At 39.9% G+C, this 144,179-nt stretch overlaps 4 protein-coding genes across 8 annotated transcripts; 3 read left to right on the plus strand and 1 right to left on the minus strand.

The window, feature by feature from the left end:
• Window positions 1-9,040: 9,040 nt before the first annotated feature.
• On the plus strand, window positions 9,041-63,713 carry LOC134359873 (cip1-interacting zinc finger protein-like). Of its 3 annotated transcripts, XM_063073652.1 has the most exons (15): window positions 9,041-9,275; window positions 16,500-16,678; window positions 19,242-19,405; window positions 21,313-21,439; window positions 23,260-23,365; window positions 28,018-28,106; window positions 29,700-29,764; window positions 35,572-35,751; window positions 37,651-37,775; window positions 37,989-38,076; window positions 46,990-47,103; window positions 49,541-49,705; window positions 51,275-51,326; window positions 54,200-54,321; window positions 57,344-63,713. In XM_063073652.1, the coding sequence occupies exons 1-15, from the start codon at window positions 9,145-9,147 to the stop codon at window positions 58,043-58,045; spliced, it is 2,409 nt and encodes an 802-aa protein (XP_062929722.1). In that variant the 5' UTR covers window positions 9,041-9,144; the 3' UTR covers window positions 58,046-63,713. The 3 variants fall into 3 exon arrangements, with proteins under 3 accessions (XP_062929722.1, XP_062929723.1, XP_062929724.1); XM_063073653.1 differs by lacking the exon at window positions 46,990-47,103; XM_063073654.1 differs by lacking the exon at window positions 54,200-54,321 and having other exon boundaries at window positions 57,344-57,568.
• A 222-nt stretch (window positions 63,714-63,935) lies between these two features.
• On the minus strand, window positions 63,936-68,759 carry bbln (bublin coiled coil protein). The gene is made up of 3 exons (XM_063073657.1): window positions 68,612-68,759; window positions 65,614-65,809; window positions 63,936-65,324 (listed from the first exon to the last, which is right to left on the minus strand). Exons 2-3 carry the CDS (start codon window positions 65,678-65,680, stop codon window positions 65,161-65,163), a joined length of 231 nt encoding a protein of 76 aa, XP_062929727.1. The 5' UTR covers window positions 65,681-65,809; window positions 68,612-68,759; the 3' UTR covers window positions 63,936-65,160.
• Window positions 68,760-68,993: 234 nt separating this feature from the next.
• ptgesl (prostaglandin E synthase 2-like) lies at window positions 68,994-81,384 on the plus strand. Of its 2 annotated transcripts, none has more exons than XM_063073655.1 (7): window positions 68,994-69,282; window positions 72,704-72,898; window positions 74,249-74,304; window positions 76,386-76,538; window positions 77,798-77,998; window positions 78,163-78,280; window positions 79,023-81,381. In XM_063073655.1, the coding sequence occupies exons 1-7, from the start codon at window positions 69,019-69,021 to the stop codon at window positions 79,161-79,163; spliced, it is 1,128 nt and encodes a 375-aa protein (XP_062929725.1). In that variant the 5' UTR covers window positions 68,994-69,018; the 3' UTR covers window positions 79,164-81,381. The 2 variants fall into 2 exon arrangements, with proteins under 2 accessions (XP_062929725.1, XP_062929726.1); XM_063073656.1 differs by having other exon boundaries at window positions 69,004-69,078; window positions 79,023-81,384.
• A 2,747-nt stretch (window positions 81,385-84,131) lies between these two features.
• On the plus strand, window positions 84,132-139,343 carry odf2a (outer dense fiber of sperm tails 2a). Of its 2 annotated transcripts, none has more exons than XM_063073658.1 (20): window positions 84,132-84,213; window positions 89,245-89,358; window positions 91,343-91,462; window positions 99,291-99,461; window positions 100,423-100,610; window positions 101,210-101,336; window positions 103,460-103,591; window positions 106,418-106,492; window positions 111,116-111,187; window positions 114,791-114,907; window positions 116,818-117,003; window positions 117,449-117,558; window positions 118,360-118,495; window positions 124,010-124,120; window positions 124,528-124,632; window positions 126,461-126,619; window positions 128,621-128,712; window positions 130,648-130,810; window positions 133,666-133,791; window positions 136,279-139,343. In XM_063073658.1, the coding sequence occupies exons 1-20, from the start codon at window positions 84,211-84,213 to the stop codon at window positions 136,432-136,434; spliced, it is 2,463 nt and encodes an 820-aa protein (XP_062929728.1). In that variant the 5' UTR covers window positions 84,132-84,210; the 3' UTR covers window positions 136,435-139,343. The 2 variants fall into 2 exon arrangements, with proteins under 2 accessions (XP_062929728.1, XP_062929729.1); XM_063073659.1 differs by having other exon boundaries at window positions 91,346-91,462.
• Window positions 139,344-144,179: the final 4,836 nt, after the last annotated feature.

Raw genomic sequence — 144,179 nt, forward strand, 5'->3', positions numbered from 1 at the left:
TGCAGTAGCCCCCCCATACCAGACAATGACACAACCTGTTAGAATGCTCTCCACGGTACATCTATAGAAGTTTTTGAGTGTTTTTGTTGACATACCAAATCTCTTCAAACTCCTAATGAAGTATAGTCACTGTCTTGCCTTCTTTATAGCTGCATCGATATGTTGGGACCAGGCGAGATCCTCAGAGATCTTGATACCCAGGAACTTGAAGCGGCTCACTCTCTCCACTTCTGATCCCTCTACGAGGATTGGTATATATTCCTTCTTTTTACCCTTCCTGAGGTCCACAATCAGCTCTTTCGTCTTAGTGATGTTGAATGCCAGGTTGTTACTGCAACACCACTCCACTAGTTGGTACATCTCAGTCCTGTACACCTTCTCATCTCCATCTGAGAATCTACCAACAAAGGTTGTGTCATCAGCAAATTTATAGATGGCACTTGCTAGTCTAGTCTAGTCCGAGGAAATAGCTTTACCAGGACTAGATATTGAGATATCTTCCTGGCCAGCTTCTGACTCTCTAATTTGCTTTAACAAAGTTATATGTATATGGGATCTTTCAGAAAGTCCCAAAGACTTTGCAGTTAACAAAAAGGGAAGTATAGTCACAACCGTAGGAAATCTGACTGCCAATTTTGTCACACCAACTCTCACAATTAGCAATGTGATGGTAACCAGTTAATATATTTCAAATAAGTCTTGTTGTGATGAATACACCTAGATTTAACTCCCTAGCTCCTGAAAGTGGTGCAATAGGATCACTTACATTTACGGAGCCATAAGTACAGGACAGTGTTTCTTTATTTTTTTATTTATTTTACTTAGAGGTACAGTGCAGAATAGGCCCTTTCAGGCTACCATGTTGCACAGACCAGCAACCTACCTTTTTAACTCTAGCCTAATGGCAGGATGATTCACAACAACCAATTAACCTACTAACTGGTACAGCTCTGGACCATGCGAGGAAACTGTAACAGCTAGAGGAAACCCACAGGGAAAATGGATAAACTTCTTACAGATGATGCTGGAATTGAACCCCAAACTCTGGAACACCCCGAGCTGTGAATAGCAGCAAGTTGACTACTACATTTGAATGTCACTCTAGGTACTTGCACTAATCACCGAGGTAGGATTTGAACCTGAAATTTCACAACTCAGTGGTAAAGTGACAAGTTATTCAAAGGTCTGCTGCTTGCTTTCTAACCTAACCTCTACATATCCAGTGATCCTTGGTGACTCCATGTTAAGCAAAACCTCAATGTTAAAATTCTTAAAGCAACTTAAGCAAAAAAAAACTGCAGATGCTAGAAGGGTGAAACAAATGCAGAGAATGCTGGGAGCACTCAGTATGTTTGTAATGTTCTGCTATGTTAATGTTAGGGTTGTTATGGTACTGAAGGCATCCTCTCTACATCTGGCAAATATGTATGAGTCCTGTCTTGATTCCATTAATATCCCTGTCACCTAACTCATGCTCAGGACTTTTTGCAACCTTAACTCAATTCTCATGTTACAACATGGAACTCATTTTTAAAAATATTTGATTATCAACTTGTAACTCAAGTTGGAAAGTATTAAGGTTGTGAAAAAAACAACAAAAATGCAAATCTTTCTTGGGCTGGAGGGAGCTTGTGCTTCATTTTCCCATCGATCTCCAAGAATCCTAACAACCACTGATCACTCTGACCTGAACCAGTTATTATACTTCATCATCCTTACATGATACCTCACCTGCTAAGTATTTCCATCCATGGTATTTTTAACAAAACTGTGTGGCAGCCATTACCCGCCTGCCTCACCTTCTCTCTGCATGGTCAGGACTGAATCATCTAATGTGGAGGCACTTCAACACTGGACTCCTTGTATGTGAACGTCAGAGATGTGTGCAGTTCCACAGGTCTCCCCCTGCTTGGAAGATCAGATCACAGCCTGGTTCACCTCATGCCCTTGTATAAGCCCAAAGTACAGCAACAGCTAGTTACCACCAACACAGTAAAGAAATGGTCTCCAGAGGCCATTGAGACCTTGAGGGCTGCTTTGAAGTTACTGACTGGAGTATACTCTGTGAACCATACGGGGAGGACATTAACAAACTTACAGATTGCATCGCTGGCTACATCAACATTTGTGTGGGCTCTGTAATACCATCAAGGAATGTTCACTACTTCCCTAGCAACAAACCATGGGTCACCGGTGGTCTGAAGGCTCTTCTCAACCACAAAAAGAGAGCCTTCAGATCAGGAGACAGGGAGGAATTGAAACGTGTGCAGAGGGAGCTAAAGGTGAAGATCAAGGTGGCTAAAGAGGGATACGGGAGAGGGCTGGAGAAGCAGCTTGGGCAGGGTAGCTCATGGGAGGTGTGGAGAGGCATGACTAACATCACTGGCTCCAATCTGCGTAGCTGTAGAGTGTCAGAATGCGGCCGTGAATGGGCTAATGAGTTAAACCAATTCCTCAATAGGTTTGACAATTGCCCTCCTGTTCACTCACCCTCTGCACACTGGTCCAAGTGCCAAGGCACCCAATGCTCCCTCAGCACCAATGCCACCCATCCTCCCTCCTCCCCCCTCCAGTTCAACATGTGGATGAACGTCACAGGTTACCACTGTCTACATTCTCTCCATCTCCTGCACCTACCATTCACACCTCCATGTACCAACTACTATCATCCCAATCTTCACTTCTCTCCAGCCCCCACCTTCCACCAATTCCCCAGTCATCGTGGACTCATCTTCGCTACTGAGCAGGTGAGAAGGGCCCCACAGGGTACTGTATTGGCTCCCTTCCAGTTTACCCTGTGTACCCTGGACTTCAGTTGCAACACTTGGTCACTGAGTCATGTCATCTGCAGAGATTCTCCGTTGACTCAGCGATAGTTAGGTGTATAAAGGGAGGACGGGAGGATGAATACAGGGCCCTCGTGGAGAACTTTGTTGAATGGTGCCAGCTGAATCATCTGCAGCTCAACATCAGTAGGACAAAAGAGATGGTGATGGACTTTAGGAATACCAAGCCTGCATTGTTACCTGTTACTATTGATGGTGTGGATGTGGTGAGGACCTACATGTACCTGGGGGTGCACCTGGATGACAGACTCAAGTGGAGCACCAACACAGAGGCTGTGTACAAGAAGGGCAGAGTCGCCTCTACTTGCTGAGGAGACTGAGTCCTTTGAAGTATGCAGGCCTCTCCTTCACATATTCTGCCAGTCTGTTGCCGCCAGTACAATCTTCTATACAGCGGTGTGCTGGGACAATGGCATTAACATGGGTGAATCAGGCTCAGTAAACTGATTAGAAAGGCTGACTCTGTTATTGGAGTCAAACTGGATGCACTGGAGGCTGTGGTAGAATAAAGGACCCTCCGGCAAATCCTGGCAATTCTGGACAATGATTCTCACCCTCTGCATGCCACCTCGGCTGAACACTTTTAGTGATAGACTAAGACAACTGCGCTACTCCAAAGAGCGGTATATGAGGTCATTCTTATCCTCGGCTATTAGGCTCTGTAATGAGTCAAACTTTAGCCGGGGAAGTGATGACCCCCTCCTGTTAGACTATTATTAACCACTGTTTACCAGAACTCTGTTTACCACACCCTGTATTGCAGACACTCTGTGCAATACTACCATCACTTCTTATCCTGGTAGTGTGAATGTGCACGCATTACTGTATAATATCACAGTAATTCTTGCACTACCATCTTATCCATGTGAACTTGTAAATTTTGTACATCTTATACATCTTATTTTCTTTTATTCTTTCTTACTTTTCTTCTAATATTTGTATATCTGTGTACTTGCAATGCTACAGAGACACTGTAATTTCCTCTGGGATCTATTGATCTATCTACCTAATATGCAGATGTTTATTTTATTTATTTATCCAGATGCAGTGCAGAATAGACCTTTCTGGCCCCTTGAGCCATGCTGCCCAGCATCCCCCGGCTTAATCCTAGCCTAATCACAGGTCAATTTACAATGACGAATTAACCTATGAACAGTAAGTTTTAGAGCTACGGGAGGAAACTGGAGCACCCAGAGGGAACCTACACAGTCACGGGGAGAAGATACAAACTCCTTACAAGCAGTGTCGGGAATTGAACCGGAGTTGCCTGTACTGTAAAGCGTTGTGCTAACCACTATACCACCTGTTCATGTGTTAAATGAATGCCCGAGGATGTGGCATTTGGAATATAGTGTGAAAATATTTAATGATAGAGAAAATAGAAAGACAAACTATTTTACTGTAATATTCCACCTGAAGGTGGAATCTCATGTGGATAGGGTGGTGAAGAAAGCTTTTGGTATGCTGGCCTTTACAAATCAGAGCATTGAGTATAGGAGTTGGGATGTAATGTTGAAATTGTACAAGGCATTGGTGAGGCCAAATTTGGAGTATTGTGTACAGTTTTGGTCACCGAATTATAGGAAAGATGTCAACAAAATAGAGAGAGTACAGAGAAGATTTACTAGAATGTTACCTGGATTTCATCACCTAAGTTACAGAGAAAGGTTGAACAAGTGGGTCTTTATTCTTTGGAGCATAGAAGGTTGAGAGGGGACTTGATAGAGGCATTTAAAATTATGAGGGGGATTGATAGAGTTGACGTGGATAGGCTTTTTCCATTGAGAGTGGAGGAAATTCAAATGAGGACATGAGTTGAGAGTTAAAGGGCAAAGGTATGGGGGTAACATGAGGGGGAACTTCTTTACTCAGAGAGTGGTAGCTGTGTGGAACGAGCTTCCAGCAGAAGTGGTTGAGGCAGGTTCGATGTTGTCGTTTAAAGTTAAATTGGATAGATATATGGACAGGAAAGGAATGGAGAGTTATGGGCTGAGTGCAGGTCGGTGGGACTAGGTGAGAGTAAGAGTTCGGCACGGACTAGAAAGGCCGAGATGGCCTGTTTCCGTGCTGTAATTGTTATATGGTTATGTGGTTATATGGTTATATAAATGGTGAGAAACTGAAAGAAATCAATGTTCTGAGGGATCTAGGTGCCTTTATAAACAATCACTGAAATTTAATATGTAAGAACAGCAAGTAATTCAAAGTGCAAAAGATATGTAGGTTTTGTTGCAAGAGGAATTGAATAGAAGAGTAGAGGTATCCTGCACCAAATATTGTACAGAACCCTGGTGTGATGGCACCTAGAACATTGTGCACAGGTCAAACTTCTCATCTGAAATAGAAAGATATTTCTGTGATAGACGGAGCCCAGCAAAGATTGACCAAATTGATTCCTTGGATGGTAGGTTTGTGGTATGGGGAGAATCAAGAAGTCAGGGCCATACCTCTCCAGTTAGAAGATCTAGAGTTGTTCTGATTTAAATCATACAAGATTCTTTGACCTTAAGAAGAGATGCAATGAATTGAATTGAATTTATTTAAATCTTACATCCGTCCTACAATGTGAGGGAGTAAAAATCTTTGCGTTATGACTGTGTTGTTGAAATATTCTCTGGCAATGGTGTCTGGAACCAGAGGTTCACTGTCTCAAAATAAAGTGTTGGCCTTTCATGACAGAGATGGAAAGAAATTTCTTTTCCAAGAAGGTGGTGAATCCTTGGATTGAGGTACCCAAGTTGACTGTGAAGGGTCAGTTGCTGAGAATATATAGCACTGATATCCACTTAGACCTAGGGGTACGTCCGGAGTTCCCTGAAAATAGCAACACACGTCAACAGGATAGTCACAGAGAAGCACAGCACACAAACAGGCCCCTCTGCCCATCCAGTCTATTCCAAACCATTACTCTGCCTAGGCCCACTGACCTGCACGCAATACCCAACCTATCCATGCACTTATCCACATCTCTATTAAATACTGACATCAAATCCGGATCCATCACTTCTTCTGGCATCTCATGTTCCCCTTAAACATTTCACCTTTTACCCTTAATCTGTGACATCTGGTTCTAGTCTCACCCAGCCTCAGCGGAGAAAGCCTGCTCATGCTGATCTTATCTGTACCCTTCATAAATCTGTCTACCTCTATCAAATCTCCCCTCATTCTCCTACACTCCAGGGAATAAAGTCCCAATCTTTTCAATCTCTCTTTGTAACTCGGGTTCTCCAGTCCCGGTAGCATCCTTGTAAATTTTCTCTGTACTCTTTCAATCTTATTTACATCTTTCCCAAAATGCACGTAATACTCCAAATTAGGCCTCACTGACATCTTATACAACTTCACATAACATCCCAACTCCCGTACTCAGTACTTTGGTTTATGAAGGCCAATGTGCCAATAGCTCACTTTATGACCCTATCTACATGTGACACCACTTTCAGGGAATTATGGATCTGTATTCCCAGATCCCACTCCTCAATGCCCTACCATTTATTGTATAAGCCCTACTCTGGTTTGTCCTCCCAAAGTGCAACACAGACATCCCACCTCTCCTGGAAGTTCCGGGAGTCTCCGGCATATTAATAGTGGCTCCCTGATGCCCGCAAATTATATACAATATCATGGAAATCAATTTTTTTGAGAGCGAGCGAGCGACCACGAGAGAGAGAGAGAGAGAGAGCGCGCCATGGCAGAGTGTTCCAAAAAAAAAATAAAACGAAGAGGGGTAGTGTAGTAAAACATAAAATCGTAAGGGGTATAGATAAAGTGAATGGTAAATCCTTTTCCCAGTGTAGGGGAGTCTAATATTAGAGGGCATAGATTTAAGGTGACAAGAGAAAGATTTTTAAAGGGACCTGAAGGACGAGAGGAGAAGTCGGGTCCCTGGCAGAGGATATTCGATTTCAATACCTGTACAACTGGCCCGGGTGTGAGGTGGGATTGCTCTGGGTGCTGAGCTGGTTTGAAGAACTTGAGAGCAGCTTTGGGATGGGCGGCGTGGTCCTGGACTGGAGCTCCCAGTGCGAAGCACGATCTGCCTTTTCAGTAATTTTAAGGCCAGCCCAGATCAGAGGCGAGGGCTGATTTCACTCCCTCTCTGATGTTTACTCCTCTCCCCAGGGCACTGGAGCCCTTCACTCTTCGATTGTTTGGTCAAGTTAGAGGAGGAGAAGATGGCGGCACAACGCAGCGCGCAGCAGCCTCTCCGGTGAATGATATCTGTTATCTGTCAAGTAGGGTGTCGTGCACAATCCTGATTTGATGGAGACAGATGTGAGAGCATGGAGGAACATCTGGAGAAACTTTTGAAATGCCTTCTTTGCTGCCGCTGCTACTGTGTGATCCAGAGTCTTCAGAGGAGAAGGCCCTGAGTCCTCGGCTTTGCTTGTTGCTCGGCGGCCGAGGCGGGGTCAGAGCGCTTGGCAAAGGATGGTGCTTGGAGAGGCTGTATTGGAGGGGCTGGTCAGAGGCTTGAAGTTTTCGGACGGACTCAGAGTCGGCTGTGGTTGGATGCTTCCAAAACATCGGCAGTTGTCAGTGCCTGGAGGTTTATGGCAGGGAGAGTTTCTCCCTTTTGCCGCCCACTATCAGGACTATCAGGAGTCGATCGGAAATTTGAGACTTTTTTTTACCGTGCCTATGGTCTGCTCTTTATCAAATTATGGTATTGCTTTGCACTGCTGTAACTATATGTTATAATTCTGTGGTCTTGTCAGTGTTAGTCTTTGGTTTGTCCTTTTTTTTTGTGATATCACTCGGGAGGAACATTGTATCATTTCTTAATGCATGCATTTCTAAATGACAATAAACGAGGACTGAGTGTCCTCATAATCTAATCTAATCTAAATACTGGCCCAGATAGACTTAAAAGACAGGGTGTTGGGATCAGGGGTGAGAGCTGATTTCGCTTGCTTTCCACAATGGTAACTCCTCTCTCCAATGCACTGAGGCAATGAAGACTACCCTGGCTGCTGTGCTCCGTGGCCACTTATATGATAAACTGATAAGCGAGGCTTTGGGCCTACTCCAGGATCTGGATCTGAGGACTCAATGTTGTTGCTTGCTTCAATTGTTTGCATGATTTGTGTTTTTTTCTCTTTCTCTTGCATTGGGTGTTGGTCTTTTATTTTCTAATTTTTTCTATGATTGGGTTCTTTCGGGTTTCGTATTTTTGTGGGCAAACAAATCTCAAGGTCGTATAGCTTATACATTCTTTGATAACAAAATGTACTTTGAATCTTTGAGTATATGAAATGAATTGCCTGAGGTAGTGGTAGAAGCAGGTACGATTGCAACATGTAAAAAGCATTTGGGTAGATATATGGATTGTAAAGTGTTGGGGGGTAGGGCTCAAACACAGCCCAATGGGATGAGCTCAGGCAGGAAATTTTGATTGCTGTGGGTAAGTTGGACTGAAGGGCTTGTTTCCATGCTCTGTAACATCGTGACTCTATGTAGTTTTAAACAGTAATAGAATCAAGTGATATGGGGTTCGTGACACTGAGGTGCAAGATCAGTCATGATCTTACTGACTGGCGGAGCAAGCATGAAGGCAAAAATGGCTTATCCTTGATTGCTTCTGTTTCTCGTGTAATACACTCCATGAAAGATTCCAGTGAGTTTACTATCAACTGTACAACTTGTCACTGTACAGTACAGGCCTTTGGCCACTGTAATGCCAATCTAAACTTCTACCATCTGTCTGCTTATGGGGGGGGGGGGAATCCTGTCTTGCAAATCTCCTGTAAACTCTACCCCTCTCACAAACCTATGCCCTCTGGTATTTGACATTTCACTTTGCACAAAAAAAGTAGGCTATATTTACCCTATCTAAGCTTCTAGTAATTTTATATCCTTCTATTAGGCTCCCATCCCTTCCAAAACTCCAAATAAAACAATTTAAGTTTGTTCAACTTCTCCTGAGAGCAAATTTATGTTCTTCTGTAATCTTCCTCGTGATCTACAAACTCTCCCAATTTCTGTGTCATCTGCAAACATTCTAATGAGGCGCATTGCATTTTTTTATATGACAGTAAATCTTAGAAGTGGCCAGACTTCAATGAAAGCGCTACTTTTCTGGCCGACACCAGTCCCAAGTGGAGCATGTTAGTGGCGGCCCGGGCAGACAGGTGGCGTTGCAGCCTCCGGGCCGCTAGGGGCGCTGTGGCCGAAGTTTTGGTCGCGAGGGTCTTTCTTCTGACGCAAACCAAACGTTTGTAGGTAGCGAGGGTCGACTTTCTCCGCACAACTAAAAATAAAATAATTGTTATTAATACTAAAGGAACTGGTTTACATTATGTTCCCTCAGCAACAGCAGCATTTCCAGCAGCAGTTGCTTCAGCTCCAGCAGCTTATTCATCAGCAGCGGCAGCAGCACCATCGCCATCACCATCCACACCCACCGCCACCACAGCCAGGCCCTAACCGGTAAGTCTTTTCAATCAAGACAGGTCGGGGAGCTGAACGCGATTCCCATTTGGAGTGGAATTGCTAAAAGTTTACAAAAATAAAAGTGTGGGCTAACGCAAGATCTGACAGTCTAACTTAAGTCTTTGATACAGTAGTTGCATTTGTCTTTTTGCAACTGAAACACTAGTTCTAAAATAAGTAGCCGTTAGTCCGGTTCGATTTAGAATTCCATTTTTGAACACAAACGCGTCTGGAATTGTGACTGGAAGGGGAATCTGCACCCAACCCCATTCAGAGAAGTAAACAAGACTGTTCTCTATCGAGTGCAGACAAGTGAGGTCGAGATTGCAGACCAGGTGAATTCACCAGTCTTTGGCGCTTATATTTATCTCCAAATTAGTGTCGCTAAACAAAGTATTTAGTTATTGGCCCTTACTGTTTTAAGGGACAATTCCTGTGTGCAGTTTATCAAGGAAACGTGACAGATAATGTCAGAGCCTACGCTTCAAGAGTGATACGTTTCTTGTAAAATGCTTTGTGATGTCTTGAGGTCGTGAACGCTGCTCTGGAAGTACACAAAACGCTGGAGGAACTCAGCAGATCAGGCAGCATCTACGGAAAAGAGTAAACAATCGATGTTTCGGGCTGCCGGGACTTCAAGTCCTGAACTGTTGATACACTAAATGTGTTTGCTGCAAAAAAAAAGACTATAAGTTTGACTACTATGGATTTACACCAGCATTATGAATGTCAAAATAAATATTTCAAACAAGATCTGAATGAAACAGATGGGAAACGTGAGATACGTACTCTAATATTGCCACATAAACTAGCTACTGTTCCTTTGCAGAGGAGTAATTTGTAGAAAGAAAAGGTGTGTAGCTTTTTCCGTGTCGCCTGAACACTGACTAGGCTTGTGAAAAGAGGCGAGTGATGCCCTTGCCACTGACGACATTTGCCCTGTGAATAACTACTTACACTAGATCCAGGAGCAGACTCTACAAAATGTGCCACAGCTTGGTCATAATCTCATCACCATAGAATCATAAGAGTACTGCAGCCCAGAAACAGGCCCAGCGGCCCACCTAGCTATGCGGACCTAACCTCTGTGCTTTGCGAATATCTTCAGTCTCTTTTTAGATGAAATTACACATCCTTCACCATACAAAACAGTTTACAATTGTATGCCTTCATTCATTGAGACTTAAAATTGCAACTTTTTAACTTGGTCAGAATATACTAGCAACATGCCCAAACTGAATCTAAATTGCACTTGTGTTTGAAACAGTTTAAAAACTCAATGTAAAGAGTAATTAAAATGATGTACTCCATCAAATCCATTCCTGTGAAAGATTACAGAATTAATATGTGGTGCCTTGAGTATGACCATTCTAAAGCAGAACATAAGGTGATCAGATAAAACTTAACACTGTGTTGAATGAAAACTAAAATTAGATTAGTACTAAAAGATACTAAGTTAAAGACAGTCTCAAAGGAGGTGTGTGGCATGGAGAGTTTGAACGAAGGCAAAAGATGTAGTAGATGAGTAAAAGGTTACTGTTTAAAGAAATAATGAATGATTAGCACATTTATAAATAGAGTTTATTAAGGGCTTGGAATGATTTGCATATGAGGACGAGAGTGGCAAAATCATATATGCTGTTCAGGGCCCAGAATTCAGTGCAAGGTAGTAGGAATGGGTGATGCATGAACAGAAGTATTTGCTGCAGAATTGGCTCTGTAAAAGTTGGTGAAATCTGGGGAAAATGCATTTCAGTGAATGTGTTAACAGTTCCTCTGATTATGCATGTAGACTTTGTAGAGCCTGCGTTTCTGTTGCACACGTGCAACACAGGATAGTGAGGGAAGCAATAAAGATGCTGTACTGAGTACTTTTAATTGATGTCTAATACTGCTGCAGTTTCTGGGAGCAGCTGGTACATCAGACCTTGCTGTAAATAAGGTGCATGCATTCCAGACACAACAGTCTGTTGGGGTTAGTGGTTTCCTCTCATATGGTACATAGAAAGAAATTAAGCAGCATGTCACTGTTGGAGTCATAAGATGAATTTGCTGTCAGTTTTGCCCCGCGGTATTTAGCCTGAGAATGCTGGCATTGGTTCAGTTAGCCTGCCAGTGGACTTGGAGGATTTTGCAGAGGCAGCATTTGTGATAGCTCTGTAGTGCTCTGAGGTGTTTGCTTTAGGTAGTCCACATCTCGGAAGAACTTAGCATGGCGGGGATCACTTGCCTGGTAGTCCATTAGTTTCGTTCTTGTCCTAAGATTTTTGATCTTTAAACATCCTCTTCAGTTGACCAAAGTCTGTGCTGGCACATTAAAAGCAGTGGAGAATTTCATCATTAATGTCTGCTTTCACTGAGGAGTGGTCCATTTTTCCAGTGTCTTGCTTTGAACTTTTAATACCTGAGAATGAAATTTGACAGTAAGGTATTTTTAAAAGATTAGTTTTTTTTCATGTGTACATCGAAACATACAGTGAAATGCATCGTGTACATCAACTCAAATCAACAAAGATTGTGCTTGGCAACTTACAAGTTTTTTCTAGTGTCAACATAGCCTGCCCATAACTCACTAACCCTAACCCTAACCCTAAACTTTAGAATACGGGATGAAATCAGAACATCTTGATGAAGCCCTTGTGGTCGCAAGGAAAACACATAAACTCCTTACATGGGGGAGAATGTGTAAACTCCTTGCAGACAGCAGCAGAAATTGAACTACGATTGGTGATCGCGGGCGCTGTAATAGCATTATGCTAAATGCTATGCCAATGTACCGCCCAAATTAGAAGAGGACGTTGTCCAGAGGATGTTAAGCACAAGACACGTCTTTTGTATATGAAAGTTCAACCTGCGTGCATGAGCAAACACAAGCATTGTTTGCATACTGTAACACAGACGACACCTTTCAGCTCGAAACGTCGACTGTTTACTCTTTTCCTTATATGCTGCCTAGTCTGGGTGTTCCTTGGTTCTAGAATATGGTTGCCATTAGTTGAATAGCTTTCTTTGAATTAGTTCTGCAGATTAGTTCCTCTCTTTTTTTTTGGAGGTGTTTTGCAGCACTGCAGTAACAAAGATTGAAAGGGGTTCTGGGGCAACGATGCAGCCTTATTTGACCCTGGTCTTTCCTGAGATTGACACTGTAGGATTATGGCTTACATTCAGTTCTGAAGCAGACATATAACGAAAGTGCAGAATTGCTGGAGAGTACAACACAGACCCAGTTGATGAAGTCAAAGGCAATAATGAGATCCAAAAAGGACATTCAGAGTGGTTAATGCTGCTGTTTGCATTTCTCTTGGAATTGTTGTCCACTGAGCCTTCAGAAAGGGGTGCAGCACTTCACCTACTAGGAGGAGACAGTTGAGGAGGACCACAATAATTTTCTTTTTAACAGACAATAAGGCAACACTCAAGTAGTTAACATAGTTGTATGGTTTTGAACATGTGACATGATATATGACAGCATTTCTTGGGGACCTATATCTTACTTATTGTATATCCTATTATCTTCAAAGTAGACAGACAAGATTATGAATTTATGATCAAAATTCTTAATGGCCTACTTTTAGATCTTTTGTACCAATACCATCTGCAGCTGAGTTGTTTTTAATTTTGGATATGATTTTTTAACTTCCTGTTGGTCAGTAGGGGCAAGCTTGGATCAAAAAGAGCTGTTGTGGAGTAGTGTCAAGGATATTTGCATCAAGGACTGAGTCATGGTTGTGGAGGTTGAGTGAGTGTCCTCGATGAGTTTTACTCCATTCTTGGCTGTCAGTGAGTGGAGCCTTGTTTGGACTATAGACCTTTGAAGTTCTTATTACCTTCAGTCCACTCCATTGGGCCAAATTCCCAAAATAGACACTTGTCTCAGGAAGAGAATGCCAGGTGGAAAGAGGGAAAAATTCAATTATGTTCTTGGAGGCTATGTAGACAAAATGCAGCATTCTGCTGATGCATGGTAATTTCTCGTCCATAATAGCTGGAAGGAGAATTTGAGATATGGTTGAGAATCTTGTGTATTTGCTTTTCAATGTCCATGTATCTGCAATGCACGGAAGCTTCATATAAAAAAAACTAGGAGCACCTGTACTGCCAGGACAGGTTATAATTTGGCAAGCTTTGTTGAGCCAAGTGGCCTGTTCTTGTCAAAAACTTATTAATGTTCTAAAACACACCATATCACAGACTACCTGCAGATTGTTGGCATCCTGAGCTCTCACTGTCGAAGAGGGTGTGGTTCCCACTTCGGTCTTTTCAAGCACCTAAGACACTCATAGATCATAGTTGGTGCATCCAGAGAGTGGTGGATAGTAGAATGTTCTGCCCCAGGAGGCAGTGGGGACCAAGTCTCTGGATGCTTTCAAGAAAGAGACGGATAGAGCTCTTAAAGATAGCAGAATCAAGGGTTATGTGGATAAGGCAGGAACTGGATACTGATTGTGGATGATCAGCCATGATCACAGTGAATGGCAGTGCTGGCTCGAAGGGCCGAATGGCCTACTCCTGCATCTGTTGTCTCATGTCTATTGCAAGTCATTAATTCAGAGAATCTGCTTGAGATGTAGAAAGACTATGTTTTGGAGATTTTATCTTTTAATTTGTGTCAAACCTTATATTCTTTTGCCTACTTAAAGAAGGTTGAGACTGTTTATATATTTAAAAAAAACAATCAGGGTGGCTACTTTTTCCCCCCAGTGTATTAATGAGCAACAATTCCTTGATGGGGAAATTATGGATTCTCAATACCTCCTCAAATTTTACTTCGAATAGTCATGGGCAAGGAGTTACTATGCATGCAAGTGAGATTCTTGTCTGACATAGTTGGTTTACTCTTTGTTTATAAATTAATTTGCCACAAAGCTAGGACTTTTTCTTGTACTACCAATACATGATTTCTGTTATAAGTGATTACAGTTCTATCCATGTGAGTTTTTGGACTCAATTTTCTTTTTAAAAATAAGGGAAAGTTTGAATTGCTTAAGATTCTCCCAGTGGATCAGCAATTTTTGTGGTTTAAAAAAAACATGCAGCCCCTAAGTGACATTTCCTTCAGTATTCATTATGGTTCTGTAATTGTGCCAAGCTGGTTCTTTTAGATCACACAAAAAATCCACAAGTTCCTATAAGTCTGTGAGATGTAGGAAAGTAAGTTCTACTGTCACAACTTGACTTTTCCAAAGTACTGTTTGTGTTTTTTTTTAAGAAAACTGAAAATAAGAACATTCAGCCTTCAGGCAATGGAGTGTCTTTGGAGTATAGCAATAATAAGCAAAGGTGGAATTTAGTTTTTGTACTGAAAAGCATCAGTAATATCACTGATTTGGCAACCTCTTTCACTGGTTGAGCCATTAATGTTCCCCAATATTCTTGGAACACTTCACTTTCCTTAGAAATATTGACATAGGATCTTTTAGCTCTTAATTTATTGTTTCATCCAAAGATGCAAAGTCATCTAAATTATAGTTCCAAGTACCTCCCACTGAGCCACAGCTGATTTTTATAACACAATTCTGCTGTCAAAATGATAGACAAGTGCTGCAGTTGGAGTCGTGGTGCACTCCCAAGATTCTGTAGCCCACCAAATCCATGACACCCATCTTATACCCATCCAAACTAATCCCTTGTAGTATTCTGAATGTAGCATTTCTTATGAATAAAAACAATTCAGATTGTGGCTTCATTAAGTCTGTTAGGGAATGAAATGGCACACCTCCATCCCATGGAATATAATGTTACCTATTGTAAATTAAAACCAAGTCCAAGGAGATGATTAACTTCATGAGGAGGAAAATGGAGTTCCATGAGCCAGTCCTCATTGCGGGATCACAGGTGGAGAGGGTCAGCAACTTTAAATTTCTCTGCGTTATCATTTCAGAAGATTTGTCCTGGGTCCAGCAAACAAGTGCCACTACAAAGAAAGCATGACGTGCCTCTATGTTTTTAGAAGTTTATGAAGATTTGGCAAGTCATCTAAAACTTTGACGAACTTCTGTAGTTGTGTGATGAAGAGTATATTGACTGGTTGTATCACGGCCTAGTATGGAAACACCAATGCTCTTGTACGGAAAAGTCTACAAAAAATAGTGGATATGGCCTAGCCCAATCCGTCCCAGCATTTCCCACCATTGAGCACATTTATGCAGAGTGCTGTCGCAGGAAAGCAGCATCCACCATCAAGGAACCCCATCATCCAGGCCATGTTCTTTCTGTTGCCATCAGAAAGAAGGTATAAGAGCCTCAGGACTCGTGCCACCGGGTTCAAGAACAGTTACTACCCCTCAACCATCAGGCTCGTAGACAAGAGGTGATCACTTGCCCCATCACTGATGTGGACACATTTTCAAGGACTCTTCATTTCATGTTCTCGATATTTATTGCTTATTTATTCATGCTTGTATGTATTTACTTTTCTCTTTTTGTATTTGCACAGTTTGTTGTTTTTTTTTGTACATTGATTGTTGTCTGTCCTGTTGGGTGCAGCCTTTCATTGACTCTTGTGTTTCTTGTATCTACTGTGATTGCCCGCAAGAAAATGAATCTTCGGATTGTATATGGTGACATGTATGTACTTAGATAAATTTACTTTGAACTTTGGATAATCTCACCAGGGTATATTTCAGAGGTTTTATGTATCTGTTTTGGGAAGCAGTATTTTAAAGCTTTCATAATGGCATACACTAAGGCTTGGCCTATTTCTGCTATTGTTGAAAGAATGCATTTGGGAAATTAATAGTGTGTCTTACTGCAGTATTTTGGATACTCAGATGTGGTAATAGTTCCATTTTAATCTCAGGAAGTGCAGCTGTGTGACGAAAATGTTGTCCTTTGCATACAGTGAACCAAAGAAATGATTTTGACAACTTCACGTGCATGAGGTACATCAGAACATGCTGTCAGACTAAACTAGAAACCTCAAGGATGATGCCTGTTGGTGCCGATATTAGAACAAGGAAAATCCACATTTTAAAAAAAAAGTGGAAAATTCCCATTGGAGAACTGAAGTTCCAGATCAGGTATTAATTAGTATGTAGACAGATGGTTGTGTAATACAACCCTTCAGTGATTTGCCACTGAACTCATTAAAAATTAAAATTGCTGGTGTCACTTATTGTGTATCAGGAAATTATAATCTGTTAGAGTTTTATTTTAATCCATGAATGATTGTGCCTGTTGGGAAAATGTTTGTTTTTAAAATATAGATAATTTTCTTTGTAGGGCTATGCAGCCACAGCCACAAAAGTATCATCACCACCATCTTCACCAACACCAGCAGCATCGTCAGCAGCAGCAGCAGGAGCAACTGCCTCAGATAAACCTACATCCACCCAGTCAAGCTTCACTCCTTAATCCCAATCCTATGCTACAACGAGCCCTGATAATGCAGCAGATGCAAGGTAGGGTCATACTTTGAAAGTTAAATTGCTATTTTTATACTGCAGCAATTTATGAAATGTTCATCTCTTAGTAATACTTTGAACTTATTTTTTGGGACTTTACTGTTAGTGACCTTTTCATTATGAAAATAAAATAAATTTTAAAAAATTGAAAAATGGGTGCAGATGTGTTTTAGTGAGTTTTTACATCTTATCAAAGTTTATTTTGAGTCTACAGTACAATTTCTTTTGGTTCAGTTAAATACATTTTAAAAATACATTCTGCTGCAATAAAATGGGCACAGATAAGAGTTCAACAACTTTTCCTGCACAGTTGTTAAACAAAGGGTGTGTTTTTGGTAGCAATTAGAATCAGATATTATTTGCCAAGTACACTAAAGGTTAATTCTTAGCTGTTATAGTTTTTTTAAATTATATTTTTGTGGTTCACCTACTATTAGCTTTTGTATGCAACATTACAAGTGTAGGGCTTGTGGTTGGTCATTTAATATTCTGTAACAAATTTTGTTTTTACCTCAAGTACCTTGACATTTATTTAAAAGTATAACTTTTATTAGATTAGTGTTTTAAAGTCTATGACTGAATTGCACCATATTGCACCAGTTTACGATATAAACAATGAAATTGGTGCTTGATCAAAGCAGAACAGGAGAAAATGGATCTCCCTCAATTTTTCACACTTTTTTTTGGGGTCCCATGAGGATCAGTACTGAGTTCTCTGTATATAAAATCAACATTTAATTACCTGGATATCTATCTATATACTACTAAAACTCTCATGCTCTGTCTGTTTGTGACCTCCAATTAGTGCAAACGGTGCATTACAGCGGCACTATTTTTGCTAAATCGACTTAAAATGCGCTAACTTACAGAATGCAGGCAAAGTTCAGGGTTATATATTCGTATAAAATTGCTCACTCGCCAAAATCAACAGCCCCGCTTTTACCTGAGAGCCGATGTCAGCCATGATGGAAACCACGACGCGACACCACAATGCATGCGCATGGCCAGCCTCAACAGTGACTCTCAGTGCTCACAGCAGAGACACCAACCGGAGCAAAAGGGCAGGGCAGCTCTATTTCGAGTGGTCACTTTCTGTTAATCACCATCAGCATGTGCAGGATTGGGACAGATCAAACTGAGACCCGTCAATAAGAGATAATTAAATCTTATTGTAATGACGTACACCGAGACACCTATCAAACTCTTTGCTGCAGTCAAAGGACAGCGGTGACTATATCACGTCCATTTAGGAGAACGCCAACCACATCGTCAAGAATAATCAGCATCCTGGAGGCTTTGGTGTTACTGCTTCGTATCTTCTATCCAGCATTAGGGTAAAAAAATATGGTCAACCTAATTATGCTGCGTGGAAAGAGAAGGGGGACATTATGGTCAAGAGATGACGCCAAATGTTGTCGGGAAGCGGCAAGGAGAGGGAGAGAACAAGAATCGGATGAGGCCAGGGCTACACGACTCCAGGATCAAAGAGTCAGGGCAAAAAAGATGAGAGAAGAAGAGACAGAGGAGGAGAGGCATGCATGTCTCCAAAATGATAACAAATGGCATAGAAGGAGGAGAGACGAAGAGACAAAGGAGTTGAGAAATGCACCTGTCCAGGATAAGAGACAAACAACAGAAGAGATGAAGAGACGGGGGATGAAAGGGCTGCATGTCTCCAGAATAACAAAAACAGGCACAGGATGAAGAGAGAGGAAGAGACAAAGGAGCAGAGAAATGCACGTCTCCAAGATCAGAGACAATGAATAAACAGCAGAAGAGATGAAGAGACAGCAGATGAAAGGACTGCACATCTCCAGAATGACAACGAGAGGCACAAGGGTTGCAGATCAACCAGAAATGATGCCATCAAAAGTGTCCTTTGTTAAATGAGGAGGAGCTATATTTGCCTATATTTGTCATTCCTCTTTAATAAACTGAGGTTTTCTTCTTCAATTTCCAAAGCAAAGCAATACCAATAGCATTCAGGAAAATTTAATGTTCATTCTGGTCACATCAGACTGCACTACCCTTCTCTTAAAGGGTGCCCCAACGAGTCACCCAGTTGTCTGGTATACTTTGAATCTGTCTTCTCAGCATTTTTTAAAACTTATATCATTTGTGTCTTTTGAGATGACTGTTATTGCCTGCTTATCTGTTACATATTCTAACCACATTTTCATTCTTTAACTTGGAAATAACTGACAGTGACTCAAGTCCAATTTAAATGTTATGGTATTTTCTGTAGGATTATATTATTATTTTAGCCTACTATTTCTGAACGAGCCTTTTAACCGCATGATTATGTTCTGTGGGTCAAGTGATCTAATTAGATCCTGGGGAAAAAATAGTTATTTTTGGATTGTTCTGAATTTGCAGCTGTTAATTCACATTAATTTAACATGCTGTCCAGATTATCAAGGTCAGAGAAAATATACTTTATTTAGTTGTGACATTTTGGTATCATATTTAAAGTATGATGATTTACATGGTTTGGAAATTTTTGTATGTTGCTAACATATCATCTTTCCTAAATCTGATTCTCACAAGTTCAATTTTCTAGGTGGTCTTCCTGGATACAACATGTCTACACCAGGTCTACAGCCTTTCTTTCCACCAGGATCGCGAGCATCAATTCTTGGCACCCCTCCCCTTGGCATTCAGCTGCCAGCACCTCGCATCAGATTTGGGAACCAACTCTTCCAACAGCATAATCGTGGATTCAAAGTAAGAAGAAAGCATTACTGTGACGTGAATTGTTTTATATAGGGAAAATTAACGTGGGTGAATGTGTTTAAATATTGTACAAATCTTTATAGTAGATGGAGGAGTCTCAGATTTTCTGGTTTTTGATGACAGAGGTGAAATTTCCAACCAAGTGGCCAAAAGAACTTATTTGGACAGTGTTTAAATGGAAAAATTGTCTTCCAAAGTTAGGTTAATGCAGGCCACCAGAATTAATTTAGTTGAAAGTAATGAAAATTATTCATCTCAATAAACAGTGTGAGGTAAATTCGAATAAAAACAATGTAAGTTGTTGCTCCACTCCAATGACTTGACTGTTTTTCCTTAACAAGAATTGTAATGGATTTTTTGTAAGTTAAATGCTTGGATGAAAGACCCATTTGGGTCTTTTGGTTCTGTGAAGTACAATGCAGGATATTTTTGAGAATGATTTTTGATCTAGCCTCATTTACCAGCTGACAGGGCAAAGACAATTTATTCAAAGGAATGTCCTTACCACTAATGCCTAGCAAATACTTTATTGCGCCTATGATTTTGCTGCATTGACATCCTGTGCATCTTGTGACTTTGAGGGTAGGTTCACATAAGCCACCGTGATTACAAGAGATTAACCATTTTCTTCTAGAGGGCATGTAACTTTACATTGAAGCCTTGTGGTACAGTTTTTAATGAACCAACAATTAAAAATACCCTAAAATAAAAAAAAGTGCAAAAACAAAAGAAGTTGGTAGGTCAGACGACATCTATGGAAAGAGATGCAAGTTAGCCTTTCAGATCAAAGACCCTTCATCAGGACTGAGAGAAGAGAGAAAACAAATTAGTCAAAATAGTACAGAAGGTTGGGGAAGGATAACGGATGGTCAAAGGGCATGTCTGTAATAGGGTGAAATGAAGATGGTTTATTATAATTTTTTTTCAAATTGCACAGTGATCTGTGATCAAAAAATAATCAAAATAACCAATTATAATTAAAGTAAAGGTTAGTCCACTTGGAGTTTTTGCTGCTCATGAAACCTTCATTTTGCATTCCCGTAGAACATATTGTGACTTCCTCCTCCATTTTAGGATTTTTTTTTTGAAGATGATCTTCCAGTAGAACATTGATGCTGTCAGTACTGAACTACCTGGTTGATACAGAGTAGAAGGTGGGAAGGCTGGGGTTGGCTCAGCTCAGAGAAAATGAATCAAGACTATACTTAACAGTTGTTTATACACAATATAGTGCAGGGCATTATGCAAATTTCAGAAATGAAAATGTTCATCATGGGGAAGTGAAAAGCAAAAAAACTGCAAATGCTGAAATATGGAATAAAATCTGAAATATTAACTTTCTCCACAGATGCTCTCATCTGAAAATTTCTTATGTTCTGCATTTTTATTGCTATCACTTAGAAATGACTGTTAAATGTAATATGCCAGGATTAATTGGCCACTATATTTTACCGTAGTATGTAAATGAGTGATAATTTTTGATATTGTTGGGAATATGGACAAAATAAAATAGGATTAGGGTAAATGGGTGTTTAATGTTCAATGCAGACTCAGTAGGTCATAGGACCTGTTCATGTGCTGTGATTTTATAACTATGACTGATAAGCTAGCAGACATTGAAAGTACTGGATTAAAGGCAGTGGAGTGTTTAATGGATTTACACCATTTTAACAGTTGTAGTGTGAATTCACTTCTTGTAATGTGACTTTTAAAAGAAACTGGTTACCACTCTAAAAGTGTAATACTTTGGTCTGATTATCCAGGTATGTATCATGGATAAGTGCAGCTAATGATGAATACCTGTGTGCACCTTTGTTATATCTTCCAGTTTGATACCTAAACCCATACTTAACATCTTGTGCAGTTTCCCGCTGAATGCAAAATTTTCTGAATTCCAGGATATGAAGAGAATGCATGATATGAGAAGAGATCGTTATTCTCCACGGGAGCCATTCCGGCCAAAAGTGGATTTGAAATGGGCTGCAAATAAAGTTAACATGGAGCCTGGATCAAAACAGTCAACAGGTCTTGATTGTGCCAAAAAAAATTGTGTTGATACAAGGCTTAAAATCAATTGCAAAATAGGGGGGGGGGGGGAGGAATCTTTAATTGTTGGCTTCCTAAAATTTCTCTCTTTTGCTATCAAACCACTTGAGCTCTATCTACCATGCTTACTATAATTTTCAGATGTAGAATGAAATGGGTCAGAATTTTTACTATAGATAAGTACAGTATTATAAACTTGACTAAGACAATGTAAGGCACATACGGTGGATTCTGGTTAATTAGGACACATCGAGACCAGTACATTTTGGCCCAATTAGCCGAAGTTTCATGGAAATAGTTAAAAAGGTATTAAAAAGAACTGAGTAACAAATTATGTATTTGAATGAAATACGGAAATTAGAATGCTGTCAATAATACTGCAGTACTATAAAACTATTAGTTCCTAATAGCAATCGATGGAAGAATCCATCCATTGTATGCTGCCATAATCTCTTGATTGACTGTAAATGAACAAAATCAACATAGGCACCTAGTGCAGATAATGAACTGCCTTCATACAGTGCTTTTGACTGTTACATCCTCCAAATCTTCATTTTCATTGTAACATTCAAGATGATTGTCAATAACTTTAAATTCTTCGTAGTTTCTAACTTGTCACTCCTGACCATTTCTGGCATCTCCAAGCCTGTATGCTTGAAACTACACTGAGCAAAACAGTTCCAAATTGTCTTGCTGCTTATTTCCCACCAAATATCAGTGATGAAAATCACTGCTTTTCGAATACAAGCGCTTGCAATTGGCACTATTTAAAAATGTTCACGCCAAGCATCGTATAGCGTCTAACAGCCGCACAAGTGTACACAACTGATGCTAGTTAGAAACTGTTTGGCAACAGTCTCCTGTCGCAATTAAGTGGCATAGTATGCCAAATCAATGAAGTGAATCCCAGTTGTTTTCTCAATTAGATTTTGTTCTTTAAGAATTGTCCCAAATAAGCTGCTGACCCCAATTAACCAATGACCCAATTAATCAAAATCCACTGTATTGTCATGTAGGATATTGCTTGGGTGGTGAATAGAGCAGAAATTGCAGCATTGTGGAATAGAATAGATTAGATGGACCAGCCAGTCGTCATCTATCCTTTGTGTCATATAATGCAAATAGATGTTCGCATCTCAAATTTTGAGAGATGCAACTGATGTGAAAGAAAAGCTATCTTTATAGCTGTCTATTAAAACAAATCTTTTGAAACTTGACTTCTTCCCTTCAATGTTTCCCACTCTGTTCCATTGCAATATAAATCGATCTTGGAATGTTATTTAAAAGAACCTGCAGTGCAAATTGTCAGTTTTCTGCCACTTGCTCTTTGGGGTCTTTGCACTATTTTGACTTCTTAGTTAATGCTATTGGCAGTGGCTGGGGTAGTATGAATGGAAGCAATCCATCATTTCCTTCCGTTAATTTTTCTTAATTCCATTCAAGCAGTTCACCCACATCTTTGCACTTATTACTAAGGAAATAATTTAGTAACAGGCTGAAACTAAAGGAAAGTGAAGTGTCAAATGCCAGATATTATTTTGTTATACTAATCTATTTCACCCTTGTGCGTAGTTCTAATCATATTTGTAATGAAATTGTAATGTTGTTTTCTGAAGCTGAAATCATTCATCTAAAGTTACAAGAAATTGATTTGGTAATTTCAATTTTGCATCCTCACCACCAGTGACAAAAGTATTTGAGCTCAGTAGATTGGTCAAGTAACTAAATTAAGTAAATAAAGATAAGCATTTTTCAATTGCCATTTCTTAAATAAAAACAATTGTTTTATTTTGCCTCAGGTAATAAACATGTTGATGCAAGGAAGGCAGCTGATTTTATATCTCTGGAAACCGAGGACTCCATTAAAGCTGATGAACCAGAAGTAAAAAGGAGAAGGCTTGAAAGGTACTTGGGATTTCAATTAAATTTCAATTATTGCACCTCCCCCTGAGACAGTAAGTACTGTTACGTACCCCGTAACTGGGTTGCCAAACCAGCAGAAATGGAGTCTGGATTACTAGAACTAAGAAAGTTTTATTAAAAAAACAAGCAACACAGTACTCTAATCAAAAGGATAATGAATGCAACAGTTCAGCAATGATAAACATACATGTACACAGAATTAAGATAACAGGATCAATCAAGCTCTATCGTTGTCTTGGGGTAAATGACCAGTTTCAAAGTAACGCAAAGTTCAGTTCAGTTCGCAGTAATCGCTGCCGTGGCGATGGACAGTGGGGCGGGGGGGAGGAGAGAGAGAGCAAAAACGAATGAATATTCAGGGCTTCCAGACACAGACCTTCGCAGTCAGCTTTCGAACGAGTCCTTTGTGATGTCATCTGAGGTCACCGACCGTGACCCCTCCATTTCCAGACACGATCGTTTCCCTGCGCTGAACCTGACACACACCAGGTTCCCGCCGATCGTACCTTTCCACCCTGTGCGTTTTATGACCCGGTACTTTCCACCGACTTGTGAGAGACGCACCGCTTCCAGGGTCTCGTTACCTCGAGTGTCGTGTGTGTCCTGCCTTAGCGAACCTGTCCCTTTTTATCCCCCTGCTGGGGTATCGCCTGTCCATCACTTCAAACAGTTCAGGGTTCAAAGGGGGAGCCGCTCTAGACAGCTCTCTCTCCCGTCCCTTCATTACACATCTCCAAATGCTGCTTCATTGTTTTCCTTATCTCTCTCTCTCCTGAAGACAGGTGGCAGACCAACTGCTGATTCCACAGGACAGCTAACATCTTAATCTATGTGTATTCCTGTCACACTACTGGTAGCCTTTGTTTGATCAGGACTAAGCATGTGACAATAGACTCATGGTATTACTAACAAAACTTTTCAGCCTCCATAACAACTCCCTGCTTTGCCTTGATTCATTTCATCACCTGCTGACACCATTATATAACCTTACTGTTGCTGTAACTGAACCTGAAAATTACGAATCCATTTCCTTGTTCCGAGGCAAAGTGTGATACAAAAAGAATTCTGATATAGGTATATTTTTTTAATTGCACGATGGGAAATTGTGTTAAAAATTGAAATAAAATAATATGATCTCTAAGCTCTTGAGGTATTTAGCTCTTTTAAGGAAGGAAATGAGAGGGAAAAGAGAAGAAACATAATTTTGCGATGTAATTCAAAAATGAGCACAAAATGTTCCATATGAATTCACAGCAAGATGGCATTTCAGTTGACAATGTGTCAAAAATTCATTTAAACAAGGACTGGGCTCCAGCTCTTGAGAGCAGATGTAGGGCAAAGGTAAATTTATTAAACTTTATCCTGGAAAGAGTTTGTCTTGCTTTGAAACTGCTTTGTTTTCTAAATTGTTTATCTCAACATCCAAGGCTCAATTTCTCATGAATGCCTTTGTTTCAGTGTTTTGTCCAACAAAGTGATGAGAGTCAGTTGCACGCTCTTTATATGTTGCACCCAGAGACTTGTAATTGGCCTTCTTTGGGGAGCTGGAGTAATTTGCTTGTTTCAATCCTGTTCCCTCCAGCTGCTGATCTTGAGCATTAGCATTTTAGAATTAGAACCAGTCTGGATGATACTCCCTGGGAAGCAAATCTCAAATCTTCTGATAATTGTTTATTTCCTGATAGGATGCTATTAATTGACTTAAAAGTTGTAAGACTTAAAAATAGCAACATTGAGTTTTTGACAAATTAAGCTTTATTACAATGACGTTTTCTTATTATTTATAATTCATAATGCATGTCTTGAAGAAAATAATGTTGACATCAAACTGCTTTGGTATCTTATAATTCAGTTCAAGCAGAACATTTGATGGTTTCCTATCACCTCTTACATTTTGATAAAATCTACCATATATTGTCGAATTAAGCCAAGCTGCATTAGTCTGTTACCTCCACTCATCCTCAAAAATTAAAACCAACTACATTAGGGCAAGTGAGCAAAAGCTTAGTCAAATTGAAGGTTTTAAATATTGCCTAAAAGGATGAGGGCTGGCGAATATTGCTGAGTATTGGACTTGGGCAGCTGAAAGCAACTTCACTTTGGTGGGGAGAAGGGAGTGGAAAACAATTTTGTTGCTAGCTGTTTTGGCACTGAGTTTTCGTTAGACATCACTGTGGATCATCCTGGATCTGGCAAAGGTGCACACTACCACTAATTCTTTCCAATTGTGGAAGACCAGTTGACCTGACCCTCTGTATCAAAGAATGGTCCTCCATTCTGGAGTGGGTGATGTGAGACAACTGAGCCTCTATCATGGAGTCTGAAGCCTAGGCCGCAGAAGGTCCCAGCGGCCCTTTGACAGCTTTCTGCTATTGGAGGAAAAAATAAATATACCTTTTATCTAATATTGAATAAAATAATGAAGTAAAATAAATTACTTATTGACCTTTTTTGCAGGCTAGGCTTCTTCTGACCCCTTGTTACCTAGGGTAAATAATCTCATTTGGATTAATGGAGCTAGGCTTTTTATCTCAGCCATTCCTGCTATAAAACTGAAGAGCTGGACATAGAGAACATCTAGCTCCTTTCTTTAGTATGTTTGTATTCCAGTGTATTTATGATTTTCATGGTTCGACAGTGGGCGATTGATAGCGACTGGCTGTTCACTTCAGAACATCTGGGATAATGTACAATCTGACCTAAGCTAGTTATCTCTGACTTCAAAACAGTCAAGCTGCACTTGAAGATATTTGTTCATTAATTATTGCAGTACAGAAGTAATGAAAGCCTTGCCGCTGACGTGCTTATGAGTATAGTTGGATCTGTTATCGATACTAAGATAGAAATCTTACAAGACCTATTTGTACTTTTTTTTCTTTTCCTTTCACATATTTTCTCAAATGGGCTGTATATTTCAAGGTTTATTAATCACATTATTCTATTTGAATTTTTAAAAACAATTTCGTATTGTACATTTAAAAAGAAATATACCTCAATTCTTCTTTTCCATATAATTTTATGGCCTATCTAGTTGCCTTCATCATTAGGAGGATGGCATTCAAGATAATGTTGAGCACATAGTATAAATCCACAGGTAAACAGTGTTAGAATAAACCACTAGTGAGAAGTTTACCAGGAAATCATCCTGTTACCTTGTTTTCAATCAATAATACAGACAACATTTTCTCCTTGTTGACAATCAACACAGGTGCATTTCAAGGATGCATACTTAGCCACCTGCTCTGCTCTACTCTTTCTACACAAAATGGTGTGGCTGAGCACAGCTCAAACACCATCTATAAATTCACTGATGACACCTCTGCTGTTGGTGGAATCTGAGATGGCTTACAGGTAGATAGATAGGCTGATTGGATGATGTTGCAAGAACCACCTCACACTCAATGTTAGTAACACCAGCAAACTGGTATACTGAGGAAGGGGAAGTTGAGAGAACACACACCCAATCCTCACAGCCTGATATGCATGCGGCAATGTGCAGGATCGCAAGAGGCTGTTAACTGAGCCAGCTCCATCAGAGGAACCACCCTCCCCACCATGGAGGAAGACATCTTCAAGAGGCATCGCCTCAAAGGTTATATCTGTCACTTAAAAACCCTCACCATCCAAGGTTTGCCCTCTTGTTCCTACTATCGAGGCGAAGGTACAAGATTTAGGAACAGCTTCTATCCCTCTGCAGTCAGATTTCTAAACAGTCCACAAACAGAGCCTTGTTAGTCCCATTTTTGCACTATTTCTATAGGTTTGTAATATAGATTTTTATGTCTTTGCACTGTACTGATGCTGCAAAATAGCAAACTTCATGTACTGTGTGGTGAAAATCTGATTCTGATAGAGGTTTCAGACTCAGATTTATTTATCACGTGCACATTGAAGCATACAGTGAAATGCCTCTTTTGCATTAACAACCAGCATACTCAAGGATGTGCTGGGGACAGCCTGCAAGTGTTGCCACACATTCTGGTGTCAATATAGTACGCACACAATGTTCCACAGAACAGCACAAACAGCAACAAGAAAACAACTACTGCAAAATAAGCCCTTTTTCCATTCCTCCCACCCACCCTCTTGCACACACAGCCAGGCTTCTAACAGATAGGCTGCCTTCAGTTCTAGCCTCCAGATCCTCAGACTCACTGATATCGGGCCTCCAACTTGTGACTTCGTCCCAGGATGCCGATCATGTGTTTGGCCTTCGGGTCTTGATTTCTGGACTCACATAGACCTCTGATCTTGGTGACCTGGGTCCTTGTGACTCCTTCAGGCTTTTACCTTTGGCTTTGCCCTCCGAATTTCACTGTTTTGACCTTTTGGACTTCTACTTCTGGGCTTGCACAAACCTTGACTTCCAAACCTGGTGACTTGTTGGTAGGGGTTACCAACCCTTGTGACTCTTTTTAGCTTTTTATCTTTTACCTTTAAGGTGTCTGCCTATTACAGCTAAGACTTAGCAGTTGAAAATCTACTGAATGGCATAATTCAAATAATGTACGTCGTTTAAATAGCTTTTCAATAGTTTCATATTTTTTCCCCATGAAATCATGTGCGATTTATGTCTTGTTACTTCCTTTAACTTACTATGAAAATTAACCAAAGCCACTTTCTTCTGTCTACAGCAAGAATACTGATGATGTAATTGAACAGTCTAATTCTGAGGAGCCAAACACGTCAAAGAGTACAGTGAAGGAAGATGATTTTTCAAAAGGTACTTCAGAAAACTCTAGTAAAAGTGTAGAAGTTGCTTTGCTTTAATTAATCCCTAGGTTTAACTCCCAAGTGCTAACATATATCACTATAAAAGTGTGGAAGACTACTTACCACCATCCTATATTATATTACACATACCCCACTGCCTCCCAAACGTCACTTACCTTCAACCCTAAGAGCAGCATAGTTGGATATGTTAATGTCTCCGAGAACAGAACAACCAGAAAATGATGCAACTCATTAAGGCCAACAAAGCAACTCAAGAAGTTGTAAATCTGCAATATTTAATTGATTGAGTAAATACTTATTAAACTTTTGGACTCGTGATAATAGTTGAGGAAGAAGTTTTGAACAAGTCACTGAATAGCATTCAAAGTGTACATCAAGTGAGCCAGGAGTAAAAGTTTGGGATTAGCAAGTGGAATAAGATCAAGTTGTTGAAATTAGCCCTGAAAACAATGTAATTACTATGTTATTTTTTGATATATATTTTTACAGTTCTCTTATCTGGATGAAATACTGCTGTTCTGTGCTTTTATTTTGTGTATTTAGTGATACAGTACTGAGTAGGCCCTTCTGGTTCTTCAAACCAAGCTGCCCCAGCAATCCCTCAACCCTGTTTAAGCCTAACATAATCACTGGACAATTTACAATGACCAGTTAACCTGCCCGGCACGCCTTTGGACTGTGGGAGGAAACTGGTGCACCCAGGGGGAAACTCACACATTCTGCGGGGAGGACATACAGAGACTCTATAGAATGACACCAGAATTAACGCCAAACTCCAGAATCTGAGCTGTAATAGTGTGACACTAACCACTAAGCTACAGTGGCACCCAACTTGTCTAATTCAAGTAAGAGAACATGACAACTTAGAATCTTCCCATCAGCTTCACATTTTTTAAAATTAGAAACTTTTTATGTAAAGCTATGAAGCTATGCCATTTTATATCCTATGGTCTCTTCTAGATCTATCCTAGTATCAAAGTTCAAGTAAATTTATTATCAAAGTACATGTATGTCACCATATACAACCCTGAGATTCATGTTCTTGTAGGCATTCACAGTAAATACAAGAAATACAGTAGAATCGATGAAAGACTGCCCCAACAGGACAGACAAGCAATTAGTGTGCAAAAGACAACAAACTATGCAAATACAAAAAGGAAAAAAAAAAGCAATAACTATCGAGAACATGAAATGAAGAGTCCTTGAAAATGAGTCCCTAAGTTGTGGAAACAGTTCAGTGATGGGGTGAATGTAGTTTTTCCCTCTGGTTCAGGAGCCTGATGGTTGAGGGGTAATAACTGTTACTGAACATGGTGGTATGAGTCCTTAGGCTCCCGTAGCTCCTTTTTGATGGCAGCAGCGAGAAGAGGGCATGGTCTGGATGTTGGGGGTCCTTGATGGATGCTGCTTTCCTGCACCTGCGCTCTGTGTATAGATGTGCTCAATGGGATGGCTTTACTCATGAGGGACTAGTCCGTATCCACTACTTTTTGTAGGCTTTTCCGTTCAAGGGCTTTGATGTTTCCATACTATTGTTACTTAGAAAAGTAGTTGCTTCTTAAAACAATAACTTAATTTGCAGAAACTGATGAATGTGAAGAGAGTAGAACTGAAAAGATTTTGGAGCACAATACACCAAATACAGAGGTAAGAATAACATTTTTACTGCATCCCTTACATTAGCCTTTAGTCAAGTGGATGGAGCCATAATGGTTTAATGTAAGCAGATATTCCCTATTAAAAGTGGGTATCTTTTGATGGTTCTCTGTGTCATAAAGGTGCCAAAAGTAACCCTGACTAGTCTTGCGCTATACCAAAGGGCTCAGTGAGTGTGGATTAACAAAAACCTAGTATAAATAATTCTTTATTTATGAAAGAACCTGGCTAACATGCAAAGATCACTCATGAATGGTTCCTGATTTATTTATTTATTTTTTTGCTTTGCAGACTGAAATAAAATACAGGCTCTTCTATTGAGAAGCCAAATTGAATAACTAATGTCATAGGCTATGCAGCAGGAAATAGCTAATCTTGATGCATGCCAACCACTGATCCTCCCTACTAGTCCCAGATGACCGTGTTCAACCCTTCCCCTCTATGTATCTGTCCAAATGACTCTTAAATGTTGCAGTTGATCTTGTCTCAAACATTTCCTCTGGCAGCTCATTCCCTCAGTGGAAAGAAGTTACATCTCAGGTCTCTTTGAAATCCCTCCCCTCTCTATCTGTGCCTTTTAGTTTTGGACTCCCCGACACTGGTAACCATCCAGTCTATCCATAGCTGTCATTCTCCTATGCTCCAAGGAATGAGGGTCCAGCGTGGTCAACCTCTCCCTATAACTCGGGCTCTCTAGTCCAAGCAACATATTCATAAATCTCTGCTACACACTCTCCAGATTGACAATCTCTTTTCTATAACAGGATGGCCAAAACTACTTGGTGCAGTCCAATCTCATGAACAACCTTTACCACAGCAACATAATGTCCCTGCTCCTAAACCCGATGCCCTAACTGATAAAGGCCAGCATGCTAAATGCCACCTTCGTCACCGTGTCTACTTCTGTGGCCACTTTCAGTCAACTCTGCACTGGTCCCTGTATCCCACAGCACTTGTCTGTCTCCTGCCACTCACTATATAGGTCCTACCTTGGTCTGAGTGTCACACTTATTTAAGTTGAAAACCTATTTGCCAGTCCTTAGCCGATTTCACACACTGGTCAAGATTTTTTGTAATTCATTGCGACCTACTTCACTATCAACAAGACCCCCTAATTTAGTATCATCAGCAAATTTGTTAATTATGCCCTGTACAATCACATTCAAATCATTTTCATGATTAACAGAGGTCCCAACACTGACCCTCATTCACAGGCCTCCAGTCAGATAATCGACCTTTAGCCATCAGCCTCTGCTTCCTACCTTTGAGCCAATTTTGAATCTATCTCACCAGCTCTCCCTGAAATCCATGCAGCCTTATCTTCCAGATCAGCCTGCATGTGGGTCCTTGTCGCAGTGCACTACTTTCATCTATTCCCTTAGTTACCCCGTCAAAAAACTCCTAAAGCTATGTCAGACATGACCTCCCACACAGAAAACCATGCTGACTATTCCTGATTAGATCTTGATGATCCAAGTGATGGTAGATCCTGTCCTTCAGAATTCCCTCCAGTAACTTCCTTACAACTGAACTCTGGTTTACTGACCTATGGTTCCCTGGCCTATCCTTTAGCCACCCTCCAGGCTTCTACAGCTTCACCAGTGGCTACTGACAAATGCAAATATTTCAATAGGGGCCTCTGCAATTTCTTTCTTGGTCACCCATAAGGACTGGGGGGTGCATTTGGTTAGGCCCTGGGGATTTGCCCATCTTATTGAGCTTCAAAGCTGCAAATACCACCTCCCTCTTAATATGCATATGAAAACCTCACTGTTACCTTCACTTCTTGACATCCATGGTATTCTCCTCAGTAAACACGGGAGACGTTAATAATCTTGGCCATATTTTCAGATCCATGTGTGGATTGTCCTGATAGTCTTCAATCAGGATCTGAATCAGATTTAATATCACCAGCATATGTTGTGAAATTTGTCGTTATGTGACAGCAGTACAATGCAATTCATAACAATAGAGGGAGAAAAGGGTAGTGTTCATGAGTTCAGTGTCCATTTAGAAGTCAGATGGCAGAAGGGAAGGAATTATTCCTGAATCGTTGAGTGTGTTCCTTCATGTTCCTGTACCACCTTCCTGATGCTAGCAGTGAAAACGGGGCATATCCTGGGTGATGGGGGTCCTTAATGATAGCTGGCTTAATAATGAGGCATTCTTTCTTGAAGATGTGCAAGTTTCTCCCCAATCATCCTTTACTGTTAATATAACCAAACAACTTTTTAGGATTATTTTTGATCTTGTCTGGCATATCCACCTGATGCCTTGGTTACCCTAATAAGCCTGCTGCAACTTTTTTTTATATATTAATGGAGAGGCTCTTTTGTACCCAGCTGCCTAAAAGTGATGTATGTTCCTTTCTTTTCCTAACCGGAGTTTTGATATTTCTTGTCAGTGAGGATTCACTGAACTTAGTATTTCTGCCCTTCACCCTAACTGAAACTTGTGTCCCAGACTCTTGAAACGACTGTTTTAAAAGCCTCCTAATTTCCAACTGTTCCTTTTAACTTTGCCTTTAAATAGAATTGCCCAGTTGATCCATTAAAATTGCCCCCTTTTCCAGTTCAGGACTTTAACCTGTGAGCCTGTTCTAGCCTTTACCATGGTTGTTTTAAATGTAATGGATTTGTGGTCACTGGACCCAAAGTGCTCCCTACTTGTCACTTCAGTTATTTGGCCTGCCTTGTTCGCCAAGAGGAGGTCCATTCTTTCTCCTTCTTGAGTTGGTTCCTCTGTTTATTCCATGAGGAAACTTGAATGTACCAACCAAACTGTGCCGATCCAGACCTTTTGGCCTCTGAGTTGCCCAGTCAATATTGGGGAAAATTGAAATCTCCCCTACTATTACCTTGCTATTCTTACAACTGTGTATAATTTCTTGATGCATCTGTTTCTCAAGTTCCCAATGACTACTGGGGGGTGGGGTGAAGCTCCATAATATGTACTTATGTAATGTTCGTCCATCGTCGATGTTGATGAGGACCTCGACACCATTGTGATGGTGTTGAGACTAGCGCGTGGTTTGGATTTAAGTGAGGGAGAGTTGCGCAGTGTCAGCCTCACTCTCTCTTCCCAATTCACATCTGGATCCAGTGGCAAGACAGAGTCGAGACAGCTGGAGATGGGACTAGGCGCAGTGGATGACCAGGACGTCTTCTGTGTCTTGTCCTTCTCTACACGTTCCACGACGCTTGCAGAGACCGCCTTCTTGACCGTTGGACCTTCCATTGGTCTCGTCCGCTCAATCCGCCGAAGTCTGTCTTCACATTCTGGGATAGACAACTCCCTACCTCACCGAGGGTTTGAGACCCGTCGACTACTCTCACCTGGTTTAGCCGGCTTGTCGAAGCCATTGCCCAGGGTGTGGCTGCTGTCACATGCAAACAGCTACGAGGGGCCACAGGTGAGAGCTGAGTGCCAGGTGGGGACCAAAGGTGGACAAAGGACGTGACATGTTCCCCCACCAGAGGTGCTACCCTCCCTGACACCTCATACACCCCAATATGTACTTACCAAGGTGACCATACCCCTCTTATTTCTAATTTTTAAACAAGTGTCATAATTAAATGATTTGTCAAGAATATCCTCTCTAAGCTCTGCTCTTATGTTCTCCCTATTAAAAAGGAGGTCCCTGTTGCAATCCGGAGTTGCCAGTCGTGCCTTTCTCTCAGCCATGTTTCTGTTATTCATGTCCCTCAAAGCATTCCACGTTCCCATTTTATCCACCTTACTTGTTAAGCTACTGTTTATGTTAATTATGTAGGATATCAGAAGTTTTAAAAAATGGATAGCAGAGGAGACTTAATGATTTAGTTACTTGTGATGATAAGTTTGGATTGCAGAAGCCTGTAGATTTGCACGAAGATACTGAAGATAAGGAATTCTAGTTTTGAGGTCATAGGATTGTACTCGTACAGGCGCTTGGGTCCATTAAGTTCATGCTGACCTAACTAAGGTCCTTAGAACAAAGTTAGAGTGGGGGAAAATCAAAGTTTAAAAAATCAGAAATCTCTCTAAGTAGTTGTGGTGGGAGGTCTTTATTTCAAGCAAGTTCCATTTACTGTATTTAGAGTAACAACACAACGTTCCACAAGGAAAAAGTTAAAGCAAATTTACCTAATAAGGTTAGTTACTTATGAATCTCTTGTTAGTCATGATGCCAGAGATGTCAAGTGTCATTGGTCCAACTTAAGGCTAAAAAATGGGTGAAATTTCAGAGCATTTTTCTGAATTGTTTTAGTATTTCGACACTTTGCATATTTAGACTGAGGAAGCTGAAGTAAACAAAATGGGACTGGTTTGGTTTTGTGGAACATCACGATGCATGAGTGTATCTTTGGATATGAGGAACTGCTGCTTGGTTTACTGTTTTACATTTTATACTTTGGATTTAATCACCCTTAACCAGTTCAGGAGCAATATGTAAGTGGGTATTGAACTTATTCTTCTTTTTCTGTGCTTTTGTGATGATTTAGAGGTGTGATGCTGTTAACATCGCACCTTCAAGGTTTAAAGGCACTAATATGAAAATAATTTACTTTGTGCTCTGATTGTTTGACCCATGCAACACAGACAATGCTGGAGGAGCTCAGCAGGCAGGCAGCATCTATGGAAAGACTACAGGTGACATTTCGGGCCAAGACCCTTCAGTAGGCCTGGAGGAAAAAAAAAGATGAGTGGATTTAAAAGCTAGGGGAGGGGAGTTAAAAACACAAGGTGATAGGTGAAACCAGGAGGGGGAAGGATGAAGTAAAGAGCTGGGAAGTTGGTGAAAGAGATACAAGACTGGAGAAGGGGGAATCTAATTGGAGAGGGCAGAAGGCCATGAGGGAAAAGGGGTTGGGGAATGGTGAAGTGAGGGTGGGGGGGCATTAGCAGAAGTTTGTGAAATCTATGTCATTGCCATCAGGCTGAAGATTGCCCAGACAGAATATACAAGGTGTTGTTCCTCCAGCCTGAGTGTGGCCTCATTGTGACAGTAGAGGAGGCCGTGGATTGACATATGGGAATGGGAAGTGGGATTAAAATGGGTGGCCACTGGGAGATCCTGCTTTTTCTGGCAGCTGGAGTATAGGTGCTCGGTGAAGTGGTCTCCCAATTTACGTCGGGCCTCACTGATATACAGGAGGCCGTACTGGGAGCACCGGACACAATATATGACCCCAACAGACTCACAGGTGAAGTGTTGCCTCACCTGGATGGGCTGTTTGGAACCCTGAATGGTAGTGAAGGAGGAGTTGTAGAGGCAGGTGTAGCACTTATTCCGCTTGCAAAAGTAATTGCCAGGAGGGAGATCAGTGGGGAGGAACAAATGGACAAGAGAGTCGCGTAGGGAGTGATCCCTGTGGAAACAGAAATTTTTGGGGGGAGGGGAAGATGTCCTTGGTGTTGGGATCCCATTGGAGATGGTGTAAGTTACGGAGAATTATGTGCCAGATGCGGTGGGGTGATAGGTGAGGATAAAAAGAACCTTACCCCTGGTGGGGTGGCAGAAAGATGGGGTGAGAGCAGACATGCATGAAATGTAAGAGCTGCAGTTGAGGGCATTGTTGATGGTTGATGCCTGGCCTGCTGAGATCCTCCAGCATTTTGTGTGTGTTGCTTGGATTTCCAGCATTTGCAGATTTTCTCTTGTTTGTGATTGTTTGACTCATGTTTATCACTTCATGACGTCAGTTAATAAAGCAAGTATTCTGCTCTTGCTGACTCTCCTCCTTCCTGTTTCCCTCCCTCTTGATTCCTACTGAATGAAAAGTTATACAGAGGAAAAATAAATGTGTCTCTTCCAGATGCTGAGTACGATGAGTACATTGAAAGTAACAATTCAGCAGAGCAGTGAGAGTAGGGCAATCAGTACATCTGCACCTGATTCAGGATCCAAGAGCAATGAGGATTCGATTGAGGAGCTGGATTCCATGCCTTCCAAGTTCATCTGTTACATCTGTAATGTCAACTGCTATAATCAAAAGGTAAGGCAAGTAGCATTGGCTTGAAGATTGATAGGGAGGATTTTTATATAATCCCCTTAAGGCAGCTATTCACCTAGAAAAGCTAACAGATGATGTCACCACATACAAACCTGAGATTCTTTTTCTGCAGGCATACTTAATAAATCTATAGAGCAGTAATCTTAAACATCAGCAACTGTAAACAAAATGCAAATGTAGATATAAATACATTTGTAAATAGCAGTAAATATTGAGCATGAAATATAATAGAGTCCTTAAATGATTCCTTACAGGAGTGCAGCTATCCCCTTTTGTTCAAAGGCCTAATGGTTGAGGGGTATTAACCGTTCTTGGTCCTGGTGGTGTGACTTCTGAGGCACCTATACCTTCTACCTGATGGCAGCAGTGAGGAAAGAGCATAGCTTTCTTTCCATTTTTAAGAAGCTAAAATTCAAGTTCTATTTCTTTTGGTCAATTCAATATCTACATTTTCAAAATAAAACCTAATTTTCTCCCTTTATTCCTGTAATCTTATGCCTTGTTACCATTTCTACCATTTCAAGATCTTTCGGTATCTTATCAGATGTGATCTTAATTCCATTAAGATCTCATTGCAACCTACCGAGAATTGAAAGGCCTAGTTAGAGGAGATATGGAGAGAATGTTTCAAATAATGGGAGAATTTAGGATCAGAGGGCATAGCCTCAGAATAGATAGACTTCTCTTTAGAACAAAGATGAGGAGGAACTACCTTAGCCAGAATGTAGGGAATCTGTTGAATTCATTGCCACAGATGGCAGTGGAGACAAAGTCATTGGGTATATTTAAAGCGTAGGTTTTTGATTAATAAGGGCATCAAAGGTTACGGAGAGAAGGTAGGAAAATGGGGTTAAGAAAAGAAATAAATCAGCCATGATCAAATAATGGAGCAGACTTGCTGGGCTGAATGGCCTAATTCTGTGTCCAGTGAAAAGTGGTCCAGTACTTTTGCTCCAACAACTGAAACTTTGCATTCCTGATCCTAATAAATCTCTGTTGTATTTTATGACAAATTTTTGCATTGTCCTGTTGAAATATAGTGCGCAGCTAGAACTGATTTTAGTGACAAGGAATCTATAGTGGAAGCCAGATTTATGCATGTGAAGTAGCTGTTTTTGGTGCATTTGGCTGTACTGGCAGGGCTGTTGCACAGACCCAGCTGCAAGGGCCATCTGCTTATAATTATGCAGAAGGATAAAGCCATTCATAGAAATTCACTCTGAATTTGTGTATTGGATGGGTGTGTGGTGTGGGTCATGCACTTTTACGTTCCCAAGGAGAATTAATGACTAAGTCATATCCCTTTGCTTACAGTTGTATCAGTGATTAGCAGGATATAAACAAAGGGGTATGGCTCAGACACATATTTTTGATGAAGTAGCCTGCTGCCCTTTGCCTCTGTTGAGTGTGTGTATTGTAGAACTGTTATACTTCCACCAGCTAAGAGCAGAATTGCTTTGCTGGGAAAAGGACAAAGGGGAAGAGGGCAAATTTTCTGATCTTACATAGAGGTTTAAAAGTGAGAGCTAAATTATTAAGTACTTTATCCATTGTCATCTGGCTCAAGTTTTTGCAGCAGTTCATACTCAAGTGCATGTAGCTCATAATTTGCAGCTCTTACTGTGATTTAGAATATAATGAAAAACGGAGAAATCAATCATTCAGCAGCGATTCCATTGTAGCATGCTGTGGCTGCATAGACTTTTGTCAACTTTCTACTTACCAGTTTGAGAAAGAATGGCTGATGAAAACAGAAATATATTATAAAATGTACATCTTTGAAGAAAAGCTGATTATTTTGTTCAATGTATTCAATGCTTCAATTTTACATATTTGGATAAAATATTGTTAAATATCTCAATTTACATTTTCATTTCAAAGAACTTTCAGAAACACATGACAGGGACACGCCATCATCAGCGACTCTTAGAGATTCAGCAGATGAGTAATGCTTGTCTGGCCACAATAATTCCACAGCAAGATTCAATGGGAAAAGGCAGAGAGAGGTAGGTGCATTTACCAGAGATTGAAAATTTGGAATGTTGTGAAATGAATGGAATTAAAACCTCTGGAGTATAAGGTCTCTGTCCTTGAAAATTATATTGCATATAAATCTTAGCACAGATCACTCTTGCCTAATTATTCAATGCTGATTTTATGCTCCAATCTGAAGACAGATTATCTCTGGCAGTTGGAAGTAACTATTTCTTGCTTTACAGTGACAAAAAAAGACCTCGATGGTGCAGCACCTGTCAGGCCCACTTCAGAGGGAATGTCATTGAACATCGGAGGACGCAGAGACACAAGGTAGACAATCTTTCCACTTGTGTTGTGCTGCTATTTGATAAATGTCACAAAGAAAGAAAAGTTTTCCTTTTGAAGAGTGTTTACCTTCTGTAAAACTTCAAACTAACTTTCAGAAATTAAGTAACCATATACATTTATAGCATGTTCTGCCTTTTTGTTTAAGCCATTGTTTTGCTTTGTGCAACTATTTGTCTCTATCCAAAGTTAACCAAATGTTTTCAGCTTTTTAAACCAAGAACATTTTTGATGCAAAATCTATGAAATTTTGTAGAGTCAAAATATTGTTTTGGGCTTACAATAAAAATATGGCAATGGACAGATTTCTTGTACACGTTTAGGACGCATTGGCATTCTTTCTAGTGGTAAGCACATTAGACCCCACATGCAAAACGTGCCAGTTGAAAAAAGTTCAGGTATGATTTGCCTCTCTACCTGCACATATTAGTAATGCATATGGTAGAGCTACTGCCTTGATGCTCCTAATGATCCACGTTTAGTCCTGACCTCCAGTGTTGTCTGTGTGAAGTTTGCAAGTTCTTGCTTAGCTAATGTTAACTATTTCCTATGTTTTGTGAAGTTTCTTATAATGTAATTTCAACAGTGGAAATATCAGCCTACTAGCTGGGTAAGAATATTGTATGAACGTAAAGATCTTTGCCCAGAGATGCCAAGCAAATGAGACATGTCATTGTCAGAAAAACATTTTATAAAGCAGATAAATTGTATACAACCATGCAGTTGCTTCCATTTAAGCATTAAAGCTAACCTAACCTGCAACAGGTAGAACCTTTAGTAGCTTACAACAATTTCAATTTTAATACAATATATGTAGTAAAACATCCTATTGTCCCACATTTCTATAAATTAATTCAAAGGTGAAGATTTACAAGGCATTCTAACAGAAGTAAGAAATGGTAAGGTTTAGAAAGAGAATTTCGAGATTTGGAGTTAAGTCAGCTAAAATCACAGGCATCAGTTGTGAACTGTTAATATTTTCACACTAATTTATATATTTTTTTAACTGTAATTCAGAGCTTTTATTATGTATTGCATTGTACTGCTGCTACATAACAACAAATTTCACAACATATGCCGATGATTCTGACTCTTGATTTCTAATTAACATTATTGAATTGTTATACAATATCTTAAAAACTTGATTTATATTGGGCAGAAGTAGTTGTATTGACGATGGTGCAAGAGCAAAGGTGGTAATGTTTTTGATTATTTAGTTTTTTTTGTATGAAGTTCCACAATTAAGTTGTGTGGGGTGACATGTTGGTTTTAAATCAGGTACTGATTGTAGTTTAACTAAGGTCAGTTACATTGCTTTCGGCTTCAGTTTACTCAGGATCATTTGCAGTATTCCAATCACTTTAGACTGTGTAATGTGGAAAATTGGGATTTCTGTATTGTAATGGGATAGGGATTTTTGTATTGTGGAATAACTTATTTTTTAAATGTACATTATTCTAGAGTAGTGGTCACCAACCTTTTTAAGCCCAAGATTCCCTACCTCGGCCTTAGTGAAAGGCAATATCGAACTACTAAATCGTTTAGTCACACGCATGCGCACCGGGAAGAAAAGACTGGAAGTAAAACCCCGCAACCCAGAAACAACCTCTCTTTACAAACAGCTCTCCATAGCTGGAGTATTGCTATATATTACCATTATCTTAATTAGTATTACTTATTTTTATAATGCTCACATTACAACACCTTTAATTCTATGTTTCATTATTTAATTTTATTTCAACACGAAAAATAAATGAATAAAAATTGACTGTTGCACTCAGTGTGATGACTGGGGCTGAATACTTTCTGCTAGTTCCCTGAAATTTGACTCATAACTACAGATAGCCAGTCTGAGACAGTCTGTGAGGTGTCTGTCAGTAAGATAGCTCCTGTACTTAGATTTCATAATTTTCATCTGTTGCAGCACAGCACCCTTGCCAACCTTCTGACAGACTGAATATTTGAACAGACAGTTTCCTTTGTTAGACTGAATGTTGAACCTGCCACGTTTTTCAGGTGTTTTGTATTGGTAAACTGCTACTGAGACACTAGTATAAGTTTCAGAGGTATGCAAGATAATGACACCACTGTTTTTTTGTTTCCCAGTTATTTACATTTGGGGAATGTTGGAATTTAAAGGGGGAGATGTATTGCAATGTCAGCATTATAAAGATAAGTTAATACAAATTAGGATAATGGTAATATAGCAATACTCCCGCTACGAAAAGCTGTTTGTAAAGAGAAGTTGCTTCCGGGTTGTGGGGTTTTACTTCTGGTCTTTTCTACCACGGTGTGTGGTGGGGGAGCTATACACACATGCACACTGGGCAGAAAGAATGGAACTAAACCCCGCAACCTGAAACAATCTCTCTTTACAAACAGCTTTAAGTAGCTGGAGTATTGCTATATTACAATTATCCTAAGTAGTATTACTTATTTTTATAATGCTCACATTACAACAGTATTTGTGTATTTTTTTTCATTTTTTTCGGGATCTACTGGGAAAGTCTCAAATATCGACCGGTTGGCGACCACTATTCTAGAGTCATCCTACATTTGGTACAATAATATATTGCTTGTGTTACTGACTTAATTAACATCTAGAGGCTTGGATGAGTGATCCTAAAATGGCAGCTGGGGAATTTAAACCAAAATAATGAAGTGAACCTGGCATAAAAACAGCACAGGTGTCCCCTGCTTTATGAACGTTCACTTTACGCCACTTCGCTTTTACGAAAGGCCTACATTAGTACTGTTTTCGCGAACTGAAAGAGGATTTTCGCTTTTACGAAAAAAGACGCTTGCTTTAAAGCTATCTGGACTATTCCTCTTCTCACCCTGTCTCTTGCAAAAACGCCATCCCCTTCTCGCAATTCCTCCGTCTCCGCCGCATCTGCTCTCAGGATGAGGCTTTTCATTCTAGGACGAGGGAGATGTCTTCATTTTTTAAAGAAAGGGGCTTCCCTTCCTCCACTATCAACTCTGCTCTTAAACGCATCTCCCCCATTTCACGTACATCTGCTCTCACTCCATCCTCCCACCACCCCACTAGGAATAGGGTTCCCCTGGTCCTCACCTACCACCCCACCAGCCTCCGGGTCCAACATATTATTCTCCGTAACTTCCGCCACCTCCAACGGGATCCCACCACTAAGCATATCTTTCCCTCCCCCCCCTCTCTGCATTCCGCAGGGATCGCTCCCTACACAACTCCCTTGTCCATTCGTCCCCCCCATCCCTCCCCACTGATCTCCCTCCTGGCACTTATCCGTGTAAGCGGAACAAGTGTTACACATGCCCTTACACTTCCTCCCTTACCACCATTCAGGGCCCCAAACAGTCCTTCCAGGTGAGGCATCACTTCACCTGTGAGTCGACTGGGGTGATATACTGCGTCCGGTGCTCCCGATGTGGCCTTTTATATATTGGTGAGACCCGACGCAGACTGGGAGACCGCTTTGCTGAACATCTACGCTCTGTCCGCCAGAGAAAGCAGGATCTCCCAGTGGCCACACATTTTAATTCCACATCCCATTCCCATTCTGACATGTCTATCCACGGCCTCCTCTACTGTAAAGATGAAGCCACACTCAGGTTGGAGGAACAACACCTTATATTCCGTATGGGTAGCCTCCAACCTGATGGCATGAACATTGACTTCTCTAACTTCCGCTAGGCCCCACCTCCCCCTCGTACCCCATCTGTTACTCTTTTTTATGCACACATTCTTTCTCTCACTCTCCTTTTTCTCCCTCTGTCCCTCTGAATATACCTCTTGCCCATCCTCTGGGTCACCCCCCCCCCCGTCTTTCTTCCCGGACCTCCTGTCCCATGATCCTCTCGTATCCCCTTCTGCCTATCACCTGTCCAGCTCTCGGCTCCATCCCTCCCCCTCCTGTCTTCTTCTATCATTTTGCATCTCCCCCTCCCCCTCCAGCTTTCAAATCCCTTACTCACTCTTCCTTCAGTTAGTCCTGACGAAGGGTCTCGGCCTGAAACGTCGACTGCGCCTCTTCCTATAGATGCTGCCTGGCCTGCTGCGTTCACCAGCAACTTTGATGTGTGTTGCTTGCTTTAAACTTGTGTTTACCCTGAGAAATACTACCATGACTGTGAAGCCTTGTGCGGGCAGGTGTGTGCGCATGCGTGTACGTGAAAATTTTTTTCTACAAATTGGTTTTGGCTAAATCTTCCCGATTCTGTTAAGTGAAACTACACTGTACATATTTTTTCTAACTTTATATAGGCTGTGTATTTATCGTATCATGCCTGCTTTTACTATATGGTAGCGTTATTTTAGGTTTTATGTGCTATTTGGTATGATTTGGTAGGTTAATTTTTGGGACTGGGAATGCTCAAAAATTTTTCCCATATAAGTGGTAATTGCTTTTTCGCTTTACACCATTTCGGCTTACAAACGGTTTCATAGGAACGGTCTACCTTCGGATAGCGGGGGAAACCTGTACTGTGAAACTTCAGAATAATTGTAAAATTTGAATTGATACATGAATAGCTTTCAGGAAAAGAAATATGCCATGTTTACCTGGCCTACTTGTGTCTCCAGATCCCAGGCAACATTGCTTACTTGGAATTGCCCTCTAAAATGGCTTAGCAAGTCAATCTGTTCAAAGCACAGTTTGGACGGCCAATCAGTATTGGTCTTTACAGCAGTGTCTTTATCAGAATAAACAAATTTAAGTCTATTTGGACAGGAATATAATTTACAATTTATTCAAGTGATCATGGAGTACACTTCTGGATTTGTTTGTTGCTTGAGCATCCCATTCATTTCAGAGAAAATGTCTTCCTGCTGTACCATAAAATATTTAATGCTTTTAAAAAGATTAATTTCCTAGAGTTAGTCCTATTCATTAAACTATGTAAGATTGTTTGATCGTAAAATGTTTATATATAATTAACAGGTATAATGCATAATGCATAATACAGTTGAATTTTAAGTAAAAATGGACTTTATTAGGTACACTGATTAGGTGGGACCGAGTGAGAGAATTTAAACATTTATTATTAAACATATAGGAGTGGAAAGGTTTCAGGCTTCATAATAACTACAATGAAAGCAGAAAATGCTCGAAATATTTGGGATAGGCATCAACTGTTTAGTGAGACTAATAATGTTAATTGCAATGGAATGTATCTCTGAGAGAATTCTAAAGACTTTTAATTCTTTGTATAAAGAAGTTACAGGTTTCCCCTGCTATCTGAAGGTAGAGCGTTCCCATGAAACCGTTGGTAAGCCGAAATGGCGTAAAGCGAAGAAGCAATTACCATAAATTTATATGGGAAAATTTTTTGAGTGTTCCCAGACCCAAAAAATAACCTACCAAATCATACCAAATAGCACATAAAACCTAAAATAACACTAACATACAGTAAAAGCAGGAATGATATGATAAATACACAGCCTATATAAAATAGAAATAAAGTATGTACAGTGTAGTTTCACTTAACAGAATCAGGAAGTTTGAGCCAAAATTGATTTGTCAAAAAAAAAGGCACGTTCACGCATGCACACGTACTCCCATTCACACATCACGCATGCGCACACACCTGCCCGGGCAAGGCTTCATGGTCATGGTAGTCTTTCTTGGGGTAAACACAAGTTTAAAGTGAGCATCTTTTTTCGTAAAAGTGGAAATCCTCTTTCGGTTAACGAAAACAGGTACTAATGTAGCTCTTTCGTAAAAGCAAAATGTCGTAAAGAGATCATTCAGAAAGCAGGGGGCACCTGTACTCCAGCTCCTTATCCTGATATATTGCTCCTAATTTCTGAACAAGTAAGAGAAAACATTTTTCGGCAGGGACCCTGTCAATTCCTTTGAGAATGTTGTTGTACTAAATGAGGTCCCTTCTTACTGTTTGGCTGTTTCAGATCCTTTGTCTTCCTCGTATCTTGTTGTTTCATCAGCAAATTTGGTCCTTCATCTAAGGTATTAAAATGCATTTTACATAATTGAACCCTAGCACTAGTTCAACTGAAAATGCCCCAGTTTTCCTCTGTTGTGCTAAACTTACATTTATATTAGAGATGCCCTGATTACAAGGAACCCTGACCCTGCATTATGAGGGTTCTGTTTCTAGGAAATGGTCTGTATTGCAGTTTTCCATAAGACAAAACACTATTTCCCATTGAATCCCATATTATGGATAGAGACAAGTTGCTATGGGATGTTTTTCTCTCAACAATAATAATAGTAATGAATGCTGCTGGCTCATGGCAGGTAGGTCACTTAAGAGATTGCCTTGTCAGTATTTAAAGCAAATTCCTTAAGTGACCATCTGTTGCCATTGGAAACAAAAGTGACTTAAGATGCTGTAACCTGGACCTAAAAACTACTTGAAGCCTGGAAAGTGACAGGTAGAGGTTAATGATAAGGAGAGGGGGGAAAGAAGGCAGGTCGTTCGGTTCAGTGGGGGGGAAGGATAAGGTGGAGCCAGGTTGCATCCTCTTCAGTCTCCACTTATTACTGCCAAGACTTCAGTTTTAGTGGAGGTATACACTTTATTTGGGTATCGAAGTTGGCGGTGAAAACATCAATAATTTCAGATATGCAGATGACACTGTGTTAATTGCAAGTACGGAGGAAGAACTACAAAACTTAATTGATATAATTGTTGAAGAAAGTGCAAAAATGGGTCTATCTATCAATTGCAAAAAGACAATGTATGATGATATCCAAAAAGAGGGAGAATCCTATCTGCAGGCTGAGAATAAATGGGGAAGACGTAAAACAAGTACAGCACTTTTGCTACTTAGGAAGCTGGGTGACATCAGATGGCAGATGCGACATGGACATCAAAAGAAGAATAGGGATGGCAAAAGACTCCTTTACGAGAATGAGGAGTATACTGACCAATACTAAACTAGGCATGACAACCTGTCTCAGAGTACTGAAACGTTACATTTATCCAGTTATATGGCTCAGAATGTTGGACAATATCTAGCTAGTAACATGAAGAAACGAATTGTAGCAGCAGAGATGTGGTGTTTGAAGACGATGCAAAGAATATCATGGACAAAACGAATATCTAACGAGGATGTCATGAACAGAGCAAACACAGAAAGAGAAATAATGTATGAGATCATGAAAAGGCAAGGTAACTTCATTGGACATGTGATTAGGAAAGAGGAGTTAGAATGCATGGTAATTATGGGAAAGATTGAAGGGAAGAAAGCAAGAGGAAGGCAAAGACAAATGATATGGAGACAGTAGCCAGAGAACTGGAAATGAATACCAGTGAATTGATCCACTTGACCCGAAACAGGAGTGTGTGGGCCGTGGCAGTCAAAGCTCAAACTGGGCATGGCATCTGATGATGATGATACACTTTATAATACATATCAAATACAGATTAGATAGCTTAATGATTTAACTCACAACAAATAATTGATGATCCAATTTTACAGCTTGCACTTGTTGGCCTTAGTTTAAGACATCTATGAGGTAAATAATATGAGAAAGCGTTTGAGAGGTGAAGGGGAATGATTCTGTGAAAAAATACTGCCATATTATATGTGTGTGCATTAAGAAATGAGAGGTAAAATATTAAAATAGATAAAATTTTGGTGTTTCTTTTTTCCTTGGCCGAATACTGAATGCAAGCGCAGGGAGGTTGTGCTCCAACTTTTTTAAAAAAAAACATTGGTCAGACTTCAGCGTAAGTACTGCATGCGGTTCTGGTCACAATGCTATATGAAAGACATCACAACAGGAGAGGGTGCAGAGGAAATTTATCAGGATGTTGCCTGGCATGTAGCAATTCAGTTATGAAGTGACACTAAACAGTCTTGCTCAGTTTTCCCTAAAGCAAAGGAGGTTTGAGGAATATAAAATCAAAGGGTGTAGATAGCCTGCAGGAAACCTTTCCCCTTACCAGAGGCAACTAAAACTAGAAAATGTAGACACAGGTTAAAGTGTAAGGGATTTAGAGTGAATATGAAGGGGAACCTTTCTCACCCAGAGTGTGTAGAATACATGGAATATGCTGCTGGAGAGAGTGGTGAAATCAGAGTTGCTTCACCATTTAAAAATTATCTAGTCATTTGAATTATCCAGTCATTTGAATTATGCTGCTTGTGCATGGGAGAGGGGAGCTTGGGGGCACTTTGGGGTTGTAACGTTTAATTTCGGGACACTCCTCTGTCTTCGTGGATGTTTGCAAAAAAAGAAAGTATTTCAGGATGTATATTGTAAAATTGCCTGACATTAAATGTACTGATTGAACCTATTGAAGTGCTGCAAAATAGAATTAATAGTTGAGATAGAAGGTAGTAGCCAGGTGGGACAGTATTCTAGCTTCCTGTTTCTGGGTGACTTCAGAAAGATCAATTGGGGAAAGGAAGTTACAGCTCAAGGGGTGTTTTTATTCTCTTCATTTCATAATACCAACTGGTTCAAAACAGTTTGACACCTTTTGAGTTTTTGGTAATGGTCAATTACCAAAATTGAGAAATTGAAATTTGCTGTGAAAGAATTTGTGCTTATTCTTTCGGGGTTTTTGGACTAATCATGTAGTCCATTAGGGTGAAGACACAAGACTGCAAGTACTTGAATCTGGAGCAAAAAAATTATCTTCCAGAGTTGCTCAGTGAGTCAGTCAGCATCTGTAGAGGGTAAACGATAGTCAATGTTTTAGGTCAAGACCCTACATTTCTCCACAGATGGAAGACACTTGCTTAGTTCTTCCAGCAGCTGGGTTTTTCCATTATATTATACACTTTCATTCAGAGATGAGTGCAGCTTCAGCTAGAACTAGAATGGTATAACACTTAAAAAAACAGGAATCATTTCAAAGACTTCCCCTTTTTTAAATGAAACCACTAGCCAAATCCTCTCCCATGTGGCAGCTGTATCATTTATGTTCTCTGTTTCTCACTAGCTTGCTAAGTACTCTCTGCGACCTTTCTGCACTGTTTGCAGCCGACATTTCAAAACCCCCCGCAAGTTTGTGGAGCACATGAAGTCGCCAGAGCACAAGCAGAAAGTGGAAGAGGTACACTAAGCTTTTTCTAGGTTTTTCACTTGTTTCCTTAGTGGAATACAGGGGAAAAAATTAGTTTGTTTGAATTTTACTTTGGAATGGGTATACTTGTGACCTGGAACAGTGAAAGTAAATTGCAGAACTCAGTGGCAGTTTGCACTTGTATAGAACCCTTAATGTAATGAAACACAGAGCTTCACAGTATTTTTATCAAACAAAATTTAACAATGCGATACATAAGATGTTAGGACAACTAAATAAACAGTTGTATAAGAGGAGAGTTTTATGAATCACCTAAAAATTGAGAGAATAGGTAAAAGTTTATTATGCAGGTTTCAGAGCTTGGATAACTCAGTAATTAGTTACCAGAGATGGGGTGAAAAATCTGGAATGTGCAGGAAGCCAACAACGGGAGAATGGACAGTTCTTAGATAGAGGCAGTGATGAATGAGGTTGTAGTTAATATGTCAAAAACATGAATTGACTTGAATACACTAATGAGAATTTCATTTGATTTGCCGGACTAGGAACGAGTGTAGAGGTCATAACCAGTCTGTGTTTTATGATGATTTGTGTAAATCTGTGATTTATGTAAATAGAAGAGAGTTGGGCAGGCAGTTTATTTTTGCAAATGTTGAGATATACTCACACCAAAGTAGTTTGAAATATTTTAAATGCAAAAGAAACCATTATCTGAATATTTACTTCGATAGGACATGTTCTTTAGGATCCCACTTTGACACCCTGGTCTTGGTTTTGTTAGTTTTGAATAAATTGTGTGTTCAACTCCACAACAAAACTTGGCTAATATAAGCTATGTGCAGTGCATCCTTTGAGTATATTTGAATTCCAATTTACTAATTGTTTGAATGCTGAAGCTGAAACATTTTGGACTCTGGGGAGATGCGGGTGCTAGGAATTTGCTGTCTCAGAGCCCAGAAACCAGAGTTCAAACATGATCTTATGTGCTCTCTATGTGGAGTTCGTGCATTTTCACTGTGACGTTCATCCCAAAGACATTCAAATTGGCAGCTTATATGGCCACTGTAGATTGCCTGTAGTGTGGAGGTGGGTAGTAAAAAGGAGATGAGGGTAGGGATGGAAAGAGTCAAAAGAGGAATGTGGGGAAAATAAGTTGGATTAACTTAATATGAGCTTTCTAACCAACTCTGTTTTTCTGCAAAGATAGGGGTTATGCACACTTACATTTGACCTTGTGGTCAATGATGTGACCAGATTGAGCAGATTTAGATACCCAGACTGCACATCCACAAAGCAAAGCTGAAGTCCAGATTATTGACTGAAGTTAAAGAAACCAAGGAAACACTGTTTGGCTCGTTATTTTTAATGGCTCCAAACAAGATTGAAAATGACTCTTCCAAATAGCTTTCTGTGCCACTCGGCAAAGTCATGTGTGATCTTTTGCCTCTGCTCCAGTTTGCTGCATTTAACCCATTTCTCTTGATCAATCTCTCCTTTCAACATGCTCAGTGACCAGGTCTCCACAGACCTCTTGTGTAGAGAATTTCATGGATTCATTACTCTATGGATGAAAAAAATGTCTCGTCTCAATCTTGATTACCCCACTCTTTATACTGAGCCTGTAACTCAAGTTCTGTACACTCCCAGCATGAGAACCATTGTCCTTTCGTCACCCCTTTTAAGCCTGTAAAGAAAAAGATTGTCTGTCTCAACAAGCTTGCCAATTTCTTATGTGAGATCACATTCAGAATTATTTTAGATTGCTGAAGGTAATCCCATGTGTACAGCAGTTTGACACAATTGAGTGTTATGTTAGACCAGTTCATAAGGTGGTTAAAGGAGCATTGCAGTGTGTCAGGAGTCACCTATTTATTAATATTCTCTAAGAAAACAGATTTTTTTTCTTAGTATGAATAAATCATTTTTTTCCACTGATAGTTTCATGGTCACCATGACTGGTGTAACAAGATTTTAATTAACTGAACTTAAAATGCTTTGCAACACTTGGATTTATACTTGTATTTGTGTCATTAATGCATTTTCTATATGAAAAATAACCAAATAGGTAGAGGTATTAGAAAAGCATTTCCAGTGGTGACTCCTCTTCCTAATCTGATATCTCTAGATGCATCCAAGGATCTGTCCTTTTCGCCCTTCTCTTCATCATCCTGTCCCACGACAGCAGAATCAAAAATTTATTTGCCTTAAAAGACATTTCAAAACAGCGTGTTATTGAGCTCCTTCTCTTCACCTCCCTACTACGTTAATATTGTTGATTGCTAATTAAAAATCCAGATATGATCAATTCTTTGACATACTGGAAAAACTGAAAGCCACATAAGAGAGTGAGAAAATGTCATTAGAAGATCTACACATGGGACATTTGAGAAATAGCAAATGATAAAAAATAAATCAATGTACTAGTTGTGTAAAAGTATGGTACATTGTTGAATTGTATGTTTCTCAGGTTAAGCTGCAGCGTAGTTCCCTGGATAAAGATCAAACTGGACAAGATGATCCAGAGGATATGATCACTGTTGATGCAGTTGGTTGCTTTGACGAAGACGATGAAGAAGGAATGACTGAAGATGACAGTGGCTCTGAATGTTTAAGTGATGGGGATTCTCATCAGGTTTGTCAATATGATCTCAGAGTGCTTTGTATTTCCTAGTGATTCAATAATTGCTCATTTACGGTATGGGTGAGTTAAAGCTTTATTTTTAGCTATTCTATTACCAATATTATTTTTTGATATGTTAATATTCTTAAACCCAAAGATATCATTTTCGATTGTGAAAATGTAGAATCTTTTTGTTTTAATGTTTTACTGCAAGAAGTCTCTTGTATAGTACTGTTAATGTAGTAAAGGCTTTTTGCCACATTATCAAACAAAATTTGACACTGAGCTATACAAGATCATGATAAGACAGGCAAATCTTCCTGTTAAGAAGATGATTTTAAGGAATATTCTTAAATAAGATCAAAATAAAGGTTTAGAGAAAGATTTTTGTAACTTGGGGGTTTGGAGAATGGAAAAGTGTAGCAATCATTGGTAGTGTAGGGCAGGGGTCCCCAACCTTTTTTGCATCGCGGACCGGTTTAATATTGACAATATTTTTGAGGACCAGGTGGGCGGGGGGGGGGGGGTTGTTCAAGTTTAACAGTGCATGACAGGGAATGAGGAAAGGTGCAGCTGACTTGTATTGTTTCATATTGCCAAATCATATTGTTTCCTCGTGGCCCTGTAGCGCATCTTTGCGGCCCGCTGGTTGGGGACCACTAGTGTAGGGGGCAAAAAGGCAAGTATGTACAGGAGTATAAAGATCTCAGAGTTACAGAGCTGTAGTATATTGCAGAGACAGGAAAAATGAATGACATGCAGGAATATTAAAATTAAGATGTTGCTTGACTAGCAGCTGTTGTGTATTAGCACATTCCATTATGGAAATTAAGTTCTTAATTTCTTTTCCCAGGGAACAAAGGAATTGCAATTAAATTGCAGTCTTTTAAAATAATGAGGTTATCAGGCCAAAATTGGTAAATATTTAGTTTGATACTGGTCATGGTGTTAGAGGTCATAGAAGCAAAACTCTGAACTAAGTTTAAAGTAGCAGAAGAAAAAATGTAAAAGGATGGCAGTTGTGTAACGTGGGTGCTGCTGAAAGAGTGGTTTATTAGGCGAATAATGACCACTTGTTGGGCCACGTGCCAGTTGTTGGGCACGTGGCCAAGTGGTTAAGGCATTCGTCTAGTTACCTCAAGGTCGCTAGTTCGAGCCTCAGCTGTGGCAGCGTGTTTGTGCCCTTGAGCAAGGCACTTAATCACACATTGCTCTAGTCTGTGCGAGGAGTGGTGCCCCACACAGACTTCCAATCTGTGCCTTGTAAGGCATGAAAATGCCCGACACAGGCCTCTCATAGTCTGAGTCGACGTTCCCTCCCCTGATGACCACTGAAGAAGAGAACTAAAATTTTAGAATAAACACTATTTTCCCTTGTAAAAGGGAGAAGGAACTCAAAGGCCTTTTAATTAGGGGATCAGCAGTGAGCATGGTAGAGGTGATCAGAAAGAAACCCGACATGGATAGCTTTTTTTTTTGTCTGAATTGCTTGACTTCTTTGAAATAAAATTGAAATTACAATCTCTTAAATGTTAACTTTAGAATGGAGAGAAAAAAATAAACATGTGTTTTGTACATTAGGCTTTCATGTCAGAATTTCAGACGGAGCCATATGATGCAGAGACTGTATATGGTGAGTCAAAAAAAAGTAATGTTGATAATTGCTTTCATCATTAATACCTTATAGATTAACCCAAATAAGACCAATTTAGATGTTTTTACAAGCATTCTAAATTAAGTGTTAATCTTTGATTTAATGAGGTTTTCCAAATATTATAAATTGGATTTTTCTAATGCCTCCAGATAATGAAAGTATCAAGACACTTTACATAAGCCTGATCAGATTAATACCAAGCAAAAGGAAATTTAGGAGTAGGACTAAAAAGTTTAGTTAGGATTATAGGTTTTGAAGAGAATCTTTTTAAAAAAAAAAGAAAAAGTTGATTGAGATTGCAGAACTGAAAACTTGGATGTTTGAGGCTACAGCTTCTAATAGTGGATTAAAAGCATAGAGGTTTGGGAAGTGATCAGCTCTTAGGATTATTGGGTTAGTAGAAGTTGCAGAGGTATGAAGGGAAAACAGCATGGAAAGATTTGAATATTAAGATAAGAAATTTGTATTTGAGGTGTTGCAGGATTGGGGAAACACTGGGGTTATGTCATTTAGGATATAGGCAATTATAATGGAGAAAGGAAGGTGGAAGGCTGTTTCAGCAACACATGTTTGATGCAGAGGCAGAGAATTGGAATATTTTAGCATTGAAAATGGATGGTCTTTGTGATAGAGAGGAAAGGCATTTGAGGTTTAGCTCTAGGAGTAAAAAGGAAATGCCATGTGACAAATAATTTGGTTCAGTCTAGGATATTGTCCTGGAGGAGTGTTTAAACAGTAGAGATGATAACATTGAGGTTTATAGTGCCAGGTTTAAAAGGAATGTCAGATTACATTGTCAACTACTATGAATACCAAGAAGGGAAATTGGTTTGTCAACAGTTTATTGCAAAGGGAGTGGACAGACGGCTGAATTTAGTGGAGATTATGCTTCCATAAAGGATATGGAGGACAGGAGCTGGCAAGATAGAGCAAAATATGGTTTTAAGGTCAAGGCAGGAAGCAGCCAAGGGGGATGTTTGATTGACAAGAATGATGCTGAAAAATAATAGCTTCACTCTTGGTTTAAAGAAAGTTCATGAACTCTGCTAGACATCAGATATGGATCTAAGGAGGTTGGTTGGGATTTCCAAGTGAGTTATACTGTGTATGTGCCCTGTGCTTGTTTTCCGAAGGCTGTTTTGCATTATGGTTTTACATGATCATTATTATTTTAATTTACCAATGCTGTGTTTTAACCAGATATTTATCTGTTAAATAACCTAGTAATTATGCTGCCATCAGTTATGATAGCTCAAACTTTCTACGTTAAAGGAGTTTGCTCTGATCTCTCAGCTGTACCAATTACATAGAACACACAACTGTTCAGAGACTTGTTCATTGCAGTTAACAGTTCATTAAACAACAGTGGAGTAATAGATTGCAAAGGACTGGTGATGTACTGAGCAATATTGTTGGGAGGAAGAGAGCGAATAAGTATATTGTTAGATTATAAAGTGGAAATGCAAATTCTGTACCGAGTTTGATAGTTGGTTTACGATTATCATAATGTCAGTGTGCAAAGTAGGAAAACTCTCATTAAAGAAAAGTGCAGAAATGTAAAACCCTAAGTAACATTTCTACATATTAAAACAAATCTTAAAGAATCATCCTTTCCCCAACTATTTTTCTGATCTGCCTTGATTAGACTGACTGGGTCGTGATGTCTGCCTTCTCCAATGGCTGTAGGTTCAATACTTTAGACCTATCTGCAACAGAACAGAGCTATCCAGTCCTAACTGCCTTTCTGAAATCCTGTTTGACTGCTTCCTGCTGTTCTTTTGCCAGTTTTCACACTTCCCTGTTCTGTACAGAAACAACAGGATGAGTTCTTCCTTGCCACAAAGGAATGATCAGTCTTTTGATTCCTTGGGGCTGTTCCCTGCCATTCATCTGGATAACTTGACTCCGTTTCTCATCTTTGATTTTTTCCCTTGATGCCTAATAAAATTTAGCCAACTTAAAGAAAATTATAATTCAACTCCACTATCCATGGCCACCCTGCAGGAACAAATTCCAGATTTAAAAGAAGTGCTACTGAACTGGCCTTTCCTGAAAGCATTAATAAGATCCTTTAAATATGAAATTTCCACCAGAAGAAATAGTCACTCTACAATTACTATCACATCTTTTTAATCATTTTAATCACATTACACTGCAGCTTTCTAAACTCAGAAAAAAATAGATTTACATTGTTCAATTTAGCTTCATAATTTAACTATTTCAGACATAATTTAAAATTTCATATTTGCATATTTATTCTTATCTCAAATTTATCCAATTAGCTTGGAAAGCTGCTAAGAGAGTTATCACTTTTGCTTTGATGATCATTTTTGATCCCTCAGTCATTGAGTTCATACACTGAAGAGTAGAACCTCTAAAACAAATTTAAATAGTGCTCACCTTTCAAAGTTCAACCTTTTCAATCATGTTATTTGCCTACTAAGTTATTTAGAGCCAATTTATTCACGAAGTGGGATTCCATTTTTAAAATTATTGGCTTGTTGCTTAGCCTACCGTAAGTGCAGAGTTACCTGATCAATACAGATAAACAAATTAGCTCTTGTACCAAAACAGTATGTATCCATTATGTATTGTGACTTTCCATTATAATACCATGAAAACCTTTCACAAATGCACCTCCATACAATCTTTGAATCTGCAAGTTGATTTCTTTTTACATGTAGTCATAATTTTTAATGCTGATTGTGCCAATTTTCTGTTAACTCTTATACAGCTGATTCTTGTTTTTAAAAATCTTCTTGTATGCATTTCCATTTTGATTTGTGTGCTTTTATGATTAGGGCACATTCAATGTAACATAGTGATCGTCTTGGTTCCCCTCCCCTCCACAGGCCAGGAATTTGTGGTCCCTGTGACCGGTTTCCTCTGCAAGCTGTGTCACAAATTCTACCATTCTGAGTCCACTGCCAGATTTACCCACTGCAAGTCACTGATGCATTTTCAGAACCTTCAGGTTAGATGGTTGTTCCATAATGTGGCCTGTGTTTTATTTCCTTTCTCTCTTTGTTACCTTTATCTTTCTTGCTCTCTTTCAACCCACCTGATTTGTGTATCTGTTGTTTAATATCCTCTCTTCCTACTACTTTTCTTCTTACTACCCCATCCACCCTCCTTCCTGGGCCCTCTCCCCTCCGCAGGATCACTCTGTTTTTCTGTACTTTTTTCCCCTCTTAATTCTGGTGTTTGGTGTAGTCTCAGACTTGCTTTAAAGTCCCTTCATCTCTGTTTTGTGAAAGCAACTAGAACCTTTCCAATTTTAAAAAAAATCCTAATCATTTGATGTTTCTGAAGTGCTGAGCTAACATTAATTCCCAATGTAATGCTGATGAAAATGTGCCATATTTCTTGAAGTTTTGTTCTATTCAGTGTACCTCTCATTAACTGGTTAAAATGAAAATGAAATGGTTTATATTTGATCCATACATTTTTGCCCACATATTTCTTGACTGGTTGGGGGCGGGGGAATGAACAATTTGGATACCAAACAGACTAAAAGGGAATACCAATTTTGTGAATTTAAAGATTGTTGGGACTGAAAAATTATAATTGAAGTACCATTGCCCAAAGAGGCTGTGTAATCAAATTGGGAAAGGAGACTTGGGCTCTGAGGTACATTGTTTAGGCAAACCAGGTTAGCTTTGCTTTGCATCTATCCTTGTGCTAGATCTGGATGTGTTCAATTCTGTTACTGATCCTGAGGATTTCCCCCTCAGCACAAAATGCTAACAAGGAAATACTGATAACACTATCCTTGAAGGAAACTGGAGCAAGTCTGTGACCTATTTAGCATTTATGAACTGCATTGATGTTGGTTTAAATCATGGTTACTGTGCTGTTTGTTTTGCATTTGAAGTAACTATTGTATTATTGCAGTCCAGTTGTTGACACCTTATATTGTTTCTCATTTCATTTCAATGCTCTGAGCTGTTCTGCAGTATATAATCTCAGTTTCTGTCTGCCACACTAGAAACTGCCTGCTTTATCTAATTCATGTAGTCTCACATTTCTTTTTTAACATCTTGGTGTTGTTCCATATCTTTCTTGTAGAGTTAACTTTTTAAAAAAGTAATTGAGCAAAAGGTTATGTCAATTTTGGATTTCAATTCCGAGCTGAATTCCTGCTTTCATGCCATCCAATTCTGAGCACAAAATGAGTGAAATACTCCTAATTGTTGTTGCGTAGACTTGAGCTTTGAATACAACCAATAATTTCCCTGTTGTATAAGCTATGATGCATGAGTGAGTTTAAAAGCAGCAGCAAAAGATGTCTGCTTACATTTGATCATCTCCAGTTTTTCAAACACATGATTTTCTCAGAATTTTTCAAATAACTTTGTTATCTCAAGGGTTGATGTGCAGCTTTAGAGTTTCATATTTTTATTATTTCTATTCTGTTCCAAGCAAAAAGAAATGCCAGTATAATTAGTTTTAGGTGCAATTCCATGCTATGCAACCTGTTTTTCATTTACATGATGCCTGGTATTTTTAAAATAATGCTTTAAATTTGCTATTGGTTTGCTTTCAGATTGAAAAAAATTCTATAAAACCTGACCACTTTTCTGATCTCCAGTTTCATCACTTGGACCTCAGTTTATTGGTACACCTTGCCATAAGCCTTTGGTGTTGGCGTTACTGTCTGTATTCCCATGCCATGTCTACTGTTCACCCATTGCTTTAATATCTGGCTCTTTCCTGAGTGTATATTAGGATTTATGGATGGCTGAAAGAAGTACTCTGTAGACTTTGTTATTAAACAACATAACAAACAGGAAGGTGCATTGGTGCATGTCTTAAGTAACTTCATCATGGATTGTTTCCTATCCAAATAATATTTGGTGTTTCAGGACAAATATCCTAATAAATTCAAAATGCACTTTGAGAGTTTTACTGCTTGCAAATATATCTTGAAGGTTAGCATTGGTAAAATGGAAAACCTCAATTGTTCCCATTTATTGGGTGAATCTGTTTACCGGTAGGTGAACTATGATTTCAATTACTTCACATGATCACTCTGGTGTTTTGATGCCATTTTTTTCCAGTAGAATTCATCTAGTATCAAGGAGATGCATGTAAAAGAAAATCCATATTTCTGTCACAATTTTATAGCCATCTTTAATCATGTTATAAATGATTGAATTGTTAACCATTTCATAGATGTAGATGTAAATTGCAATGCATAGACACAATAATGTAGTCATAGGGAAGAAATGAGAAGCAAGTGCATGGTTTTCATAACTGGTAGTGATATTAAGATGGAGTCCGTCAGCGATGAGTATAAAAGATTGGCTATCATATTGGTGGTATAGTAACAAAAGAAATGTGATGGAACAAAGGTTAACGTAGCTGACAAAGGGTTGAACAGAGAAGTGAAGGAGGTTTTTGAAAAAGAACTAGAGCTTCAGATTTGGGTAGTTAAAAGAACATTCTTCACTGATGTGAGGATTAAAGCTGCAAGACGCTAGAATGAGAGGAGTACAGAAATCTTACACAATTTAGGAAGAGAGGGAGTAGCAAGTTATTTGAGGATATGCAATATTAATACTTAAGTGAACCGAGTGAATGAATGGGGGTTATTTTTGAGTTGTGTAGAGGATAGTGTTAAGGTTCATCATATAACAAATTATGTTATAACCTAATAGGTGTTGGGCTCTTAACCACATTATAAATTCTGGTGGCTGAGTGAGTTAAGTATCAAAATAATTCCCAGAAAAATGGAAGGGAAAATTAGATGAAGAGAACATTTCTTAATTTTTGTAACATCAGTTACAAGACAAACATCTAGGGGTTGGTCACCTCACCACATTCTTAACCAGGAAAGAGCAGAGGTGTGAAGCTGAAAGAAGGCGGCGATGATTTTTATAAATTCAATGATTGTTGCTCTGTGCAACAGTAGTTTTGTTTCATGAGCAGTAACGCTTTTTGTAATTTGAGGTTTGATCCTTACCAACTTCTTGTCATTTATTTTGTTGAAACAGAGTTACAAAGTACAAAGAGCCCAAGATTATTTGTCAGTATCATATCAAGAACCAGCAGCCTCTGTGGTGAACAACCTTCATTCAACAGATGATCAAAAACCAGCAAGTGAGAAACAACCAGAGAATGACTTAAAACCTGCCAGCGTCACCGACAATCACCCTGAAATGGAGGAAGCAAGTTGTGAAGCTGAAACTCCTGCGCCTTTAGGTGATGGCATTGTTACCCATGTAGATGAAGGTAACAAAGACAGTGTTCCCCCTTTGCAGAACCTCCAGCAGGAGAGCCTAGATGACATTGATCAAGGTGGTTCAATCATTGATGAATTACCTGTTTCAAAGCTTGATTGTGAATTAACTGTCAGCCCATGTACAAAGAACGAGGTGTCAAGCGACAGAATGGAGGGGGAGCAAGGAATTAGTTCTGACGTGTGTGAGTCGGGTTCCATTGTGGGAAGTGAGGTGCTGGATGAAGAGCAGGATGGGAGTGAGGAGTGTGACCTGAGCTTGTCCAAAGCTGAGGAGCCCAGTGAGACTGAGGGTGAGGAAGAGCACCTGACGGAGAAGGAGTGTGAAGGGACAAGTGTCAAAAGTGAAGAGAATGAGCTGAGTGAGGAGGGTGGGCATCTGGAAGGCAATGTCTCCAAAACAAGATCTGGGAGAGTAGTGCGTGGCCGTCGTTTCTCTTCAAGACGGAAGAAGTAAATTTATGATGCATTTTTTTGTTTTTAAGGGTTAATTATACCACATTGAGCTAAATTTAAAGGCCTGCAGTTGATATGATACCTCTGGCACCATATTAGATATATGACATGGTCATCCATCATTGGTTATATATTTTCTTTTCTCAGTGAGGGAAGACTCGTATAGTGCTGATTGAATCTGTAACATCTCAATACAGTACCCATTCAGAAGTATTTTTCCATCCTCTTATGGAAAACAAAATGGGGATAACCGCAGTACTCTGAAGATCTTATTGTATCTTAAAAAATTGTCTTCAGTTATTTTTTATATCCAAGATATTGCTACATATGTTATATACTGTGGCTGAATTATACCATCTGATTTAATACTCCCCTTCACAGCTGATGACTCAAATTTGTGTAAACAGAATGATCAGTTGCTTGAGGCCCAAGCTTCCTTTCATATTGGCAAGCCAATGTGGGTGGAATTAAATATTGGGTCGACTGGAATTACTTCAAATAGGATCCCTTTGCTTTGTGATCACTTTATGCAACTCTATCGCTAAATGCAAAGTCAAGCGTCAACCAATTTCTCAGTACCTTGATAACCCTGTGTTTAAACTGCAAGTGCAAAGTAGACAGCATTGACCTTTCTGAGCCATGTAAGTTAATTCCTCATTGTGTGAGTTGCTTACTTGTATTCACTGGTCATGAAAGTGAAATGCAGCACACACAGACTTGCCTACCCAAGGCAGTTACGCAATTTCTAACAATCTGCCCTCTTTGAAGCATTAATGGAATTGGGATTCTTGATCATTGTCCCTGAAAAGGCTCATTCATAAAGTTCACTTTGCTTGTATATGGAACTGGATTAAAGTTAGGCTTTCTGACAGGGAAAATAAATCTGTTTCCAAAGTATCCTTTCTTGAACAGTGACATTAAATCACATTTAGTTCTTAGCATGCTATACACTGTTCTTGATATTGACACTAGCATTCAATTTTTCAGTAACATAAAGGAGGTTATTTAGCCTATCATGCTAATCAGTGAGATTGTGGGTTTCTGTAAACTGACATCAAATATATTCCTATGCCCCATATCAATTAGCTCCTTCAGTGAACAAAGAAAGGTCTTGTATTTTTGCTATCAAAATTAGCAATTGATTCCATTGTAGAGAACTTCAAATCTCTATCCCTCTTGAGTGTGGAAGTTTTTCCATCATCATTTGCTTTTCATTTTAAAATTGCCCCTTTCTCTTCACTCTCTCACTCAATAAATATCTTTGATCTTCTGTAAGACATTAATCAAGTCCCCTACTTTGTTTTTCCTGAAAATTCATTCTTATTTTGTAAAACCAAAAGCTAGCTTTCCATTAACTATTATTGGTAATTTTCCATGCCTGTCCATAACATTTTAATGATTTACATCATAGAACCTTGAGGCAGTTTCTGGTTTTTCACTGTCTTTGTGATATTTCTGTTATTTGGAACATGTTGCTTACCAGAGTTTGAACTGCAAAGAGTCGCGATGGATATATTCCCACAGTAAGGTAATATGATGAAATTCTGTGATACTGACAGATAAGTTTGATATATTACTGCATTTTTTTTCTCTTATATATGTGGAGATTGGCATCTCCACTTGGAATGATCTCCAGCTTCATAACCACAAACAATCCAGCAATTCCTCCAACACTAACCACCTCTAATCTACTTCATCCTACTTTACAGTGCTTTGAGACAACTGGGAGGTAGTTAAATTGCCTCCCACTTGGCTGTCCAGTATATAGATTGCACATTTCCAGTACCATTGGGGGGGGGGGGAGGAAGGGTGGATAAAAGTGAATCTGTTCTGAAAGATTCATATCCTTCCCAACTCTAATAATATTATAACTAATAGGCAGTTGCAGTCAGAAAGATTTGTTTTTAAATATAGTTTATTCAATATCCCTACCTTTTTTCTTCAGTTTTGTTTACAGCGGTGTCCTGAAAGTTGATCTGATTTGCAGATGCTCCTTGCCTATCCGTAAAAGTTAATACCCTGTATAGACAGTCCATAGACAACCAGATGGAGGGCTGAATATTGTAGTGGCTGGAATGTGGATGGGGAGACCTGCATGCATATAGGTTAACTTTGTTTTTTATGGTTTTCTACACATTTCTAGTATTCCAGTTCAAAATGCAAATAACTACTCTTGGAAATAAGTTCCAGGTGTTAACTTTCTTTGCCTTTTTGTTTTGATTGTAACTTTGTGCTACTTTAAAGGGTAATGGTAACGTTTCAACAGGCCAAAAAAAATAGAAAGCAGGTCTGTCAGTTGTTGAGAGAAAATATTAAGGTTTCAGGCATTGGCCCTTCAACTGCAAATGATTTATTTGAAATATCAGCCTTTTATTCTGAATACAAATACCGTACATTTGCAGGAAAGTCATCCTTGTAATTTAGATTGCCCTTAAAATGAATTGCTTTCACATCAGGTTCATCCCTAGATACATGGGTTAAGCACTTGAAGGAATTAGGAGCTTGCAGCTTCCTCTATAACCATCAACAATTGTGCAACTCTGTTTTCCATATTCTGCTGACAATGGACATTTTCTAATTTAAAGCTGTTTTGGACATTTCTATTAAGTCTTTGCCAGCTTTATTGAGGTAATGGGTAAGATCATTTCCTGAATTAAAGGATGGCTTACAGCCTTTCAGATAGTGCAACTGAAGGGTGCTTTTGTTGCCCTTTTGATTTAGTTCAGTTCACCTCACTGTCACACCCAGAGATCATGTTGCATCAGTCATTGGAATATGAGTCTTGTGATAGTTTTCCCTTGTTTTTTCCCTTCTTATGTTGCCTCCTGCCAAGAACAGCGTGGCTGACTGACATCAGCTCTCATTTAGATGATGCTATGTTGCAAACCACTGGAATTACTTAATTTCTTTCAAGTGATGACAGATTTATTTGTGGAGAATTGTTCATGCTTATGCTGATGATGGGTGCTGCTAACAATCTAGTGTAGTGGTTAGCATGGTGCTACTACGGCTTGGGGCATTGGAGTTTGGAATTTAATCCCGGCGCCCTCTGTCCCATCCCTGTGCACTGCATGGGTTTTCTCTAGTGCTCCACTTTCTTCCCACAGTCCAAAGATGTACTAGTCATTGTAAATCAGCAGTTGCTGGACGGTGCAGCCTGAAGAGCCGAGAAGGCCTATTCCGCGCTGTATCTTTAAATAAAAATAAATAAAACTTGCAGCGGGAAATTTGAATTTAGTCTTTGGGTCATTTAACAGAAAAGAAAATGGGTTTTGATTTATATTTAGTACCACCTGGTGAGACGAGATGCTTGTAAGTGCAGCTTCATTTGTTGTCATTTACACTCCCAACGACAAAAAATGGCAAGTTGAAAATTAGACAGCAAACCATTGGTGGTTTTTTTTTAAAAATCCAATCCATTAAACTTGCCTAACTATTCAAAAATCATCCCTCCCCCCCCCCCACCTCCAGCCCCATCAGACAAACATTATATGTTCGTTCTTCTTGTGGTTAAGCTGTCTTTGGTCTGGAGAAAGGTGGATGATCCTCACTTTCCTGACAATTCAATGTTAAATATTGGAAAACTAAGCTAGTAGCAGTTAAGTCAAATGAGGAAGGATCATGAAATTGATTTTATAAATGAGTAAATATGTTGAGTAATTTGACATCCTGAGAATAAGGAGGTATTATCTGCCATTTATATATGTTTACTCACTTGCTCCTTGATGTTCTGTATTGCCCAGGTTTGAGATTAGAAACTTGGGATGAATACCCTAAATTGTTCTTTGACAGATTGATGTTCATTTAATTCATAAGTAATCTTTTCCTTCAACAGCATTGTCCATGCATCTTTCCCCATTTCTCAATTTTAATGGCCAAAAATTTGCTGAACACCTTATTTTCCAATGTCAGATCTGGTACAGCAGTGGAAACGATATGAGTCATCTGCACCTTTCCTCATTCCCTGTCATGCACTGTTGAACTTGAACACCCCCTGGTCAGCCAGTCCGCAAGAATATTGTCAATATTAAACCGGTCTGCGGTGCAAAAAAGCTTGGGGACCCCTGTGTACAGAATATCAGAATTAGAATCTGCATTTTACACTGAAGTCAGAATTTGTCTTTGGGTCTCCTTAGTACAGTTTTCCACATCATTCAGATAGCACTCCATATTGGGTCATAATCAGTCTTGCGATATCTTTGATGTTAGTTCTCAAGTTGTGCAAAATAAAGGTTATTTTGAATGGGTCCAATCCAGGTTCACATTTTCCTGAACACTGATCTCTACAGTAAAAAAAAGACTTGCCAATCCCATTGTTCTGGACCCTCCTAGACAGACACCTTGAATTGGTCAAAGGGAAAGTGTTTTTGATTGTTACTGCTTTTAACCCATATCCTACAATCTAAATATTAGCTACTGCTTATCCAACTACAATTTAAGGTTGCAGAGCCAAATAATGAATGTATTTTAACATCATTGCTTTGTATTTGTTTATTTCATAGTTTATGATCAAATTTGAGCAGGTGCATTATCTTGCACTGCCCTCACTCCAGCATTGAGGTGCCCCACTTAGAAAGGAAAAATCAAACTTTATTCTCTGAAGTGAAAATCTAGTGAATAAATGTATTTAATAATTTGTGGGTTTATTTTATATTCCTTCCATTTTTCATGGACCAAATGATTTAAGCCCACCTATTGATGGAGTGAATATTTTCAGATGAGCCATGAAGTTTTCTGTTTGATCTTTATTCTAATTCTTGGGTGACAGATTTAAACAATAAGGATAAGATCTTTGGCTCGTGAACATCTACTTGTGTAACAGTATAACTGAAGAATGGCAAATATAAAAAAAAGTGAAAAGTGATCTTTTTGCCCACAACTGGGACTTGTTTCCCAGTCACATAGTACATCTCAAAATGAAATTCTGTGAACTGCTTTTCCCATTTACTATCATTTTCTCTGGGTGAAAGAAACACTGCAGACTAGCAGATGAATATCCCTTGTCATGTGTGCACCCTTGAATGAGATGATCTGTAAAATACCAAATTGATAGTTATTTTTTAATGTTTAAATCCTCTAGAAATGTGATATTTGATATGTAGCAAATAAAATTTGGATGGCCATTATTTAGAATAATGGCACATTAAAAGTAATTTTATGAGGTAGTATTCCCTTTAATGTTGAATTTCTTCTATTAATAATATTGCTGTTTGTGAGTACTGTCATTTTTGTTAGTGAAAATGCTGTTTTGAGTGTAGTTTGAAAACCATGTTTATGTTGGTGGTTAAATAGCCTGCACTTGGGTTTCAGGAATAAAGTTTCAGGAAAAAAATCATCAGGCATATCTGTTTCAGATGGTATTTTAAATACGTGGCACTTTTGGTTTACTCTCTTAAACCCCTTGACTTCAGTTTAGATTTTGTGCGTGACTGCACCAAAACACAATAGTTACAGCCAGATTTCACATACCTGTGGGTGGGATTTCTTTATTAATCTCTTCTGATTAGTAATCTGCAGTCCTCACTGACAGGAAGCAGGAAGCCCAGGAGCTGCTAATCATCCTGAAGAGGATGCTAGAGAAACACTGAACTAACACCCAGAATATAAGTACATGTTATATATGGTGTCATTAGCTCATTAGTTCCTCTCTAGGGAAGGAAGTTAATTTTTTTTCTTTAAGGTATGAAGAAACGAATGAGCAGTAGTGGTACAAAATCAAGTAACTATATATGAAAATAAAAGCTCTAGGAGTAAATGAAAATGTGATTTCATGTATAGAAAAATACATAACATCTACTTATCTCGGTTGATGTTGACTGAATGCCCTGGTGGATGAGTTTGATTTTCTTTAAATCATACTTTATTCTGGAATGGTATATTAATTTTAAATACAAAGAGATGCACAGTGCCATTTTTCAATAGACTTCAACCCATTCCCTTTCAATTTGAACTATAGCCAAGGTTTCTTTAATAATCCCCTGATTAGTAATCTACAGTGCTCACACTGATGGGGAGTTAACCTTTCTGAACAACATGCCAAGAAAACACTTGAAATAACAACCAATGATACACATGCAAGTTAGATAGAATCTCATTAGCTTAATTTATAGAAGTAACCATTCATCTGCTCTGTAGATATACAATGCCTGGTCTCCTATGTTACTGTGTAAATTTGTTTCCAAATTTTGCTCAAATTTTTTCCCATTATTCCAGCACAGATTAAAGCATTTTATAGATTTGTTTTCTGTCCTTTGAAAACTTGCACTTAATTTACTTCAATGAAATAGAGGTAACACTGAATACTTTATCAACTACAATGGTACTGGTAGCAGTACATTACCCAACTTCCAAAGCATATAAAATTTTGTTTCCCTTCCATTAATTCCACAACCGGGATAAAAGCTTCGAGCTTTCAAGACAGTAGTTTATCCCGTTTAAAAACAGGTTTCATTATCCATCCCCACACCCCAACAGAATAGCATAGTTTTAACAAAATGAAGCACCAAACTCTAAACTAGCTGCACTTGTGGTAACAGATGCATTGAGAAAGGACATTAAAGTATATTTGCAAACATCCACGTGTAAGCTGGGAATGTTTAAGTAGTACATCCTCCAACGATCTTTTGGACATAATCAAGACGTTAAAAGGGGTGCTTAATATAAGCAGGGTAGAAACCCTAATTTGTAAACAAGAAGATGAAAGGATTTTCAGATTGAAGTAATTTCCATTGAATCTGTATAAAAGTTAGCAGAAAATTTAAGGGAAATTGGATTTTCTGAAGAACAATATTAAAAGTGTGTAGTATTACTTACTTCGAACATAAATAGAGCAGTTCTCCTTGAGCCCTGTACACATTCGTACATAAAACCAAATATTAATGGCTTCCATCAATAAGCGTTGCTTTCAAAATGAAAACGTGCAGAATAGTAGTATCGGTTCTTTAAATAAACGAGGAGGGCAAAGCAATTACACAAAGCCACAAACAATGCTACATACAGACAAAAGATGTTACAGGGCGCTGATTAACAGGGGTCAAAGAAAAATTACGCAATAACAACAATCAAAAGCACGATTAGAATTTGAGAGGTCGGTGTCAATCCTGCCGCTTTTGCATCCTATTGATTCGTAGCATTGATTTGTTGCTGCCTAAATTCCATCCTTGCCTGACGATTCGATTCCAACAGTTCTTGAAATTTAGCATTTAGGACATCGTTTTTCTCTTCAAGGTTATCTAAACAAGAGTTGATCTGATCGAGCATCAAGTTGAGTGCATCGTACTCTGCCAAATAGAAACAAAGGCGAGGAAAGTAATTTTTATACCTATTACAAGCAGGATGAGCTACAACAAAGAATAAACGTTTACACAGTGACATTTTTGAAGTGTGGTCAGTTACAAGAATCGTAGCCGTCAACTTACGCACAGCCCCGTTAGCTATGAAACGGGGCAGTTACAGTAACAGATGATAGTTATCCCGAGAGAACACCTTGGGGAATGCACAAGGAATCCACCGCACAAGGCCGATCGTACGGGAGTGATCCAGGGAACGGGACGGAGAGCTGACATTTACCTTCCGTGGACACATCGTCATCCTCACGTTCCACGTTAACGGCCGGCTCCCCGTTTGGCCCCGACATCACAGCAAAGACCCGAGACCCAGCGGACACCGCTGAGCTTTCCCGGGAGTTGCAGCCGCTCCGGAACCTGACCCTTGACCTCAACGTCACCCGGCCGGTGGGTCCTAACGTGGGGTGTCTGGTAACCGCCTGAAGAGATTACAACATGGCCGTCTCTTTTTGCCTTAATCATTTCAGTTCTTAGTACAGTATAATTCAGAAGGTTTTAGTTTCAGGCAGCGACGGAGATTGTGAGAGCCGTCTTGCTGCAATTTGCTGTTGATTGATTCATGTTAAAACATCGGAGAAAAGCAACAGACAGTTATTAACTTCAGTAACGACAGCATGTATGATAATAAATAAGAAATAAATCCATTTATGCTTAGCTCTGCTGCAGCCTGAGGCACAGCAACCAATATGCTTACTTACAGCATGGTGCTAAAAATAACACGATGCCATTGAAAAATAAATACTGTATGTTAGTTCAGGAATAAATATGTCAGACTTTGAAAATAATTCACTTCATTTGTATCAATGTGGTTCTGTGGATTTGTTTTCAAAGTACATATACCCCTGAAATTCATTTTCTTGCGGGTATACTCAATAAATACATAACAAAATCAATGATAGACCGCAGCAACTTGGGCATTCAACCAGTATGCAAAAAACAAACTGCAATTACAAAAAGAAAAAAAGGTAATTAAAAATAAATAAGCAATAACTATTGAAAACTTGAGATGAAGAGGCCTTGAAAGTGAGCCCACAGGAAGGGTGGGATACAAGACATCCAAGTTTGTCCAAGGTACAAAAATAATTGTAAGGGCATGTTGTGCTAAGGATATTTGATTCTAAAAGGTTATATAGATAGTTTGAGTATGTGAGTGAAAACAATGTGGGGCAAATATGAAGTCATGCACTTAGGTAAGAGGAATCTAACCACAGATGATTATCTAAATGGAGACAGATTACAAATAGGTGCATTGCAGAAGGATCTTATACGTGAATGAACAATTAGTGACAGGTACATAAAGTACATTTGTAGCAGTGCATTTTCAACCTCTCACTGCTACAGTCAGAAATTCTCACTGCTTCAAAAAGGCAACAATTATACCGGTACCCAAGAAGAATAGTGTGAGCTGCCTTAATGACTATTGTCCTGTAGCACTCACATCTACAGTGAAGAGATGCTTTGAGAGGTTGGTCATGACTAGAATCAACTCCTGCCTCAGCAAGAGCCTGGACCCACTGCAATTTGCCTATTGCCACAATAGTTCTAATGTAGACACAATCTCAATGGGTCTTCATGTGGCCTTAGATCAGCTGGACAACACAAACACCTATGTCACGATGCTGTTCATTGACTATAGCTCAGCATTTAACACCATCATTCCCATGCACCTCTGTCTGCAATTGGACTTCCGAACTGGAAGAACACAGTCTGTGCAGATTGGTGATAACATATCCTCTTCGCTGATGATCAACACTGGCGCACCTCAGGGGTGTGTGCTTAGCCCACTGCTCTACTCGCTCTACACCCATGACTGTGTGGCTAGGCACAGCTCAAATACCATCTATAAATTTGCTGATGATACAATCATTGTCGACAATTTCAGGTGGAAATGAGGGCATACAGGTCATACCAGACAACTGAGTGGTGTCGCAGCAACAACCTTGCACTCAACAGCAGTAAGACCAAAGAGATGGTGTGGATTTCAGGAAGGGTAAGACAAGGGAACACAAACCAATCTTCATAGAGGGATCAGAAGTAGAAAGAGTGAGTAATTTCAAGTTCCTGGGTGTCAAGATCTCTGAGGACCTGACCTGGTCCCAACATATCAATGTAGCTATAAAGAAGGCAAGACAGCAGCTATATTTCATTTGGAGTTTGAAGAGATTTGGTTTGTCACCTAAAACACTTGAAGATTTCTACAGATGTACCACAGAGAGCATTCTGACAGGCTGCATCACTGTCTGGTATGGGGGGGGGGGGGGGATGCCATGGTGGCTACAGCACAGGATTGAAAGAAGCTACAGAAAGTGATAAATTTAGTCAGCTCCATCATTGGTACTTGCGTCTGTAATATCCAAGACAACCTCAAGGAACAGTGTCTCAGAAACGCAGCACCCATTATTAAGGACCCCCATCACCCAGGACATGCCCACCTCTCATTGATACCATTAGGAAGGAACTACAGGAGCCTGAAGGCACACAATGATTCAGAAACAGATTTTCCTCCTCTGCCATCTGATTTTGAAATGGACATTGAACCCATGAACACTACCTCCTATTTTAAAATTATTTCTGTTTTTGCACTATTTTTAATTTAACCTATTGTAATTGATTTTTATATACTTTTCGTGTATTGCATTTTACTGCTGCAGCTAAGTTAACAAATTTCCTGACATATGCTGGTGATATTAAACCTGATTCTGATTCTAAATAAGTAGTTAAGAAAAACAACTGTGTCTTTTTTTGTAAAAGGGTTTAACAATAAGGGAAATAACAACTTTACAGACCATGTGCAGAGTACCCATATGATTGTTCTCCTTATTTATAAGAGATTAGAAGCAGTCCAGAAGAGAGAATCATTATTCTTGGAAGGGTTTCCGTATCACAAACAATAAGAGAAGTTGTATTTTTATGGAGTTGACGGACAAATTGAGACATATAAATCCTTAGGGGGCTTGACAGAGTGTATGCTAAGATGTTTTCAGTATTGGGAAACCCTCAGACCAGGGGACAAAATTACAAGATTACGCGCTGGCATTTAAAAATCAGGCATGTAGGAATATCTTCCCAGAGCATGGTGAATCTCTGGAATTCTCTACTGGGAGTAATTGGGAGTCGTAAACCCTTCAGCAGGACTTAAAAATCCATGTTAACCTAACCGACCTCAACTGATTATACATTGTTTTGATTTTGTATTTAAGTAGCTGGAGTGCAGTACTTACCTACTATGCTATTGAAACATCTCTTCTTTGGTTGGTACTGTCAAAGATAAAATGTTTCCTTTTTTTGTACTCGTGTAAAAAGGGGAGGGGGAACCCGTCAGATATTTTGGGCCGGTGACAATGAGGCAATTCTCATCGAAGATTAAACGAACTAATTGTTGGTCGTGATTGCTTCAGAGCCATTATTTTGATTTCAACTATGATTGTGAGCGAGCCTACAATTTTACCTTGCACAACCAATATTACTTCGTCTGCACTGTTATTGCTTCCTGAGGAACCCAGCTGATCACAAGCTGTTTTGTCGTTGAGATGCCGAACCGGCATCTCGGGAGGGGTTAGGACAGGAGGTGGTCAATGAAACACGTCTTTAAAAATAGCTCGGCAAAACCTCTTTACGTAACTTAAAGATGGCAGCTTCCTATGTTGGTGTGGGACGGTATTGTATGCGGCTTGTAGCTTCTAGCAAGGTTTGCAAATGGCAGTTTCTGGCACTGCAGCCTAGCTGTAGATTTCACATGTACGGCAGGGGTTTTCAGAAGAAGCTGACAGAGGGGCTCAAAGTTGGCAACACTGCGCTGAGCCTCGCGTTTGTGTTCGGTGGAGCCCTGGGACTGTACCAGACGATCAAGCACAATGTTCGGCAGCATCACGCCGAACAACAGTTCACAAAGGTGAAACTGGAGAAAGGCGCGTGAATAGGGCCTGGCCGTTTTAGCAATCAGCGAAATCGGGGTTTAATTTAGTACACCCGAATAAACTATCTATGTTATAGTGCCGGTAGTTGCAACGCACTGAGTTTTTATGCACCATCTGACTGCAGTTCCATCATAACGCTGTCAAGATTTAAAATATTGAGTTATTTTGTTGTTTTAGTTTGAAAATCCTAGAAGAGTGATATAGCAATGCTGTAAATTTTTGCCACGTTTCTGAAGGTCTGGGTAATTCTGATGTGCTGATCAGCAAGAAGATTGAGATTTTCAGGAACTTTATTCCAAGAATTTAGTGCTTCACTGAGAGCTGATACACTGTCACAGGTGCCCTCTTTCTGTTTATTTTCCCCCTGGATTTCGTGGCATTATTGAAAGGATTAGCAGAGGGGCTCATCCCATTGTTCTAGCCAGTATCTATTTCTCAATCAACGTCAAAAAAATATTATCTGGTAATTATTATAAGTGCACAAGTCGACTTGTGTTTCTTATATTTCAAACGACTACACTTCAAAACTGCAATCCATTAATTGGATTGCACTTGGAAATCAGGTCACAATTGCGTGTTTTATTTGTCCATGTAAATTGGTGATGGGTTTCAAACTTTTCCAAGTGGCTCTAAGGATCCCATTTTGCAACTTTGCAAAGACAATAAAACCTTTTTTTGCTTATAAAAATGTACTGTATATTTGAACAGGTCTGACCATCCCCAGATTTGCAGCTGAAAAGCTTGATTTTCTCCAAGATCTGGAAAAAGTGATGTATCAATCCTTTTTTAATACTTATTCTGAAATTAATTATTGTAAAATTGTGCGCTGTATTTCTTAGGCAAAACACAGAAGTAGAATTATGCCACTCAGCCTCGTGCATCTGCTGCATCATTCAGATAGATACTGGTATAGCTGTTTCTCAATTCCATTTGCCTACCTTGGTTCTTTTACCTCAATTTAGATGAGGATCTCTCCTTTGAAATTTCTTTTGGCCAGAAGCCATAACATCCAGTGAGTTCCAGAATTTGTCAACCTTTTAGTGTGAAGGAGTGCTCTAATGACCCGAACTGCTCCAGCTCTGGATGTTAAGATTAGGTGCTTTTTGCTTGGACTCCCAATATCATAGTCATACAGCACAGAAACAGATTGGCCTATTGAGTCTGCATTGACCTTCAAGTGCCCATTTACACCCATCCTATTTTATTTTCCCCATAATCATATCAATTTCCCCCAGTTTCTGCTGCTCACTGGGGTAACTTGCACATGGGAAGAAACTGGGAGCAACTGGAGGAAACCCACGTGATCATAGGGAGAATGCACAAACTCCACAGAAGTCAGGGTTGAACCCAGGTCTTGGTTCTACCACCTGCACCACCACACAGCCCCAAAATTAGAGGAAATAACATTTCTACACATTGAATTCATTCAATCAACTTTTTTTGTACATTAGAGAATATAAGGTCTATATAACATGTCCTTATAACTTAACCCTGTTAACATTGGAATTGGGTTGAAATGAAAATTAAATAGTTGCGTATAAGGTAGAAATATAAAATGCTGTTGAGAATGAGCAGTGTAGTGGGACCAGAAGTCGGTGAGTTCTTGAAAAACAATCCTCGCATAGATAGATGGAAGAGACTGAATAGCGCTATCACGTATCATGATTTTGTTAGTACATTAAAATTGTTACTTTGGGGTTTAAAGTGATTTTAATTTATATTATCAAACATGCGATAGCTCGACTCAAAAGACAAGTCTTATCTGATACTTGTGTCATAAAGTCAAGTGATGTGAAATGACCTCTTAACAGTAGCTGATGCCAATGAAATAATCATAGCTCAATATCAGATGTGACTTTGATGGTTTTGAGTCAGTAGAGTCCAAGATAAATCCATTTTGTTTAAGGTGATATTTTCTCAGATGATGTCCTCCCTTCCTTAACAGATATTACATAAATGTACTAATTTGAACAAGAGCTGTATTTCTTCCCATTCATCTTTCAATCAACATCAGTGAAAACTGATTTTTTTTTTTGCTCATTATATTATTTGTAGGATATTGCTGTGTGTAAATCGACCAACTAGTGTCCTATCTTATGAAAACGATTGCATTAGCTGAAAATTGTTTTAAGATGCGTTTAGACTAGGGAGATGTGATATAAATTCATGTTCATATTTTTTTTCCCTGTGTCACTTTCCCCTGCTCAGTGGATGTTGCTCATATATGTGCTTAAATGTAAATCACTGCTAGAGCCAGTTCAAAACTATAGGGATGTGTCAGAATCAGGTTCAATATCACCAGCGCATGTCCTGAAATTTGTTAACTTAGTGGCAGCAATACAAAGCAATATGTGATAAATATAAAAAACACAATTACAGTAAATATATGTATATTTGTGTGAGTGTATGTATACACACACACCTATATAGTATATAGCATATGGTATAACTTGCATATATAGTATATGCAAATTAAAAATAGTGTAAAAGCAGAAATAAAAGAGTGGTGAGGTAGTGTTTCAATGTCCATTTAGCATTTAGGAACTGGATAGCAGTACAGTGGTAAGCTGTTCCTGAATCGTTGAGTGTGTGCCTTCAGGCTTCTTACATCCTTTCTGATGGTAACAATGAGAAGGGGGCATGTCCCTGGTGATGGGTGTCCTTAATAATGGACGCTGCCTTTCTGAGGCACTGCTCCTTTAAGATGTCTTGGATACCACAGAGGCTAGTTCCCAAGATGGAGCTGACTAATTTTACTACTTTCTGTAGCTTTTGATCCTGTACAGTAGACCCCCCCCCATATCAGACAGTGATGATGCAGCCTGTCAGAATGCTCTCCATGAACCTGCAGTTTTCAAGTGTTTTAGGTGACAAACCAAATCTCAAACTCCTAATGAAATATAGCTGCTGATTTGCTTTCTTTATAGCTGCATCGATATGTTGGAACCAGGTTAGATCCTCAGAGATCTTGACTCCCAGGAACTTGAATTGCTTACTCTCTCCATTTCTGATCCTTCCATTAGGATGGGTGTGTGTTCCCTCATCCTACCCTTTTTGAAGTCCACAATCAGCTCTTTGGTCTTACAAGGTTGTTTGCTATGACACCACTCAACTAGCTGGAATTGTGGGGTCCACTGAAACTTTGCACCTAACTGACACCAGTGCTTCAAATGCTGGCTTCTTCAGCCATCGAAATACTCCTGAAGTTTGCTCAATTTAATAATGTAGGAAAGTTGAACTGCTAATTTGCACACAGGAAGATTTCAGAGGTGCCAACATGATCTATTTTAGTGATTTTGTTTTTTCCTTGGTGGGGTATTGGATAGATAGAGCTGCCCTTAGCATGTGATTCCAAACAGAATTCATTCCCTTTTCATCTCTCTGTTTCTGTTGCAGGATTCCAGTACTGGTCTGTCTCTGACTCTGTATCAGTATAAGACTTGCCCATTCTGTAGTAAAGTCCGTGCATTTCTTGATTTCCATTCATTGCCTTATGAAATTGTTGAGGTAAACCCAGTCTTACGGAAAGAGATAAAATTTTCCAGCTACCGAAAGGTTCCAATTTTGATTGGAGAGAATGGAGAGAAAGTGGTAAGTAACACACATCTGCACATAACGAGCATAAATTCAAACTGCTGAGAATGATTTTTTTAAAAAATACTTTGGACGTCAGTGGTGCAGTCCTTGGGTGGAGGGAGGAGTGATAAGATCTTTGCAGTAAGCAATAATGGTCCGTATTAGTGCCTACTTCAGGGTATGGGGAGCTGAAATAAAGACTGAATACACTGTAAATACTTGAAGATCAGATGGCATCGATCTTATTAATCTTTCATGGAATTGATGAAAAGACTCAAATGAAACAAGTTGCAGAGAAAGTGGGAAGGGCTAAGAAAGTGTAAGGAAAGGTCTTTTATACTGTGGAGTTTGAGTGATACTAGTGGTGGTAAGGCAGGTGTGAGGGAACAACTGGACAAGTTCTGCTCCTGTGTTCATGTTTTTTTATCCTCTTTCCCCTGATAATTTTCCCAATAGTAAAACGTGTTGATTTGTGAATTTCTACATTAGTTATGTAACCTAAGAAGTAGAATTCTCTTTTAACTTTTGATGTTGCTGTCCTAATGTGGCAATCCATTGTAACTTTTTTCAGACTAGTGACCTGAGTATATAATTTATGCTGCACATTTCAGTACAGTGGCAAGGAAATGCTGTATTGCATGAGTTGCTGCCCTTCCAATGAACTGTTAAACCATCTGCTGCTCCACTGGATGTACATTGTACAGATTGGACGAGTAAATTCTTGCCATGTACTGACAAACATCTTAGATATATCTCTGGTTTGGCACTTTTACCTAAGTGGATTATAGCATAGCTAAGTAATTAATTGCATACAAACAGTTTGGGAAATTTAATAAGCAACAGAGAATCCTAGAAGCACTCAGCACATTAGGCAGCATCCGTGAAGAAAGGAATCAACGTTTCAGAAACCCAAAAGAATCTGCAGATGCTGAAAATCCAGACCAACACACACAAAATGCTGGAGGAACTCAGCAAGTTAGGCATCATCTATGGAAAAGGATAAACAGTCGACGTTTTGGGCCAAGAGCCTTCATCAGGACAGGAAAGGAAGCGGAGAAGTCGGAATAAGAAGGTGCGGGGAAGGGGAGGAAGAAGTACAAGGTGGCAGGTGATAGGTGAAACCAGGAGAGGGGGAGGGGGTGAAGTAAAGAGGTGGGTTAGCCGCAGTGCGTGCGCTCTCTCTCTCTCTCTCTGTGATTCTACCCACATACACACAAAGTTTGTGCAATGTTCAGTATAAATTTCATATTTTTAAAAATTGAAATCTAGCAAGTGAGTGAAGGGTGCTCATTGAAGTTTGGTGGTTGCCAGTTGCATGTGCAGTAAGCAGCTCATAACCAATTTTTTCCCTTTTGTTTCCCCCAGCAAATCAACGATTCTTCAGTTATCATCAGTGCTATAAAGACATATTTAGTGTCCAGGTAAACCAGAAGTGGCTACTGGTGATCATGTTATTTAGTATTTCCAAACTACTTGGCTTTGTGAAGTTTACACTCATGTTTGACTGTTTAGTGTTAGCAATTTGTTGTCAAAACATTTAAATTTCTGCCTCTCTGTCTATTAGTTTTGTTTTCTGTATTTTCATTTTTTGACTATAAACTTGATTTAATTTTCTTTCCCCTTTTCACTTGAACACCAACAAATCGGTGTTGGTTTCCTTGAAACCAGGACTTTCTCCTTTCATATACTAGTTGTTAAGTGTATACATGGCACTGGCATCAGTTACATATATATTTGTGGATGCAAGCACAGTTGTTAAGCTGACCATGCAATAGACACTCCTTCTCTAAGAGCTTTATGCCCTCAATTAGATTTGCAATGCCCTTTCTGTGTCTCAATTGAAGACTGCAGCACACAATCACAAGACTCCGACATTTTAAAAGATTTTCATTCGCTGCTGCACACAAGTAGTCTTGGAGATAGGTTTCTGTTAAGTTTCTTTTCAAATCTCACTCCTGTTTTTGTTATTTTCCATGTTTCCCAATTTTTGCCCAAAATGTAAAGGTTCCCAAGATTTTTTTTTTACAAATAACAACAAAGGGGGAAAAAGGACTTGCTCTGCCCTTGGGTATTTTCTATTAAGACCCATTCCATACGTGTGAGCAAAAAGAAATCTGGGCTCGTGCTGCAGAGCAGCATTGAGGGAGCACTGTGCTATCAGAACTGCCACCTCGCAACTGACAGAATAAGGCCAGTTCTGCCATTTTACAGAGGTCCTTAGGCACTGTTTCGAAGAAGGAAAGGTTGTTTATCTGAATATCAATGCCAATGGCTATTTTTATTTTAAATGGGCATTATCATTTTACTGTTGTAGGGACAGTAATTAGCTGCCTTATTTCCCAAGTTACAACAACGGTCACACAATAGTTGCAAACCACAGAGGAAACCTCCTATCAGGTTTGTGTAAACTACAATATAAATATGCTTTTTTTTTGCTTCTGGTACCAAATGGGATCCACAGTTTGAACAGTTATTTCAACTTTGCTCCCTGGGAAGTGCATGAGTTAAGATGATTTTTCCCTTTCCTCCTCTTTACCCTGCAAAGGGCAAATTGCTACTAGCCAGTTTCCTTCTGTTGGTATATGAGCAAATCTGGGCATAAACTCTGTTCAGATTGCTGCCCTGGAATATCTGCTTTAACCGCAGTCAACAGTTTATTTGGATTTCTTTTCCAGTAAATTTTACCATCAGCATAATTTTGCTGATGTTAAAATTATTTCCTCAGTTTTTTTTTGAAAAGGTAATATTTAAAAATGTATCATCTTTAACATTTTCTTTATTAATTTAGGAACAGTTAATACAAGTGAAAGTATTTAATGGCAAAAGTAAACACTTTTAATTGAAGTAATTCACCTAGAAAGTCATATGGAGACACTTAGTATTTATGCTTGTGTATAGTAATAATTTTCTTTGTAAATGTAAAAATAAATAGTGTTGCTAGTGTATTGTTTTAATATTAAGTCTCCTCAAATGCCTGCAAACGTAGGTTAACAGATACTCGATGATAATTTATTTTTAACCAGTTTCTCTTATGGTGCTAACATGAACACTTGATGGAAAACCAAATTGTGTTTAAATTCTGCATCCTTTTGTGCTGGTGTCACTGATCTTCAGGCAAAAAGAAATTATAGCTCAATGGGAACTCTAGTCCATGGTTTCCACATACTTTTGTATTCTCAAATTTTCCGGTTACCTAACCTTGTCCAAGAGAGTGATCCCTTCTGCCAATATCAGTATGTGAGACAGACAATAATGACATGGAGATCCCTTTGAATTTTTGCCCTGTTACCCACAGTTATTTGGCTGCCCTGAATGATCTCTGAATGCCAGCCCAGCCGTCAGTGGTACAGTTACGCACACGGCTAATTGCAAGTGCAAACATTGTATTTGAACATGTGGTTGGCAAAGACTGGAACTCTTGATGTGGATTTGGAATGCAAGTTAAAACATGCCATTTTTTACTCTGTCTTTTTCTCTCTTCCTCTCTCATTCGAATACTTAGGGACAAAAACTTAAATAAGGTGGTATCATACTACCCAGAGATGAAATCAAAAGATGTAAAGGGAAAGGAAATCACTGAATATAACAACAAGTACTGGGTGATGCTGGAGGATCAGGATGAAAAGCAATACTATCCCAATAAGGAGGCAAGGAAGTACGTATACAGGAATATCAATGACACCCATCATTTTATTACTATATATTATAAGTACTGCTCGTTCCAACTAGGACAGACTTCTGTATCATTCAGTGCATGCCCTCTTGGCCAAACCTGTTGGTTTTGCAATAATTATTTTTTAATTCAGTTCCTGTCTTTTTAAATGTTACATTCAGCTGAATTTTCCTCCATTCCTCCCTCAACCTCCCCCCGGCAACTTCTTTCCCTATTTGAATAAATGGCTGAAGATCTTATCCTGCTGTTTGAAGTGTTTAGCAATTTTTTTTGTCCACTAACTAATGTCCCCAGCCCTTGGTCACTAATGTTTGCTGAATCATAAAGGCTGCCATGTTTTTTTTTGTGTCAGTGAAACGTTATATTCAACATATGTAGTAACAATGATACAGCAGCGTGGTTTGTTGTCGACCCTTTATTATCATCTGTGATTATTTGCCTGAGAATGTATCACAGATCTCATGCTACTATTGCAAAGTTGTGAAACTTGTCAGCCTCTTGGCCCTTGCATTTCTTATTTGCCGATTTATCCAATTGCAGTTCCCATCAGAGTGATTTTTTAAAAAATCTCTGGTGTTGGTAGAGGTTGGAAGGTAGTGGGAAAGTTGCTGGTTACTCACCGTCATTAAGGTCAATATAACTATTATTGCTTAGTTTCCACCATCAACATGTTATAAACTACTCAGTCCTAAATCGGATCGCTTGTATTTAGAAGCCTGTATTGTATCTGTTCAAAGATGTATTTTCAGGGTCTCGGTGTCCCTGGTCAAATTTGCATTTGCCCAATACCTTGAGAAAGCAATGATAGATCATTTTCTTGAATTGCTGGATTTTGTGTGCAAGACGTCCCCATTGTATGAGGAGTCCCCACCATTTGGCCCAGTTTCAGTGATGGAACTGTCTATACACATCTGAGCTGGTCTAGGGGTGTGGTTTGCTGGTGATGTTGTTACTGTGCCCATGAACGGAAAGAGAAGAACAGGAATTTGATTTTAACTGTTTTTGCAGGGGATTTATTATGAAATACACACATTGTATACACATGCCTTCCCCTTATAATTCTCAATTATTGGAGGAGAGATGGGCCAATATGAACTTCTTCCTATCTTTTTCCCCCAGTCCACGCATGCTCCTGCACATTCTCTAGGCTGCGACCCATGATAATGGTAACTTTCTGATTTCAACTTCAGATGTTTTGTGTTCTTTGTGTATAACTTGTATTGGTTCTTTTTCTTGTTCAGGGAAGAAATGAAATGGCGCAAGTGGGTGGATGACTGGCTGGTTCACCTCATTTCGCCCAATGTCTACCGGACTCCTAGAGAAGCCCTAGAGTCTTTTGATTATATTGTGCGGGAGGGGAAATTTGGTGTGTTTGAAGGATTTTTTGCCAAGTATGTTGGAGCAGCTGCCATGTTCTTTGTCAGCAAGAGTCTTAAGTCAAGGTACATTCATTTGAATCTTTAGAGTACTTAATTAAGTCCAGGTACCTGGACACCACTTGAAACAGATATATCACATTCTTTGACTGTTAGACTAAAGTGAAGCGTTTTGACCTGTGCCTCAGCTTACAAGAATGCACTGAACCTGTGCCCTTGCTGGTTTTCAGACACAATCTTCACGATGATGTGCGGCAGGACCTGTACAAAGCAGTCAATGAATGGATTGCTGCTGTGGGCAACCACAGGCCATTTATGGGTGGAAATGTGCCCAACCTTGCTGACTTGGTAAGAGCAAGTTCACTTTGGATTATATTTGGGTGTCCTGATTCCACAGCTAACTTTAAATAATGTTTGAACAGGTTGTGCCTCTGGAAAAGAGAAGTGGCCTCACTTGGTAGTATTTTGAGCAAGTTTGGGCCCCTTATCTTATCCGGAGAGGGTTCAAAGGAGGTTCATGAAAATGATTAAGTGGCTTGTCATATGAAGAGCGTTTGATGGCTCTTTGCCTGTGTTCTCTGGAATTCAGAAGGATGAACGGTGACCTAATTGAAACCTGTTGAATGTTGAAAGGCCTTGATAGAGTGGATATGGAGAGGATGTTTCCTATGGTGGGAGGGTCTAGGATCAGAGGACATGGCCTCAGAATAAAGGGGTGTCCTTTTAGTACAGAGATGAGGAGGAATTTCTTTAGCCAGAGAGTGCTGAATCTGTGGAATTCGTTGCCACAGGCAGCTGTGAAGTCCAAGTCTTTACATATATTTAAGGCAGAGGTTGATAGATTCTTGATTTTTCAAGGCATGAAGGGATACAGGGAGAAGACAGGAGGTTGGGGCTGAAAGGAAAATTGGATCAGCCATGATGAAATGGCAAAGCAGACTCAATGGGCCAAATGGCCTAATTCTGCTCTTGTATCTTAAGGTCTTTGTAGAGTTGGGAGCTCCTGTCTATCCAATTTATTGTGGTGAGTATCACCTCTTGGGTCTGTAAGTCTATTTCTGTGATTTCTGTCTTTTTCCCTTCCTTGCAGGCTGTCTATGGAGTTCTCCGGGTAATGGAAGGTCTGGAGGCATTCAGTGACATGATGGCAAACACCAAGATCAAGACATGGTATCAAAGAATGGAAGAAAATATCCAGAAAGGACAGGAATTGAGCAATAAATTGCATTAAATGTTATGATGGTTTTGAATGGACCACAGGATAAATCTGGAGAAAAGAATGAGTTTTGTTTAAAAGCTGAATCACAAAACACTCATCCTTTGTTAAAAGTAAGTGTGAATTAGAGCAATGCTATATCTGTATCTTAACTCTGGTCTGAAGCAAATATCGGGGCAAGCCTGAACCTAAAATAAAACTGGCAAATGTAGTCATGCGCTGTTTTGCTCCAAACTCTGTTCAGGTATTACTGTGCTTATTCTGCTTACAGATGATTGTAGGGGAAAACTGTTGTGTTCTCATTTCGAGTGAAAGAGCATCTATAAAGATGTTCATTTAAAAAAGAATGGGCCAATGAGAACAATAAAATATAGCTTTAAAAATCATGGCATTTATAAATTAAGCAGTCTGATGATTGTGAGCATTGAAATGAAAAACAAAAATAAAATGGACTACTGAATTGCACTGATAGTACACAGCAAATCCAATGTGCGATAGAGAATATAGACTAATAAACGTTTCTGTTGTGATACTTGAGAACTGGTAAAAGTAATCACTTTTTAAAAATAAGTACAAGGAACAGAAGAGAAATCAGAACCAAAAAACAGATATTAAATTATTGATAAGACTATTATATACATATATGTTGCTCTTTCCTTGGTCTTTTATTTGAGTGCTATTTATTTTCTTTCTGTGTAGCGGTTAGCGTGATACTATTCAGGTCAGGGTTTTCTGGAGTTCGGAGATCAATTCTGGCACTGTCTGTAATGAGTTTGTACCTTCTGCCCGTGACGACATGGGTTTCATCTGGCTGCCCCGGTTTCCTCCCACAGTCTAAAGATGTACCAGTTAGTAGGTTGATTGGTCATTGTAAATTGTTTTGTGATTAGGCTAGTGTTAAATAGGTTGGTAGGGGTTGCTGGGTTGCTGCTCATTGGGCTGGAAGGGCCTATTCCACACTGTATCAGTAAATAACAATTCACTACCTGAGTGTAGAAGAGTATTCCTCAAGGTCCTATCCAGTACTTACTCCTGCAATAATATAACCAGATTATCTGATCACCATCTTGTGGAATTGTTCATTTTGCAATTGGCTGCCATGTTTTTTAACATTACGACAATTGCTGACCTCAAACTGTTTTCTTGGCTCTAAAACAATTTGGTATGACCCAAGATTATAAAAGGTGCTGTATAAATGTAAATTCTCTCTCTCTCTCCTTTTTACATAGCAACAATTTCCTTTAATGCTACAGAACATACAATTACCCTAATGCATGATCTCCCATTTAGATGTACCTTGATTTATGGTTTCCATCCTTTTAGTTAATTGGAAAAAAAGCTTAATGCTGATCCTTTGTAGATTGACTGCAGCTTAGCAGTCCTGGAATCACAGTAATCTGTATATTTCCTTGGAAGTGTAATTTGTCCATTACATAGTTTGTCATATCTAACCTCTCCTGTGTTTTTCTCCCCCCCCCGTTCCTATTTCTCCTGATGTTTAACCACTTTCAGTTGTATTTTGTTGGTTCAGCAAAACTCAGGTTTCTCTAAAGGCAGTTTATTTTATGAGATCATATCAAAATCTTATTATATACTTGATGTATCTTTTGATGGTTTTGATTTTCCTAGACTGGTTGAGATGGAGTCTCTTCAAACATAATTGGGAACTTGAGATTAAGGGGAATTGTTTGCTGCATTTGTAGATGGATGACACAGTATTTAATAAAAGAATGCTTTTTACTAATGATTGTAATGATTTTAAATGTAATTGTAATATTGTTGGATTGCAGAAGGCAATAATTCAGAGTTATGGATTCAACATTATAAGTGGGAACAGGGGTATGGGATAGTATGGGAACAGTGTATCTCCAGTATGGGAATTGTATATTACTAGTATGGGCTACAGTATTCCAGGATTTAGACCAAGCAACAATGAAGGAACAGCAATATATTTCCAGATCAGGATGATCATGGATTTGTTCTGCTTTTTATGAACTGTACATTTTTGGGGCACTTTCATATCAACATTAGTGTTCATCCCTCAATAAACCAAATGAGATTTATAATCCTTTTTTATAGTGCCTAACTAATACACCATTTCTAACTTCCCTTTTGTGCAGACTTTGCCTTTGTTCTTGTGGTTAAATTACTCTCACAATACTGTAGAGTAGGAGTTTGACAGACTTTGACTTTGAGGCAGTTGTGACCCGTACAAGCTGAGAGGTGGCTGGCCTCATGACACACCCTCCAGCCTCAGTCTTTGTGATTTAACCTGGGTTTTTATTTCATTGTTGTGTGTGGTATGGCTGCCCCATCAAATATAGATGGCAACTACAATTGAAAAATAAATGACCTGTGAAATGCTTTGAGATATCTTGGAAGTGAAGAGATTTAACTGTAATAGCATAGTAAAATATCCCAAGGAGTGTCACAGAATGAAAACTGACAGCAATAAAATTAAACAATTATTATGGAACTTAACCAATGAGGTAGATTTTCAAAAGGGAAAAAAAAAGCAAAAACAAAACTACAGATGTTGAAAATGTGAAATAAAAACTGAAAAGGTCTTTTTCATGAGCATCCATTGAGAGGCAATTGAACTGAAACATTAAGCCTCTTTCTCTCTCCATAAATATTTCCTGCCCTGTTGAATAGATCCAGCACTTTCATGGTTTATAGAATATCTTGAAGGTTGAAAGCAAAGTGAAATGGTGTTGGTTCGGGCAGTGATTACAATAAGGAATAAGCAAAAGGAGAGGAATAAACCAGCTCGTATAGTTAATTAGAGGTGTTATGGAATCAAAGTGAGGTAGTGGAGGCAAATGAAAGGTATGAATTTTAAATTTGAGAGGTGTTACCTTTAGTTTCATATGAGTAAAATAATTTCAAGTTGTATAATCAATAGTCCTGACGAAGGGTTCCGGCCCGAAACGTCGACCGATCTTTTCCGCTGATGCTGCCCAACCTGCTGAGTTCCTCCAGTGTGTTGTGAGCGTTGCTTTGACCCCAGCATCTGCAGATTATTTTGTGTATATAATCAGGAATTACTGGAAAGTTCAAGCAGTTCAGTTCTGTGCAATGAGTATTTGGGTTAAATAAGTATTAATCAGAGCTGGGAAAAAAAATAAAGATTAAACAAGAACAAGGAAGTGGACAGGAAAGGACAATGCAAAGAGTCTCTGATGGGATGGAAGTTAGGGGATGAAAGTTGAGGATAAAGGCAGAGGGAGAAGCTGCACCAATAAAGCAACAAAATTTGTGACCAAATGAGGTGCAAGTGATCACTGAAACCATGGCTGCACCACATTAATTAGAGTTGCTAATGATGCTGAATGCTGATGCCTATTTGTGATCTGTTTTAGAAATGGGGGGGGGGGTGAAATTATTGTTATGATCTCAGCTGCTGACAGATGGTAAAGTGCCAAGCTAAAAACGGTGGTTTTCTCTGAACTTGTGCAAGTTTTATTATAAGTGCGAGTGTAGTCTAGTATAAAAACATGCTGTAAAAACTTCTGCTGTGCAGATATATAAAGTGACAATATTTTAGCTAGTGGCAGATCAGGTTACTAACAGACTGAGACTGGAGAAATTACAAAAAAAAACGCAAACAACAGGAATTCTGCAGATGCTGGAAATTCAAGCAACATACATCAAAGTTGCTGGTGAACGCAGCAGGCCAGGCAGCATCTATAGGAAGAGGCGCAGTCGACGTTTCAGGCCGAGACCCTTCGTCAGGACTAACTGAAGGAAGAGTTCTCTTCCTTCAGTTAGTCCTGACGAAGGGTCTCGGCCTGAAACGTCGACTGCGCCTCTTCCTATAGATGCTGCCTGGCCTGCTGCGTTCACCAGCAACTTTGATGTATGTTGCCTGGAGAAATTACCTTGGGGAATGAGGAAATGGCAGAGAACTAAATAAATATTTTGAGTGAGTGGGTCTTCATAAGATATTGCCACCATTTATTTTATTTTAAATTTCTATATCTGTAGTGTTTTTTTTTCTTTTTTTTTGTGCTGGGAATGACCACTTAGAATTTCTCACATTCTGACACCTTTAAAGCTAAAGCACTTTCACGGTAACTGCAGCCTCATTTTCCAGTTTTGACAAAGGGCCTTAAAACTGAAAAGTTAACTTTGTTCACAAACAAGAGAAAATCTGCAGATGCTGAAAATCCAAGCAACACACGCAAAATGCTGGGGGAACTCAGCAAGCCAGGCAGCATTTATGGGGAAAAAAAGTACTGTCGACATTTCGGCCGAGACCCTTCAGCAGGACCCGAGTTCCTCCAGCATTTTGTGTGTGTTGCTAAGTTAACTCTGCTTCTCTTTCCACACAGCCTGACTTGCTGAGTATTTTAATTTATGTGCCAGGCCTGAGATTGGGCAATCCTGTGATGACAATATCTTTGGCATCAGTATTTCCCATAAATTACCCGATATTCTCCTCCCCAGAAAAGAATGTTAACCACAATCGATCTCCAGCGGGTTATTATGGCCCGGAGAGAATATTGACCTGGAAAAATAACCGCTTGACGAAATTTGGATTGAGAAGAACAGACATAAAGACAATTAGAGACAACCAGTAACAAACATAACTGGTCAAACAACCCATCCAGATCCAGACTGTCCCGCATCAATCAGTGTTGCTAATGACGCTGAACGACAATGCCTATTGTAATCTGTGACTGATTACTCTGTCGTTTCTAATCATATACATGTTAATTATATTACATTCTTTACATTAAAACATATTTAGTAAATATACTTATCCTGCCCTATATGCCTGGAAATGTAAAGACCAACAAGTTAATAAACGGCTATTAGTAGTTGGGTGGGTTGCCATGGTGATCCAACTGGAAGCGTAACCCGGAAGGTTTTCTCGGCAGGGTCAAGGGGAGAGCGAATCGGAGCGCAGCCGAGACCGTTGGAGCGATTTGAATGCATCAATTAGAAGAGAGCGGAGCGCATCCGGAAGTGACGTAGAGGAGTGTGGCTGTCGGAAGTTGGGAAGCAGCCGAGAGCTCAGATCAATCGCTTCATTTGGCGGTATCGACGGGGAATTCGTATGGTAAGGTGTCGTCCACTCAACAAAACCGTGGCATCAATAACAAAAGGAAGGATCGTGTCTGTCTAATTAATTTACGTTTCAGCATTGCTCCCCAGTCCATGTTGCAAACAAAGCGCGGCAGTGATTTCTGTGATACGACAAAGACTCCAGTCATTTCATGGCAACAGCAAGATCCCACTTGTCGGTCGGTGGGTTATTTAGTGGATACAGTAACAGGGTCGGTGGTAGCGCAGTTGTGAGAGGTTTACATCTTCAAGGTGGTTGTGGACGAGGGCGGGGTGTACCTTACATTCATCCGAGGCCATCCCCTCTCGGCCTTAATCATTCCGAACGCTTCCTTGGATGAACCGCCAGCAATCACTGCCCTAAATCTTCAGAGTCCAGGTTCACTCGTTTTCGGCCCAGTGTCCATCCGCTGGGATTACGGACGGGGATGACGGTATTCCTTGATTCCTAAATTTGATTTCGACGCACCCCGATGTGGGTAATCGGAACAAACATTAGTCCAAATAACGATACTGACGTTCAATTCAATTTCAAAGTTAGATAATGTAGCAACCAGCCAGGTTTTCGTTTGGTGCACATATACTGGAAATCTTGCGGCAGGCTTAGGGTGTGACCCAGTGCAAAGTGTTACCAACTGTAAAAGTGTCACGGGCATTCATTTTTTTATGAAAAGGAAAAAGCAGGAGGCACTCAACAGGTTAAGCAATAAATGCAGAGAGGGAAACAATTGCCATTTAAGATATCTGACCTTTCGTCAGAACTGTATTAATTCTCTAAAGATGAATGAACGTTATGGTGGAGTGGGTCTGGCTAGGCCTTCCTGAAGTGGTTGGAGGTCCAGATGGACTTGACATTCTTGGTGAGCTGCTTGGATCAGGAAACCATCAAAATGGCGAAGGGTGTCATGGATGTAGTGAAAAAGGGTCTAGACAAGGTGAGAAGGAATTAAGTTCTCTAGAACAGTCTGAAACATATTTGTTTTCTAAGACATTCCTGCTTGGGGATGTTGGGAGTGGGTAGGAGCAGAATATCTGGTGTCTGAGGCTGGAGGCCATAAAGAGAAGAGCTTCAGAGGAAATGATGTCAGTGGGTGTCTTGGAAACAATAGTCTGATATGCAGTGGTGATGTCATGGAACAGGTACAGGTGTCCCAGATCTGTCAGTTGGCTTCTGCAAAGCAGAAGTTAGTTTGCTTGTAAATCCGCCTTTGTCAGTGGTTTGATGACAATGTTGGAGTGTAGAGCTGCAAGTTCAGAGAGACATAGATCGTAAATAAGAGTGAGGAATAATCAGTCACTGCCTCATCAGTAGTTAACAATTCCTCCATCTCTGCCGCACCTGCTTTTAGGATGAGGCTTTTCATTCTAGAAGAAGGAGATGTCCTCCTTTTTCAAAGAAAGCGGCTTCCCTACCTCCACCATCAACACTACCCTCAGCCATATCTCTTCCATCTCACGCATGTCTGCTCTCACCCCATCCTCCTGCCACCCTACCAGGGAAAGGGTTCCTCTTGTCCTCACCTACCACCCCACCTGCCTCCATGTCCAGCACATAATTCTCTGAAACTTATGCCATCTCCAACGCGATCCCACCACCAAGCTCATCTTTTCCTCCTCCCTCCACCCACTTTCTGCTTTCCACAGGGATCGCTCCCTCTGTGACTCACTTGTCTGTTTGTTCCTCCCCACTGTTCTCTCTCCTGGAACTTAACCTTGCAAGTGTAAGCAAGTGCCACACCTACCCGTACACCTCTTCCCTCATATCATTAAGGGCCCCAAACAGCCCTTCCAGGTGAGGCGCCACTTCCCTGTGAGTCTGTTGCGGTCATCTACTGTGTCCGGTGTGGCCTCCTGTATGTCGGTGAGACCCATCGTAGATTGGGAGACTGCTTTGCTGAGCATCTACACTCCGTCCACCAAGACAAGCAGGGATCTTTCAATGGCCACCCATTTTAATTCTACTTCCTATTCCCATTCCAATATGTCCATCCATGGCCTCCTCCACTATCATGATTAAGCCACACTTAGACTGGAGGAAGAACACCTTGTATTCCGTTTGGGTAGCTTCCAAGCTGATGGCGTGAACGTCGATTTCTTGAATTTCTGGTAATGCCTTCCAACCGCCCCCCTTCACCATTTCCCATCCCCTTGTCCCTCTCTCACTTTATCTCCTTGCCCACCCATCATCTCTCTCTGGTACTCCTCCACCCCCACCCTCTTTTTCTTTCTTCCATGGCCTTCTGTCTCTTTCACCAGCTCTTTAGTTTATCCCTCCCCCTCCAGGTTTCCCCTATCATCTGGTGTTTCTCTCTCCCCTCCCCCCATCTTTAAATCTGCTCCTAGTCCTGCCAAAATGTTTTGACCCGAAACGTCGACTGTACTTTTTTCCATAGATGCTGCCTGGCCTGCAGAGTTCCTCCAGCATTTTGTGTGTGTAACAATGATCAATTTTCTTTTGAGGGGAAAAAGCCAGAAACGGTGTCCAAATTGATTAGAAATTTCCGAGATGGGAGAGAGGAGGCCACAAAGGTGCAGTTAATAGAGCATCACCCTCACAACAAAGATGCTGTCTCTATAGCGCTTACATATCCTTCATGCTGATTGCTTGGCCACTATAAATTGCCCATAGTGGTTAGGCAAGTGGGTGAATCTGGGGAGAGATCTTCAGTATGGAGAGGATTTTTTTTTTTAAAAAAAGCACTCTTGTAAAATGAGTATGAACAATTGATGGTCAGAGTGGACTTGGTGAGTCGATAAACCTGTTTCTGTACTCCATCTTTTTATGACTGTGATTTCTGCACAATGGGGAAGGCGCTGAGTGCTGAATTCATTAAGATGGAATATGGGGAGGAGCTTAAGGCTTCTGGTAAGGACTGGTCTTTTGAGTTCAGGAAAAGGAAGACGAGAGAGATAGTGGAAACGTGACAAGGGATGGAACTGGAGCAAACTGTCAGGTCAGAGGACAGATGGAACTTGAGCAAACTGTCGGGTCAGAAGACAGCAAAGGGAAGAAAGATCTGCATGAGTATTAGAATTAGAGTTATTGAAGACTGCAAACTTCAATGTGAGAGAAAAATATGTTTTGTTTAAACACCAAATATTGCAAGGGATAAATGGAACAATAAAACTGCTTTTAAATTGGTTGAGTTGGTACAATTGTACAGTGAGATGAAGGACAGGCACATGAATTTCAATAACAGCAAAAATTATGCCTGCAAAAGTGTTGAATAGCTTAAACATGCCTGTCATTGAAGGTGAGTCTGAATTGTGGAATCCACTTAACATACATTGGAATAAGAGAGAGTTCTCAAAGAAAGGGATATGGCTGTATAAACTAGTTTTGGTCAATGCCTTAAAAAAAAGCAAGGGAACAGCCATTGAAGGCAAGCAAGGTTTAAAATAAAAAGACAAACAATTATTTTTGGTGAGCTGTCTCATCCTGGACATTCCCAATTGTGAATTAAATAATATTGAAATAACAGAAAATACAGGAAGTACAGTAGATTCTGGTTAATTGGGACACAACGGGATCAGTACATTTTGGCCTAATTAAGCTGCTGTCTCAATTAGCCGAAGTTTCATGGGAATAGTTTAAAAGGTATAAAAACAACAAACTACCATTTAACTGAGTAACAAATCATGTATTTAAATGAATTACAGAACAAATTAGAACATTGATTTATCAATACTACAATGATACTATTAAACTATGTATTAGTTCCTAATTGTTATCAATGGAGGAATTTTTCCAGTGTACCTGTTTCCTGTTGTGTTCTTTTGATTGACTGCAAATGAACAAAATCAACACAGACACCTAGTGTAGATAATGGACCGTCTTCAAACAATGCTATGGATGATGTATCCTCCAAATCTTCGTTTTCATTGTAGCATTCAAGGTGATTGTCAATACCTTCAAACTATTCGTAGTTCCTAACTTGCTGAAGTAGTGAAATCATTTCATTTTCACTCACGGCCATTTCTGGCATCTTTAAGCGTGAATGCTTGAAACTGCAATGAGCAAAACAGTTCTGAATTGCCTTACTGCTTATTTCTTGGCAACTATTAGTGACAAAAATCATTACTTTTTGAACACAAGCATACGCAGCTGATGTTATGTAAAAACTGTTTGCTGTAAGCACAGTGTAGTATCTAATGGCCATACAAGTGCATGCATTTGATGCTAGGTAGAAACTGTTTGGTAACAATCCCCTGTCCCAATGAAGCAGCTTACTGTCTCAAATGAATGAAGGGAATCTAGGCTATTTTCTTGATTTGTTTTTGTTCTTTAAGAGTTGTCCCAAATAAGTGGCTGGCCCAACTATCCGATGGCCCAAATAACTGGAATCCACTGTATTTAGCAGGCCAGCGGCATCAGTGGAGGAAAAAAAAACAAAGACACTTTATTGATTCAAATGAAAGGTCCTAATCTGAAAAGTAAATTCTGTTTCTCTGTCCATGGGTACTATCTGACCTGTTGAGCAATTCCAGCCTTTTCTGTTCTTTTTTCCATATCTCTACTATCTCCAATATTTCACCCTTGGATGCTTAGAAACAAATTAACTGAATGCTCCTCTTCTGGTTACACAGCCTTCTGACAGTAACTTCTGTGTTTCTGCTACTTGCCCATCGTGATTTTTAATAAATAACTCTACTGTTTGAATGTACTGTAGATATGAATTTCTTTTGAAAGAATAGTCTGAATTAGTGTTCTATTTTAATGTGGTGTTTTGAATACCGTATGTAAAAAAATTATTTAGAAACCATGTGATACAACCAGATAGATGGAAGTAAACTTTTTCATGGAATTCAGGAAGCTGTGCTTGAAACAGAGCATCAAACAACATTCATGAAATTTCTGGACAAGCGTTTCAATCACCGAAGTCTTGAAGAAACAGCTGGCAAATGGGATTAGTATAAATAAGTACAGTACAGCTGGTGGTTGGATTTGATGGAGTGGGTTGAAACGCCTGTTTCTGTGCTGTGAGATTCTGTGAACCAATCTGATTCTTTGTGTTACTTTGATCAGCTGAGAAGGGAAATGAAAACAAGAACCTCTCCTCTACTCCATGTTCATGTTGATGAAACAACCCCTGTTCATGTTCATGTTAAGAAGAGTCCAAAACAAGCAAAGAAGGTCCAGGTAATCACTTGGCTCTCTCAATGGAAAATTAGACTACATCAGTCTTGTGTGCTCACACTCTTTTCACTTCTGAACTATTAAGATTTTTATCTTTCTGACTTATTCCTTTTATATCTGAATGCATTTTATTTGCACTTTTTTGATAAGTATCACATTTCTTTTGCATTTTGAGTACTCATTGCGAGTGAAAATTGTGGTTTAATATCAGCACCAAGATGCAGTTTGTTCTAACCACCCTAGGACCTTCATTGTAAAACTGGTGTATAAATTGCATTGATGTATTAGTTGTCGCTTCCCAAGCCTTATTTTTGGCCACTCTTTGGGACTTCTACCTTAGGAAAGCATATTCCTTATGATCTCCTATGAATACCAACATGGTTCACTTTCTCATTTTTAAAAAGAGTAAGCAATTTTTTTTAACCGAAGTAGATGACTTCACATTTTTCCACATTATATTCCTTTAGTAAAAATGTCTTTATCCCCTCTGTGTCTTCCTCACAGTGCACACACCTATCAGCTTTATATCATCAGTAGACCTGTTTAAGTTACATTTACTAAGCCTTGAATTCAAATTGTTAGCATCTGGGACTCCGGCATAAATTCCTGTGTATCCTTACGAATCATAGCTTGCTAACCTAATATAATCAGATTCCTACAATTCCTTACCCCCTAGCCATCTTCAATCTCTCCTATTCCATTCATTCAGTCCCATGTGTTCTAAGTTTGTTTAGTAGTGAAGATTTATTTAGTTGCAGTCTATTTTTTGCTTAATCTCATATGATACCATGCCTTATCCATTCTACTATAACCAACTCCTACTTCTTTCCTTCGTAGTTTGTTGAAAGCAGTTTTAAGATCTCTTTCATTTTTAATATATGATTACTTTTTTTCTCATTATACTGTACCAAATCTAAAATAGCCTATTTAGTTATTGGTGCTTCATCATACTAATGTAAAAAAAAATTTCTTATACTCAATTAATTCACCTTCAGTTACATTCATCTAATTTATATTTGGTTTAAAGATTACTGTATTGCGATTGTTACCTGCACCAGTATTCCTTCATTTCTATTATGCCTTCCGTTAACTCTACCATTTGTGGGACTATATGGAGCTGTCACAAGTATTTTCTACCCCTTGTTGTGTCTTGGCCCCAACCAAATTTATTCCACCTATTGGATTTCTGAACAAAGAACCTTTTGTCTAGATTACTGTGGAGAATCTCTATATTAATATGAACTAAGATTACTTTGAACTACAATGGACTTGGTGGGATTTTGTTCTAATTATGTTCCTTCTTAGATAATTTTCTATAATTAACATTTTTGTGAATATTGTCCCTCAATGCTGTGTTCCTATGATTCTGCTGCAAGTAAGCTTTTCATTTCACCTGTGCATATATATGGACGTTACAATAAACTCTACTATTCTTTTCAAATTCCTTCGTTCTATTCTTTAATATCATGGCTATCCCTCTGTTTGCATTATACCTATCTTTTCTCAAAGTTGGAAAATATTTACTTTCTGCCTTATTCGCCTCACAGTCGTATCCTTGTAGACGCTATTCAGTCGTAAGCAATTGTTTTGAATTATGCCATTCATTGCCTTGTTACAAATGCTGTGCGCATTCAAGAAATTATTCTTCAGTTTTATCTCTGCTCTGACACTCACTGGAAATATATTGCTATGTTTGTGTGCCCTGTTTCTTCATGACAGAGTCTGGTTATGATTAGCCACTTCGTAATTATGTGCAATCACTTTGTTCGTTCCTTCTAACTTTTTATATTTCAGCTCACTGAAATATTTAGGCCAGAATGTTATCTACTATCTTAATGATTCGATTCACTATATACAGGTCTGAGCCTTCTTCAGGTGAAACTTGCCCTGATAGAACAGCTCTGTTTTAGGTCCTTCATGACATTCTCATAGCATTGATATAAGTTGAATTTCATGATATTATAACATCTTTACTTTCAACATTTAGCAGAAACTGAAAGGAGCACTTGAATGTGGCAACCTGAGACCAGTCAGCAAGGTAAAGACCAAGGTGCCATGGATTCCACCAGGCAAAACATCAGTAAGAGAACTTGGCTACAAATGGGAGGTTTGTACCCATAACTCCTTGAAATTTCTAGTTTGCATTAATGCTTATTTAATTCTGGTGTCAGTCTCACTCCAATGAATAATGTTTTGATGACAGAGATTACAAAAATTAGCCTTATTTGTCAATTGCACATTGAAATTTATAGTAATACAGGTGTCCCCCCGCTTTTCGAACGATTGCTTTATGAAACCTCACTGTTACGAAAGACCTACATTAGTTACCTATTTTCGCTAACAGAAGGTGTTTTCACTGTTACGAAAAAAGGCAGCGCGCGAAAAAAAAAAACAGCGCATGCCCCGAGCAGCCGCTCTCCCCTGGATTCGGAACGGCATTCTCGCCAGCATTGCTTAAACACGTGCCTGTGAGCAGCCGTTTGCAAGATGCGTTCTAAGGTATCGGAAAAGCCTGAAAGAGCTCATAAGGGTGTTACACTTATCGTAAAACTAGACATAATTAAGCGTTTCGATCGTGGTGAACGAAGAAAGGACAAAGTGAGTTTGGCTTGTGGACGTTGACAAAGATGATGTTGAAGAGGTTTTGGCATCCCATGACCAAGAACTGATAGCTGAAGAGCTGATGCAATTGGAAGAGGAAAAGATAACAATCGAAACCGAATGCAGTAGCGAACGGACCAAAAGTGAAGTCGTCCAGGAACTGAACGTGAAGCAACTGCGTGAGATTTTTGCTGCAATGATAAAGTACGACTTTAATTTTGAAAGGGTACGTCGGTTTAGGGCATATTTGCAGGATAGTTTGAGTGCTGAGAAAGAACTGTATGATAGAAAAATGTGCGAGGCCAAGCAGTCAAGCATATTGTCGTTTTTCAAGCCTTCAACATCAGCCACAGCAGATGACGAACCTCGACCTTTGACATCGAGACAGGCAGACATAGAAGGAGATGACCTACCTGCCCTGATGGAAACAGATGATGAGATGACACCCCGTGTCCCACCATCCCAACTCCCGGACTGTGGATAGATACCGATCCGCGAGGAATACAGTGGTGGCCAGAACGCACCCAGCACACCTTTAAGGAAAAAGCCGAAATAAGCAAGCTAATTAATTAGGTGCCGCCCGACATGTAAATGTCGGCCCAGATCAGAGGCGATTGCCGATTGCGTTGCCTCTGATCTGGGCCGACATCTACGTGCCAGGCGGCACCTAATTAATTAGCTTGTTTGTTTCGGCTTTTTTCTTAAAGATGTGCTGGGTGTGTCCCGGCTGCCGCTGTACTCCTGCATGTTTCGCGGATTGGTATCGGTTCGCTGCCTGGAGGGTGGGGGCCACTGCACCATCCCAACCTCCGACGACTCAGCCTAACACACCATCCTCAGTGTGCTTGATGTCTTCCTGATTCCCGTAAGTGATACTACACTGTACATACATTATTTCTACTTTATATAGGCTGTGTATTTTTACGTGTTATTTGGTATGATTTGGCAGCTTCAAGCTTAAAGGTTACTGGAGAGTGCTTGCGCCGTGTTTTTGCCGATGGCGCTTGCTCCGTGTTTCTGTCAAGAGCGCTTGCGTGAGATTTTCGCTACGGAGAACAGTGCAGCAATAATTGTGGAAGTATTTCTACTTTATATAGGCTGTGTGTTTCCTGCTTTTACTATATGTTACTGTTATTTTAGGTTTTATGTGTTATTTGGCATGATTTGGTGGGTTATTTTTGGGTCTGCTGTTACATGTTCAAGGAGATGTGTTTTTTTTGTGAGAATGATGTAATGGTCTTTTGGAGGTCACCTGATGCAATTTTCCCGCCGATGTGAGGTCACGTGATGACATGTGCCCCATGGGTATATAAGGGTCGACCCCAGATGACGCAGTTAGTTCTTAGTTTGTAGATTTCCGGGTAGAACGTGCTGTGTCTCTGTTTCTGTTGCGTTTGTTTTTGTGACGCAGTTTCATTTTTAAAACGGAGTGTTGCGTTCTATTGCAAGATACAATATTATTGGACTGGAAATTTTTGGCTAGATGTGCTGATTTACTCAATTCCAGCAGTAGAAGGGGGAGTGAAGACTCTATCGAAGTACAGGACTGAGAGTTGAGAGGGTTGAGAGGAGTCGGCATCGGTCGGCAGTTTAACAAAGGATCGACCTTGTTGAGTCTTAGTTGAAGGAGTAGCAACCTGCATCAAGATAACTCTTGCCAAAAAGAGCAAAGAGTTCATGTAAAGGTTTGCTCTCTCTAAAAGAACTTAAGGTCAGTTGTTTTAAAGTGTTTATTTACTGCCACGTGAATCCTGTGGACAGAACCAGCAGGAAAGGCGTGTCTGTGAAGAAATCCTTCTCCAGAGAAGTCTCTCCTAATTGAACGTACAAATCTGTTGGACTTTTGAATTTAACGATTTAAGAACCAGTGCCGAGTGACAATTTGTTGAATGGCTGCATAACGGTTAACTTCCGGTTTAAGTTTTTGTTTGTTTTTTCCTTATCGTTTATCTGTGTTTAATAAATGTTCGGTTGTTTTTATATAACCTGTCTCGATTGATATTCATTGTTCCCGTTTACGTAACACTGCGAATGCTCACAAATTTTTCCCATATAAATAAATGGTAATTGCTTCTTCGCTTTACGGCATTCCGGTTTACAAACCATTTCATAGGAACGCTCTACCTTTGGATGGCGGGGGAAACCTGTATGTGTCATTTGTGTCAAATCAAGTCATAAGGATTATACTGGGCAGCCACGCCAATATACCATGCCCACAATTTACTAATCCTAACCTCTACAGCCCTAACCTGAAGGGATGGAAAGAATGGAGATTTGAGGGAGAACTCTGGCTTGTCTGTATTCTATTTCTCTGCTCCTTCCATTTCTTTAGTCATAGTCATACTTTATTGATCCTGGGGGAAATTGATTTTCGTTATAGTTGCACCATAAGTAATTAAATAGTAATAAAACCATAAATAGTAATATGTAAATTATGCCAGGAAATAAGTCCAGGACCAGCCTATTGGCTCAGGGTGTCTGACCCTCCAAGGGGGGAGTTGTAAAAGTTTGATGGCCACAGGCAGGAATGACTTCCTATGACGCTCTGTGTTGCATCTCGGTGGTATGAGTCTCTGGCTGAATGTACTCCTGTGCCCACCCAGTACATTATGTAGTGGATGGGAGACATTGTCCGAGGTGGCATGCAACTTAGACAGCATCCTCTTTTCAGACACCACCGTGAGAGAGTCCAGTTCCATCCCCACAACATCACTGGCCTTACGAATGAGTTTGTTGATTCTGTTGGTGTCTGCTACCCTCAGCCTGCTGCCCCAGCACACAACAGCAAACATGATAGCACTGGCCACCACAGACTCATAGGACATCCTCAGCATCGTCCGGCAGATGTTAAAGGACCTCAGTCTCCTCAGGAAATAGAGACGGCTCTGACCCTTCTTCTAGACAGCCTCAGTATTCTTTGACCAGTCCAGTTTATTGTCAATTCATATCCCCAGGTATTTGTAATCCTCCACCATGTCCACACTGACCCCCTGGATGGAAGCAGGGGTCACCGGTACCTTAGCTGTCCTCAGGTCTACCACCAGCTCCTTAGTCTTTTTCACATTAAGCTGCAGATAATTCTGCTCACACCATGTGACAAAGTTTCTTACCGTAGCCCTGTACTCAGCCTCATCTCCCTTGCTGATGCATCCAACTATGGCAGAGTCATCTGAAAACATCTGAAGATGACAAGGCTCTGTGCAGTAGTTGAAGTCCGAGGTGTAAATGGTGAAGAGAAATTATGTAGTGAATGGGAGATATTGTCCAAGATGGCATGCAACTTGGACAGCATCCTCTTTTCAGACACCACCATCAGAGAGTCCAGTTCCATCCCCACAACATCACTGGCCTTATGAATGAGTTTGTTGATTCTGTTGGTGTCTGCTACCCTCAGCCTGCTGCCCCAGCACACAACAGCAAACATAATTTTGCAGAACACTTAAAAATAAAGCCTCTTCCTTTTCCAGTGAGGTCAAAAACCTGCATGAGCAGAAACAATAATTTTATGTATTTTACTGTGCAATGAACTTGTGCCTCCTGTGGCTTTGAAAGAGAATTCTTGGTTTCATTTTGTGCAGGACTAAACTTCTTGGGAATACAGAGGAAATCTGAGAGGACTCTTTGTAATACTATAGTATTAATGTGTTGATTGAACACATTAGTGTTCCTAAACACAAAAAAGTCTGCAGATGCTGGAAATCCAAAGCAACACACACTGAAATGTTGAAAGAACTCAGCAGGTCAGGCAGCATCTACGGAAATAAATAAATAGTCGATGTTTCAGGCCGAGACCCTTCTTCAGGAATATCTTCATGAATTGCTGTTTCTATCTTCATGAATTTTCATCAATTGATTTACATAGCAATTCTGGGAGAAATTCTTCACTGGTACCATACAAATTGAATGAGCTAGAAGGAGATGAAGGGGAATAGAAGCTTTTAGCTCCAATAACAGATCTTAACCTTGTCATTTAAACTAGTAAGTAGCTGAAGCATAAAGACCAGGATGGATCATGTTCATTCTCAGGTCTTTACTGAAATAACAATGATTAGGGTGACCCGGTAGCGTAGTGGTTATCACAACGCTTTACAGTAGGGTGACCTGGGCTCAATTCCTGCTGCTGCCTGTATAGAGTTTGTGACTGTGTGGGTTTCCTCCCATATTCCAAAGGCATACTGGTTGGTAGGTTAATTGGGGGATTGCTGAGCTGCGGAGCTGGAGGGGCCTATTCTGCAGGAACTCTGTGCTGGTCGCTAGTTACTGCTAATCGCTAGTGGAGATTGTGACTGTTAGATGCAGACTGTTTTATTTACCATGGGAATTCACCACTGTCCTTATAGTCAGTGTCTACATTCCCCCCCAGCGCTTATGCTAAAGAGGTGCTCTGTGAACTGTATGGGGCTATGAGCGAACTGCACAACGCACACCCTGATGGACTGTTTATTGTCGCTGGAGATTTTAACCATGCGAACTTCAAGTCAGTGCTCCCCAGATTCCATCAGCATGTGGACTTTGCAATGAGAGGTTAGAACGCGTTGGACCTTGTTTACACAAACATTCCTGACGCATACCGGGCGGAACCCCGCCCCCACCTCGGTTACTCAGACCACATCTCTGTTACACTAATTCCAGCATACAAACCGCTCGTCAGGTGCTCCAGACCAGTTCTGAAGCAGGTGAAAACCTGGCCATCAGGAGCCATCTCTGCTCTTCAAGACTACTTTGAGCACACTGACTGGCACATGTTCAGGGAGGCTGCAACCGATGGTGACTCTACCAACTTAGAGGAGTACACAGCATCAGTGACAAGCTACATCAGCAAGTGCATTGATGACGTCACTGTGTCCAAGACCATCACTACACGCTGTAACCAGAAGCCATGGATGACTGCAGAGGTGCTTGCGCTGCTGAAGACCCGTGACTCCGCCTCCAGAGCAGGCGACAAGGCAGCCCTAACAACAGCGAGGGCCAAACTGTCCCGGGCCATCAGCGAGGCAAAGTGTGCTCACACCCAGCAAATCCACAGCCACTTCCAGGACAGCGGCGGCACGCGGTGCATGTGGAAGGGCATTCAGGACATCACCAACTACAAGACAACACCACCTGCCTGTGCTGGTGATGCCTCCCTCCCAGATGCGCTGAACAACTTCTACGCTCGTTTCGAGGCGGAAAATGACGTGGTGGCAAGGAAGACCACTCCTTCTCCCAATGACCAGGTGCTGTGTCTTACCATGGCCGATGTGAGGAAAACTCTATGCAGGGTCAACCCACGGAAGGCTGCTGGACCAGACAATATTCTTGGCAGAGTGCTCAGAGGATGTGCAAACCAGCTGGCAGATGTTCTCACTGACATCTTCAACATCTCCCTGAGCAGTACCATCATTCTTACGTGCTTCAAGGCCGCCACCATCGTCCCCGTGCCGAAGGAGTCTTCAGTGTCCTGCCTCAATGACTACTGTCCCGTTGCACTCACATCCATCATCATGAAATGTTTGGAGAAGCTCGTCATGAGGCACATCAAGACCCTGTTGCCCCCCTCACTGGACCCTCTGCAGTTTGCGTACCGTCCCAACTGTTCAACAGACAATGAAATTGCCATCACCCTCCACCTGGCCCTAACCCACCTGGACAAAAAAGAATGCTGTTCATAGACTTCAGTTCAGCATTCAACACAATCATTCCTCAGAAACTGATTGGAAAGCTGAAACTGTTGGGCCTGAACACCTCCCTCTGCAACTGGATCCTAGACCTCCTGACTGGGAGACCTCAGTCAGTCCGAATTGGGAGCAGCATCTCCAACACCATCACACTGAGCACAGGGGCCGTTCAGGGCTGTGTGCTCAGTCCACTGCTGTTCACTCTGCTGACCCCCGACTGTGCAGCAAGACACAGCTCGAATCACATCATCAAGTTTGCCGATGACACGACCATGGTGGGTCTCATCAGCAAGAATGATGAGTCAGCATACAGAGAGGAGGTGCAGCGGCTAACGGACTGGTGCAGAGCCAACAACCTGTCTCTGAATGTAAACAAAACAAAAGAGATGGTTGTTGACTTCAGGAGGACACGGAGCGACCACTCTCCACTGAACGTTGATGGCTCTTCCATTGAGATCGTTAAGAGCACCAAATTTCTTGGTGTTCACCTGGTGGAGAATCTCACCTGATCCCTCAACACCAGCTCCATAGCAAAGAAAGCCCAGCAGCGTCTCTACTTTCTGCGAAGGCTGAGAAAAGTCCATATCCCACCCCCCCCCCCCCCCACATCCTCACCACATTCTACAGAGGTTGTATGGAGAGCATCCTGAGCAGCTGCATTACTGCCTGGTTCGGGAATTGCACCGTCTCAGATCGCAAGACCTTGCAGCAGATAGTGAGGTCAGCTGAGAAGATCATCGGGGTCTCTCTTCCCGCCATTAGAGACATGTACACCACACGCTGCACCCGTAAAGCCAACAGCATTGTGAAGGACCCCACGCACCCCTCTCACAAACTTTTCTCCCTCCCGCCATCTGAAAAAAGGTACCGAAGTATTCGGGATCTCACGACCAGACTGTGCAACAGTTTCTTCCCCCAAGCCATCAGACTCCTTAATACCCAGAGACTAGCCTGACATTATTTACTATTATATTGTAATTTGTCCTCTACTATGCCTATTGTCTTGTTTATTATTTATTGTACTGCCCTGCACTGTTTTGTGCACTTTATGTAGTCCTGTGCAGGTCTGTAGTCTAGTGTAGTTTTTGTGTTGTCTCACTTAGTCTAGTGTAGTTTTGTGTTGTTTCATGTAGCACCATGGACCTGGAAGGGTGTTGTTTCATTTTTACTGTGTACTGTACTAGCAGTTTATGGTCGAAATGACAATAAAAAGCGACTTGACTTGATCTCAATAAATAAATAAATCCACCACACTTCAAAGGTGATGGGAAATTTGTCCACAGTTTCTAACAGTATTCAGTGTCGGTGAATCCTAGGTGCATCTGGATGGAATTTAGTGAAGATGGAATTTAATTTGGCTGTAGTACTTGTGAAATCATAATATAATGACGCTATCAAATGTAGGGAGATTTTAAGCTCTTGGGCAAATTGGACAACCTGCTGAGTCAGATTCACAAAATGTAATGAGTACCTGCCAGAGAACAGATAAACCTGATGAGGTCTTTAGGAAACACGTATCATGCTTGAACAGAACTATTTCTTCATTTTCTGAGGTATTTGAGCTTTCTATGTGTGCCCCAATGATAAATTCAAATCTGCAAGTATTTGCTCTTATTTTGGACAAAGTTTTGGAGTTGATCATTACTAACAATTGCTGTCATGCTCCTCTTATTTCAGGGTCCAACTCATCGACTGGAAATAACACCTATTAACACTGAGAAATTCAACTCAACACTTCACCTGAGTGACCTCTCCACAGATGATGAGGAAGCGATACATGGGAAGATGAATCAGTATGAGAAGAAAATCAACTGTCTTATGAAGCAAATGGGATCATTAAAAAATGAGGTAAGGTTTACTGTAGGTTAACCATGCTGGTAGTAACACACTTATAATGCCTCTTAGGATTTCAAACTACTTCACAAAATAAAATATAGCAAGTTTTGTGCAGCCAGCCATGTGTGAAGTGTTGACATGGTTTAAAGCTGTTAAATCAGCTGGTATGCTGGATTTCATTGCTAGAGGGTGGAGTGCAGGTCAGTGTACTGGCACACTTGGTTGGTATGACTTTTTAAAATGTAATTTGGACCAGGGAAGCTAGTTTAATGAGTCCTGTGAAGATCCCTAAATAGAACCCTAAATAGTAGAGCTTGAAACCCCCAAAACAGAAGAAATAGCAGGAATAGGCCAGGTGAGCCATTAAGCCTGGCCATGTCCAGTCTATTTTTCTGTCCATTTCCATCGATATCCAGCAATTCCTTTGGCATTCAGGAACCTACCTTAGTCTTGAATGAAGGGTAATGACTGAGCTTTCACAACCCTCCGAGCAGAGAATTTTAAAGGTTTACAATCTTGTCTCCTCTTCACAGTTCACATTTCAACTTTGCTTTGTATTATTAACAGACTTGTTACATTAGGTTTCATCAAAATCTAAATTGTGAATAATTGAGGGCCGGATATTGATCCCTGGGCATCCAGCTGGTAACTTGAAACCAGCCCATGTATTTTTACTTTTAGCCAGTCCTCTTCAGTTAACCCTCATTTTAGTGAGCCTTATTTTATGTGGCAGGACATTGGGGGCTTTTTAAAAGGAAAATGCACTCTGCTCCACTTTATCTACTCAACTAATTGTATCCTCTAAGCTATTGGATTTGTCAAAAATGATTTTTCCCTTCATAGCATATTGATTGATTATATCAGGCCAATAAAAGGAGCAGAAACTGTTGATTCTGTTTGCTGAACTCATAGTTTAAACATTTCTTATAATTCCAATTTGAAAGTGTAACTGTGATTTATGTATGATATATAGGTTGAATTGAGAAAGAAAAATCAATTGCTGGAACAGCGAGAGGAGGAGCTGAATCTATCCAAGCGGTTGATTGAAGAGAAAGAGGAGGAATTAGCTGAAATCACTAAGGAGCTAGTTCTTACTGAGCATAAGAATGAGTTACTACAAAGGGACATTGAAATGATGAAAGAGGATCCAGAAAATTCCTGGTACAAAATTTATAAGTATTTCCTTCTTTTTATCCATAATTTCTGCCAGCAATCTCTCCTTCATGCAACTTGCTTCAGCTGGGAGAATAACCATTCTAAGCAATTATCACAGAAGGAATGGGATAGATTGATGAATAACGGAAGTCATTTAACCTAATACTAAATATCAGGAAAGAATAAGGAATTAGATTAAAGTCTGTTGAATGTTGATAAGGCCACATGAATTGGAGTACTGGATTCATTTCTGATCACTTCTAACGAGAAATAATATGGAGAAGGACACTATGAAGGAGATTTGCCGAGATTATAAGAAAGTATACCTCCTTAATCACTAGACCTGGTTGGATGAACCAGAATTTCTTTTTCTTTCCTGGTTTGGCAAATATGTGATTCCAAATCCACCAGAGTTGTTAATTGCCTTCTTAGTTCAGAGGTATCGGCAAATTGTCAGCCTTGCTGATGATGGGCAATCCCCTGAATAAATAGTTTTAAAGTATCCTTCTCATCCTGTGTAACTATTACTTTGTTCTCGTTTCACTTCAAGACAACTTCTTGCACATAATGGGAATTATCAACATGTATGATGTTGTTTTTCAAAGCTCAGAAAAAAGGCTGTGGCGAAAAGACGACACGCTGTTGAAAAAGCTGATGGAGGTTGAAATGGATGGAGCTGCTGCAGCCAAGCAGGTTGCATCTCTGCGAAATACCATCAGTAAGCTGGGCACAGTAAGTGTAGCTTTTTTTTCTTTTAATCATGCATTATGTAGTCCTTTCTTCAAGAAAGCTTTTACTCCTGTCTTGCAATTCTGTCAACTGCAAAAACTGAAATGCTGGAAAGAATTGCTAATGTTTGGTGAATGGCCTGAATATTCTGTCTTCTCATACAGTGGTCCACTTAATGTGTAGAACTATTCCCTTCAATTTTTCAGAGTATTTCTTCAAGTGATTACTGCTTAAATAATTCTACTAGAAATTTCTTAAATGCCTTCTATTCTATCTTGAGATCAAGAAGAAAATGTCAAGTGGCTAATTTTGTTGATGAATTCAAAGCAGAAGCAACTTGATCTCCCAAGTATTTCTGTCTTTTGCTAATTGTTGAAGGTTGAATTATGACAAGTCTTGCACAAAAGCGAGGTAAACTGATACTATACTGTACAAAGTATTTAGTGCTACACTGTGTAGTGCTTTAGAAAAGATAGTAGCTCAGGCTGTGTGTCTGGGAACTGGAAGCCTAGCACAAGCCTCTAACCTCCCTACCACTGTGCCAAGAATCTGCTGCAAATGCATGTCCTCCACTGGTACAAACTTCCCACAGCTCCATATGGAGAAGCTGCCTGTTCAGTTGGTATTGGACTGCTTGGAGCAAAGAAAGATGGGGGTGAATCACACGACTAGTATATATATTTTGAGGGTCATGACCTTCAGCTTTGCCTTGAAGAAAAGTAGGGTTGAAGAGTTGGAGAGACCAATCAGTTCAGTAAATTATTGAGCAGAATGGAGTGGTGAAATAGAAAACAGTCTTTTGCATTGGATGAATTAGGGAAATAAATGCCCTATTTCTGTGTATTACAATGTGATTTCTGATAGATGTCTTAAAGGAGGAAGATAGGTTTAGTGTTCTCAAACTTTTATGCTTGGAAAGCCATGTACAGGTTTAGCTAAAATTGATGTTGGTACTTTGCTGACAGTGTACGACTGCTGGGCTTGTGAAGTAATGTTACTCTGCATCCTCCACTTGTGTGCGCTCTCTTGCATAAAAAGTTCTTGTGTATTTGAAGTCTGCAAACAGCATGGGACTCTGACACTGCAAAAAATCTTTCCAGGAGGGTTAAGGCCTGCCTTGACATAAAGGAACTGACTTGCTGCCTGAGACTATAAGGATTTCAGTTTCCTCAAGTTTTTTTCTTTTCTTGAAGATAATTTCCCTTGTACTACTTCATACATCCACCCTTGGTATCACCACCATTCTCAAAGTTGTCCCCAAGATTACAAATGGTTTAGTGATCTGCTTCCGAAGTTTTGACTAGAAATCTTATCACTGTCATAATTTCAGGAGGTTTTGAAGGAATGTTACTTCGTACAACCCTTTTGAGGTTTAATTTGTGGGCCATGGCAAGATTAGTCCAGTGCTTTCAATATGACGAAAATATTGTTGTGAATTTTGCTATATTGTCATTTGCCTAATCATTAGTGTCCATTTCTACAATGCCTCTCCTTTAAGATAACTTGTTACTCTATTGAACACAGGACAAGGGGATCCTAAGTAAAAGACGGGTGAAACAAAGGTCTGGGGTTAACAGCACAACAAATAAGATAAATAACTTTTGGGAGCTTGAAATTGGGTGTGTTTATTTTAAATATGTAGACTGGAAACTAGGAAATGAAACGGCTCCTGTTTGTGAGTTAAGAGCCCAGAAGAAGTATATGGGAGCATAAAATTATAAATTTTATAAAGAACCCTAACCAAAGCTTTGATACAGATTGAATAGTCTGTTGGAATTAATAAATGTTATAGCTTGAGAGGGGATATGGTTGAAGAAGCATTATTATTCCTTAAAAAATTAAATCAATAAGAATTTGCAAAAACATTGAGTGGTGATGCACAAATGATCTTTGCCAAGAAACAGTTGGAAACAGATTTTAATCTAAGCCTTCAGTGCAGATTTCTAATGGCTGCCTGTGCCAACATGGATGAGAAAAGGAGAAACTTTTTAATGAGATTTGTATTCCCAAGGGGTAGGAGTACAAAATTTTCAGTGGTCCTCTTTTTTTTTTAAAAAAATAAAAATTCTCTATATTTGCAATGTGAAATTGCAGGTCCACTAAACTTGTTCTTTCTGTACATTAAGGAGAAGCAAATGTCAACATCAGAGTGTAACTTGCTATCACGGCAGAAGGAATTGTTAATGCAGAAATTGGAGACCTTTGATGCATCAAATCGAACTGTTCGGGATCTACTTAAGGAACAGCATGCACAGGAGGTAAGAATTTGTCAGCCATTGGGTCACTTAATTCTTTTCTGTAGTTGTATTTAGTTAGAAAAGCATTCTTCTGTTTCACCTTTATTGAAGTTGGGTCATTCTGATCATTTGATATTAATACCCAAGCTGGCATTTATTTTGATTTGAGCCATGACACAGTGCAATTACTGTCTGTGATTCAGAAAGTTAATTAATGGCTTCATGTCTCACTTCAGAACCTTTGACACCAAATCTCGACCAATACTATACTGCGACTCTGAAGTAGTCCAGTGGTTTCAGTGCTCCCTGAAAAAAATAAATTGCAATTTTTCTCCCTTCTGGGATCAATAATTCAAGGGGTGACCTATGTAAAAGATCCAAAATGATGTTTTTGGTTCTTAAGAGTAGAAAGGATGACATCAGCTTAGTTTTCAGCATGCCCTAGGATTGCTATAATGTATGAAATGGGGCAGGGGCTAGATCTGTCACAAATTTTGCCTCAACTGATGGGTTGCCCTTTCTCTGTGTAATGACTCCCATTGGAGTACTGGACAAATTAATAAATTATCAAGATCCTGCTCCTTAAGGACAGCACAATTCACCCTTCAAGGCAGCAGGAATAAAGGAAGAAAATCATTTAGAGATGGGATATAATGTATATATGAACTTAGTTTCTCAATGTATTAGCAAAATCTATTCCAGTCTGTAGGAAGATGTCTGCAAATGGATCAGAAGTATGGAGGTTCTCTAAATTGGTCAGCTTTTATTATGAGTAGCTGTATATCCTTGTTTAATTTCCAAAGGATTTACAGTGACTTGCACCTAGTCATATATTAAAGAAGAAATGAAATTTCGTCTGCTTGGCTGAAACTGATACATCTAAACAGTCCTAGCAGACTTCTGCATTTTATTGGACCTATGATTTTCTTTCCAAATGTTAAATGAATGCACTATATATATATTTTTTAATCCTTGAGTAAATACAAAATATGCAACAACATTTTCCAAAGTTGAATCGCAAAAAGTTGGCTTGTAGGTATTAAGAAGGCAAACGGAATGTTGGCCTTCATTGCTAGAGGGATTGAATTCAAGAGCAGGGAGGTCATGCTGCAACTATACAGGGTACTGGTGAGGCCACACCTGGAGTACTGTGTGCAGTTCTGGTCTGCATACTTGAGGAAGGATATACTGGTTTTGGAGGTAGTGCAGAGGAGGTTCACCAGGTTGATTCCAGGGATGAAGGGGTTGACCTATGAGGAGAGATTGAGTCGCCTGGGACTATACTCTCTGGAGTTCAGAAGAATGAGAGGGGATCTTATAGAAACATACAAAATTTTGAAAGGGATAGATACGATAGTAGGAAAGTTGTTCAATTGGTAGGTGAGACTAGAACTAGGGGACATTGCCTCAAGATTCGGGGAGAAGGTTTAGGACGGAGATGAGAAGAAACTGTTTTTCCCAGAGAGTGGTGAATCTGTGGAATTCTCTGCCCAGGGAAGCAGTTGAGGATTCCTCACGAAATATATTTAAGATACAGTTAGATAGGTTTTTACATAGTATGGGAATTAAGGGTTATGGGGAAAAAACAGGTAGTAGATGAAGCTGAGTTTACAGACAGATCAGCCATGATCTTATTGAATGGCGGGGCAGGCTTGATGGGCTGGATGGCCTACTCCTGCTCCTGTTTCTTATGTACTTATGTTATGTAAAGAGAAAATCAATCAGGTGCAGCACAGCAGTGAAGGGAGGAAGATGAATTATGAAAGTTTAGAGTCAGTGATAGGAACTGATGACAGACTTGTGTTGTCCGTTGAAGGTGTTGATAGTGTGTCCCATTTAAAGGTCAGTTAAACCTAATGGTAGGTTGAGACAGATAAGAGGGCAGGGGAAGAGACACAGTTGTCAGAAATTTGAAAGTGCTGCTTAGTTATGGAGAGGGAAAAAATGGAACAAAGGAAATTTATCTTAAAAGATGAGGCCACATTTGCCAAGTCATTCATTTGTTTTCAGAGCCAAGTGGTTACGAGATTAATGAAGGAAGCTTTAGAGAGAGGAACATTGGGCAATGGAAACAAATTTTAGTCAAGCCTGTCAGAGCTAAGAAGAAAACAAGAGCTGTATCCCGTAGTTGCCCTGTCTTAGTTAAAGTGTTGACCAAAACCTCACTACTACAACCACATCTCATTCTTTAACTACCCATCTCTTTCTCTAACTATCTATTAACCAGGAATCTCATTGGTAACTTTGGTCTCACCCCATCAGAGGTATTTCATTTGTCCTATACATCTCTTTCCTTAACTCTCTACAACTTAAAACTAACTCGTTTTTTCACTTCCTGGTTCTAATGAAGAATCTTCAACTTGAAACAATAAAACTGTTTTTCTTTCTACAAACATCATGTGTCTAAATTTCTCTTTATATTCTAGACCAGGTAGTTATTATTTTGAAATGGAGTGATTATCGCAGTTTTGAATGATGGGGGTAGAATGGAAGTGGCAAGTTATTAACAATGTCAACGAAAAAGGCGAGTGGTCAGCACAGAAACAAAGATGGGTGGGGGAGGAAGTAGCAAGTGAATTTTCTGAACAAAATGAGCGAGCGGGAGGGAAGGATAAAGGATGAGGCCAGGAAGAAGTGAATAACAAGAGATTTATTAAACAGGACGAGAGGAAGAGGGAAGGTGCAAAGGTATTAAAATCTATATAGTCAAGCTTGATGGAAGAGAAAATCATAAGCCTTAAAACGTATTGAAGATATTAATTTAAGAAGGCAGATGGTAGTGAAGAAAATAACTCTGTGCTATCTGTGCTGATAAGATTAATTCCCACTTTTTTTTTTAATACCCAGACTGATGCTTTGAGATTGTTTGATCTAAAAGAAGTCTTACTTGAAAAACTGACCCGGTCAGAAGCAGAAAATGCGGTGAGATAAACTTGGTGATTTTGTTCATGGGAAAAACCCTCAACAGGATTATTTTCAGTTTGTATTTTGAGTTCTGCTATCAGCAGTGGCTGCAGAAGGTCAATTAAATATTAGGCAAAGAATCTCTCTTCCTCAATCAATAAAACAAACAAGATGGTTATCGACTTCGGAAAAACTTGCACCACTCACACCCCTCTTTACGTTGGGGCACAGTTGTAGAAACTGCAAGCAGCTTCAAACTCCTGGGAGTGCACGTCTCTCATGGTCCCAGAATGCATTCTACACAATCGGAAAAGCTCACCAACCTCTTTGCTTTCTGAGGAGGCTGAAGAGGGCTGGGCTATGCATATCTACACATGTCATTCTACAGATACTAAGTAGAGAGCCTCCTAACAAGCTACATCACTGTATGATACGTAAGCTGCACTGTGGTGGACAGGAAGGCTCTACAACGGGTAGTCAAAACTGCCCAACGCATCACTGACACCAGCCCACCTGCCATCAAGAATGTATATACAGAAAAGGGCCAGTAACATCATGAGCAACCCACCCACCCTACTGTTGCACCGTTTGCCCCACTCCCATCAGGAGGCTATGTAGCATCCACGCCAGGACCAGCAGACTCAGAAACAGGTACTTTCCCCAAGCAGTAAGGCTGATCAACACCTCCACCCATGAACCCACCGCTCAACACCCCCAACCACCACTACTTTTTATTTTTCTGTCAGTCACCTTATGCATAGACACTCCTGTGCCTATTGTCACTTTATGGACATAAAATCAATCTAGGTATATGAGCTATCTTATTTATTTATATTTCTTGTGTTTTTTAAATTATTATTCTGTTCTTTATGCTATTGTCTGTGTTTTTTTTGGTGCTGCATTGTTCCGGAGTAACAGTTATTTCATTCTCCTTTACACTTACGTGCTGGAAATGATATTATGTAATCTTGAATCTTGAATTAAAGCACATTTTTCATTTATTTCTGCATGGAAAAGGGAGGTGAGGGATGATATTGGATCACTGGAAAATGATGCTGATGTGGTAGTAATGGGGGGACAAAGAAATGCAAATGAACATAATGGGTACTTTGCATCTATCTTGACTGTGTAAGACACTAGCAGTGTGCCAAAGGTCCATGAGTGTCAGGGAGCAGGAGTGAGTGCCAAAGAAAAAAATTGCTAGGCAAACTGAAAGGTCTTGAGGTGGATCAGTCACCTGGACCAGATGGACTACATCCCAGAGCCCTGAGAGAGGTTGCTGATGAGATCACGGATGCATTGGTCATGATCTTTCAAGAATCACTTGATTCTGGCATGGTCCCAGAGGACTGGAAGATTACAAATGTCACTCTATTCTTTCGGAGGAGAGGAAGGCAAAAGAAAGGAAATTATAGACCAGTTAACCTAACAGTGGTTGGGAAAGTATTGGAGTCTATTACTAAGGATGAGATTTCGAGGTATTTGGAGACTAATGATAAAATAAGTTGAAGTCAGCATGGTTTCTGCAAAGGGAAATCTTGCCTGACATATCTGTTAGAGCTCTTCAAGGAAGTAACAAGCAGGTTGGACAAGGTAGAGGCAGAGGATGCCATTTACTTGGATTTTCAGAAGTTGTTTGATAAGGTGCCACACGAGGCTGCTTAACAAGATAAAATCCAAGGGTGTTACAGGAAAGATGCTGGCATGGATTGAGGAATGGCTGATAGGCAGGAGGCAGCGAGTGGGAATAAAAGGGGCCTTTTCTGGTTGGCTGCTGGTGACCAGTGGTGTTCTTCAGGGGTCAGTGTTGGACTGCTACTTTTCACATTGTTTGTCAGTGATTTAGATAATGGAATTGATGGCTTTGTGGCAAAGTTTGTGGATGATACAAAGATAGGTGGAAGGGTAGGTAGTGCTGAGGAAGCAATGTGATTGCAGCAGGACTTAGACAAATTTGAAGAATGGGCAAAAAATTGGCAGATGGAATACAGTGTCGGGAAATGTATGATAACGCATTTTGGTAAAAGGAACAATAGTGTGGACTGTCATCTAAATGGGAAGAAGGTTCAAACATTGGAGGTGCAGAGGGACTTGGGAGTCCTCGTGCAAGACTCCCAGAAGTTAATTTACAGGTTGAGTCTGTGGTAAAGAAGGCAAAAGCAATGTTGGCATTTATTTCAAGGGGAATAGAGCATAAAACCAAAGAGATAATGCTGAGGCTTTACAAGACACTAGTCAGGCCACACTTGGAGTATTGTCAACAGTTTTGGGCCCCATATCTCAGAAAGGATGTGTTGTCATTGGAGAGCGTCCAGAGGAGGTTTACGAGGATGATTCTGGGAATGAAGGGGTTAATATATGAGGAGCGTTTGGTGGCTTTGGGCCTGTACTTACTGGAATTTAGAAGAATGTGGGGGGAATCTGATTGAACCCTACCGAATGTTGAAAGGATTAGATAAGGTGGATGTAGAGAGAATGTTTCCTATGGGAGGGTTATCCAGAACTAGAGGGCACAGCCTCAAAATTCAGGGGCGACCCTTTAGAACTGAGGTAAGGAGGAATTTTTTTTAGCCAGAGAGTAGTAAGTCTGTAGAATGCTCTGCTACAGACCGCAGTGGAGGCCAAGTCTGTGTGTATATTTAAGGTGGAAGTTAATCATTTCCCAATCGGCCAGGGCATCAAAGGATATGGCGAGAAGGCAGATGTATGGGTTGGGTGGGATCCTGACTCTGCCATGATAGAATGGCAGAGTAGACTCGATGGGCTGAATGGCCTAATTCTGCTCCTATGTCTTATGGTCTTATAGTCTTATAATTTCATGGGTACTTGCATATATGAGAATTTGGTTCATCTGTGCTGGGTTCAAATAGCCTTGCTAAGCAAGCATTAACTGTTTGGTAAAGGTCAATATTCCTGAGAGGCATGAAGAAGAATTACAAGGAAAATCTGAATGAACCATGCTTGAGATATGATACAAGTTTTCATTTATAGTTCCTGCAACACAAAATCCCAAGGTGATTCACAGCCATAAAATTGACATCTGGCAAAAGAATGGTCTTCTAAAAGCTTGGTGGAACAGTTGGATTTTAAGAAGAGTTTTGAAGGAATAGAGAGAAATGTTTGGGGAGTGAATTCCAGAGGGTAAATCTGATATGTTTCAGGGCATAGCCTCACATCATGGTGGTTAGAGGGAGAGGTAATGGTCAAGAAAGTGAACAATGTACATGCAACGAGAGTTGAAAGGATATAGAATTCCTCGAGAGTTGAAAAACTGGAGGAGGTGACAGAAATCTAGTAAGTGTGGGCTCTTAAGGTATTTTAACACAAGGGTGAGTATTTTAAAACCAAGCTGTTGTTGAACTAGGTGCCAATTCTGATCACTGAGCAAAAACCACTGATGAATGTAACAGCAGTCTGGAGTATAATATTTGAGGATCAAGTTCATGAAAAGGGAAGATATGACATTAGCAGGTGAGCCATATAATAGTTGAATCTGGTAGTAAGTAAATCATGCTGGGTTTCATCAGTGGTTGAGCTGAAATGGGGACAGAGATGAACATAGAACGTAGAAATCTACAGCACATTACAGGATCTTCGGCTCACAATGTTGTGCCGACCTGCTTGAGAAATTGCCCAGAATTACCCTACCGTATAATCCTCAATTTTTCTAAGTTCCATGTACCTACCTAAGAGTCTCTGAGTTCCATGCACCCACCACTCTCTGTGTGGAAAAACTTCCTTCTGACACCCCTTGGTACCTACTTCCAAGCATCTTAAAACTATGCCCCCTTATGTTAGCCATTTCAGTCCTGGAAAAAAGCCTCACAATCCACACAATTAATGACTCTCATCATCTTATACACCTCTATCAAGTCACATCTCATCCTCTGTCGCTCCAAGGAGAAAAGGCTGAGTTCACTCAACCTATACTCATAAGGCATGCTCTCCAATCCAGGCAACATCCTTGTAAATCCCCTCTGCACTCTTTCTATAGCGTCCACATTCTTCCTGGAGTGAGGTGACTAGAACTGAACACAGTACTCCGAGTGGAGTCTAACCAAAGTCTTGTATAATTGTAACATTACCTCAAGGCTCTTGAACTCAGTCCCACAGTTGACGAATGCCAACACACCATACACCTGCTTAACAACACTGTCAACCTGCGTAGTAGCTTTGACTGTCCTGTGGAAATGGATCCCAAGATCGCTCTGATCCTCCACACTGCCAGGAATATTGCCATTAATATTCTGTCTTCAAATTTGACCTTCCAAAATGAACCACTTCACAGTTATCTGGGTTCAACTCCATCTGTCACTTCTCAGCCCAGTTCTGCATCCTACCGATGTCCCGCTGTATCCTCTGACAACCCTCCAGGCACACAACAGCCCCAACCTTTGTGTCATCATCAGATTGGTGAAACAAAGCAGATCGGATTAATTGGTCTTTTTCAATTAAGGACCATTTTTATATGCGTACAAGTGAAACAGAAATTATATCTTTATAAATATATAGAACGAGATCTGAGGGGAAAAATAGAAAATATCTTGGATAGGATGATTGACCTCCAGAAGTATAAAGCAAACGTTCTGATTCTTAAAACAAAAAAAAATCAAATGAAGTTTCTTAATATTCCTTTTCCAGCACTTGCTAGTGAAGATGCAGGAAATTGAAAATCAGACTGACCAGCTTCTTGCTCAGTATCAAACAGAAAAAGTAAGTAAGGGTGAAAGGTGGGGGGTGTGGAAATAACATTACTAGCATTAAATTGAGCTAGTAATTGTTATATTTAAATTGATTTATTCAATTCTGTATGGTGTTAAGAATATTTGTGCCTAACTAATAATTTGTACAGCATCATCCTGTTGGTTTTTGCTACCTTTTATGTTTTGCATATGCAACACTGTTTCACAGTCCCTTTCCCTAATGCACTTGCATTTGTATCTAAGATTCTCTAATTTCTATTGACTAAGGTTTTCCATCAATATAAAAGATCACTGAATTTGCTGATTAAAGTAGTGAAACAAATAAGCTTCAGGTTATGACCCTATTATTATGCTGATGGATGCACAATTATCCCTGATTGTGTTTGAAAGCATCCATGCTTCTATTGTCACATCCATGACAGAGTATTTTATGACAGAGATCATACCCCCTGATCCCTTTAGCCACAAGGGCCATATCTAACTCCCTCTTAAATATAGCCAATGAACTGGCCTCAACTGTTTCCTGTGATTCCACAGATTCACCACTCTCTGTGTGAATGGTAGAGCAGGGGGCGTACACTTCACAACTAACTCATCCTGGTGCACAGATGTGTTAGTTCTGTCTCAGTCCTGCTAACCTGTTCTGGAACATTTAGTGGTTAAGTGTCATCCATTTAATCTGCCGAAGGAGTTTCCACCATCATCCTGGTAGCAGTGTACATTCCACCTCTGGCCAACATCAGGCAGGCACTGGAGGAGCTGAGCACCATGATCAGCTCTCACTAAACTATTATTACAGGGGATTTCAACCAGGCAAGCTTGAAGAAGCCTCCAAACAACTACCATCAACAAATCACCTGTGGAACCAGAGGAGCTCATATACTGTACTTGTCCACTGTTATACCACCATCAAGAATGCTTACCATACCATCCCTTGTCCGCACTTTGGAAAGTCCAATCAGCTGGCTGTACTTCTACTCTCAGCATATAGAAACATAGAAAATAGGTGCAGGAGTAGGCCATTCAGCCCTTCGAGCCTGCACCACCATTCAGTACGATCATAGCTGATCATCCAACTCAGAACTCTGTACCTGCCTTCTCTCCATACCCCCTGATCCCTTTAGCCACAAGGGCCATATCTAACTCCCTCTTAAATATAGTCAATGAACTGGCCTCAACTGTTTCCTGTGATTCCACAGATTCACCACTCTCTGTGTGAAGAAGTTTTTCATCATCTCGGTCCTAAAAGGCTGCCCCTTTATCCTCAAACTGTGACCCCTTGTTCTGGACTTCCCCAACATCGGGAACAATCTTCCTGCATCTAGCCTGTCCAATCCCTTTAGAATTTTATACGTTTCAATCAGGTCCCCCCCCCTCAATCTTCTAAATTCCAGAGAGTACAAGCCTAGTCGATCCAGTCTTTCATCATATGAAAGTCGTGCCATCCCAGGAATCAATCTGGTGAACCTTCTTTGTACTCTCTCTATGGCAAGAATGTCTTTCCTCAGATTAGGGGGCCAAAACTGCACACAATACTCCAGGTGTAGTCTCACCAAGGCCTTGTACTACTGCAGTAGTACCTCCCTGCTCCTGTACTCGAATCCTCTTGCTATGAATGCCAGCATACCATTCGCCTTTTTCACCGCCTGCTGTACCTGCATGCCCACTTTCAATGACTGGTGTATAATGACACCCAGGTCTTGTTGCACCTCCCCTTTTCCTAATCAGCCACCATTCAGATAGTAATCTGTTTTCCTGTTTTTGCCATCAAAGTGAATAACCTCACATTTATCCACATTAAATTGCAACTGCCATGAATTTGCCCACTCACCTAACCTATCCAAGTCACCCAGCATCCTCTTAGCATCCTCCTCACAGCTAACACTGCCACCCAGCTTCGTGTCATCCGCAAACTTGGAGATGCATTTAATTCCCTCATCTAAGTCATTAATATATATTGTAAACAACTGGGGTCCCAGCACTGAGCCTTGCGGTACCCCACTAGTCACTGCCTGCCATTCTGAAAAGGTCCCGTTTATTCCCACTCTTTGCTTCCTGTCTGCCAACCAATTATCTATCCACATCAATACCATGCCCCCAATACCGTGTGCTTTAAGTTTGCACACTAATCTCCTGTGTGGGACCTTGTCAAAAGCCTTTTGAAAATCCAAATATACCACATCCACTGGTTTGCCCCTATCCACTCTACTAGTTACATCCTCAAAAAATTCTATGAGATTCGTCAGAAATGATTTTCCTTTCACAAATCCATGCTGACTTTGTCCAATGATCTCACCGCTTTCCAGATGTGCTGTTATCACATCTTTGATAACTGACTCTAGCATTTTCCCCACCACCGATATCAGGCTAACTGGTCTATAATTCCCTGGTTTCTCTCTCCCTTCTTTTTTAAAAAGCGGGGTTACATTAGCCACCCTCCAATCCTCAGGAACTAGTCCAGAATCTAAAGAGTTTTGAAAAATTATCACTAATGCATCCACTATTTCTTGGGCTACTTCCTTAAGCACTCTGGGATGCAGACCATCTGGCCCTGGGGATTTATCTGCCTTTAATCCCTTCAATTTACCTAACACCACTCCCCTACTAACATGTATTTCCCTCAGTTCCTCCATCGCACTAGACCCTCAGTCCCCTACTATTTCCGGAAGATTATTTATGTCCTCCTTAGTGAAGACAGAACCAAAGTAGCTATTCACTTGGTCTGCCATGTCCTTGTTCCCCGTGATCAATTCACCTGTTTCTGACTGTAAGGGACCTACATTTGTCTTAACCAATCTTTTTCTTTTCACATATCTATAAAAGCTTTTACAGTCAGTTTTTATGTTCCCTGGCCAGTTTTCTCTCATAATCTTTTTTCCCTTTCCTAATTAAGCCCTTTGTCCTCCTCTGCTGGATCTGAATTTCTCCCATTCCTCAGGTGTGCCGCTTTTTCTGGCTAATTTGTATGTTTCTTCTTTGGAATTGATACTATCCCTAATTTCCCTTGTCAGCCACGGGTGCACTACCTTCCCTGGTTTATTCTTTTGCCAAACTGGGATGAACAATTGTTGTTGTTCATCCATGCGATCTTTAAATGCTTGCCATTGCATATCCACCGTCAACCCTTTAAGTTTCATTTGCCAGTCTATCTTAGCTAATTCACGTCTCATACCTTCAAAGTTACCCTTCTTTAAGTTCAGAACCTTTGTTACTGAATTAACTATGTCACTCTCCATCTTAATGAAGAATTCCACCATATTATGGTCACTCTTACCCAGGGGGCCTCGCACTACAAGATTGCTAACTAACCCTTCCTCATTGCTCAATACCCAGTCTAGAATGGCCGACTTTCTTGTTGGTTCAGAAAACCATCCCGCATACATTCCAAGAAATCCTCTTCCTCAGCACCCTTACCAATTTGGTTCACCCAATCTACATGTAGATTGAAGTCACCCATTATAATTGCTGTTGCTTTATTGCACGCATTTTTAATTTCCTGTTTAATGCCATCTCCAACCTCACTACTACTGTTAGGTAGGTTTATAATATAATATAGGTTTATTAGGGAAGAGCTACTTTTCACTGAGCCACTTTTTTCTCCTCTGCTTTATAGGACAATGCTCGTGCAGCAGCAGAACTTTCCAAATCACTTGAAAGCACTAGAGCCCATCTGCAGGGACAGCTGCGCAGTAAAGAGGCAGAGAACAATCGGTTGGCTGTTCAGATAAGGGTATGCAACACCTTTTTCCAATTTTCATGTAACTAAACTAAATTTAAAACAAAATATTATGTGCCCTAAGAGTACTGTTAGGTTCTCTTTTTGTTCTGAGTTAATAGCTTTTTTGGAAGTTTGGTGATTGTGGTTTCAAAGCCCACTGGAGCACGTCAATAATGTGGCATCCCCAGTATGGTACTTAAAGGATTAATGAAATCAAAGGTTGCCTTGCAGATTCCACTCATGTTACAGAGCCTAGCTAACTATGAACGTCTCTGAAGTAAGATTTTAAAAAACAAAGGATCCATGTCAAAATTATTTTGTTTTGCAAATGCTGACTTCACTATTGACTTGTGCAAATAGTCTGTTAGTGACAAATGTGTATGTTTTATTTCTAGTTGTTGATTCATCCTTTTATATTTGAGTGGTAGGTGTGCTTGTCAAGTGCCGACTTGTTCCTTTGTCGGCGAGTAGGCTGTTGCATTCATGATTGTTTTTGATTTGCTTTAGTGTAATGTACTAACTGTTAAGATGGGCACAAAGATGCTGCTTAATGTTAACACTGAACTTGTGGCTAATTGCTGTTATATTGTGTTGTTAACAAATCTTTAACTGTATTGTTCCTGAGGCAGCTCTGTTACACTGGACAACAAATTTTTCGGAAGTGTTGCTTCCTTAGAATTTATTTTTGTTTATGATAGACTGTTTGAAGCTGAACACAAATATAATTTCAGACTACTTGTATCATGTAGGAATTTGGAGAAACAAATTGAATATAATGTCTTTAATTGCATAATAGTGCTGAAGTTTTGCAATGGGTCCACTAAGCTAAAAATGTTTTGTTGATGATTTTCATTTGTACTCTGTGTCTGAGGCTTCTTGCTTGAGTGTCCAACAATAATCAACTAGCATTGATGGATTCCATTTGCCCTGATACCGTTTCTCCATGACCGAAATGTCCTGGTGAAACCTTTCACTGTGCTTGTCACTGACAGAGCCAAGATTTGCAGGGAAGAAGTCTAAATGGGAATGCAGAAAAAGAATCTTTAGTGACATGTTGTACTTCATGGTTTTGTAAGTGGGAAGCATGTTGTCAACATAGCTTGGTGCTCTGTAGTTGCCAAGAAAATTTTTAACAACATACTGAATGCCTTCCAGGCGATTTTTCTCCAGTCCCATTAGAAGTTCTTCAAATTACTGTCATTAATGACCTGTTTGATTTGTGGACCAACAAAAATGCCTTCCTTAATCATGGCATCAGTTATTTTAACTTGAAATCTGAATTGAAATAACAAATATAGGGAATTTTTAAAAAATGGTGCATGAAATGGAAATTTCACAGTGATTTTCATGATCAGCAGCCAAAAATTTATAAGACACACCCTAAAATATTCAGGAAGCTAAATCTTTGTTGTCAAACACTGGTAATTTTTAAAATTGTGAGTTTTTAGCTACATACTAAATGAGAGGTTTATTCTCTGATAAATTTAAATTGCAGGTATTTGTGCGCACATTTCACCCTTGCATCTTCACTCTAAAATTTGAACGTGTAATCTAAATTAATGTTTGAATGACAAACATAGAGATACCATCCGTTGAGATCATCAACCACTGCCCTAACTGTATATCCTTCAGATCAGCTGGACTTTTAATGTCTCATGGCAGCTTTCAAAGAGCAGCATCTTCTCCAATTGTTTTCCTCCTAAAATCATCACCAGTGAAATCATGTTAGGTAATTATAAATCTCATTTGTACTTTGCATAATTTCTCCTTGTGCAAAATAATTGCACAAAAACTAATGTATTGAGTGAAAATTGTATGAGATGTTTACCTGTTGCTATACATGTCTTTTTTTTAACGTTCTGATTTTTGATTTAATTGTTTCCAGTTGGAGCTTTTAATTTGTTCCAATTTTATCTCTTCAGAATTTTGAGCGTACCATTTCGCAACAAAAAGGTCAATTGGACTACTTAACAGAGCAATTAAAGCAGCTTCAGCAGAAAGGGGACAGAGACAAAGAGGCCTTGAAGAAAGCCACGAAGGCTCAGAAACAGCGAGCTGAACGCAGTGAAGATGCCATTGAGCTGCTCAATGCCCAACTTGGTGACAAGGTACTTAAGCAGTGTTGGCAAATAAAGTGGCAAGGGTTATTGTAATCAGAAATTTAATGAAGTTTGAAGTATGCAATGAGTTGGGTTAATCACATTTACCTGGAGCAATGAGTGAAACATAATTTACTTACTGAAAGGCAAATGTGAGCTGCCACTTTGTATTTCAACATGACACTTTATTCTTGAATAGCATTACGCAAAATAACAAAAATATGCCCTGCACTTCTGATTCCATTAATATTGTAGTCATTGTGTTTCATATTTTGTATTAACATCTCTCATATTTTTTAAAAAATGCCAAATAGGGCAAACAAATTCCCTTTAACTCTACTTGATCCACATCTTGTATTTTAGAAAATAGGCTCCATAATAGTTTTTGCTGTTGTATCTCTTGCTTTATTAGTTCTTATTTAAAATGAACCTTGCTTGATTGGCTTGTTTATAGGAAACACAGTTGGCAGATGCGCTATCATCAGCTGAGAAATGGAGAAGTTCCCATAACAAGGTGATGAAAGAAAAGAGTCAATTGGAGATGGAGGTCTCAATTTTGAACAAGTAAGAAAGTTGCGAGAGCTTGAACAGCTCAAGAGAAAAGATAGATGGTGTAGTTTAGGATTACCATTCACATTAACATTTGATTATAATTTTAATGGTGAATTTGTACTGCAACATTGTGAAGTGTTCATAAATATGGTATCTATTTACGACTTTCTCCCAGTTAGGAAGGACAGTACACATCCTGATGGTCTTCGGTGGAGCTTCCTTTTTTAATGTTTAAACATTTTTGAGTTTAATATTGAGTTAATAGATAGAGATATATTGGCATCAGTTTTCTTTATCTTATTTAGAATACAATTAGAATAAAAAAGCATAAAGTGTTCATGAGGTGCATCAGTGTCCCAAGATGCCTTTTAAATCTATTTTTAATAACACATTTTTGAAATTAAATTTTGTAAAGCTATGTAATGCTCAACTGTGGTGAAGTAGAGATGTAGCTTGATTTATATTTTGACATTTTGTTTCAGAAACATTATTGATATTTGTTTATAAAGCACTGAACTTATTTGATTTGATTAATAAATTTGTGTCCTTTGCCAGGAAAAGCCCTATGGCATTACAAGTTGCTTAAATAAATAATGATACAGGATATAAGATGATGTCAGTACACTAGATGGCTACAAGCTATAGCGTCATATGGATCTATTTTCAGAGTGAATTTAAATTTAATTACATACAGTAGGCAACTTTTAATATTGCCAACATTTCACCAAAGACTGTGACCTGAAATTAGTTACATGGACCAGAAGTGGGCAAACAGACTATATATCAGATAATGTACAAATTTTCTTTTGGCAGCCGTATTGCTGATCTACTGGATCAAACACATCACGTGGAGGATAAGGCTCGAGGAGACCTGGAATCACTAATGGACAGACTCCACAAGATGTCTTCAGAGAGCTCCTCTGTCAAGCTGGAAAACGAGACAATGAAGGTAAAATTTCCCTTACTCAAATTTCTCCATTGACAGGCATATGAAAGACAATTAGAGCAATTTTTTCTGAATTTATTAATTTTCTAATGAATTGATCCAATGATATCTTGAATTCTAATTGGACATGATCTTAAACTTAAAGAAGTTTTTTTTATTGATGTTTAACATTAAGTGTGTTTGTGCTGGAGTTTGTAGCATACATTCCAATGTTTGTACTTTCAGCTTTCTGTGTGTGTGGATTGGCAGGAGAGATTGATTTGAATGGCTATCAAGATGTAAATAGGAAGTAATTAGTAACTGTTTACATTGTTTCCAACTTTCTGACATTAATTAGCTTAACCCAGAAATGTTTTTAGTGTTCTCTGTTAATAAACTTTGATTTTCACAAAACATTGATCTGATTGTACTTTCAAATTGCCGTTTAGATGGTAAAAGGCATTTTTAGAGAGAAAATGCTACTCTATTGTGTTCATAATTTATAGTTGTATCATGTTATAATAACTCGATAACATGAGTTATTGTTGTCCAACATTCTTTGTTTTATTTTAGATTTCCAGAGTCTGTAATATTTAGTTTTAAATCTGCTAGTAATTTACAAACATGACATAAGGAAGGAAATCTGCTGTCTTGCTTACTTTGTGAAATCAGGCCCACGCCAGTATGGCTTACCTTACTGTCCGTGATTTAGAGCATCGATATGTAGTTATATTCCAATTCTTTTCAATTACTTAAAGGCACTGGCACTAGAGTTGAGCAGTTTTGGGAGCACTGAAATAATAGTGATGGCTAAGTGCTTTTTCCAGTTTAAGATGGTGCGACTGAAAATGTGCGTCTGGTAAATCATAAGGCAAGAGAGTCAACTAAAAACATTACTTATAACATCTTTCGTGAAGCAAATAGTGGTGCATTATCACCACAGACAATGAGGAGGCAAATGGAGGTGAGGCTGGTTCGGGGGAATGAGCCGTGCTGGGGCATGGCGAGGCGCAACGTGTTCGAGCCGCAGACAAGAGACAGAGTTCGTAACGCTGCCGGAGATGGAGTGAGCGATTTGGAGAGGAGTCGATGCGGAAGACTTTCACCTAACCTGGGTCCGAGGTTGGATTGCTCCAAACGCTGATCCTATTTGGGGAGATCAAGAATGGCTTCGGGCAGGGGGCACAAGTGTATCAGGGGGCTTGGATCCAGGTCCTGAAACGTGGCACTACTTGGCGTTTGGATAATTTAAATGTTGGCCATATAGACTGGAAGCTCGAGTGTCCGGTACGGAGGCGAGTGTTGGATTGATTTTGCTCGCTGTCCCGCAAATGTTCATTCCTTTCTCCGTGGCGCCGAGGCTGTGAACTGATCTGGCTGCTGTGCATTTCTGCCCCACTGGTGTGAACACTGGGGACCGAGGCTTGGCCTGGGCCTGCTCCAGGAGCGGGTCTGAGACTCAGTCTGGTTGGGATATCGTTGGCTTGCATTATGTGTGGTTTTTTTCTCTCTCTCTGCACAGTAGTTTTTTGGTCTTTTTAAAAATTGGGTTATTCGAGTTTCTTGTTTTGTGGCTGCCTGTGAGCAAACAAATTTCAAGGTGTGTAATTTATGCATTTTTTGATAATAAATGTGCTTTGAATACTTTAAAACATGCGTAACTCAGTGAGGGCAGCTAACCATCCATTATTAATTAACTTCTGGATTGTTATTGAAAGGTAAATAAAAGATGCCAAAAATGTCAGGTTTGTCAGTATCTAAAAGTGTCTATTTTTAACATCTTATCTTCTGTCTTGGCGCTTTGCAGTTTTAGATCAATATAGCAGTACAGGCCTTTTGGCCCACAATGTTTTATCTAATCTAACCCTTCCTTCCCACATAGCCGTCCATTTTTCTTTCATCTATGTACCTGTCTAAGAGTCTTTTCAGTGTCCCTAATGTATCTGTCTCGACCACGCCTAGCAGTGCATTGCATGCATTTACCACTCTCCATGGAAAATAATTCTACCTTTGACAACACCCCTCTGTATACTTTCCTCCAATCGCCATAACAGTATGTCCTCTCATATTAGCCATTGTAAACCTGGGAAAATGGAATTGTCTGTCCATTCTACCTGTGCCACTTATATACCTCTATCAAGTCTTTCCTCATCCTCCTTTGCTCCAAAGAGAAAACACTAGCTCACTCAAATTTCCCTCAGAAAACATGTCCTCTAATCCAGGCAGCATTCTGGCAAGTCTCCTTTGCAACTTTATCTAAAATTTCCACATCTTTCCTCTATTGAGGCAAACAAAACTGAACACAATACTCCAAGTATGGTCTAACCAGAGTTATAGAGCTGCAACATTACTTTGCAGCTCTTGAACTCAATATTCCCCCACTACCACCACCACTAATGAAGATCAACACAACATACACTTCCTTAATCACCCTATCAAATTGCATGGCAACTTTGAGGGATCTATGGACTTGGACCCCAAGATCCCTCTGTTCCTCCACACTGCTAAGAATCCTGCCATTAACCTTGTACTCTTTCACAATCGACTTTCTAAATTTATCATTTCACACTTATCTGGATTGAATTCTATCTGCCATTTCTAAACCCCTCTCTTTATTCTGTCCTTGTCCAGTTGTAGCCTACAATCTTTTATCCCTGATTGGCCCTACCCTCTCTTTAATCATCTTCCTGTTTCTCACATAATCCTGATCCTGCTTGCCAAAGCCACCTTGCCCCTCCTAGATCTCCTAAATCCTCCTTAAGCTCCTTTCTGGCTACTTTATAGCTCTCAGGAGCACTTTCTGATCATTGTTTCCTAAACCTTAAGTATGCTTCCTTCTTCCTCTTGAGTAAATGTTCTCCCTCTCTTGTCAACCATGGTTCCTTCATCCTCTGTCCTTTCCCTTGCCTCAATGGGACAAATCCCTCTAGAAGCTCATGCAAGTACTCCCTAATGATGATGAGGGCTCCGTCAGTCACGGTCAACCATGGATGTTGTGTCCTAGCTGTCTAGATATGCAAGCCAGGGCACTATGATATGGAGAGCAAGCTGCTGCCCATATAGCAAGCTTCCCCTCTCCATGCATCTGATAAGCCCAAAGGAACAGCAGAGACCAATACAGTGTAGCACCAACAGTGTCACAGGAGTTGCCAGTCTACGTTGAACTCAATGGAGGACAGCCATTAAGGATTCCAGCTCCGGATTTTTCCTTTGGGGTTTACTCCCGAATCCTTCCCCATGAATGCATATAGCTGCAAGGCAGCAGAGGTTTGAAATGAGAGTTCTCCTCCTCCTCAATGAGCTGCTAACCACAGCTGGTGAGCCCCATCTGCCCAAAGCAACTGGTTTAAAGGAGCTAGTAACCCAACTTTGCCCCTACTCCTATCAGTAGCAGTGGTTCCACCTGGTTTAGTAGCTAAGCCGTGAGTGAATGCCAGGAGCTGGGCTTGGTTGTCAGAATCAGAATCAGGTTTATTATCACCAGAATGTGACGTGAAATCTGTTAACTTAGCAGCAGCAGTTCAATGCAATACATAATCTACCAGAGAGAGAAAAAATAATAATAAATAAAATAAAACATAATAATAAATAAATAATTACGTATGTTGAATAGATTTTTTTTAATGTGCAAAAAACAGAAATACTGTATATTTTTTAAAAAAGTGAGGTAGTGTCCAAAGCTTCAATGTCCATTTAGGAATCGGATGGCAGAGGGGAAGAATCTGTTCCTCAATTGCTGAATGTGTGCCTTCAGGCTTCTGTACCTCCTACCTGATGGTAACAGTGAGAAAAGGGCATGCCCTGGGTGCTGGAGGTCCTTAATAATGGACGCTGCCTTTCTGAGACACTGCTCACTAAAGATGTCCTGGGTACTTTGTAGGCTAGTGCCCAAGATGGAGCTAATTAGATTTACAACGTCCTGTGCAGTAAGGTGATGCAGCCTGTCAGAATGCTCTCCATAGTACAACTATAGAAGTTTTTGAGTGTATTTGTTGACATGCCAAATCTCTTCAAACTCCTAATAAAGTAAAGGCACTGTCTTGCCTTCTTTATGACTACATCATTATGTTGGGACCAGGTTAGATCCTTAGAGATCTTGACACCCAGGAACTTGAAGCTGTTCACTCTCTCCACTTCTGATCCCTTTGTGAGGATTGGTATGTGTTCCTTCATCTTACTCTTCCTGAAGTCCACAATCAGTTCTTTCATCTTACTGACGTTGAGTGCCAGGTTATTGCTGTGGCACCACTCCACTAGTTGGCATATCTCACTCCTGTACGCCCTCTTGTCCTGTACATCAGAGGCTATTTGAGCCCCATGCCATTGGGAACTTTTAATGGGTAGTGGGAGCTTATCCCCACTACAACCCCTGACTATAACAACCATAAGCAGCCAATACTCCCTAGACAACCTCCATATTTCTCATAAAAATTGCGGTGTGATCGATGCCTGGTTCCTAAGGTTGTCATAGACAGGGTGGTAGTGGGGATAAGCTCCCACTACCTATAAAGTGCTCCAAATGGCATGCATCTCTAACAGCCTCTGACAACCAGGTCCAACTCTTGGTTTTCATGTGTGGCTTAGCTATTAGGCCCAGCGGAACTGTTTTTACTGACAAGAGAAGGGGCAAAGGCGGACCACTGGTTCCTCAAAACCAGTTGCTTCGGGCAGGTGGGGCTTGTCAGCCTTGGACGACAGCCCGCCTAGGAGAAGGAAAACTCTGACTTTAATCCTCCGCTGCCTTGCAGCCATACCCACCCATAGGAAAGGCTTCGGGAATAAACCCCGAGGAAGAAATCCAGAGCCGGGGTCCCTAAGGCAGTTTGATGTTGTTTTAAACTTCACTCTGGCAACCTCTGCAACAACACTGGTGCCAAGCTGTATTGTTGCTGCCCTTCCCTTGGACTACATCAGTGACATGGAGAGGGGGAACCCGGTACATGGGCAACAGCTGGTTCTTCAAATCTTCCCACCCAGGCTTGCATCCTGGCGAGGACACAGTTCACCAGAGGCGCAAACCCATGATCCCCTGGAATTAAAAAAAAAGAGACTGTAGGTTATATACTTAAGAATTGATTAAGAGATTATAAAGACAATTCCTTGCTTGGTCTGAGAACAAAAAGTAGGTTATAAAAGTTAAATTTCAGATGGTTCCAATGAAACAGTACTAATGAGATAGGGTTATGGTTTATTACCAATAAGAGGAGAAAATATTGTTTAAGGTTCATAATTATTGTTTGCATTTTTGCTTAAATTCTGTAGAAAAAATCATTCATGTCTGATTTTACCTCAATGAAACTTTTCAAGTTTGTTTGAAAGCATAGTAAACTTACTGGATTATTGAAGAGACCTTGGGTTACTCTGTAATTAGAGGTTGAGCAATATGATTATGCCTCATTCTCTAGGTGTTACCATTATGCCCAGGAGAATATTTTAAAGCAGAGCAGAATGTAAAAATAATAGTAACCAATTTGATATTTCAAAAATATCTCAGCCGGCCCCCAGCTGAATACTTTTTCCTTTTTCAAAAATATTTAGGCAAATATGAATGCATTGGAGGAAAAATTTGCATTTGCTCAGACTGAAATACAACACCTAAAAGTCTCTATCAAGCACTATGAAGGGCTGGTGGATAGTTATAAATCTCAGGTAATTAATTTTGGATTTCAGAACATCTGAGAATATAGCAAACCAATCTGTTCTTGCACAATCGTTTTTGTAATATTAGTCTATAATCCTACCACTGGGTTTTTAATTTTAACACAGTGTGAAGGGAAAGTCCAACTTCTTTGTAGGATTGGGCAAAAAAGCTCTTGTACTATATAAGATTATGAAAAAAAATATTAATTTGAAATGTAAATTGAAACTGCCGTAGGTTCAATGTATTAACCAATGAGGAAGACGCATGTTGACACCACCAACAAAGTATTAGTTTCAGTGAAAGATTTTGAATAACCATTGTAAAATGATTATTATTTCTTTGTGTGGAGAGGTTTTCAAAATTTTACGTCATTATTTTAAAGTTGCTATGTAATAAAATTCTTGGCTGGATCTAGGTGATGAAGACACGGATGGAGGCAGATGAATACAACATGAAGCTGGAGAAGGCAGAGAGGGAGAACAAGTTACTGAAAGATGAGGTTAATAAAGAAATTGAACAGGTAACTACTTGTTGAGAAGGAGGAAATAATTCCCTTGTGATAGAGACTATTATTTGTATTTTAAAATTGCTCAGATTTCATATTTATTTATCACATGTACATGGAAACGTAGAGTGAGATGCATCATTTGTGCTAACAACCCAAGGGTATGCTGGTGCCACGAGTGGCAGCACACATTCCAGCGCCAACATAGCGTGCTCGGCAGAACAATGCAGAACACAACGAGCCACAAAACAACAGAGTGCAACGCCTTTCCACCCACCCTCCCACCCGCACATGCACACAAACGGGCCTCCAGTCTCTGAGCTTTGACTTTTGGACTTCTGGTTGACCTTTGAGCTCAATCTTCAGTATCAACCCCTGATGGAGACAGATTGGAAAAGTGAATGCTGTTTAAAACTGCAGGAAGCTAGGCTGAAAGTTTGTTCCAACTCTGTTTTGCCACAGTTTAATGGATTTAATAAATTTTGGAAAGGTGGAAGGTTTTCTGAGACAGTAGTTGATATAATTAAAGAAAAAATGTATATGGCATTAAATTGCTAATCAGAAAGCTTACTTTATAGAGCACTAGTATATTAAAAACAAGGTTGCAATATTGAGGATTAGAAGGCATTGGTCAAACTGCACTTGGAGTATTGTGAGCAGTTTGGGCCCCTTATCTAAGAAAGAATATGCTGGCTTTGGAGAGAGTCCAGAGAAGGTTCACTAGAATGATCCCAGAAATGAAAGGGTTAACATATGAGATGCATTTGATGCTGCTGAGCATGTACTTGCTGGAGTTTAGAAAATTGAGGGAAGGGGGATTCATTGAAAACCTATCGAATATTGAAAGGTCTGGAAAGAGTGGATGTGGAGAGGCTGTTTCCTGTAGTGGAACCTCGCAAATAATCTCCTTTGAGGAGCCTGTCTTAACTGAGGAATCAGTATTGCAAGCTTGCATCCTACAGTTAGTGAAGCAGTTGCATATGGCTCCAGAGAACTGTATCACTAAGCTACCATCCTTTTAATTAGTAAAATAAGTTGGCATTGTGGGTAAAAACTATAATTTGTTGCTTCTGGCACAGCACTTCATGCTGAGAGAGCAATTTTAAAAATTCCAATATGGCCCACAATTTCACCATCCAATAATTTTACTCCGTTGCTGAAATGTGACAATTTCACTTGGTGTGGTTAAGCTAAAAAAAAAGGGCGTGTTCCATAACAACTAATAAACAGTAAGGTACAGAATATTGGCTTGATTAACTGAATTGATGAGTGAGGCACTAACCCCCGTTGGGAGATGACCTGTTCCTTTGTGTAAGTAATTACAATAATAGGAAATTCAAGATTTATATGTCTTCCAGTGTACTAAACACTAGACCAGCAGAGCTACAGATCAAGACCTTACCTTTTCACATTTTCATTCAGAAATAAATTCTAGTTCAAGTTTGGGTTTATTGTTATCTGACTGAACCAAAAGAGACAACATTCCGCCGGACCACTGTGTAGAATGAAGCACATAAAACAAAATGTTACCACAAATAAGTTATTAAAATATAATTCAAATTATATAAAATTCAAGCAACTGACTTGCATTAGGTCCGTGAGCACCATTTCATAAATTTGGATGTTAATCCAGCGGTATGGTATATAGAATCTTACCAGCATCTGTTGTTTTTAGGGTGGATTGATGATGCCCCTCTGTGTCTGGAGATTTAAGTACTGGATGAGCTGGTTCCATCAGGGAATAAAAAGAAATAATTACATTATGAGGTTAACATTATGTATTAATATTGAGGTTTGCAGTGATTTTTTTTATGGTCTCTTTGATGTCTACGTTTATCCATAGGTGCGTAGACAAATGCAAAAAAAACTGAGTGATCTGGAACCTATTCCTGAGTTGTTGAAGTTAACTGAACATAAACTGCAGGACTGCCAGCAGCAGCTGGTCATGTATGAGAAGAAAAATGTAGATCAGGCTTCCATTATACGTGATCTCAAGATGGAGGTAGTTTTGGAATTTCTTTCTTTGTAGCTTTTTATGTTAAATAAATTTAAAAATGTCCACTAAAATGTATAAAGAGCAGTTTGTAACATTAGACTTATTTTGTGAGAGTTAGCTATTTGTAAAATCGCTTTTGTGTTTGCTTGCATAAAGTTTTTGTGTGAAATATGGGAATGAGATTCTTAAACAGACTAAGAAAAGTAGCATAAACACAAGAGATTCTGCAGATGCTGGAAATCCACAGTAACGCAAACAGAATGCTGGAGGAACTCAGCAGATCAGGCAGCATCAGTGGAGGAGAATAAACAGTTGATGTTTCAGGCCTGAGGCGTCAACCAGTTATTCCCCTCCATAGATGCTGCCTGACAAGAAAAGTGTACAGTTCATAATTCAGTGCAAAAAAAAAGGTAACTCTTCCCTTGCTATAAGAGAGTTTCTAAGCAGTTGTAATAGTGTCTATTTATTCATGTACTTCCAATTTGACACTTGTTCTGTTGGCTGTTGTGTTTACTAAATCTATATAGCAGAGCTTTTAATGAGGCCGCCAGCACAAGCTGATGTTAGTTATACATGTCATTTTGGGGCTTAGGGCAGCTTGCACTTTTTTTTTCCCCTTCCAACAAGAAACAATTGATTCAGTTGCTGGACTTAGCACACACTGGTTAGCTGGAGAATCATGTCTGTGCTAATTGATGTGCAAGATGCAAAAGCATGCCTTTTTGCAGTTTAAAAAAAAAACAAAATTTTGGCAGAATTCACCAGGTAAAGCAGCATCTATGGAAACAAAAAGGCATAAAACAGTATTTTGGATATCGACGCTGCGTCAGTACTGAAAGGGAACAGGAAAGATTGCTCACATGCAGAATGAAGGAGGATGGAACAGACACTGATAGATATGGATAGAGCCAAATGGAGAGGGGCTGATGGATAGATGGAACTAGATAGGGAGAGCAATGGGAGGAATGTACAGTACAAAAGGAGAAGAAAAGTAAGACAACTGGTGAGTGTTTGTGGGGGTGTGGGTGACCTGAAATTGGGAAATTCAATATATATACCATTGGGTTGTAAGCTATCCAAATGGAATATGAGATGTTGTTCTCTCAGTTTGCATTTAACCTCTCCATAACAACAAAGAAAGAGGAGGACAGATTGCTCGTTGTAGGAGAGGGAAGTAGAGTTGAAATGACACGTAACTGGAAGTTCTACGTGATCACTGCTGACAGAGAACAGATGTTCTGCAGGGCAGTTGTCTCCTCTGCACTTTGTTTCCCCAACATTGAGGAAGCTACATCGTGAGCACTACTTGCAGTATCTTTCACCTTTACTACAGAGAAGCCAAACACGAAATTGGAAGAACACCATCTCATCCCAGTTGGGTAGCTCATAACTCAATTCCTATTTCTAGTAACCCACAACCCAAATGTTCTCCACCCACGCACACTCACAACTACTTGGTTTTCCTCGTCCTTTTGTTCAGCTGCCCCATCCCCTCCCTCCACATGGCCACCATTCCCTCCCCGTCTGGTTCTCTGGATCACCTACCAGCCTCTCTCCACCCCCATTTGTACTGCTATGTACATGGTCCATAACCCTACATTCAATGCCTATTGATATGCAGTTCTAAGAACTCTCTAAATGCCTCTGTTGCATCTACCTCCACCACCACTCCTAGCAACACATTTAAGCACGCACCACTCCTTGTGCGGGAGGGGAAAACCCTGACCTGCAAATCTCCTTTAAATTTCCCTGTCCCTTCACAGTCCTGATGCCCAAAACATCAGCTGATACCTTTTAGCTCCACAGACGCTGCTTAACCCAACAAGTTCTTCCATTTGTATTTAGTATATGTCCTGAGGTATGGTGGGGAAATTGGTAGGAAGAAAAGATTAAATACTTAAGCATTCATAATTAATAATGTTCAAAGGAAGTCCAACTGGACAAGTTGATTCTTAATTAAATGTAGTTCTTTTTAACTATAAATGGTTTGATTCTTTATTTTCTCAGATTGAGGAACTAGGTGGAAGGTCAAGAGAGAAGTGTCACAGTATACAAGAAGAAAATCATAATTTAAAGCTGAAATTGGAAACTTTGGAAAGGTTAGTTGAGTGTCATTAATATTGGATTCTAATGCTTTTGAGATCCAAAGACTCCTCGGAAGTTAAGAATGAGGCATAAAACTTGACGCCTACAATTGTTTTATTAAGTGTTACAAAAACAAAGAAGGTGAAGGGAAAAGCATGGTGAGAGACAAAGAGGGAAAGAAAAGAGCAGTGAAAGACAGCCTAAGGGAAAAAGGAAAAAAGAGAGAACATCTGTGGTCTGGTCATCTTATACCACACCACTGATTCCATTGAAATTCCAACAGATAACAGTTAACCAATTAAACAGCCAGATTCAAGTAATGAGACACCCACCAGTGAAATCTAGAGGGTTTCCTGCAAAATACAGACAACTGTAACCATTGAAAACTCACTGAACAATTACATGTATATAGGTGATTATATAAAAAGCACAATCAAGGATATGAATGTTAAACTGCAAGAAAAATATTGTACAGTCCCATCCGACATTAAGGAGATAGTCTGAACTGATAATTCCTGCTGTAATTAAAGAGCAGATTTAAATCCAATTCTTTATTCCATTGCAGTGAAAATGGAATATATACAGACATATTATATATTTTATGGGTTTGATGTCTGGGAAGGAATTCTTGCCCATTGTTGTATTATTCTCCTTTATGCTAATGACCTGATCTGGAAAAAAAAACTACTGTTCCTTTGTTTTATTACAATGAAGCTTGTTTGGACTGAAATTGGAATTCTTTGTTCACCTTAACTTTTATGCTATAAGATTTTTGTTTGAAGTTGCTGAATTCATGATAAAGTTAATTTCTTAACTTTCCTGCAGATTCTAAGGCAGTCATTTGCATGTCTGTAATTAAGTATGTCTTTAAAGAGATACCGTGAAGATCCAACCACTATTTTATTCCATCAAGTGTAGGTTAAGTCTCATTTCAATATTTAGTTTAATATTCTGAGATTCAAAAGCTTTGATGCATTTGCTGCTAAATTTTTAAATTAAATAATTTTACCAAGTGAAGTTTTCACACACATGAAAAATATTGTTCTTGCAAAAGTTCAAAAGTGATCAACTCAGGAATACATAAACAGATAAAATGACATGAATTGCTTGGCTTGAGGGTGGTTTATGATGGCATCATTAGGCCATGTTTTCTTGAATGGCTAGATCAGCTTTCTGTTATCATGGTATGATTGAGTCCTTAGAAGACTTTTTATAATGAGCAATTCATCACTGTTTTGAAATGTTTTATTCTAAACTTGATTCATGTGTTAAAAAAGACGTCTTTGTACTCCAGTAACAGATCTTTTCTCACGAGAGTAAATCACATAATACCAAACTTTTAAATATAATTTACATAAAATCCTCATGGCTTGCCACCATAAAGAAAAATATGGCAGCTTTTTGTGTTTGCCATGCTGCCACAAACAGTAAAGAAGTGACTGAATTGAGAGAGCTCTTTTCTCACCATTCTTCTTTCATAGTTTTGATGATACAGGTGGTTCTGTTGGTAAGCACAGGAGATGCTGCATGTGTTGGAATTCCACCTACAAAATACAGTTGTGATGAAGGGTCTCGTCCCAAAATGTCAGCTCTGTTCCTTTCCATAGATGCTACCTGACCTGCTGAGTTCCTTCAGGAGTTTGTGTTGGTTCCGTTGGTACAGGGTTTCGGCATTTAAACTAAACACTGATAAGTAAACCGTACTTCAGGCTATTGGATCACCAGTGTACTCCTGAATTACAATAGCCAGATAGGGAACGGTTTATCCAAAGGTTGGCACCAACCGTACTGTACACATAGATTAAGCACTCAATTTCTGGAGTAAGGCGGGAGCGTACCCTGAACAGTCAACATTGAATTATCATGGTTTGATATACGTACAGACAAAGCTTTTTGTAAACAGTAAGGATATTTCATCCTAAAAAAAAGGACATTGATCACTTTTGTAGGAAATTGGAAGATGTCAATACACAAAATCGGGAACTGACACTGGTAGTGGTACAAAGGGAAGAGACGATTCACCACAATCAGCAGCGATTGGAGGAGAAATCCCGGGAGTGCAGCAGCCTCGCTCGACAGTTGGAGACTGCTATTGAAGATGCCAGGCGCCAGGTCAGTTCAGTGAGATTTATTAACTCTAGGAGGAGCAATATGCCATTGAACCCAGTAACACTTGATCAGTATTTTGATTTATTGTGTCAATTTAAAAACCCAGTTGGGTTGAATCGGGTTTCTTATTGATCAGTTTGGGAAACAAGACGTTGCTATTCTCTCTGAAAGTTCTGGTATGAACACATCCAGCTGAAGATTTCTTCTTTCTATCTCCACAAAGCTGATATGCTGTGTATTTCAACATTTTCAGATTTCCATTGCTTTCAGAAAACTGCAGATTGTTGTGGACTCATAGACATACACAGCGTTGAAACAGGCCTGTCAAACCACCTTCAGGCACCCATTTACATCCATCACAGTTTTGTCTGGCCTATATAATCTCATCTTGTTAGCTGTAGACTATTAGGTGCTGGCATTGTGTACTTTCAGTTAGTTATTGCCAAGTAGGTGTAGAGACCATATTATTGACAGAAAGAAATGGCACCATGTGGGGAATGAATGAAGGTGAAAATTTTAATATCAAACTGTTGCTAAATCGTTAATGAGGCAAAGAGTGATTGATGAATCCTTGAGACACTTATTCGGCACTTTGACAAATTCAAGATGTGCTGGCAAAGTTCTCATGCATTTGTGAAAGGGAAATCTGTCTGACTAAATTGTTGGATGCCTTTGCAGAAGTATCGTATGTAATGGTAGAGAGGAACTGTTAGATTTCCTCTTGATAAGGCCATAATAAAGATTATAGTAGAAAATTTAAGTTCTTAATGTGAAAGATAATATACTTATGTCAATAGGAAATTACTATCTTACTGAAAATGGAGAACAGCATAAATGTGTCATACTGATTAACAAATAGTACGTAACAAGGATCAATACTGGGGTCTCAACTGTCTATGATTTATATAAATTGTCTGGATGAAGGCACTAAGGATATGATTGTTCAATTTGCTGAAGACACATCTGTCTATACTTATTCCGTCTATACTTGCTGCCTCAATAAAACAGCTAGCATAATCAAAGACCCATCCCACCCTGGGCATTCTCTCTTCTCCCGTCAAGCAGAAGATACAAAAGCTTGAAAGCATGCACCATCGATACAAGGACAGCTTCTGTCCCACTGTTCTCAGACTCCTGAACGGAGCTCCTGTACAATAAGATGGATTCTTGGCCTCAGTCTGCCTCATTACAATCTTCCACTTTGTTTCCCTGCACTGCACTTTTTTAAGCTAGCTTTTACACTTCATTCTGCATTACTATTGTTTTACTTTATTCTAATTTAATGCACGGTATAACGATTTAATGTGTCTAAACAGTGTACAATTTAAGATTTTCACTTTATCTTGGTATATTTGACAAAAATAAACCAATATTAAGGTAAGAAAGCAACTTAAAAGGACATATGGAGGCTACAAAGTGTTAAGTAATGGACAATGTGAAATTGTCAATTTTAGCAGGACAAACTTTAAAAAAAGGAAACCTATTACCTAATGGTGAGAGTTCAGAGACAGAGGGATTTGGGTGACCCAGAAGATGAATTATAACAGATAAGAATGCAGGTGTAGACAACTCAATATAAAAGTCAGGAGGTCTCCTGAGTTAAGAAAGGATGTAAATGAGATGGAAGTAGTTCAAGATTTATTGGACAGGTACAAGGAATGGGTTGGTTGTTTTAGAGGATAAGTTGGACAGGCTAGGCTTTTTTTTTTTGGAAAATTGAGGTGACCATGACAAGATTGTGAGGGATCTTGACAATGTGAATGTGACGAGAATATGTACTCTCAAGAGAAAATCTAGAGCTATGAGTCACTATTTAAAAATGAGAAGATGTCCATTGAAAGCAGAGATGAATTTATTTTTACTCTGAAGATCATGGTCTTAGGAACTCTGTTTCTACATTGGCCAGTTTAAGACAGAAGTAGATACACCTGATGAACAATTGAGTGAGGGGAGATTGCTGGACATGGGTGGGAGTGTGAGTTAAGGTTGCATTCAGATTAGCCATGATTTTATTGAATAACAGTGCAGGCTCAAGGAGGCAGAGTGGTGTGTTCCTGCTCTTCATTTGTATGCTCATATGGTTTGTTAAATTTCAGTGTACTTTTGAATGAGTTGAAGTTCACTGAGGGGAGAACATGGGAGACTCGTTAGGACAGCATTGTAATCTAGTAGTGAAGGCATACACATAATGTGTTGTATTAAAAGGGCCAACAAATTCCTTTTGCTCATGTTTCAGAAATTAATAAATCAAATAAAGTCAACATTATTAGCTATCTCAGTTGTTCTTGAGAAGGTCACCAGGAACTTGTGCAGTCTGTATGATACAGATACATCATCCTGTAGAGAGAGTTCCTGGGTTTAGATACACTAATTACAAAGAAATGGCTGTCGATGCCCAGATAAGAGTAGTGTCGCTTTGAAGGAAAGATTAGTGATAATGTGCCTCCATTGCATTTGGCCATTGAAGTTGTACGCTTTTGGAAATGCAGATGAAGAACTCTACAGTTCCAGACTCATCCACCATAACAGGAGTCTCTCTAGCCAATCATTTCAATTTTAGCTCCGTGCTATTCATTTGAAGCCACACCACTGCCACGTTCTTTTGGAACTATAAATAATGCCTTTCCAAATACCTAAATTACTTTTGAAAGTTGTCATCTGCTTTTTTTATATGTAAAGTGCACTGCAGATCCCAATGCTTCAGGAAAGCATCACCTAACTTCCTTCCTCCCTGGCCTTTTTTGACAATTTTCGTGAAGCTGTTACTCTGGTTATCCACCCTTCTACAAGGTGGAACAGTTCCGGGTATGCAACAGAAATGTTTTGGTTATTGTGACCATATCCGTCTGTTTGTGTAGGTGGACCAGACCAGGGAGAGAGCCGCATCAAAGGAGCGGACTGCACAGGGCAAAATACTGGATCTTGAAGCTCAGCTGAGCAGAACAAAAACAGAATTGACTCAGCTGAGGCGGAGCAAAGATGATGTAGGTTACAATTTACACAGTTCTTGTTTTGTTTAAGCTTCAGATATTTGTAATGAGATACCAGAAAGAATGGGGAACATTTAAGCAAAGGATAAGAATTGACTTTGGAAAACCTTTTCATCTTATAACTTAAAATTAGATGAATAAGATAGGAACGTGCGTATAAGAACCAAATTTGGAAAGGGTTTAAATGATATATAGATAGATATAAGGAAATTTCAGGGAGCAGTTTACATGGATTAGTGTCCAACACAACCTTTTATGCAGGGTGGTGATTTTGTACACCCTAGGATATAGCTATGGTTGCAGGTTATAATCTGTTAAACTCTGAATGCTATAGACTCTGGAGATACATGGGACAGGGTTGTGTACTTCTGCTTTTCTCGATGCAAGCATGTCTTAGGAGGCTTATTGCATTAATAAAAATAAAATCAAAAGGATAATTGAATTCAAAGTGAAAAAAAATTCCAATACAAATGACTTCTGGACTTTAAGGACAAATGACCTCCGACCAGTTAGACTTTCGGTAGTAGAAAGGAAATGGCAAGAATCTGTCTCTGAGAAAAAATGATAAGAAAACATTTGGAAAAATAAAATTAGGATTGAGTGGAGTAAATGTGGATTTAGCACATTTTTTTTATTAATGAAGCTATGGTAAAAAGGTGGGGGGGATGCGAAATCAGTGGATATGGTTCTTTGGACTTTCAGTAAGGTGCCACACAAAAGGTTACTAAACTAAACAAGTGCACGTGGATTGAGGGTTATTTACTGGGAGAGATTGAAGCTGAGTTAATTAACAGTACATGGAAGGAATGAGTAAGTTGTGTTGATGCTGGGAGTCTATGTCTGTTGGGATACAAGGATCGGTGCTTGGGGTACCAGCAGTTCAGAGTCTATATCAATAATTTGAATGAGCAGCCCAAATCCAGTATTGTTTAAGCTAACTGATAATACAAGAGTGGATGGTGAGGAAGATCGGGGGGGGGGGGCGGTGGGGGAGAAAGGCTTCAGGGGTATAAAGGCAGGCTGAATGATAAACTATAGCAATAGGAATATTTGTGGGGTTGTAGAATAAAGACTTTTTTAAAATGATGATAACTAAAAGTGTTGGTGTTCATATGAACCTGGTGTCCTTTTACACAAATATATGAAAGATAATATGCATTTAAAGCAGGCAATTAAGAAAACAAGCAGTTTGTTATGAGGGTATTTGAGTATAAAGGGTGGGAAATCAATTTACAAAGTTAGGTTGCAAATATTAGGGCAGTGGTGAGACTGTACCTGGTATATTATGTATAGAGCTCATCTCCTTACCAAGGGAAGGTTTTACTTGGTACAGAAAGACTGTAACAATGTTCACCAAATGATTCCTGGGGATTGGGAGATGGGACTGACTTTTTCTTTTGGTATTCTCTAGGAGTTGAGGATGACTTGCATTCACTTCAGTTCTGTGGGTTTTAAGGTGATGAGGCCAGAGTGGTATACCTATGCACTTTTTTTTAAAAGAAGCTTTAAGAATATCCTTGACTTCATTTTTTTCTTTCCATCTCTTAATCTTCTGTCACAACATCCTCAGCAAGAATGCCTGTTTCATGATTCTGATGTTCTTCTTTTAAAGATGGTACAAGTGTAACTGCACACTTAAAGTTCAAAGTAACTTCTATTATCAGCGTATATACATATGTCACCATATACAACCCTGAGATTAATTTTCCTGCGGGCATACTCAGTAAATCTATAGAATAGTAACTCTAACAGGATCAATGAAAGATCAACCAGAGTGCAGAAAACAACAAACTATGCAAATATAAATAAATAGCAATATATAATAAAAACATGAGATGACAAGATAAAGAGTCCTTAAGGTGAGATCATCGGTCCTTAAAGATATCATAGCTTTGTGTGTTTTATTTTTACATTTAATGCACTTAATCAAATTTAATATTCATGACTGTAGATCTGAGATGGGGGCTATCAAACATTATACCTGATTCTTTGAGCATTCCCATCCAGAAATTCTGTGCTACAAGTACAGCCAACCCCAAAAAGATTTCCAAAAAGGGAACTCCTCTCATGAGTCAATAAATACGCATTGAATAGTTCACCTGTGCAGGTCCTGGGATTTGGCTAGTGATTATTCCTTCGATCTCATCTGCTTGCATCCCAGAACAGGAGGGAGAAAATTATTGGGATTGCTACTGTTTATTACCCATTATTTGCCATCGGATTTGCAGGATAGAGGGAGGGGAATGTGAAGACTGGATTACTTAGGGCAATTAGTCAGGGCTTACAAATAATGAATGATGGACATCCTGGAAAATCTGTGTGAGGAACAAGAGAATGTGTAGGAAGACAACATTTTAAGCTGTGTAACTGTGGAGAAGCCACTGTGGTATTGCTGTGAAGATATTTATTTGTTATAGTAAAGGAATGCATTACTGACTGAAAATATTTTGTCAAATCCAATTTATGCAAAATTATTTATAGGCTGAGAGGCGTTTCCAGAGCCGTTTAGAAGATTTAAAGGATCGCCTGGAACAGTCTGAATGCACCAACCGCAGCATGCATAATTATGTCCAGTTCCTAAAATCCTCGTATGCCAATGTGTTTGGCGAATCTGCATTAACAAGTTCTCCAGTTTAAATACCATAGCCCGTGAGGATGACTGTGATATCAAAAAAAATCATCTTGCTGAATTGTGCTTTTCAGGGAGCACGCATATCAAAACTATACAAAAAGGACTCTATGTCAGAGAAATCACCCGGACCCTGTAGTCAGATTGATCTTAAGAGAATTTTCCAAAAACAATTCCTGACTTGTATGGTGCTAGATTTGTGAACCAATCTGGAGCAGGCTAGTTATCAGTAACTGAAAATGTCAAAATGTTTTAGAATCCTGTTTCCTTGCTGATAAATTAGTGCACACAGGGATAACAGTATCGCTTGTCTTGCATTTGTTGATTAAGATCTACAGTATTCATTTTGATTCGCAGCATACTTGCACAGAAAAATTGCACAAACTTCCTTTCCTTGATGAAGTGCGTTTTATAGCAGCTCCCACAAATATAATGCGCTGCAGAGGAGGTCTAGAACATTGTGAGGAGGAATGTTTCATAATTCTTTGGCATGTTCTCTAAATGTTCCTCACTCTAACATAATGCTTGGAAATCTTATTATCCAGGTCTCTGTGAACTGCTCCTTTGTCATTTATGTTCCTCCACTCAAACCATTGCATGAATGGTGTACCATCGGATTGGACTACAATTACATTTGCAGTCCTCTTCCACGTCACCTAAACTCAAGCAGTTTTCCTCAGATGTTCTTGCATCCATTTCTCAATTCTTCATTTATTATTGAAGCAAATTGAAAAACAAATGTCCTAAAACATTCCTAATTATTGGAATCTAAAATATTCCTGTAATTTTTCTTTAAAAAATATTAATTTCACAAATGGGTCATGGAGCAATAGGGCACAAAGAAACAGCCCCCTTGGCCCAGCTAGACCACGCCAAACTGTTATTCTACTCAGTTCCATCGATCTGCGCCTGGACCATAGCCCTCCATACACCTCCCATCCATAGTTCAAAGTAAATTTATTGTCAAAGTACACGTATGGCACCATATACAATTTGTTTTCTTGTGGGCATTCACAGTAAATACAAAGAAGCACAGTAGAATCAGTGAAAGACTGTGCACAAAGACGGACAAACAGCTAATGTGCAAAAGACAAATTGTGCAAATACAGAAAGAAAAGAAAGCAAAATAATATTAACGAATACATCAGCAATAAATACTGAGATCATAAGTTGCATAAGTCCTTGAAAGTGAGTCCATAGGTGGCTGAATCAGTTCAGTGTTGAGTGAGTGAAATTTCTCATAAATGTTACAATTAAATCTGCATCCACCACTTCCACTGGCAGTTCATTCTAAGCAGTGCAAAGTTTTGCTGTGCATTGATCTATGTTATATTTGGCCCATACAGTGCCTCAGCGCCAGCATATTTCACTTCGATAAAAGCACAAAACTGATGACCAGACTTTTGAGTCTGCAATTAAGCAATTTCAATTTTTTGGATCCATTTGACAGTGCTGAAAAATAATGTGCAAAGTATCAGATCAATTCAGCTGTGTTGGATCAAAGCCACAGTCTCTTCCTGGCATATTTTCCATTGCTCTTTCTCTAAATTTTGGTTCTTGACTCTTAAAGGCTGGGTTTGGTATTATGCTCAAATGTTAAGTGGGATTTAGCAGAAGCATTATTGGAACACAAGTCTCTTGTGTGATCCATGTGATAAACCGTACCTTTAATAATGTTCTTAAAGGCCAATTCAGCAACAAAAGTGTCTTTCTTATAGTTTCGCAGCACAGCTTAGGAAATGCTGTTTCTTTTTTTTTAAGATATCGCTGATTGTTCTAAGTCTTGTTTACACTGAGTGGATTGTTTGTGTGCAGTCAAAATAATTGAAGTGAAGAGTGATTTTATTTTTCTCTAGTTATCAGGGAATTCATTTTTCTAACAAGTCAGCCATTATGTGACAATTCTTAATTTTCAGCTTAAAAGTAATATTTCCATCTGAATATCAAGATGAATTTTAAAAGTAGAACTTACAAAAGTTCTGAATTTTAATAGGTTATGTTATACAGATAAGATTTTTAAAAATTCATTATTTCTCTTAATTCCAGAAACACTTAACAAGAACCAGTAAGACACTCCCATTCTTTTGATAAATGAAGGTCTGGGTCAAGTGCCAAATTTTCCCTACACATTATTGAGGTATAGCTTTGCAACAGCTCTGTTTAAAAAGAGAAACTGAGACTAATTTGTTCCAGTTACTGTCCATATCTTCACTTACAATGTTTTTTTGGTTGTAAGTTCCTTTTGTGATATTTCAGTTTCTCTTTAAAGAGAATTGTTGTGGAGTGGGCTGATTGCTTTCCCTTATCAGCCTAATTTTACAAGTTTTGAAGAAATTTGCCCTTCCCATTTATAATTTTATAAACCTGTATGATAATTTGTTAAACCTTTATAGCTGGCAAAGCATATTTTCTCATAAATTGCACCCATTTACAATGGATTGGTATAAGACAGAATTTTATAAGTTCAATATGTAAACCAACTATTCGCCAACAATGGATGTCATTATGATCCATTTGATCTTTTTCCTCCTTTCATTTAACAACCAACAGTAAGTATCTTGTTAAAGGCTAACAAATAGTTATTCTGCACTTTGACTTCTGACAGTACCTCAAGAGGTGGTAGAAATGGAGGCTCCACAGGCTTAATATTAATTTTACAATATTTGTAGCAAGAACAGTTGATCCATTTACCAAAAAATCCCTACTAAACTTTGAGGGATTAAACCACTTTTGGTCCCATGTACTCTGGTGCTTCAGTTAAACATTTTGTTAATCCCTTTTATAAAATAAAAAAAATAAATTTTCAGTGTGAAATATTGCTAAAATTTGTAAATAACACTTTTATACTTGAATGTTTTTAAGTAATTGCAAATGTTTATAATCAGTATCCTATTTTTATATGAATATGTTAATAAAAATGCACATTCGTTTAAAAGTCAATAAATTTGTCATGTGGTGTCTTTTACAATTACACAGATTTTATCTACTCTCTAGGGCACACTTCTTTTGGATGGTAGTAGTTGGTTTGGGCCATGACTTCAAAACTCAATGCAGGGTTTGACTTAATGTTGAGTTGCCTATGGAGAAACAAATTACCAACGATGGAATGGCACCAATAGTCCTAGCAGAAATCCCAAATCAGTATATGCAACGTGGTCAAAATGTGAACAAACACTTATCAACATGGTACACTGACCAACAGAGTAGCATGTAGTATAGCGTTTAGAGTAACACTTTAGAGCGTCGGCTGTAAGATTGAAGTTCAATTCTTGCCACTGTTTGTAAGGAGTTTACATGTTCTTAAATACCATGTGGGTTTCCTCGGGATGCTCCAGTTTCCTCCCATATTCCAAAAAGACACATGGGTTAGGGTTAGAAAGTTGAGGGCATGCTAGTTTGGTGCCAGAAGCTTGGCGACACTGCAGGCTGTCCCCCACACAACCTCAGACCCTGGTCGTTGACCCAAACTATACTTTTATGTACATGTGACAAAGCTTATATTATGATCATACTCCTGTAGTTTTTAGTAGTGCCAGGTGGCGGGAAATCCATAATAGCGGCTACTTTTGATGGGACGGGTTTTACACCTGCAGAGATGTGATGGCCAGGAAAGTCAATGGTTGACAACCCAAACTGGCATTTGCAGACATCCCACCCTTAAAAAAAACTCATTTCAGGGAGGTAGCACTCCCAGTCCCCTGCAACCCCATATCCCTCCCCCGCCCTCCGTCGACCTCCAAGGGTGTACTTTCTTTAGTGATTTTGTCTGATCTGTAAACCAAGTTGGGTATATGCAGAAAATGTGACATTAAAATATGTACTTATATTATCATGTTTATTATTACAACTTTAAGCACGTCTACAGGGAGTTTGGCCTCATCACGTAGGGCATCAATAGCGTAGCTCCTTAGCAGCCAGCCAGCTAGTTTAAATAACGTTAGCTATGCTAATGAACGAATGACACCTGTTAAACTCACCTCAACATGTCCTTTACATTTTAACCCACCATGGACAATAGAAAAGTCACTGTTGCAAACAGTGCAGCGAGCAACACTCTCATTATTTTTGAGGTCGGCTGTAGAGCCCGCCCACAAAAAACTGATAGGTCTACTTAGCAGGGGTCCCCAACATTTTTTGCACCGCAGACCGGTTTAATATCGACAGCATTCTTGTGGACCGGTCAACCGGGGGGGGGGGGTGTCCATCACGACCGGAATATACATGATAAGTCAATAGCATCGTAACATTTTAAATAACGTTTGGATATTAAACACACAGCGCATATTTTCCCCGTATGAACATATAAAATCATTGCAACACACCAATATTGCTGAATCAGTGGGAGCCCTGGGCTTGTTTCCCTGCAACAAGACAGTCCCATCGAGGGGTGAGGGGAGACAGCAGTACTCGAAGGGGGTTCCTTATGTCCAGTCTATTCCGCAATTTAGTTTTCATTGCATTCATTGCAGAAAACTCCACTTCGCAACGATATGATGTTGGAAATGGAAGTAGCGTTTTCAGTTCTTACATGGCTATCTCAGGATATTTAGCCCTGAGTTTGATCCAGAATGCCGGCAGAGATGTTATGTCAAACATACTTCTCAGCCCGCCGTCATTTGCAAGCTGGAGGAGTTGATCTCCTTCCCGCGCTGATATGGATGACGCGCGGGTAATGAGCCTGCATGTGTTCAAGCTCAACAGTGGGTGACAGGGAATGAGGAAAGGTGCCGCTGACTCATCTCGTTTCATATCGCCAAATCAGAACGTTTCCTCGCGGCCCGGTGGATGGGGACCACTCTTGGCACGAAGAGAGACCAGTCCGGATGCTCGCTCTCGCTCTCCCTCTCCCTCTCAAAAATATCAATTTCTGGGATATTGTATATAATTTCCGGGCGTCAGGAAGCCACTATCGATATGCGGGAGACTCCCGGATCTTCCAGGAGGGGTGGGATGTCTGCATTTCGCAGGGTCAATAATCAACCCGTGCTGGCGTGAGCGCTCGAAGAGTGTGCGGAGATGAGACGCGTTTTCAGAGCCGGACGCACTGGCGACAAGTATGTCATCCAAGTAAACAAAAAGAAAATCTAGGTCTTTTAATACAGAGTCAGCTGTTGGAAAGTTTGTACTGCATTTTTCAATTCAAACGGCATGTGCAGAAACTAAAAGAGGCTAAAACGAGGTTAGCACAGCCGCTTTGGGAATGTCCTTAAAGCACACCGACACCTGTTGGTAGCTCCTAACTAGAATGACTTTAGAAAAAAAAACTTTCTGGCTAAATGTGTCAAGAAGTCTGGAGGGATATGATCTGTGTGCAGGTCAGTGGGACTAGGCAGAAAATGGTTCAGCACAGCCAAGAAGGGCCAGAAGGCCTGTTTCTGTGCTGTAGTTTTTTTATGGTTTCTAAGTCCTGGATGTGTGGGAACAGGTAAGGATCGGCCATGTTAAGGCATTGGTAATGGCCACATGACTTAGGGACCATGTGGAGGGGCGATTTTTGACTGGCGTACAATGCCAAGTCTTTCCATGTTGCCAAACTAAACCTTCCTGGTCGCCAGCTTACCTGGGTCCAGTCTGCGCGTCCGGGCATGGACTGGCGGGCCAGTTGTGGGATTGCGGTGCTTCACCACGTTTTGTGACTGCAGTGGAGAATGTGGGCTCGGTGAGGTCTGGGAATTCGCCCAGCGGTCGAGTAAACTCACATGCAGTGTGGCATGTGCTTGAAGAGTCATTGTGAGGAATTTACTGGGGGAGCAGGGTAACGACCCAAAGTGCTTGACGTCCACAAGCCGACAGTCGTTAAGATCAACTAACAGTCCTCGGGCACACAGGAAATCTGCACCAAGCAGAGGTCTAGCCACTTTAGCCAGGATGAAGTCCCACTGAAGCAGAGCATCACCTGTCGTGTCCCGTAAGTCTAGATCTTGCTGCTACTGGCAGCCTCCAGCAAGGTTTCATCGCTCTTTGCCTTCGCATTAATAGGCGGTGCTGGCAAGCAGACTCACTTGAGCACCCGTGTCACCCTGAAAGGGTGTCCGCGATGAACGGCAGACGGCCCTGGCAGCTCGAACCCACGGTGTTCACAGATCTCTGATGTCCCAGTGCGCTGGCACTGTCAAAACTGCAAGGTGGCCAGCACTTCCGAGCGTGGTAAACAAACACAGAGCTGGCACTGTCCGTCTCGCAGCTGTGGGTGTCTTTACGTTGAGGCCTTGCTGATTGGGCTCATTGAGGCAGGGGTAGGAAGGGAAATTATGCATTATGTAGACTATCAGCCATTTTAGCAAGGTCCCTATAGTCCTTCACGGTTGCATTAAAAAAGGGCTACGTGAACCTGATCAGACATTTGCTGCATGAAGAGTTCTTTAAACAAGAATGGTGATTTCCCAGGAGGGACAGCATGTGTGCTGAGGCTGGACTGACAAGCAGAGCAACCGTTTGGCATGCTCAGACTTTAATGGTGCAAAAGTCTGTAAAAGGAGAATGTTCAGCGACCAGTATTTATTGTGATCTAGTAGACTTACCACTCCTGATGCCTTGGAACTGCTGAGCGACACTACCTAGTAGTAGAATTTGTAGCAACACTCATAAAAGTGGCTGGTGAACGCAGCAGGCCAGGCAGCATCTCTAGGAAGAGGTACAGTCGACATTTTGGGCCAAGACTGTACCTCTTCCTAGAGATGCTGCCTGGCCTGCTGTGTTCACCAGCAACTTTTATGTGTGTTGCTACAGATTCCAGCATCTGCAGATTTCCTCGTGGTTGCAAGTAGAATTTGCAGTCCGCAGTCATTTCTCGCAGTACGAATTATGCCTTGGCTTGTACAGACCAGGCCATGGCATTTTGCTTGGTTTGTACGGACGTTGCCAACACTGAGCCCCGAGGAGACCTACAGCTGATGTGACCTGCAGCTTGGTCAACTCTGAGGCCGAAGTACACAGGTATTTCCAACGAGTGGACGGTCACAAGGCTGCGGGACCGGATGGCATCCCAGGGCAGGTACTCAGGATGTGCGTGGCACAGCAGGCAGGCGTGTTTACGGAAATTTTCAACGTCTCATTCTCCCAGTGTAGACTGCCTTCCTGCTTCAAAACATCCACCATTGTCCCTGTACCTAAAAAGACTTAAGGTACTGTAACATGTCTGAAGGACTGGTGTCCTGCTGCACTCACCTCGATAATAAGCAAATGCTTTGAGAGGCTGGTCACAGACTACACTGCAGCTTGCTACCACCCACACTGGACCCCCTACAATTCACCTACTGACACAACCGATCGACAGGTGATGCAATAGCCACAGCTCTACACACCGTCCTTACACATCTGGGGAAGAGGAATGCTTATGTGAGAATGCTGTTCTTGGACTACAGTTCAGCAGTCAACACCATAATTCCCTCCAGGCTCGACAAGAAGCCCAGGGATCTCAGCCTTAACCCTGCCTTTTGTTGCTGGATCCTGGACTTCCTGTCAGTTGGTAAGAGTGGGCTCCCTCACCTCTGCCCCTCTGACTCTCAACACAGGAGCCCCTCAGGGCTGTGTACTAAGCCCCCTCCTTTACTCTCTGTATACCCATGACTGTGTCGTTACCCACAGCTCCAATCTGCTAATTAAATGTGCTGACGACACTACCCTGATTGGCCTAATCTCAAGTAATAACGAGACAGCCTACAGAGAAGAAGTCATCACCCTGACACAGTGGAGTCAAGAAAAGAACCTCTCCCTCAATGTCACAAAAACAAAGGAGCTGGTTGTGGACTAC

Source organism: Mobula hypostoma, chromosome 21 (assembly GCF_963921235.1).
Source record: "Mobula hypostoma chromosome 21, sMobHyp1.1, whole genome shotgun sequence".
Lineage (NCBI taxonomy): Eukaryota > Metazoa > Chordata > Chondrichthyes > Myliobatiformes > Myliobatidae > Mobula > Mobula hypostoma.

Coding starts and splice junctions, on each gene's coding strand:
- LOC134359873 (XM_063073652.1), top strand. CDS start 9,145: ATGTTCCCTCAGCAACAGCAGCATTTCCAGCAGCAGTTGCTTCAGCTC. Junction 35,752..37,650: donor TCAACTGCTATAATCAAAAG/GTAAGGCAAGTA, acceptor TTCATTTCAAAG/AACTTTCAGAAACACATGAC. Junction 47,104..49,540: donor ACAAGCAGAAAGTGGAAGAG/GTACACTAAGCT, acceptor TATGTTTCTCAG/GTTAAGCTGCAGCGTAGTTC.
- bbln (XM_063073657.1), bottom strand. CDS start 65,680: ATGTCGGGGCCAAACGGGGAGCCGGCCGTTAACGTGGAACGTGAGGAT. Junction 65,325..65,613: donor TGACGATGTGTCCACGGAAG/GTAAATGTCAGC, acceptor TCTATTTGGCAG/AGTACGATGCACTCAACTTG.
- ptgesl (XM_063073655.1), top strand. CDS start 69,019: ATGGCAGCTTCCTATGTTGGTGTGGGACGGTATTGTATGCGGCTTGTA. Junction 74,305..76,385: donor AAGACATATTTAGTGTCCAG/GTAAACCAGAAG, acceptor TCGAATACTTAG/GGACAAAAACTTAAATAAGG. Junction 78,281..79,022: donor TGCCCAACCTTGCTGACTTG/GTAAGAGCAAGT, acceptor CCTTCCTTGCAG/GCTGTCTATGGAGTTCTCCG.
- odf2a (XM_063073658.1), top strand. Junction 100,611..101,209: donor GAGGATCCAGAAAATTCCTG/GTACAAAATTTA, acceptor TGTTTTTCAAAG/CTCAGAAAAAAGGCTGTGGC. Junction 101,337..103,459: donor CCATCAGTAAGCTGGGCACA/GTAAGTGTAGCT, acceptor CTGTACATTAAG/GAGAAGCAAATGTCAACATC.